Below are 144,179 nucleotides of genomic sequence, written 5' to 3'. Positions count from 1 at the left end.
AATATAATCTAACAACGGAATGAAAATATGATAAAAATAACAAATGATCAAATACCGTCAAAATACAAGTGAAATGAATTAAGAAAAAACAATAACTGTGCAATTTAACAAGCCGTTTGTAACGACCCGACTGGTCGTTTTGATTAGCATTCCATTTGGTGGGTTGAGACTTTGAGTAGCTTCATATTATGTATTATGACTTGTGTGTATTGTTGGTTTCGGCTTTTGAGCGGTTCGAGATTGATTTGGAAGAATGATTGTCGTTCTTGAAGCTTTAAGTAAGAAGAGCTAACCAAGGTTTGACTTTAGGGTAAACGGACTCGGGTCGGGTTTTGATTATTATGATAGGTTTGTATGATGGTTTTGGAATTGCATGTATGCTCGGATCTGGTTTTGGAGGTTCGTGGAACAATTCGACACTATTTATCTGAAGTTGGCAATTTGAAGAACTAAAGAGTTCATAAGTATTTTCAAGAGTTGACTTTGATGTTATGGGACTCCAATTGGTGTTCCAAGACTTTGAATAGGTATATATAGTTGAATTAAACTTTTGTGCAAAGTTTGGAAGCAATCCAAAGTGTTTAAGTGTGATCCAAACACTATTTTAAAAGAATGAAGATTTAACAACTTAAGAGAAATTCTATTCATTTGAGCCTTGATTCTTTGTTGGGATGTTGTTGTGGATTTTTTGAGTCTTTGTATAAATTTGAATAATATATTTGTACTTGTTGGTATAATTGGATGGGGTCCATTGGTTGATGTACTTAATGAATAAGTTTGAATATGTTTTGGACCATTGGTTGATGTAACGACCCGGCCGGTCATTTTGTATATGGTTACCACGTTCCCCTATTTATTTCCCCTTCTATTTTCATTTGTCGTTATGTGACTTGACGAGGTGGTTAGTTTGGATTCGGGTGCGTTTCAGAGTGAATTGGGATGCTTAGTCCCAACTTTGGAAGCTTAGGTTGAAAGAATTGACCTGAGTTTGAATTTTATATAGACGACTTCGGAATAGAGTTTTGATCATTTTAATAGCTTCATATGGTAATTTTGGACTTAGGCGTATGTATGAATGTTGATTTGGAGGTCTATAGGTTGATTTGGTGCTTTTGGCGGAAGTTGGAAAGTTGAAGGTTTGGAAGTTAGATAGGTTTGACCGACGCTTGACTTTATTAATATTGGGTTCAAATTGTGGTTTCGGGAGTTGGTATAGGTCAGTTGTGTCATTTGTGACTTGCATGCAAAATTTGAGCACATTCGGAGTTGGTTTTTAATATGATTTAGCATTAGTTTTAGAAGTTGAATGTTCATTTGTTCAACATGCTTGAATTGGGATGTGATTCGTAGATTTGATGTTGTTTGATGTGATTTAAGGCCTTGAGTAGGTTCGTGTTGTGTTTTAGGACTTGATGGTATGTTTAGACAGGGTCCAGAGGGCGGGTGTGATTCTGATTGATGCGTGCTGAAGTCCGGTGCATTCGCACATGCGCAATTCGGGCCGCAGGTGCGGCACCGCAAAATCGGATAGATGGATGTAGGTGTGACGTTTGGCTTGTTGAACTAGGTCCACAGGTGCGGACATTAGCGCGCAGGTGCGCAATCGCATAAGTGAACAATGCTCCGCATATGTGAAGATTTGGACTTTGACGGGGAACCGCAGGTGCGGTATATTTTCGCGGAAACAGACGCGTAGATGCGCCTTTGGGCTGCAGAAGCGAAGCGCATGTGCGTCGTGAGGTCCGCAAAACCGGAATTTGCTGAGTCCTTAGTTCCCACATCTATGATGTTTTTCCCTGGATGCGACCATTTTTCTGCAAGTGCGAAAAGCCTGGGCAGAAAAAGGATTGAATCGAGAGTTTATTTCATTTTCCACCCTCCGAGTTAGAGATCTTGGATTTGGACGATTTTGGGGGGGATTTTCATCGATTAGATCAAGGTAAGTGTTTTTTACTTGGTTTTGTTCATTAATCATGATTCCATCATTGTTTTTATCATTTAATTATTGATTTGTGTTGGAGAAATTAGGAATTTTCGTAAAAACTTTCCTAAATCGTAAATTGAGAAGCGAGCAATGCTCCGCATATGAGAAAATTGGGACTTTGACAGGGGACCCCAGGTGCGGTATTTTTGTGCAGAAGCGGACGCGTAGATGCGCCTTTGGTCTGCAAAAGCGGAAGCGCAGGTGCGCCGTGTGTTCCGCAGAAGCAGAATTTGCTGAGCTCTGTTCCCCTATTTATTATTCCATGATGTCACTTCATGTTGTATTATTCTCATGCATTTAGATGTAGTTGTTATTCCACACTATCTTTTTTGTTGTTAAGCTTATGTTATATGATGGTAGGCAATAATTACATATTTTAGTCGCTTATTGCACTCTAATTTACTGCACTTTAGTTGCGTTTGAGCTTTAATCGCTAGTGTTTTGCACTAATGGTGTGTTTTATGCCTTGTAGGAGTGATTCCTAGCTATGTAGATGATATGGAACGAATTCGAGTGATTTGGAGCTTTGAAGTCTGAGTAAAAGCCCAAGGAATTAAGTTGGGATCGTGTTTGGGGGTCAAGAACCATATCTGGATATCAAAAATCAAGAACAAATTGCACACTCCTTGATAAACTCCACTAGCACACTGTGTGGTGCGTATCCCCATGCGGCGCGCCTATGCATTTTTTACAGAGCTACAATCTTATTTCAGCAAGGAGAAGGTGATTTTGTTTGGGCCCGACCCTACTTGGTATATATACATAGAAAAACGTTATTTTATGGACTTTTTGACATATCTTAGACCTAAGGAAGCTAAGGAGGAGGTGGAGAAGCAAAAGCGCGAGGATTTCATCATTCAATCCTCACGCAAGACAAGTGTTTGGATCGTTTTATATTTTCCCTTAACTAAAACATATTTGTGATGAATTGCTTCATATCTATGGAGTAGTTCTCTTTAGGGTTTGATGGATTTGGTGTATTGATATTTGTTTGTGGATATTAACTCTAGTTTTATGTATTGAATCGTTTTGGATGTTTTAATCATTGCATATATATTCACATGTTCATGTAATCGAGAGAGGCATAACTTGTGATATCTTTGCATTCTATTTCGTCGGTTGAATTCATTAATTCTTCTTAGTAATCGAAAGAGGCTAATTGAATAGTTGATTAAACCTAGTTAGGAGGATAATCGAGAGAGGTTCTCCTAAATACCAATCCACTGCGAATTCTTGCATATCTTCACCGAGCTTAACTTAGTTCATCTTGTGAGGTTGATACTTAATCGAGAGAGGAATTTCTACTAAACAATTGAACTAATAATTAAGTGAATTAAAGAGACTCACTTGAACATTAGAAGTGAAATATCTAGAGTTAAATCACAGACAGTTATCTTGCACCTATCCTATCAAAACCATATCTTCTCCCATTTATATCTTTCTTTACTTATTCCTTGCTTCAATTGTCATTAGTCAATAGCTTTAGATCTTAGTTAATTTTAGTTAGAAATCAATAGCTTTGATACATGCTGAAGTCTGGTGCATTCGCACATGCGCAATTTCGGCCCCAGTTGCGGCGCCGCAAAAGCAGATAGATTGATGTAGGTGTGACGTTTGGATTGTTGAACTAGGTCCATATGTGCGTACATGAGCGCGTAGGTGTGCAATCACATAAGTGATCAATGCTCCGCATATGTGAAGATTTGGACTTTGATGGGGAACCGCAGGTGCGGTATGTTTTCGCGGAAATGGACGCGTATATGCGCCTTTGGTCTGCAGAAGCGGAAGCGCATATGCGTCGTGTGGTCCGCAAAAGCGGAATTTGCTGAGTCCTTAGTGAAGCCACATCTACAATGCTTTTCCCCAGATGCGACCATTTGTCTGCAAGTGCGAAAAGCCTGGGCAGAAAAAGGATTGAATCGAGAGTTTATTTCATTTTCCACCTTTCGAGTTAGACATCTTGGATTTGGACGATTTTGGAGGGGATTTTCATCGATTGGATCGAGGTAAGTGTTTTTTACTTGGTTTTGTTCATTAATCATGATTCTATCATTGTTTTTATCATTTAATTATTGATTTGTGGTGGAGAAATTAGGATTTTTTGTAAAAACATTCCTAAACCGTAAATTGAGAAGCGAGCAATACTCCGCATATGAGAAAATTGGGACTTTGACGGGGGACCCCAGGTGCAGTATTTTTGAGCAGAAGCGGACGCGTAGATGCGCCTTTGGTCTTCAAAAGCGGAGCGCAGGTGCGCCTTGTGTTCCGCAGAAGCAGAGTTTGCTGAGCTCTGTTCCCCTATTTATTATTCCATGATGTCACTTCATGTTGTATTAGTCTCATGCATTTAGACGTAGTTTTTATTCCAAACTATCGTTTTTTTTGTTAAGCTTATGTTATATGATGGTAGGCTATAATTACATATTTTAGTCGCTTATTGCACTCTAATATACTGCACTTTAGTTGCGTTTGAGCTTTAATCGCTAGTGTTTTGCACTAATGGTGTGTTTTATGCCTTGTAGGAGTGATTCCTAGCTATGTAGATGTTATGGAATGAATTCGAGTGATTTGGAGCTTTGAAGTCTGAGTAAAACCACAAGGAATTAAGTTGGGATCGTGTTTGGGGGTCGAAAACCACATCTGGATATCAAAAATAAAGAACAAATTGCACACTCCCTGATAAACTCCACTAGCACACCGCGTGGCGCGTAGCCCCATGCGGCATGCCTGTGCATTTTTTACAGAGCTACAATCCTATTTCGGCAAGGAGAAGGTGATTTTGTTTGGGCCCGACCCTACTTGGTATATATACATAGAAAAATGTTATTTTATGGACTTTTTGACACATTTTAGACCTAAGGAAGCTAAGGAGGAGGTGGAGAAGCAATAGCGCGAGGATTTCATCATTCAATCCTCACCCAAGACAAGTGTTCGGATCGTTTTATGTTTTCCCTTAACTAAAATATATTTGTGATGAATTGCTCCATATCTATGGAGTAGTTCTCTTTAGGGTTTGATGGATTTGGTGTACTGATATTTGTTTGTGTATATCAACTCTAGTTTTATGTATTGCATCGTTTTGGATGTTTTAAATCATTGCATCTATATTCACATGATCATGTAATCGAGAGAGGAATAACTTGTTATATCTTTGCATTCTATTTCGTCGGTTGAATTCATTAATTCTTCTTAGTAATCGAAAGAGGCTAGTTGAATTGTTGATTAAATCTTGTTAGGAGGATAATCGAGAGAGGTCCTCCTAAAGACCAATCCACTGCAAATTAGTGCACATCTTCACCGAGCTTAACTTAGTTCATCTGGTGAGGATGAGACTTAATCGAGAGAGGAGTTTCTACTAAACAGTTGAACTAATAATTAAGTGAATTCAAGAGACTCACTTGAACATTAGAAGTGAATTATCTAGAGTTAAATCACAGACAGTTATCTTGCACCTATCCTATCAAAACCATATCTTCTCTCATTTATATCTTTCTTTGCTTATTCCTTGCTTCAATTGACATTAGTTAATAGCTTTAGATCTTAGTTAATTTTAGTTAGAAATCATATAAATCTCAATTGTTGATCATCTTGGATAGCACTTAAACTAAAACCTACGAAAATATTGTTTCACTCCAATCCCTAAAATCTACGAAAATATTGTTTCACTCCAATCCCTGTGGATACGATATTTTACTATACTATATTTGATTAGAGAATTTAATTTAAGTAGTGTTTTGCTCTCGTCAAATCTTGGCGACCGTGCCGGGATTGGCAATCAATAGTGTTTGAAATAGTTTGTAGTGCTAATTTAGGAATTTTTCTTTTTATTTTATTTCCCTTTTTATGGTTGTTGTTCTTTGACTGTGTGCAGGCTAGAGGTTTAGATTGGTGCATGACTCGATCTTCGGGGAAAGAATTGCTACCATACCAACCAGAGATAGAGAAACAACTGCGACAGCTGAGGAAGGAAAAAAATCTCCTCGAGAATTTAGAGAAGGTTGGGCAATCCTCAACCAAAATACCTATGGCGGGAGATGATGATAATGTTGATTTGGCTGCAATAGAGGCAACTCAACAAAGAGAAAAGGCTGCATGGGATGCTGAGGAGGCAACTATTAGAGATGCCCAGATTATCTATAAAGAGGAGAGGGCTCGGAGAATTGCTCATAACTCACTCAAGCTCGGACTATCAAGACACTCTAGTCAACGCATTTAAGAAAAGTTAAGATCATACAATTTAAGGTACTCATACAAGAGTCAAAAACTGAGCCTAATCATCACAACTAGTGTACTCACTATTCTCAAGGCATAACAAAATCAAGAGATATTGCTTCAATTCAAAACATAGCACAAGGTTTCCTACTTCTAACAAAAATAAAAACTAATTATACCAGGTTCAAACAAAATCCTTGGAAAAGAACCGCGACACAAAGAAAAATCAAAAGGGAATTGTTACACTACCTAACAAAGGAAAATCTTTTTTGTCTTTTTATTTCGACTTTAATCCCTCAAGAAACCCATCGAATGATATCCATCATCGGAAAAAGTCGAAAACGTTAAAAAATTTATGTTTTTTTTTCAATTTTGTTTTCTATCTCTACTACTAAAGAAACAAAAATAAAACATATATATACAACATATAACACATATCCCACACCCCACACTTTAAAGTTGTGGCATATCCCCATGGCACACAATTAACATGAGTAAGGTAAATGAAACTTCCATGAATCTCTTATCAGGGTCTGAATCGAAGTCAGGCTCCATTCCACGCGCCCGAACAAGTGCACACATCCATGCAGACATCTTCTTCTCAGCCTTCTTGGGGTACACCCCACACTTATCTTTTTCACTCAATGCAGCCTTCTCTTTTACGCCCTTCACTTTCCACTCAACACTTGTAGCTGACTTCTCCTATTTCACCCCCGTTTCTACGTCCATCATGAAAGTTACAGTCATCTTACCCATTTTCAACATGAGCTTCATCTCGTGTATATCTAATATTTCTCTACCCGTTACTAAGAATGGTCTTCCTAGGATGAGGGGGACCTCCTTATTTTCCTCCATATTTACTACTATGAAATCTATAGGAAATGCAAACTTATCTACCCGAACCAAAACGTCTTCCACTATCCCCTCGGGTGTTATAGTTGTTTGGTCTGCCAGCTGCAAAGATATTGGCATCGACCTTATCTCTCCAATCTCCTTCTCCAGTTTCCTGTAAATAGACAAAGGCATTAAATTAATGAGGCACCGAAATCACATAAATATTTTTCAAAGTTAAGAGTGCCTAAAGTGCATTGCATTTGATGTCTAGAACTTGCCCCGTGTGTTTGCAAAGCGAAATAGTAGTTTTATTTAGTCTTAGAAGTTATATAGGTATTTCTTTGTTGAGCCAGTTATATGATTTTACCCACCTAATTGTTATGTATCTTAGTTAACCCCTTTGAGCCTGTAATCATGTTTATTTGGCAACCACATTACAAGACTACCTATTTATTTGAATTGACCATCTATTTGAACCTTTTCACCTCTCATGAGCACTTGAAAGTGTATGAACTTTGTAAAAGTTGAAGTGTAGGGTGTTTGGTTTGGCTTTTGAGTAGAACTAATGAAATAAGGAGAAAGGTGTAGTGTTTTGAAAAAGTAAGAGCCACTTGAATTGAAAAAAAAATAGTTGTATTGTTGTGAAAAAGATTTTTTGATAAGTGGTAACTCTTGATGTAATTGTGCTTAAAGAAGTAGGGAGTTGATGTATATTGATGTGAAGGTGGAGCTATGGTTTGACATAAGTGTGGGGTTTTGAATGTTAAATTGTATGTATTAAAAGTGCTTAGGGAGGTGTAGTCACTCGTATATCTAAATGTAGCATACCTGTCCCGCAACCTACATTACAACCAATTAAAGTCCTACTTGATCCTTGATTGAATGAACTCAATTTGTAGAGTAGTACACTACGGGCAAGCCTATGGTGCATCTTTTGTGGCATATGAATATTATTTCTGAGAGTGAGCGAATTCTTTCTATGTGAAGTTCCTAATTGTTCTTAAATTGTATTGTGTGTGGAACTAATCTCAATGTTTATGTGAGGGCACTTGATTCAGGAGGGAAAGGTAATATCGTTGACCTCTATGTTATAGTAAGTTAGCGGGTTGTGAAAAATGCGTAGTACTTGTGAGTCGAATCTTTAGGCGAAGATGTTACACTATTGTGCTTAGTCTATTTTAAATATTCTTGGTGTGATGAGTTATGAGAGTTGTTTAAAAAGGTCGTGTCTATATAAAGTGTAGTTTGATTGCTCGAGGATGAGTAATGGTTTAAGTGTGGGGTATTGGTGGTAGGCTATAATTACATGTTTTAGTCGCTTATTGACCTCTAATTTACTGTACTTTAGTTGAGTTTGAGCTTTAATCTCTAGTGTTTTGCACTAATGGTGTGTTTTATGCCTTGTAGGAGTGATTCCTAGCTATGTAGATGTTATGAAATGAATTCGAGTGATTTGGAGCTTTGAAGTCTGAGTAACAACCCAAGGAATTAAGTCAGTATCGTGTTCGTGAGTCGAGAACCACATCGGGATATCAAAAATCAAGAAGAAAGTCGGACTCTGCGAAACTACCACAGCTGCAGCGCGTGGGACGCCGCGGCTGTTCATTTTGCTGCTGCCTTGAAATTGCACACTCCCTGATAAACTCCACTAGCACACCGCGTGGTGTGCCGCATGAGGCGACGCGCCTGTGCATTATTTACAGAGCTACAATCCTATTTCGGCAAGGAGAAGGTGGTTTCGTTTGGGCCCGACCCTACTTGGTATATATAAATGGGAAAACGCTATTTTAGGGACTTTTTGACACATCTTATACCTAAGAAATCTAAGGAGGAGATGGAGAAGCAAAAGCACAAGGATTTCATCATTCAACCCTCACTCAAGATAAGAGTTTGGATCGTTTTATGTTTTCCTTTAACTTAAACATATTTGTGATGAATTGCTCCATATATATGGAGTAGTTCTCTTTAAGGTTTGATGGATTTGGTGTATTGATATTTGTTTGTGGATATTAACTCTAGTTTTATGTATTGAATCGTTTTGATTGTTTTATATTGTTTCATCTATATTCATTTGACCTAGAGAAAGCATATGACAAGGTTCCTAGAGAAGTTCTCTAGAGATGCTTGGAGGCAAAAAGAGTGTCGGTTCCTTACATTATGGCGATTAAGGACATGTATGATGGGGCAAAGACTCGGGTTAGGACAGTAGGAGGCGACTCTGATCATTTTCCGATTGTAATGGGGTTACACTAATGTTCTGCGCTCAGTCCATTCTTGTTCACCCTGGTGATGGACGCAAAACACACCATATTCAAAGGGATGTGCCATGGTGCATGCTATTCGCCGATGACATAGTTCTGATTGATGAGTCACGAGCTGGTGTTAACGAGAGGTTGGAGGTTTGGAGACAGGCTCTTGAGTCTAAGGGTTTCAAGCTGAGCAGGACGAAGACGGAATACCTGGAGTGCAAGTTCAGCGTTGAGGTGGGAGAAGTGGACGTGGATGTGAGGCTTGAATCACAGGTCATCCCAAGTAGAGGCAACTTTAAGTACCTTGGGTCGGTTATCTAGGGGGGGAGGGGAGATTGACGAGGATGTCACTCACCGTATTGGGGTAGGATGGATGAATTGGATGTTAGCATCTGGAGTCCTGTGTGATAAGAGAGTGCAACCGATACTCAAAGGTAAATTCTATAAAGCGGTGGTTAGACCGGCCATGATGTATGGGGCTGAGTGTTGGCCTATTAAGAACTCACATATCCAGAGGATGAAAGTAGAAGACATGATGATGTTGTGGTGAATGTTCGGGCACACTAGGATGGATAAGATTAGGAATGATGATATTCGGGAGAAGGTGCACGTGGCTCCCATTGATGACAACATGCGGGAAGCGAGGCTCAGATTGTTCGGGCATGTTCAGAGGAGAAGCTCGGATTCTCCGGTAAGGAGATGTGAGCGGCTGGTAGTAGAGGGAACGGGAAGAGGTAGAGGGCGGCCTAAGAAGTATTGGGGAGAGGTGATCAGGCAGGATATGGCGAGGCTTCAGATTTTTGAGGACATGACACTTGATAGGAAGATGTGGAGGTTGAGTATTAGGGTTGTAGGTTAGGAGGTAGTTGAATCTTTCCTTACTTCGTACCATTATGAGACCAGTCTGTTAGGGTTTGTGTTTAAGATAGCTAGTGGCAATGTGGTGTCTTACTATTTCACTTTTTAGTGCAGGACCTATTTACTAGCTATTGCTTTTGCTTGGCATCTTTCTTCTAGGTTTTATGTTGTTACTATTTTTTCTATGATTTCTGTGGTGATACTAATATTGTCTCCTTTTTTCCTTTTGTTTTCTTGAGCCGAGGGTATTTCGGAAACAGCCTCTCTACTCCTTCGGGGTAGGGGTAAGGTCTGTGTACACACTACCCTCCCCAGACCCCATTAGCGGGATTTTACTGGGTTGTTGTTGTTGTTGTCACTTGTTCATATAATCGAGAGAGGCATAACTTGTGATATCTTTACATTTTATTTCGTCAGTTGAATTTATTAATTCTTTTTAGTAATCGAAAGAGGCTAGTTGAATTGTTGATTAAACCTAGTTAGGAGGATAATCGAGAGAGGTCCTCCTAAAGACCAATCCACTGCGAATTCTTGCATATCTTTACCGAGCTTAACTTAGTTCATCTTGTGAGGTTGATACTTAATCGAGAGAGGAGTTTCTACTAAATAGTTGAAATAATAATTAAGTGAATTCGAGAGACTCACTTGAACATTAGAAGTGAATTATCTAGAGTTAAATCACAGACAATTATCTTGCACCTATCCTATCAAAACTCTATCTTCTCGCATTGATATCTTTCTTTGCTTATTCCTTGCTTCAATTGTCATTAGTCAATAGCTTTACATCTTAGTTAATTTTAGTTAGAAATCATATAAATCTCAATTATTTATCATCTTGGATAGCAATTAAACTACAAACTACGAAAATACTGTTTAACTCCAATCCCTGTGGATACGATATTTTACTGTACTATATTTGATTAGCGAGCATAATTTAAGTGGTGTTTTACGCTCGTCATTATACAATTGAATTGGAAGTTGTCTTTTCATGGGAACATCTTCATTTTAAGTTATTAAAGTTGATGTTATGAAAGCCATTATCACATTGAGGTTGAAGTTGTTGATTATTGATATGTATTTCCTTTTTGAGTAATTCTCGTTGATTTTGTTATTATTGAGGTTCTTGTTCATGTTGTGGTTGATCTGTGGGCTATATGTTGTGGCAACTGTGGATTTGTTGATTTTGGCAAGTTGTGGCATATGGGAACTTGTGGTGCGAGTTGTTATTGTGTTGTGATATTGATGTGCATGCGGTTGTATAAGGATAGGGGTTAATGTGCATGCGACGGCATAAAGTGGTATTTATGTGCATGTTACTAGTAAGGGATTACTTGAAGCCACGCGACGACATAAAGGGGCTAAAGTGCATGTAGCTATTACAGAAAAAAAATATTTTCAAAAATCTAAATGTAAGGCTCACGCAGCGATATAAGGAAAGATTGTGATTGTGATTAGTGAAATGAAGCTATTAGGTGTGGTACCTCTGTTGTGATTCTTGTTGTACATTATATGTTAAAAGGCTTGTTGATTGAACAGCTCTTGTTGTTTCCTCCTTTGCCTTACTTGTGGTTGTCCGTACTTGATTACTTGTTGTTCTCATCATGTATTCATTTCTTGTTGTCTTTATTGCCTTAAATCCCGCTATTAGCTTACATTATTGTACTGTCTTATTGTCATCTATTTACCTCACTTCCCATTATTAGACTATCTTATATTTTATTCAGGTATTCTTATCGTAGTAGGTGTCTTGACCTGGCCTCCTCACTACTCTACCGAGGTTATGCTTGATACTTACTGGGTACCATTGTGGAGTACTCATACTACGCTTCTGCATATGTTTGTGCAGATCCAGGTACATCTGCCCATGCCGGATGCCAGTGATCGTATAGTTATTTTCGGAGACTTCAAGGTATACCTGCCCGATGCTCGCAGGCCTCGCAGTCACCTTTAGTCATTACTTTTACTATTTTTTCATCTTCTACTCAAACTATGTTGTATTCGAGATTCTTAGTTCATTTATGTAGAGCTTATAACTCAGTTCCACCAGATTTGGGGATTATGTTATTAATGTTCCGTATTTGGAGTTATTATGAGCTTTATCGGTTTATTTTATTTTCTTAGGTCATTATTTCTGTTAAATTAATTATGACTATTAGGATTACCTAGTTTTAGAGACTAGGTATCATCACGACTACCTTAAGTGGGATTTTGGGGTCGTGACAATTGAGAAACTAGTTAAGTTAAGGATTTGAAGTTTGACCATGGTTAATATCGTCTCAAGATTACCTCTTTTCGGTATTTTGATGTGCGAGCAGGTTCGTAGCATATTTTATGATTAAAATGCATATATGGTTTGTGTACGGAAGGTTCCGAATGAGTTTTGGGGTGCTAAAACGAAGATTTTCTTATTGCTATTTTTTTTTGGTGTAAATAATTACGAAAATCCCATTTAGATCCCTGAAACTTTCAGATTTCTTTTAAAACTTCAAAACATCATATCTCCCTCATTTTAAGTCCATATTGGGTGATTCAAGAGGCTATCTTGGGTGTAATCTCGCAAGGATTATGTTAGCCTTATAAAATGTGAGTTTCGGGATTATCTATGACCTGATTCGGGATGGTAAAGCTGATGTATGTTTTTTACTCGGTTCAGAATTTAATTACTATTTCTCACAAGATCTTGGAGCTCGGTTTTGGGTGACTTTGGAGGGGATTTTCACTACTTGAATTGGGGTAAGTATATTTTTTACTCGGATTTGTTATTATTTCATGATTCCAACCTCAATTTTAGTGTTTGATTAATGATTTGAATTAGAGAAATGAGCGATTTTAGTAAAAACTTTTCTAAAATGTAAATTGATGGTTTGAAGGTCGATTTGGGGTTGGAATTAAATGATTTTGGTATGGTTGGACCCGGATCGGAATGGTATTCGGAATTTTTGAGTTTTGTGAGGTTCCAAGGTGCAAACTCGAGGTTGACTTTTTAGGTTGACTTTATGGTTTTAGTTAAAGATCGAATCTTTATTATCCGGAATTATTTTCTATGGCTTTTATTTATGATATTAAGCTATTATGGCTAGATTCAAGCTGTCCTGAAGTGAATTTGCACGGGAAAGGTTTAATAGTAGATTGATTTAGCTTGTTTGAGGTATGTATCTTGCCTAACTTTGTGGGGGGGGAAACTACCCCGTAGGATTGGGTTTAATTACATTATGTGAATTATTTAGAAGACGTGTACATAAGGTGACGAGTGTCTACATGGGCTTATATGTAAACAATTCACCGGTTTGGACTTTTGGGTTACTTGTAAGCATTTAATTGAAGTTGTTATTATTTGTTCTATCTTTTGTTGTCAAGTTTACTCTTACATGCTTTAATTGAAGTTGTTAATATAAGTCCTGGTTTCTATTGTCGAGGTTTTCCTTATATGCATTTGTTTGTAGTTGTTGCTACATGCTATTTTTTTCATTGTTGAGATATTCTCATGCATTTAGTTGTAGTTGCTATTTCATGCTATCTCTTTCATTGTTAAGCTTATGCTATGTACCTTAATTAGAAGTTTCCATTTCATGGGAATACCTTCATTGTTGAGTTATTGAGGTTGTAGTTGTGAAAGCTATTAAAATATTGAGCTTGAAGTTGTTAATGGTTGAGATATCTTTTCTTGTTGAGTTGTTTTTCATTCCTTTTGTTTCTATTGAGATTTTGTACACATTCTAGTTGAGCCTTGGGATATATGTTGTGGCAACATCGGTATTGTTGATTTTGCCAATGTTGTAGCATATGGGAACGTGTGGTGCGAGTTGATTATTGTGTTGTGATATTGATGTGCATACGGCGGTGTAATAGGGGTTGATGTGCATGCGACGAGATAAGGTGGTATTTATACTGTTGCCAGTAAGGAAATTACTTGAAGTTGCGCGGTGAGATAAGGAGGCTAAAGCGCGTGTAGCTATTTCGGGAAAAATATTTTTAAAACAAATGCAAGGCTCACGCAGTGATATAAGGAAAATTGTGATTGTGACTTGTGAAATGTGATTATGAGGTGTGGCACCTCGGTTGTGATTCTTATTGTACATTCTATGTAGGAACGACTTGTTGATTGAACGGTTATTGTTTTCCCTTAAATCATTTCAATTGTATTTTGATTGCATTTGATTATTTGTTGTTATTCTTGTGTGGGAATAATTGGACTTCCTGTGTGAGTCATACATTCTATGTGATTTGTTGTGTTGCTTAAATGTGCCAAATCTGTGCCTCCATTGTTACTTGGTAAATTGATTGTCAAGATGAATTTACTTGTGTGGAGTTGATATCTCATATAACATGCTTTATGTGACTCTTAAGATAGAACCTTTTATCTTACTCTGAGCTTTACCATTTAAATGGTTATCACATTTTACTTTGGGTTCTCAAATTAGACTCATTGCCTATTTGATGTTTTACTTTACTAAAAATCATCATCACAATGTACTTTAATAAATTCTATATTTAATTTGTTAACTTATATGATGTTTTACTTGTTTTAAAATGTTATTTTACTTTACCATATTGATTTCTAAACTAAATTCATTTAAACTCTATTTTGTATAAATTGTACTTTATTTTAGTTTATTTATTTTCTAAAATAAACTCATTATCTCAATTGATGTTGTACATTACTCAAGATTGTTATTATGCCTTATTGTATTTAAATAAATCTCTCGAACATTTTAATTGATATTTGACACGGATACAATGTATATGGTAGCATGTGGACCTTGCCGTGTGAAGGTGATTGATAATATGGGCACGATGTGCCATGCGTATAAGATTCGAAATTGTGGCTTATGATTTGTGGTTACGAGGTGTGGTGACTCGGGGTAATTTGTGTTGTAAGTCATGTGTTAGGAACGATTTGATTACTTGGATTGTCATTTATTTTCCATAATTGGGATTCATTCATGTTTCCTCTGTGTTCTGATTATGTTGCTACTTTATTACCCGTTTACTGCTTGTTTCCATTTGTGTTTCTATTATTCCATTGTTGGTTTATATTAATAATCTTTCCCCTGTTAGCCCTACATTGATGCTCTTTCCATTGCCAACTTTATGTTAATTTCTTGCATATGTTTTATGTCTAGTGAGTGTCTCGACTTACCTCGCCACTACTCAACCGAGGTTAGTCTTGATACTTATTGGGTACCATTATGGTGTACTCATGCTACGCTTCTGCACATTTTTGTGCAGATCTAGGTACTTCAAATCGTCTTGGATTTAAGAGTTGTCCATGTGCTGTTGGATACTTCAAGTTATACCTGTCGTTTCGTTCGCAAGCCTCGAAGTCACCTCCTGATATTATCTTTGCAACTGTTTATATTCGTTCCAAAGCACTATTGTACTTAGAGATTATAGTGTATCTATAACGACTCGACCAATCCTTTTGAATATTGTGGACCTGTTCCCCCATTTATTGCTTGTTCTGTGTTCATACGATGTTATGTAACTTTCCGGGGTAGTTGGTTTGGTTCCAAGGATGTTTCAGAATGAGTTGGGACACTTAGTCTCAAGGTTGGAAGCCTAAGTTGGAAGAGTTGACCGGATGTTGACTTATGTATAAATGACCCCGGAATGGAGTTTTGATATTTCTAATAGCTTCGTATGGTGATTTTTGACTTAGGAGTGTGTCCGCATATTGATTTGGAGATCCATAGTAGATTTTGGCTTGAATTGGCGAAAGTTGGAAAAGTTGAAATTTGGAGAGTTGAGAAATTTGACCAAGAGTTGACTTTGTGGTTACCAGACTCGGATTTTTGTTTCGAAAGTTGGAATAGGTCCTTGTGTCATTTATGACTTATGTGCAAAATTTGAGGTCAATCGGAGTTGGTTTGATATGTTTCGACATCGATTTTAGAAGTTGGAAATCCATTAGTTTCATTAGGCTTGAATTGGGTGCGATTCATGTTTTTGATGTAATTTGAGGCCTCGACTAAGTTCGTATGATATTTTAGGACTTGTTGGTATGTTTGGATGGGGTCCCGGGGGCCTCGGGAGTGATTCGTATTGAAATCAGAACAAAAGTTGGACTTAGACAAATTCTGCTGGCAGTAGATCTGGTGTAACCGCACCTGCGAGGTTTGAGCCGCAGGTTCGGAACCGCAAAAGCAGCCAAGAAGGCGCAGATGCATGATTTGGTGAGGAAGACTGGGAGCACAAGTGCGGAAGTAAGTCTACAGAAGCAGACGCGCAGGTGCGGGAAGGACATCGTAGGAACAGATATGTGCGGGTTGGAAGAGGATTGCAGGCTCGGTCGAGGTGTAGCAGAAGCGGACTCATAGAAGTGAGCCTCTAGTCGCAGAAGCGTGAGCGCAGATGCGCTTTGTTGTCTGCAAAAGCGAATACTCAGTGGCTTAGTTAAAGTCGCACCTGCGATGGAAATTCCGTAGGTGCGGAGCCGCAGATGCGGCTGAGGGCTCGCACGTGTGAGATCGCTGGGAAGAAAAGGGTAAGTTCAAGGGTTTAATTTCATTCTTCATCTTTTGACCTAGAGAGCTAGGTTTGTGGCGATATTTAGAGGGATTTTTAATAAAATCACCGGGGTAAGTAATTTTAACTCAGATTTGGCTATTATACATGAATCCATCGTTGTTTTTGTCATTTAATTAGTGTTTTGAGGTGGAACATTTGGGGAAAATTTGTGAAACTTCATAGACCAAATTTTGGGAATTTAAAATGCGATTTGAGGTCAGATTTAAATAATTTTAGTATGGTTGGACTCGTTATTGCATGGGTGTTCGGATTTTATAAATTTAGCTTTATCAATTGGAATCAATTCCTATAGCTTATTGATAGTATTATGTTATTATTTGTGTCATTGTTGTAAACTATTTGAGCCATGTTTGAGGCTACATAGGGGTTTAACCCCTGAATGAACTGATAAATGTTATTCCTTGATGAGATTATCGGTTTCAGCTATGATAGTACACTTGCACATGCCTACACTTTAGCATGTCGTTTACACCAGTCCAGGAGCATGAGATTTGTTATTCACTTGTGTCATAGATGTATACTTATTTATTTGCTCCTGTATGATATGATTGGAATGGGTGACTGTGACCACACCGGGCGGATTGTATTGTTATGCTTGTGACCACGCCGGGCAGATTGTACTGTTATGCATGTAACCATGCCGGGCGGATTATGATATTGAGCCTCTGACCACGCTGGATGGATATCACGTTGAATTGGTCGTGCTTGCGTGTAGATATGGATCTATCCCCCTAGGGTCACCCTTTCATGTTTCTCTCTTGATGGTGTACACACGTTTATTGAGAATACTGATCAGTGGCTTGGAACGGATATGAAAAAGTTGAGGGAATCTGGCTAGTGTTTTGTGGGATTTGTGTATGTGTACAATTTCTCAAATACTCTGTTTCTGTATCTGATTTAACTGCACATCACCTCTAAATGCCAAGATATTGTCTGGGCAGAGTATTTGAGAAATTGTACACATACACAAACAGATGTCTACTTATTGAACTTTATGATTTGATTCCAATAGTGTTTGTACCGTTTTAAAGGATGAAACTACACAGGTGATAGCTATTATCATTAATAATTTGTATTTTTCTTGTTTTGTCATGTTTATTTATGATACTTATTGAGTACATTGAGCTGGTTGTGCTCATACTATACTCTGTACTTAATTGTGCAGATCTAGGTGTGGGGACCAGTTATCAGTAGTAGGCTTGCTTGTTGGACTATCTGCTAGAGGCGAGGTAGAGTTGTATCCTCGGTCACAGTTTGACTTGTCTTTTCCTTTCATATTGTTGTTACAATTCAGACAGTGTATTTATTATTCAGTTTCAGACTTTTATTTAGTTATAGAAGCTCATGACTATGTATTTTCTAGTTTTGGGGGGATTTATTTTGTATTAGCAGTTTTACTGTATTGAGACCCTGGACTTATGCCATTTCTATAAATTTTGTTATTTTGTTGCCTTCATTATCACGTTTCGGCTTGCCTAACTAGGGTATTGGGCGTCATCACGACGGGTAGGGATTTTGGGTCGTGACAAGTTGGTATCAGAGCTCTAGGTTCAAAGGTATTATGAGTCATGAGCAGGTTTAGTAGAGTCTTACGGATCGGTACGGAGACGTATGTACTTATCTTCGAGTGGCTAACGAATCATTAGGAAAACTTCACTTTCTTATATTCTTGTCGTGTGACAAATACATGACAAATTTTGGGCACGTAGATAAAAACATTGTGTTGTTGGCCGCATTGTGACATGTCATCCAACAGAAGAAGAATGATATTTTCTTAGATTACTACTAATGCATGTACGAGGACCGACATCATATAAGGATCTTTTGACAGTGAATGGAGAGCCTTGTAGTACTTTCACAGAGTCCGTAAAGAAAAGAGGATTGTTACACTATGATAATAGTTTGATAGAGTGTATGTTAAAGCCGCAAGTTACCAAATGCCATATAGTTCAAGGCTTTTATTTGCTACATTATTGGTATATTGCAGCCCTGCCAACCCTAGAAAATTATGGGAGCAATTTGAAGAATCAATGATCGAAGACTACAAAGTGTTACAAATTACTGAAAGAAGAAAAATTCGATATCAAGCTTTAAATCATATCAACGATATTTTACATTCTATGGGTCATGATATAAATGAATATGAATTCATTCCATAAACTATTAGGCCTTCTATGGCAGCAAGAAAAGCAAAAGAGATTCATTTTGAAAGATCTATTACTGTTAGTGAAGACGACATATTGTTACATAGGAAATTAAACAAAAATCAACTCGTTGCATATGATCTGATTACTGAAAGGATATTTTCGAATAAAGCTGGTGCCTTTTTTATAAATGGTCCAGGAGGAATAGGGAAAACTCTTTTATACCGTGCTTTATTAGAAATTGTAAGATTTATGGGATATATAGCTTTGGCAACAGCTACTTCTGATGTTGCTGCTTCTATTCTTCCAAGTGGACGTACTGCACATTCACGTTTCAAAATCCCTATTGACATCGATGAAAAACCAGCTGTAACATTAGCAAAGAAATCTCACTTGCAGGGTTAATCCGAGATGAAGAATTGATTGTGTGGGATGAGGTATCTATGGCCAAAAAAAGAATGTTAGAAGTTTTTGATCTACTGTAAAATGATCTGATGAATACAAATGCAGTATTTGGCGAAAAAGTTATAGTTTTAGGAGGTGATTTCAGACAGACTCTTCATGTTGTGCGATACGGAAAAAAGAAGATTTCATTGGGGAAAGTTTGTTATATTCTAGCATTTGGAATGAACTTGAAAAATTAAAGTTATCTGAGAATATGAGAGCTAAAACAGATCCTGCATTTTATGATTATTTGCTAAGAATTGGAAATAGACAAGAACGAGTCAATTCAGCAAACAAGATTGAAATTTCAGATTCTTTGATTATTCCTTATACAACCGAAATAGAAACTCTTGATAAATTATTCGCAGCGACATATTCAAATTTGGATTTGTTATATTATAATTCATCCTGTACAGTTTTTCGTATGATCTTGACAACAAAAAATAATTTCATTGATGAAAGTAATGACATTCTTATTGATCGATTCGCAGGAAAATCAAAAATATTTATTGCCACCGATGAGGCTATTGAATTTAACAACCAAACACAACTTGAAGATCTACTACACACTTTAAATCCTCCTAGTTTGCCTCCTTACAAATTATGTTTAAAAGAGAACTGTCCAATTATATTATTACGAAATCTAAATCTATGTGAAGGTTTATGTAATGGCAAGCGATTGACATGTTGTGATAAAGGTCATGTTATTAGTGCTAAGATCACAGTAGTTGATTTCAAGAATATGCATATGTTTATCCCAAGAATACTATTATTATCAACACAGAATGAGAAAACTCTTGTTCAGTTCAAAAGAACACAATTTCCTGTTAGATTATGCTTTGCTATGACTATAAATAAAGCACAAGGTCAAACTTTAGATTTTGTTGGAATTTATTTGCGGGAACCTGTATTTTCACACGGTTAGCTTTACGTTGCCTTGTCAAGAGCAAAGAGTTCAAATTGTTGATCCATCCATCTACACCAACTAGTCATGACGATCATTCTACCTCTAATATCGTTTACGAACAAATCATTAAGAAAGCAGGCGCCTGATGTCTTCGACATACGATTCTTCCGGAGGTCCTTTGCTCTTTCCCACTCTTATTATCCCGTGTACACATTTTTCTGATATTTTCTTACATTCTCTGCTTTGCGTGTTCAATCTGTTAATGCTTTAATCTTAATTTTCATCTATTTCAACTCTATCAAAGTGCAATAGACTTGATTCCAATAGGTTCTTATGAGGCAATTCTCATCCTCACCAGCGTCTGTACTATTTATGTACGAAAATTTTAATGAATTAAGCTTTTTGGAATTTAAGAACTGAAAGGTTTTCACCTTAGTTCAGGAAATGATTTTGTAAAACAAAGAGAACATAGAGTACTTATTTTCATGGAATTTTACTATGACCACCAGCATATAGCACTTTTGATGTCTTATTAAATCTTTTTTTTTTTCCCTCTGACTGAGTAAAACATATAGATTATATAAAGCAGCTAGGCGAGGACTGCATATCTTTGTGATGTTGCTGACCACAACTCAGGTGAATTAGTAGTCAGATAACAATTTCAATGCTGGACTTGGATCACGAACTCCTTATTTGGAACTGCACTTTTCTTTATGAATCCTGAGAACAAAAGCCTTATCAACGTTAGCAATTCTTCTTGAATTACTAATATGCAGAAGCCTTCGGTTGAATCGATTGTGAATAATTTAGTATACGGTGGACAGGTAGCTTCTCAGACCTTCTATAGTGTAAATTAGCTAATCATTTTTCTGTGTGCATCAATTTGACTTGCTATACTTGCTTGATGCTTGTCATTGTGCATTGCTCAGTTTGCCAACTTCTATTTGGCTTTTCCAGCACCTAGGCTTTGTGTATCATTAGTTGGTATCATAGTGTTTGAACTTTTAAGTAATCCAAAACTAAGTTGCATGGTTTAACTATTCCAACTGTAATAACATTTGATGATCTTCTTAAGGAAAAATAAATTTATGATCTGAGATATCTTAGAATGTAATGACAACTATTTTGCATCCTTTACTGGGCATAGGTAACATGTTTGCTGTGATAACACCAATCCAAGGTAGTGGAAGAGGGGTTAGGCCGGGGAGCAGGTGAGGTATTTTTATTTTTCTTTTTTTTTATCTTGCAACATCTTTACATGTCGCTTTTAAAAAAAAAAAGATCTTTCTCTGCATGTATGGATAGGTATTCTAACTAATTGTAGTTTCTGTTTTGTCTACTCTTCATTGTCTCTGTGTCTGTTTCTTTCTGATCTTACGTTTCTCGTGATCTTTTCTTCTGTCGAGACCATTTTTTTCTTCAATAAATTGAACCATACACTAAGCAGTCATTTGATGAGAGCTTAACTTTTGATTTTTTATAGCCACTGGCAAGCTATATCATTGCCATGACAGTTATTTCTGTTCGAGTTTGACCTCTATTCATTTTTGCGGTTGCTGAATTTTGTAGAAACGTCGAGTTGTGTAGGCTCACTAAGCAGGTTGTCTTCTCGTATCCCTACAAAATGTCACAATATAATCACTGCACATCTCCTTATGTAGATGCCGATGCAAAGGCATTTCGCAACGATAATGGTTTGAAGATTGAAGTTGTTGAGCTTAAATCCAAGTACGTTTGTGATTCTAGAAGATGTTGCCTTATAGTGCATCTAATTCATATGCTTGACTATTATCTGTATTGCTGATAATTTGATTGTTTTATTTGACTATACTAGTGATGGTCATGAGATGTGTTAGGAAAACATGAATGAAAACCAATGGAATTTAAGTAGATCCTAATTTATGATTTTACTCTCCTCTGTGCTAGGCCACAGACTATACATAAAAACTTTTTGACTCCCATAGGGAATCAAGACAAACATATTAGGTATATTGGGACATATAATCTTTTTTGCCTATTGAGTATGAGGCAAAAATCTGATTCAATTCTTTTGAACGTCGATATGTTAGTTAAAGCACATAGTAATTTAATGTTTTCAACATGTCTGATTAGGATTTACTGGATATTTTGGTTATTTCAAGTTTCGATTAAGACATGGCGCTTACAACGCATGATGCTATTATGAAAGGATGCATGTCTACCATTATGGGATGACTTTTAACACTCCTTCATAATGATATTGCTTCAGTAAGTCAGTTAGTAGCCATGTTGTTGAAAAAGTAAAACTTTGCTCATGTGTAACTTATTCCTGGAATTACCAATTTGTTTGAGGGTGTCATTTCAAGTTTATTTTTATCTTACTCTTAGAACACCTGTGAGATTTGTTGACACGTGTCCGTATAAGATGACGTAATCCACTTTTACAGTGACAGCCCAAAATTATCCGATGCATCTCTATGCAATCTTTGTTTTCCTTCTCTTTCACTGTGTTTCATTTTTCAATTCTCTTCTTTAGCAGGTGTTTCGAATTTGTTATCAATATCCATACATGCATGCTAAATTGTAAGTTTAACACTGATGTACTCCCTTCATGTTATAAATTTTATTTTGTTACATCTGGAGCAAGGGATTTATTGAACAAGGCAAAATAAAATTCACTTTTTTTAGTCTTTATTAATGAGATTGATGTAGTTGGGAGGCAGAGAGGAACTGGTATTGGTGAAGTAACTGGTGAAAGAGAGCAGACACTTAATGAATTTCTCACTGAAATGGATACTAGAGTCGTTGTCATTGCTGCTACTAAGAGGCCTGGAATTCTTCATCAAGCATTGCTTAGACCTGGAAGATTTGGTATGCCGTATGCAGGTAAAGAAATGAGCCTTTGATTTTAAAATTCCAAAACCTTTTTTTTTTAAGTAAAAATATCACAGTTTCCAGGATATATTTTACTGATATTGGTATTACATTTATTTCGTAATACACTAGGTAACAGTTGGACTGCCTGATATAAGAGGAAGGGAAGAAATTTTTCTGCCTTTAGAGGAAGAACTAGAGTTATTGCTATAACTACACTTCCGATAAAAAAAGTCACTTCTGCACTTTTATCACCGAAAGAGATTATGTTTTCTATTTTACACAATCAACACCTTTGAAAACAACTAATGGGTTTTATTTTACTCTATCAAGACCCTGTTATTTGTCCATTGGTCGAGCAAGATTCTCAAAGCTTGCTGCAATTACTTCCTGAAATTTTTGTTTGGATTTACTGTCCGAATAATGACTGTGTATGTATTCAGTTACATGTTTAACCTGCGTTTTTAGAGTTGCTTAGCTATGTATATACAATTATTTTCTCTGTGTGTTGCTGAAGTTGGACTGGCTCAATGAATTGCTTGAGGACGAGTCCTTATCTGGACAACGCACTTTTCATTTCTTAAAAGTATTTTGAATTTCCTTCTCATAGTATCTTAGGTAACTAGCTTGTGCCAAACTATTTTGTATAATCAAGCTATTTACAGGGCTGCAAAGAATATAATTGGGAAGCAAATTTTGAAGTATAAAATTAACTCTGTTGAATTTGAAACATCGAATTGGGTTCTTTACCTACTTTCCAAGCTCAGTGGTTTCGTAATGGCCATAAATAAACTTAGTGCTTTTATTTTCAGATAGTGTTTCGACTAGCTAGAAATTAAACTGTGGCAATTTTTGTTTCATTCATGTTTGATTTTGGTTTTTTGCTAGACTCCTTTATGCTTCATTTGCCCTGTACCTGCTCGACAAAATATTTCAAACAATCAAGCTTCCATCCAAAAGGTCTTTGAACTTTTCTTGCTTTAAATCACTGTGAATAAGAAAAACATTAGGTCATAACAACTTTAAACCCTCTTCTAAGCGTTCTCTACACAACCTCATTGTTTATTCTCAAAATTGGATAACAATTAAATTTATACGTGATTTTAAGGATACATGATCTAACTTGATACAAAATGAGAAGTCAGATAAAGATTGAAATTAATGATAAGAAAAGTAAATGCAAACCACACAAGTTGAACAATCTTGGCCTTGAAGGTTGATCACCCTTGAGTCGAAAATGCTACAATCGATACCGGAACAGATTAGTGAGATAATAATAACTAGAAATGATAGTTTACTGCTTTGAGATGCGAGTTACAATGTGTTTTACAAATAATCAGACCCCCTTTATATAGTAGGGGAGTCATACTTTAGGTACAACTCTATATAAGCCAAAATACCTCATGATTTGCTAATTAATCGATTTTATTGATACGTGCCGAGATTCCCGCCGTGATGTGCGACCGGTTACGGATATTTTGGCCTTCCGTTATTTTGGTTCGATGATGTTCTCTCGATCTAATTCGGAGTCATAGTCAGTTCCGGGGTCACGGACTCGATAATCTTTGAAGGCGCATGTTCTAACCTCGTACCTAGGTTCGATGGAATCCAGGGTCGATCTTCAATCCATTATGTTTCATCCCCGATACATCATGCAATAGGAGAGCTCGGTTTCTATCTTACACAGATTGTCCCCTCATTTTTCGGAGACTAAATGACGAGAAATGATATGAACCTCATATTCTCACTATACGAGCTTCCGATTCTCACTCTGATAAATGACGACAAATTCATGACGTAAGTGATAAGAATAGTTCAAACGTCTCGTCGGTCCAATCTTCGAGGCATTAAACACGTGTCAGTTAACGGTCTGGCGCTTCAGGATACGAACCGCCGTTTGAGAAAACTATAAATACCCTTTTCATCCATTCATTAGAACTTTTACATTCAAATATTTGCACTTGTGTTTTAAGAAAACTTCATCACTCTCATCTTTAAACTTCTTTCCTTCTGGTTTTCTGAAAGCTTTCATAAGTTATCTGCTAATTACACCTCCTCTTTTATCAGCACCCTCTATTCTCCTCTATTTAGAAGCAATGGCAAAGACTTCAGAATCTGTTTCACAAAAACAAACTCCCTCTTCCTCGAAACCGACTGAGAACGTTTTGCATGTTGTTACTGAGGAACCAACACCAGAACCCCTTCAAAAGATGTTTACCTCTACGGGATGTCCAACTGGAGCCGATTTCAAGGTTAAGTAAACCTCATCGGTACCGGGCCGGTGCGAACCGGTCTCGAGATATATATGTTCGGTCACCGACAGTGTTCTCGACAAGGCCAAGGAGGACTGCAACTGGGTCGGTAAGCATGTAGTGGTTCCTATGCCCGAGGAAGCAATCACCACCCACATGGAGGATGTTTTAAGTGTTTACACTTATCCCTTCACGTTGAGCCCTTTAGAACCGGTCATCATTGCCTTTTGTAAGAGGTACGAGGTGTCCCTAGGCCAAATTCATCCCTCTTTCTAGAGGATAGTCATCCTCCTCCGCTTTTTTGTAAACAAGATCGAGGAGTGCCCCTTCACCATCGATCACCTCATGCGTCTGTACAGTCCTCGACTCTATCGAGAGGGGCTAATAAAACTTGCCCGTCGGTCCAGTAAGGTCCCTTTCTCGAGCATCGATGAGGATCAGGATCGAGCATGGTTGGGCCGGTTTGTTTGAGTGAAGACCTCGTACTTAATCCCGGCCGAGGAAACATTTCTTGAGAAATGGAACATGAAGCATAAGTATAACCTTGCCTTTAAGATTTTGTTTATTATTTTTCTTTTGCCTTTTTTCTTATCGATTCTTTATGATGCAGTTGTTGCTCGGATGTCGGATGCAGTTCCTCGACTCTAGATAATCTGGCCAAGGAGCTTAAAACGGCCAAGTCGAAAGTCGTTGTGGTCAAGGCCAAAGCTGATAAAATGGTGGCCCAGTACAAGGCTGATGCCGAAGATGCTCAAGACCAATCAAAAAATATAGCTGAGCATATGAAGTGGCAATCCCGTAGGCAGGCCCTCAAGGAAGTTCACGCTCGAGGTTTTGACTTATCTACGGAGATTGAGTATGCCAAGGTGTTTGAAGCCGAGGCCAGGAAGTTGGCCTATCACAAGGAAGATGATTCTGAGGGCTATGTTGGGTCCGAGGATGGAGAAGACCCCGGAAATCCTGATGACGAGGCAGGCTCCGGCCAAGATTAGGTCTCTTCTGTTCGATTTTATTCCTTTTTTTACTTAATACTGTATGTCAAGGCTACTCGGCCTTTGTAAAGACAATACTTCGTAAATACAACTTTTCTATTTCTTTTTTGGTGATTCTCGAGTTCTTTCCTTTGATTTTCTTTTTATCTTTTGCAAAGATTGAAATGTCGTGCATTAAGTAGTCATGTCCGTAATTCTGAATAGGCTTGGCTTTTTATTTCGTTATCTCTAAAGCATCGTGGGACCCGGTATGTCCAAGAACCTATTCCCTGAAATACTTATTCTTTTTAGAATATGACTTGCCGAGAGTGTATTTTTTGCAAGCTTTTGTTTTCTCGGGTTTTGTTAACCCAGAACGGCCTTAGCCTTTTGTTTTTTGTGCCATATTTTTGTTGAGGTCGTTTTTGGCCATTGTAAAAAGTTTCATTGGGTAGTTCAGCCCTTGTAAAGGAAATTTTTGATTATGAATATAAGGCTTTTCCCTTCAACAGCTTTCAAATTTTCTCTTTGCCTTGTTTATTTTTACTTGCAAAGATCTACATGCCTTGGCATAAAAAAGTTGGTTTTCGTTTAGAGACTCGAAGAAACCTTGCCTTCAACTTTTAAGGCTTCGTGGGGGTTCGGTGTGACCGAAAGTTTTCTTTCCCCAAAGTACTTAGACTTTTAGTCACAATCTATCGAGGATAGCCTTTGGAGACGATTAAGAAAATGTTAAGGCCTTGTTGTTTTTATGACGAGCTTCGGACATCTCCGGGCCAAGTTTATATAGCCGTAGCCTTAATAGTTCAGGTGTTGTCCCGTGTTAATATCATTATCCCGAGTTATCTGGGTTTGCCTAAGATGGCAGTCCCCGAGTGGGGGTGGCCTTAGCCTATAAAATTTGGGGGTTGCCTAATAGGTCTTATACCCCCGAGGTCTAATAGTTTGTACTGTCCGAGTTTGTTTCCGGACGGTAGTACCAGAGTGAGAAAGTGATTATTCGAACTCAGGTTAAGGTGGCCCTTGGGCTTGTTTCCTTTAGGGGATCGGAAGTAGGGAATTCCTTAAGAAATGTAAAGGAAAGAATTTTTAAAGACAAGATGTTTGCAAGGAAGAGGCTTCTCTTTATTCCTGTGCATAATAATAATGTATGTGTACATGCTTTGTGTCAGGGTTCGAGCAGTCTATGATGGCACGATTCATTTGACCATTTATCCCTTACATTTAATCCTATCGTTCAGACCCTTCAATCCTGAAGTCTCTTTCCATGCTAAAGTCGGTATCGGAGGGTAGCGCCCCCCAGTGTTCAAGGTTGATCGAAGAGAGATCTCGAATACTGTTTTGATCACCATCACCGGTTCGCTACCGGCCTTTAATTCTAAGTTAGCACGATTTACTTGTTCTCTCATTAAAAACCTTTCCGAAAAACCCATTTGGGACAAAACCGGTTCAAGCGAAAAAGAGTGCAACGCGTGCTTTCAGACCTAAAATCTCGTACTTTTCCTTGTCGATCACCTGCAAGAGTTGGTCCAAAATATAAGTAAAAGGAAATGGATGGGGTCGTACCTTAGCAGTAATATCGTTTCAGGTGAGCTACATTCCAGTTGTTCGGTAGTTGCTCGTCGTTCATTGTTCCGAGCTTGTAGGATCCTTTTCTGGTGATCTAGATAATTTGGTATGGTCCTTCCCAATTCGGCCCCAATTTCCCTTTGTTTGGGTTTCATGTGCTTAGCGTGACCTTTCTTAGTACCAAATCCCCGGTATTGAAGTGTCGAAGGTTGGCCCTTCGATTATATTATCTTTCGATCCGCTATTTTTGGGCGGCCAACCGGACAAAAGGGCCTCGCACCTTTCATCTAATAGCTCTAGGTTCGTACTCATAGCTTCGTCATTCGATTACTTTGTCGCATATCGGAATTTGATACTCGGTTCTCCGACCTCGACCGGTATCAAAGCTTCGGCGCCATAAACCAAAGAAAATAGGGTAGCCCCGGTACTGGACTTCGAGGTTGTACGGTATGCCCACAGGACTTTGGGTAATATTTCTTTCCATCTTTCTTTGGAATCGGTTAACCTCTTTTTATGGTTTTGAGTATGGTTTTGTTGGTAGATTCAGCTTGTCTATTCCCAATAGGATGATAGGGTGTTGATAGGATACTTTTTATCTTCTAATCTTCGAGGAATTTAGTTACTTTGCTTATGATGAATTGTTTCCCATTATCGCATACGATCTCGACTGGCATTCCGAATCGGCATATGATGTGATCCCAAATGAAATCGATGACCTCCTTTTCCCTGACCTTCTCATATGCTTGGGTTTCCACCTACTTAGAAAAATAATCTGTCATAAACAATATAAATTGAGCCTTACCTGGTGCCCACGGAAGGGGGCCAACGATGTCCATTCCCCACTTCATGAACAGCCATGGCGATAAAACCAAGTGGAGTAGCTCCCCGAGTTGATAGATCAATCGGAGCGTGTTTTGGGCATTCATCGAATTTTCGAACGAATTCCTTTGCGTCTTTTTCAATGTCGATCCAGTAATAACCGGCTCTGATTATTTTTCGAACCAGCGATTCGGCGCCCAAATGATTTCCACAGATACCTTCGGGTTTCCCTCAAAACATACTCAGTATCTCTCAGCCCTAGACATATTGCATGTGGGCCATCAAATGTTCTTCTGAACAAGGTTCCGTCTTCGGACATGCTAAATCGGGTCGCCTTTGTACGTAGGGCCTTTGACTCTTTTGAATCTGAGGGTAGTTTACACGATCTGAGATATTCCACGTACTTATTCCTCTAGTCCCTAGTTAGGCTCGTCGAGTTGATCTCGGCATGGCCTTTTTCCACCATCGATCTCATAATTTGTACGAGTTGAACTCGTCGTCTTCGACCGATGACCCCAAGTTAGCCAGGGCATCCACCTCACTGTTTTGATCTCGAGGTACGTGTTGCAAAGTCCATTCTTTGAACCAATGTAATGTCACCTGTAATTTGTCCAAGTATCTTTGCATTCGTTCCTCTCTAACCTCGAATGTTCCATTGACTTGGTTTACCACGAGGAGGGAGTCGCACTTCGCTTCGATCACCTCTGCCCCCAAGCTCTTGGCTAGTTCAAGGCCTGCAATCATGGCCTCATATTCGGCCTCGTTGTTAGTCAATTTCACAGTCTTAATAGATTGTCTAATTATATTACTTGTTGATGGCTTTAGTACGATGCCAAATCCGCACCCTTTTGCGTTTGAGGAACCATCCGTGAAGAGGGTCCAGATTGCCGAGGAAGTTCTTGAGTCAATCAATAACTCTCTTTCGATCTCTGGTATTAGGGCCGGTGTAAAATCGGCCACAAAGTCTGCCAAAATTTGAGACTTAATGGTGGTCCGAGGTTGATACTCGATATCGTACCCACTTATTTCTATGGACCATTTGGCCAATCGGACCGAGAGTTCGGCTTATGCATAACGTTCCCCAATAGGTAAGTAGTTACGACTCATATGGGGTGACATTGGAAGTACGATTTTAGTTTTCTAGAGGCGCTTAGCATAGAGAGCGACAGTTTTTCCAGGTGAGGGTACCTAGTTTCGGCCTCACCTAAGGTTCTACTAACATAGTAAATTGGAAATTGCGTACCTTGCTGTTCCCGAACTAGGACTCCACTTACCGCTATCGCCGAGACCGCCAAGTACAAGTACAGTTGTTCATCCATCTTCGGTGTATGAAGTAGGGGCGGGCTCGATAAATACCTCTTGAGTTCTTCCAAAGCTTGTTGGCATTCCGGGATCCACAAGAAGTTGTTCTTCTTCTTCAATAGTTCGAAGAATCGGTGACTCTTGTCGGACGACCTAAAAATAAATCGCCCCAGGGCAGCTATTCCACCGGTTAACCTTTGCACGGCCTTTATCGAGATTGATCTCGATTCCCCGATTGGATACCATGAATCCGAAGAACTTACCCGACCCCACTCCAAACACACATTTTTCTGGGCTCAGATTTATGTTGTACTACGTCAGTATGCTGAATGTTTCGTGCAAATGTCTCAAATGGTCCTTTGCTCGCAGGGACTTACATGTCATCAAAGTAAACCTCCATTGATTTTCCTATTTGTTTCTCAAACATCTGATTTACTAAGCGTTGGTATGTGGCACCAGCATTTTTTATTCCAAACAGAATTATGTTATAACAGTATGTGCCATATTTAGTGATGAAGGAAGTTTTTTCCTGATCACCCGGGTCTATCCGTATTTGGTTGTACCCGGAATAGGCATCAAAAAAATTGAGGGTCTCATGGCCAGCCGTGGCATCGATCATACGGTCGATGTTGGGCAAAGGAAAAGAGTCTTTGGGGCATGCTTTATTCAAATCTTTATATTCTACACACATTCTTAGTTTATTCCCTTTTTAGGGACTACCACTACGTTTTCTAACCAATCTGGGTATTTGACCTCCAGAATATATCCTATTTTAAGAAGTTTAGATACCCCATCCTTGATGAAAGCATGCTTGATATTGGACTAGGGTCTCCTCTTTTGTTTAACTAGATTAAACTTAGGGTCCATGCTCAGCTTGTAAGTGGTTATCTCCGGTGGGATACCTGTCATATCGAAGTGGGACCAAGAGAAACAATCTTTGTTAGTTATAAGAAATTGAATGAACTTTTCCCTAAGCTCGGACCTTAGCCCCGTGCCCAGGTATACCTTTCGATCGGGTAAGTTTTCTCGGAATATGACTTGTTCCAATTCCTTGACCGTCAATTTAGTGGCGTCGAAATCATCGGGGGCTATAAAAGATCTGGGAATCCCATAATCATCATCCTCGACTTCCTCTTGTTTGTCCGAATCTGCCGAAGATGATATCAGTGATTGCTATTTTGCCCCATTTTTGACCATTTGGTTTGGGCCCTTCGATTTTGAAACTGTATATGTCGGTGTCACCTCTTCAACCACGAACATTTCTTTTATAGCCGGTTGTTCACCGTAGACTGTTTTAACTTCGTCAGGTGTTGGTAATTTCAATGCTTGGTGCAGCGTCGAAGGCACCTCCCTCATGTTGTGGATCCATGGCCTTCTGAATAGAGCGTTGTACCTCATGTCCCCTTAGATCACATAAACTTTGGTCTCCTGGATGGTCCTAGTGGTGTTTACTGGTAACATTGTTTCGCCTTTAGTGGTCTCACAAGCCATGTTAAATCCATTTAGAACTCGAACTGCAGGCACGATTTGGTCTTGTAGACCGAGCTGTTCTACGACCCTTGATCGAATGATGTTGGACGAGCTACCTGGATCAATTAACACACGTTTAACCCGAATTTTATTTATGAGTACAGATATTATCAGTGCATGATTGTGGGGATGCACGATCCCTTCCGCATATTGGTCGTTGAAAGATAAAGTTCCTTCCGGTATGTAGTCTTGAATTCGTTTCTCCCTAGTGATGTATACTTTGGTGCGTTTCAACATCGTCCCCTATGGGATATCAACTCCTCCAATGATTATGTTAATGACGTGTTGAGGTTCTTTTTGTTCTGCCTGTTTGTTAGAATCCTTGTTCTTAAAATGATTCTTAGCTCGGTCGATAAAGAACTCCCGAAGGTGCCCATTGTTGAATAGACGAGCTACTTTCTCTCTCAGCTGTCGACAATCCTCCGTTCTGTGACCATGAGTGCCATGATATTTGCACATATGGTTAGGATCCCTTTGGGTTGGATCGTACTGTAGGGGTCGAGGCCATTTGGTATCTTTAATGTGCCCGATAGCTGATACAATGGTGGCAACATCGACATTGAAGTTATATTCCGATAGCCTCGGTGCATCTTTGGACCTGTCGAAGCTAGTTTTGGTCATAAGTCCCATGCTGCTTTGACCTCGGTCATTTCTCCTTTCGTTTCTCATGGAGTTTCGCTCGGACCCGCTGCTTCTCTAATCTCCGCTATACGGTTGATATCGATCCCTGTTTAGCCTCGGTTCGCGATCGATATCTCTCTTGACTCTGTCGAGGGTTCTGACGGGATAGACAGACCCCGAAGGGGCCCCGAGTTGATCATCTTGGACTTTGATTTTTGATTGATACCGGTTATGCTCGTCGACCCATGTAACAATCGGGTATTCTATTAAGTTTTGCTTCAGCTGCTGTAAAGCCACCGAGCTCCGAATATTAAGTCCCTGAGTGAAATCTTGAACAACCCAATCATCAGCGACCAACGGCAGATCCATTCGTTGCATTTGAAACAGGAACACAAACTCTCTGAGGATCTCGTTATCCTTTTGTTTGACTTTGAAAAGGTCTGATTTCCTAGTCTCGACCTTGATGGCACCTGCGTGTGCCTTTACAAAATAATCTGCAAGCATAGCAAATGAGTCAATAGAATTAGGAGGTAAATTGTGATACCATATCATAGCTCCCTCGACAGGGTCTCCCCGAATATTTTCAACAGAACACACTCGATCTCATCGTCCTCCAAATCATTCCCTTTGATAGCACATGTATACGATGTTACATGCTCATTAGGGTCGGTCGTTCTGTTATACTTGGGTATTTCGGGCATACGGAATTTCTTGGGGATCGGCTTCGGAGCCGCGCTCGGTGGAAAAGGTTTTTGCATGAACTTCCTGGAATCCAGGCCCTTCAATATCGGAGGTGCTCCTGGCATTTGGTCTATCCTGGAATTGTAAGTTTCCATCTTTTTATCATTACCCTCGATCCTCTTCTCCCCTGATTCTATCCGTTTTGTTAGCTCCTCGAGCATCTTTATGGTCTCGAAGTTAGCCCCCCGATTCGTGCTCGTTCGACCTTTCCATGACCGGTTCATCCCTGCGGGTAACTTCCCGATGAGGATTGAGCTCAACCCTGCTCGGTGCGCGGCTTTGGTTCCATAACTGAGCTATTGACGCCTGTTGAGTCTGCAAAATTTTGAAGATCACTCTAGATTGATCCCGTCTCCTTCAACATTTTGCGTGTTTCGAGTTTCCGATTAGGCTCCACCACGAACGCTATTTTCGGGTCGGAAGGCAAGTTTGCAGCGATAGCCACATGCGAATTAGCGTCAATCGGATCTCCGATTGGAATTCCAGCAGGATCATAATGTGGTATCTCGTTACAGGGCGCTGTATTGTTATTTTCACCTTGGTGACTGGACTCGTTATCAACATGCAGAGGTGCTGATTGAGAGTTTGACATTTTTGTATTTTAGCCTGGAATCAAAGGCACTTCAAAGAGCAAGTGTAAAGCAGTGTGTGTTATGGAGATTTGTATAAATAAACCACTATTATCCTTAGCCCCACAGTGGGCGCCAAACTGTTTACCCTCAAAATCGGATAACAATTGACTTTATACGTGGTTTTAAGGATACGTGATCTAACTTGATACAAAATGAGAAGTCAGATTAAGATTGAAATTAATGATAAGAAAAGTAAATGCAAACCACACAAGTTGAACAATCTTGGCCTTGAAGGATGATCACCCTTGAGTCAAAAATGCTACAATCAATGCCGAAATAGAGTAATGAGATAATAATAACTAGAAATGATAGTTTATTGCTTTGAGATGCGAGTTACAATGTGTTTTACAAATAATTAGACCCCCTTTATATAGTAGGGGAGTCCTAATTTAGGTACAACTCTATATAAGGTAAAAAATCTCATGATTTGCTAATTAATCGATTTCATTGATACGTGCCGAGATTCCCACCGTGATGTGCGACCGGTTACAGATATTTCAGTCTTCCGTTATTTTGGTTCGATGATGTTCTCTCGAGCTAATTCGGAGTCAGAGACTGTCCGGGGTCACGGACTCGATAATCTTTGAAGGCGCATGTTCTAACCTCATACCTAGGTTCGATAGAACCAGGGTCGATCTTCAATCCATTATGTTTTATCCCCGGTACGTCATGCAATAGGCGAGCTCGATTTCTACCGTATACACACATTCCTTGGATTGTCACTATACCCTTATGTACAACAGTATAGGTCTGTTAACGTTGAGCCCGAGAAAAAGAAGAATACAGGAAAACGCTATGAAAGAGTATTTTGGTTTGTGATCAGCTAAAAGATGTTTGTTAGAAAATTATCATTAGCTGGTCATATAGAAAGTCACTACATTGTAATACTCCAATATTGCAAAAGAAGGAAACTTGGGACATCGGCAATTTAGTATGTTTACTTGAGACTTTAGCAAGTTACTGTGCTACTGTCTGAAACTCTTAAATGAAGAATGTGATTTTTTCTTCACCTCATCAGAAGGATTCAGATCAGTCAATGGTTCCAGTATGTGAAGTATGAAAAAAATCAATTTTGTAGTTCTAATCTAAACATTGATAAAACTCAAAAGCAGATATCACTCCTTTTTACTTAGGTACTGTTGTTTTATAAGTGCTTAATAGTAAAATCATTTGTACAATATCAGGTATCTATATCATTGATACTAAAATTATTTCCTGCAAATACCCTCTACACAAACACACGAGCAATACTATGCATGTCTACCAACGGTGTTCCTTTTTGCTTCTTCTAAATTATCAACATGATCCTTAAAATTATGTCTCTTAATTATTTACAGGTATGTATCAGCAGATGCTACTGGAAAGCTAGACGTTTTTGGGTAACATAGAATAAGATATAAAAGGATTACCTGGTTAAAGTGTTCAAATGGAACAGACTCAAGATTAAGTGTCATAGTGAAAAGAGAGGACAAGTTTAATGGCCTGACGATGTATTCGCCAAATTCATATGAACACTATGGTATCTCCACCATTGACACAGTGAAGATCACAGCAGAATTCACCCTGCTTCAGTCACAAATGCAATTAATCACCTTCATGTATGCTACTAATAGCGCTCCACTGGCTAAAAATTAAAAAACCATGAAAAGATTGCTTTACCATTTAACTATAAAACTAGCTATAGTAAGAAAATTAACTAATGCAGAAATGCAGCAAAGTGCACATTTCATTGTTCAATCATCCTTAAAGGTACATGACAAAGTATATGACATGCATACCTACAATATTCACAGAGACATGTAACTATCAAATGTGTATGGCTACAAAGTCAAAGGCACAAAGCTCTCATGACATCAATCCGGAAGCTTTATGTGCACCCTTAGAAGCATATGCCCAAAACTAAAACAAAAGCAGATGCCTGTATCTATTCTTTTGAGCACATAAATTTGGTCGATTTAAAGCTCATTGCCAGCTAACAATAGGCAATTCTTCTTCAGAAGCAAGGCTGCCTTGATCAAACAACTCAGGGGCAAGCTAGCTCAAATCAAAATTGTGCTCTTCCTCTGCTTTTCATGACGAGCTGATCCACCTTCCCTAGAAGATATGTTTCCCCTGAAAGAGTTGAAAACAATTTAATCAATATGAACAGAAAGTGACAATTGTGGACATACAAACCAATATTAATTATTATGCAAATCTCAAAAGACAGCAGAGCAAAGCCAAAAGAACCAACTGCATTATATATGCAAAAGAAAAGCTACTCCAAAAGCAGCTTTAGCAAGTCGGCTATGATAGGACAAAAATGCATGATATTAGTGACTTGTCATAAGCAGAGAGAAAATCTCTTTAACCTGCCGTGTGTCATTTAGATTCACAAAAAACGAAGGGAAAATTAAGCGACACATCAAACATTTACACTGTATTTACTATTCGTAGCTATACTTTCAGCAAATTTACCATTCATAGCTATATTTGAATCTTATAACAAATTTATGAAATAGGAGATTAATTGTTTTGAATTGAAACAAGAGACAACAAGCTCTCCTGGCTCAGTTGGTTAGAGCGCCTGTTTAGTAAGCGAAGGTCTAGAGATCGACTCTCTCTGTATTTCTGTATTTCGCCTTAGTTGTATTCGTTGCGCGAACAAATACAGTCTATACAAGTTGCATCCATTGTATACACCTTAGTATTTCGCATTGGTTACAGTTGATACATATTGTATTCGTTGCACGAAGAAATACAGTGGATACACGTTGTATTCGTTGCGTGAACGAATACAGTTGACACTAGTTGTATTCGTTGTACGTTTGAAAACAAGTGATACAAGTTAGTAACGATTGAATAGTAGCTACGAATGGTAATTAGGCAAATTATAGTTACTAGGCTCTAAATTATAGTGGTTTATGAAAATTTCTCAAATACGAATTCAGCCCAAGGAACTATTAAAGAAAATAAGTGAAGGCAAGAGGCCCAATTAAATTGAACCAAGCCATGTATTAAAAATTAGCCCCCACTCAACGAAACAAACATTGGGATTGACCAGGATTCATCAGTTAAAACTTTGTCAAACAAAGACCAATTGAATTCAGAAACCAAGATCCGAAAATATGTCCTCTCATTTACATGTTGGCACAGAAACAAAGATATCAGACCCAATCAGGAATATGATATTGCATAATTCGGTTAATGCAATCTCTTTTTAGGAGAATCCACATAAACGGGTATGTAACAGAATTCAACAACACAGTGCGCTATGACTGAATCAGGAGGGATCATGTGCAGACCCACGAATAAGACCCAAATATTTTCTTAGATACAACATTAATAATCAAACAGATGAAGAAATCCTCATCACAATAAATGAAGGACAAAAACCAACTAAAAACTCCTGTATAAATGGATGACATAGATAAAGTCGGGCAGATCCAGTGGTCAAAGTAAATATAAATTGTAATAGTAAGATTTTAACCCTATTAAGCTAAATCCAGAGTCAATTTATCCATACATTACAGACAGATCTACAAATTACTATACCCAACAACAACACCTCAATGACAAGCTAGTTTGGGTCAGCTATACAAAATCCTCACCATCTATTTCGCTGATTGTGGACTCATTTCATAACTAAGATTTTGTTTTCCTGTCAAATTCATAACAAGCACAGTATAAGAAATTACCTCAGAAATGCCTGAATCTATCCAACCACTTGAACTCTACGCTCAGAAAGAGTTCATCTCAAGACAATAAGTCCTCCTCTTCAACAACATCCTCGCAGCCGTCCCATAAGGCTCCTCAAATGCGGCAGCTACCCAATTCCCATCCTCTTTCTTAGGCGGCTGCTCACAGGGCCTAATCGCCACCAAAGTCGCCCCTTTGAGCACTGCTCCATTAGGCAACTCTAAATGCGGGGCATACCAAAGGCGCATATTCAGCGCAGGCACCAAAGTCCTCTTCGAAGCCAACGAAGCTGATAAAGGCTTCACCCTCAATTCCTCCAGCTGTTCCCTATTCATACACAACACTCCTTGTCCATCCCCATCTGTCAATACCAAACTGTCCAGTGTTTTGTGCTCTGCTATTATCGGCTGCAGCAGATAATGTCTCGCAGACGCTGCAATTAGCGAACTAATCGTCCACACTACGCGCAACTTCAAACCCCCGTTGGTGTAAAACGACTCCGGTATGCTCCCGTTATCCGTCTCTACATTGCCTTCACCAACATTGTTGTCATTGTTATTCTCATTCTCCCACCCATTTCTACACTGTTCATCCTCGGTTCTAACACTATTATTGCTGTGGATCACAGAGGAGGCTCCAAGGATAACACAATTATCAAGAGTGGATCCAAAATCAGCTCTCCATTTCAATAACACACCATCATCTATTCCCAGCTCACCACTAGGCAATTCAATTCTCAGAAACTTGATCTCATTGAAATTCTTCAAAACTTGTGTAGGGGAATGGTGGGTCACAAATGTATGATCAAAATCACCATCAACATCATCCGCGGAAGCAGAGGCTCCAGCATGTCGAGAAGAAACAGAGATGAATTGGGAAATGGATTGGAAGGGTTTAAGAAGGCCAGAGAAAACAAGGCGGAAAAGGGAGGAGATAGGATGGCGTGACTTATCGGAGGTAACGGCGGAAGTAACGGCGTTAGACGCCGACGGAGAGGAAGAATCATCGTCGGAGATAACACAATCGACACGAACGATAACGCTATCGACAAGAGGGACAAGGGAATTGAAGCGCTTCGAAACCAAACAGCATCTGCCTAAGGCTTTAACATCACCGATGTTGTTAAAGACTAAGAGCAGAACCGAGTCAGGTATCCGGTCGAAGTGATCAACCGGTTCAGGATATATCCTTCCCCGTAGATCTGACCTGAACGACTCCATTTTCTGCAAATTCTGAACCGGGAAAGGGGGGAGGAGGAAGAGGTTTTCTGACAAAAAACGGAAAAGGGTTTATAGATCTATTAAAGCAGACATGGTTTGGGAAGAAGAAGAAGAACGGAATTTAAGGTATACTGGAAGAGGAATATGTAGCTTTTTTCTTTTTCCTGAGCAACAGAGGTGAAGGAGAGATATAGAGAGGGAGAACGGTGAGGAGGAGGGGATATTATGCGCGTTTAACGTTTTGGGGATAAAGTGTGTTCTCTGGTGTTGGGTGTGCAGGCTGGAGTGGTTGTGTGTTTCGACTTCTTCTTTTTTTCCCTTTAATTTCTAATTTCTATTTCTTTTTACTTTCTTTTTTATGACATCCAAAGTGTTTGGATCAACTTTGTGCTATATTTATTTTCAATCATTTGAAGTTGGAATTTACCGTCTCGACTATTTTAGATGCGCTCTACGGAAAGTTCCGATTAGGAATTTTAGCACTCTACAACAATATCAACATACTTATGATCCAACAAGTAGAATTCGGGGAGGGCGGAATGCGTACCCCTGTCTTGTGTGAGATAAATAGTCTGTTTTCGATGGACTCTCAGTTCAAAGTGAATAAATTTTATTTTTTAATACAATTATAAGTAACTTTATTAACAATGTATAACCTAAAATTTGACAAATAAATTAAATCAATTAAATTTGTATAATTAAGCCTCAATCAATTGATTTAGTCCAATTGAGTTGATCTTTATAAATAGAAGATGAACAAACAAAGCTGATAGTAGCAGATTAAGAACAATGAGAATAAGAGCGATATGAAAATAATAAAGCAAAAGGAAAGAGCTTCCTATTGATAAATCTTTTAGTAGACCTAGTAGCTTATCATAGCTGAAAGCAAGTAGCAATTTTGGTATAATAACAGTAATATAATGTTCAAATCAGACCCAATATAAATGGGGAAAAGGGAATTTATACTCTAGTCTTCACATAACAATTTCCCTAATTCTCGCCTAGTCATTACTTGCAATATTTGCATTTAACGCGAATCTCGTCGGTTACATTTGTATAAGGCATAACTGACAGGCACAATTATGGGCGGATCCCACATATCATAAGAGTCTAAGGTAGCTTGTTTGGCCAAGTTTTTAAAATTAGCTGATTTTGAGAAGTGTTTTTCTCAAAATTACTTTTAAATTTTTTTTTTTTTTTGTGAGAAGCAGTTTGTGTTTGACTAATTAATTTGAAAAATACTTTTGTGCAGTAATTAGTGTATTGCCAAGCTTTTGAAAACTGTGTATTTTTCTCAAAAGTATTTCTCAGAAAAGTGCTTTTGAAGAGAGCTATTTTTTCTACTTCTCAAAAACTGTTTTTGCTTCTCCTCAAAAGCACTTTTTTTCCTTCCAAAAACTTGGCCAAACACCTCAATTTTTGGCCAAAAGTGCTTTTGGCAAAACAAAACAAAAAAAAAATACTTTTGGCCAAAAAAAAACTAGGCCAAATAGGCTATAACATTGCTAGGTGAATACTTATCTGGAGTCTTGCAGCTTCTCGGTACGTATCCCCATGGTTTTCATCAAAACGTATCAATGTCATTATGGAGGTGATGTCTGCAACTCAGGTCTTTGGTCCTAGACAACTATGGACCCGATTGGGGAATACTTGCCATGGGACATTCATCTAGCTTGGCACGTGTTATTGTCATTTTTTACCGATACAGATAGTCTTCAGAAAGATATCTGGGAAGTGGAAAGATTCGAGCGGGAAACCCTAGGAAACTGCCATCATTCTTTTTGAATCTGAAGACACGCGAGTCTTTATCATTTAATTCACCATGCACGTGGTTATCTCTGATTCGTGATGATGATAGCAGAGCAATGATGATATTCTCACGCCTATACATATTGGTTTTTCCCTCTTCCAAAATCCTTTTTATCAAATTCTCTTTTGCAATTGCCTTTTATCATCATATTCTTTCTCGTTCTTTCTTATCCTCAGAAAATTTCTTCCAACCTTCAAATATAAAATTATAAGCCATGGCTTCTCAAAATCCTAGTACTCAAACTAAGTCTCCATCTACTTTTGGCCCCAAAACGACTGAGAAGATTCCTTCAGCACGTTACCGGGGGCAAAACTAAGAGGACACTAAATGACCCACCGCCGTCTAAGAAGGAAAGCAAGTATGGTTGCCGTTAGAGGATCTTCCTCTAAAAGCAGAGGATCTGAGCTTCTTGTAGAGAGAACTATTTCTGACTATTTCCTAAAGAGTTATATGTATCGTCAAATAATAAAGTCTGGGATAAGACTAATAAATAATCTGGTGACCAGAACACACATGTGATTGAATTTGCATCTCGAATCACTCGAGACCTCTTTTTTATTGTATTGGATAATTGCGGGTGGACATATGACAACATCAAATTCCGTTGTACTTGGGAAGATGAGCGATTGATCAGCTATCGTCCCCGACATTCCTTCGTGTATACTTATTTCTTCACAATCTGATTTAAGCTTCCAGTAGACAAGGTTATTGAGTAGATGTGCTGGTAATAAAAGATCTGCCTAGCTCAAATCGTCCTGATAGTTTGGAGGTTGGTTTTCTATCTTTGCCATATGTCCTCTATGGTCGACTTGCCCTTCACTTTTGGTATCTCATCCATATTCCCCTCTCCCCAAAGATCTACCGGAGTGGCATGTTCACCATGAATCATCGGGGGAAGTTGTCCCTACTTACTGGTTATAATGACTACCACAATCAGAGATGGTTTCAAAGGTTCATGATGCCAAACGGGTACCTCGTTAACTCAGAGAAATTGTCTTTCCTAGAGAAGCAAAATCCCAACTTTAAGTACCCTTTCTTAGGGTTTTTAGCTTTTAGTCAATGGATTTCTCTAACTTTTATCTTTTGCAGGGTTGATGATATTGAAGAATGGGTGTCCTAGATTCTAAGGGTTTATTCCACAGAATTATGGACGTGGAAGAATATTGCTTTCGGTCTTAACCTGAGAACCAAAACCTACGGAGTTCCCACTCATGGTCCTCCCAAGGAGAAACGACATCCTCTACCTCGGGCCAGCTTACCTGGTGCCGGTAATACTTTTCAAATATTTGTGGGGGGTTTTCCCTTCAACAGTAAAATCAGGAGATTCTAGTACTACCTCCATGAAGTTCCCTCCTGTCGAGCCCTCTTCCAAAAGAAAGAGGGATGCACAGAAAAAGGATAGTCGATCCAAGGTCGACATGAAGAGTCCTTGAGCCAGTCCTTCAGCTTCTTCGCACTATCTTGGAGATGAAGCACCAACTGGTGAGGCCATGGTGGTAGTCAATTTGGAAGAAAAGGCTCAACTCGTCATCAAGAATCAACACTAATGCACACATCGAAGAGGCAAATATACCAGATGGTCCTCTTGATAAGGGGATGCTCATGACCCGAGTTTTGCAGTCAAGGAGAAAGAATCCCCGAGGTCAAGCAACACGACTTCCAAGGTCTCTTACGCCTCAAAGAAATAAGGCACATCCAATAATTACCGAAACTGCGAGGATATCAGATGCTTTTTTCGTGCCTTCTAATGATGTTGGTGAACATACTATCTCATTCACTATCCCAATAAATTTAATCTTATTGAGGAGCACCGACATACTGCCGAATATTTTCACGAGTTAGCCGGTCCCATCGAGAAGGAAGAAAAAATAGCGTGATATGACATAGAGAGGCTAATGGCTCAGCTAATTTAAGGAACGATTAGGGTGAGTTTACTTTTCCTCCTTATTCTAAATTTTTATCCTGGTCTAATAACTTTTATAGATGAACCTTATAGCATAACGTGATTACTTCCGAGGCTTTGAAGAGGATCCGGGGTCCTCAAGGTTAGCAGGCAGCTAAAAGCCTAAGTTAGAAGGCTGAAATCCAAAGTTGGGATCTTAGAGCTGAGAAAGAGGCCATGTGATAAGAAAGGAAGCTGCCAAATGAAGCTCGGAGAGGAGGCAGAAGGAGCTTTTGGAACAGGAGCTGATATACTCTCGGGATCTTAACAAGGCTAACAAGAAGATCCGAACTCTCCAAGAAGAACTATCCAAGAAGGAAGAAGTTGAGCTTCAGCTGGTAACGAAGCGTTCTTGGTTGGAGGCTAGGGAGAAGGAACTGGAAACTTTCCAAGATATTTTGGATGAACTTGCCTGGGCTATAAGTGATGATAGAACTGCCTTGCAAGAGGCATATGATAACTTGACTTGCCAACTCGGGGAGATGAGGTCGAAGCATAAACTTGACAGGAATTGGGTTGCTCTGGAGACCAATTTAAAATTCTCCACGAGTTTCATGTCGGGATGCCTGACATAGCGAAGGGGATTGTGGCCCTCGAATTTAAGACAAAAGACATATGAGCACTCCTTGGTAAACCTTATCTCGATGCCCAAGAGTACATACTCAATGTGGGTGAAGAATCCACAGGGGACCTAGGCGAGAATCCTAAAGAAGAAGAAATATCTTCTCCTCCGGTTCACTCGCCTCCTTTGGCCACTCATCTTATGGATGTCCCTTCATCCTCCGGACCCCCAGATTTTGTTCCTGATCTAGGCCTTGTTGATAGTAGGGCTGAACCTTAATTTAAACAAGTAATCTTTTATCTTTCTAAATAGAGTCTCTTTAAGTTTTTATTCGGGAATTTAAGTATTTCTGTTTCAATTTTGAATATTTTATACTTAGAAATATTTTTGTAGCTTTTCTCGATATTCTCAGTGTCATGATAATAGCCAAATGCTTATGTCTAGTCGTACAGACTTATATTTTTTCCGTGGTTCATTGTATTCAAAACAATTATTAGAGTAAGTATTTGGCTTAGATATAAAAGATGGTCATTTTTTATTTGACGCTATGAAGAGGTCGTCTCCTTTTCATTTAGGCGTAAGACGGGATAATTTGTTCTAAATGATATATAGTTTGAATGGATGTTGAATCTGATGAGTATACGATAATATGCTAAGTAAAATGAGAAATCCAATTGATAAAAATAATACTTTGATATTTTCACTAATTTGAGTGGGATAATCAATTCGGGTGCAATGTCAAGTAGTAGATCATTCTAGTAGACTTAAATTAATAAAGGATGTCAGATTCAAAATAAAATAAAATGAGCGTTAAGAAAGGCTTCGTATTCAACTATGATAGTCACCACTGAACTAGATACAATACATAAATGATTGGTTGGAATGAACTTATTTCGATTGCACTTATTCGTGAAAGATTACTTCTTGGAGTAATTTTTTGACTGATCCTTGGTCTTTGTGGCCACTCCTTCCACCAGTATACATCTATAATCCCCCTAGTATTCAATTTTTAAGTTTGAGATGTCTTGCCATGGAATTGTCTCGGTTTGGATATTGAACTCCACATCCTGAGGGCTGATCTTCCATTGATCCTTTTCCTGAATAGGAAGAAAGGGGTACAAAATATTTTTTAGACGAAGATGGCGCTTTAGCTCCGATTTTGGTCAGATATTTTGTTAACCTAGCAGGCAACATAATCATCGAAGGTCAGTGTAGCCATTATTTTGGCCGAGTTAGCTATGCTATCATCTAAATATTTTAGTACAAATATATGAACAGTCCAAAAGATAAACAAGAGGGATACCAAACTATGGTGTATCCTCTATTAGTAGTAGAACTTCAAGTGTGTGACATTCCAATTAGCATGAAGCTACTTCCCATCCATGTACTCGAGATCATAAGCTCCTTTGCCAGCAATCTCGCAAACTAGATACGAGCTTTCCTAATTGGGGCCGAGCTTCCTGTCCTTGAGTTCTTGTGTTGTGGGGACTACCTTTCGAAGGACGTAATTCCCTAACTTGAAGTGTCAAAAATTGGCTCTCTATTTGTAGTTTTTCTGAGTTCTTTATTTTTTACAGCTATCCGGATTAGAGCCACTCCCAGTTTCCTTCCACCGAGTCTATGTTTAATGTTAAGGCTTTCTCGTTAGATTCCTTGGTTGTGTAAGAAAATATTAAACTTCGTTTCCCTATCTCGACTGGTATTAAGGCTTCTGCACCATACACGAGTGAAAAGGAGATTTTTTCCATACTCATTTTTGAGTCGTCTGGTATGCCCACAAAACTCCAAGCAGCTCTTCTGGCCATCTCCCCATAGCTTTTTTCGATCATATCCTCAAATTACTCAGTAGAACTTGGTTTGATGATTCTTATTGGCCATTAACTCCAGGATAATATGGGGATAAAGTTATCCTCTTGATTTTCCATGCCTCGAAGAACTCAGTAAATTTTTCTTCGATGAGTTGTAGGTCGTTGTCGCAAACTATTTCATTAGGCACTCCAACCAACATATTATGTTCCTCCATATGAAGTCTATTACTGGTTTCTCTCGGACATGCACGACTGCTCCTGCTTAACTCACTTATAGAAGTAATCAGTCAAGAACAGTAAAAAATATTTACCTGACTCGAAGCTTGAGGGAGTGGCCCGACTATGTCCATCCCTCGCTTCATGAATGACCAAGAGAAAAGGATGGAATGCAGCAACTATGTTGGTTGGTATAGTTGGTGTGTGAAACAATGACATTTATCACATTTTTTTAACAGAGGCCTTTTTTGTCTTATTCCATTTGGGTCAGTAGTAGCTTGGTCAAATATCTGTCTTCGAAATAATTACAACAATTTCCTTCGTGGACTTCTCTCATTATATATTCTGTCTGTTTGAGCCCGAGGCACTTTGCTTAAGGACCATTGTACATTCTTTGATAAAGCTCCTCTTTGACTAGGCAATATTGGGTTGCATGCACTTTGAGTTGATGGACTGCTTTATTGCCATCGGACAATATCTCTATCTTGCTAGTAATTTAAAACTTGTTAGGCAAATTCCAAGTTAAGTTGGCCGTATTTACCTAATTTTTGCTTCGATTAGTGGCAGATTGGAATAAGTCGACCACTGAGTTGTTTCCTGACTCGATGATTTCTCCGCTGATTTGAGGTTGGCTAGCGCATCAACTTTAGCATTCTCATCCTGAGGTATCTGAGTGGATCTCCATTCCTAAAACTGGGCCAAGCGTATTGTAACTTTGTCAGATATTGTTGCATGCGAGTTTCTCGTGTCGTGTCCATCCCTTTATTTGATTGATTATGAGTTGGAAATCTCTTTTCAAACTCAAGGTGTTCTGCACCGAGTCCCCTATCTAATTCAAGTTCCACAACCACAGCCTCATATTTGACTTTATTGTTAGTTATAGGGTGACGTTTTCTAAACTGCCTAACTTTCTCTCTGGAGGGATGCAATGAGAGCTATTCCTAGGTCGGACCTTTAACATTGGATGATCCATCAGTAAAGATCCGGAGGCAACAATCACTTATTTCTCAGCCTCCAAAAGTATGTTCGCACTAAAGTCAGCCACGAAGTCTGCTAGGACTTTGTAACGACTCGATTTGTCGTTTTGAGTATTATAGCCATGTTCCCCTATTTATTGCTTATTCCATGCTCATTGGTTATTATGTGACTTGTAGGGGTATTGGTTTAGTTCCAGAGATATTCTGGAATGAATTGGGACACTTAATCCCAAGGTTGGAAGCCTAAATTGAAAGAGTTGACCGGATGTTGACTTATGTGTAAATAGCCCCGAAATGGAGTTTTGATGGTTCTTATAGCTCCGTATGGTGATTTTGGATTTAGGAGTGTGTCCGGATATCGATTTGATGGTCCGTAGATGATTTTGGCTTGAATCGACGAAAGTTGGAAAAATAGAAGTTTGATGAGTTGAGAAGTTTGACTGAGAGTTGACTTTGTGGTTACCGAGCTCGGATTTTGGTTTCGGAAGTTGGAATAGGTCCTTTGTGTCGTTTATGAATTGTGTGCAAAATTTGAGGTTAATCGAAGTTTCGGCATCGATTGTAGAAGTTGGAAATTCATTAGTTTCATTAGGCTTGAATTGGGGTGCGATTCGTGTTTTTGACGTTGTATGATGTGATTTGAGGCCTCGGCTAAGTTTGTATGATGTTTTAGGACTTACTGGTATATTTGGTTGAGGTCCCGGGGGCCTCTGGTGGATTTCGGAGGGTTAACAAATCGAATTTGAACTTAAGAAATGGTTGAGGTGTTCTGGACCGGTGCAATCGCACCTGCGAAGGATTTGGTCGCAGATGTGCGACCACAAAAGTGAAGGAGGCGTCGCAGGAGCGGTTTCAATTATGGCTGTGAGGCAGCGCATGTGTGAGGTGTTGGCCGCACCTGCGAGATCGCAAATACGGAGAGTGGAGGCGCAGGTGCAAGGTCTGGAGATGGGACCAGGGGGCGTAGGTGAGGAATATTGCCCGCAGATGCGGATGCGCATTTGCGCATGAGTGCCCGCAAATGCGGAAGTGGGCAGGAGGCTGTGGAGCCGCAGAAGCGATGAGGACTCCGCAAAAACGGAACCGCAGAAGCGGTTAAGTGGCTTCGCAGGTGTGAATTTCCTGGGCAGTGTATATATTCGAAGGGTTCCGAGATTTTATTCATTTTTGGACTTTGGCAGCTCGGATTAAGGTAATTTTTGAAGGGGGTTTCACTAGATTTCAATAGGTAAGTCACTTTTGATCATTTTTATTCATTAATATTGAATACCCATTGAATTTACCACCTAGTTTATATGTTTTTGAGGTGGAATCTTGGGAATTTTGGACTAGGGATTGGAGAGTAAGATTTGGGGATTTGAGTGGCGATTTGTTGTCGGATTTGAGTAATTTTGGTATGGTTGGACTAATGGTTGAATGGGTGTTCGGATTTTGTAACTTTTGTTGGATTCCGAGGCGTGGCTCCGGGGTTGACTTTTTGACTTTTTGTTTAAGAATTTAGCTTGATCGTATGGAATTGATTCCTATAGTTTGTGTTGATTGTATCGAGTTGTTTGTGGCTAGATTCAAGGCATTAGGAGGCTGATTCACAAGGCAAGGGCTTACTGGAGTAGAGATTTGCACGATTTTGAGGTAAGTAACACTTCTAAACTTGGTTCTGAGGGTATGAACCCCTAAATTACGTTTATTTGGTTGGTGTTGAGGTGACGCACATGCTAGGTGACAGTCGTATGGGCGTGCACCATGGTAAATGTGACCCGGTCGATTATGTGGTACTGTGTAGTCATCAAACCTTGTTGTTATTCATGTGATCCCTATGTATATGAGTCATTGAACTGCAATCCCTGTTAGAAATCATGTTAGGCTTTATGCTTATCTAGTTGAGACCCACTGGGGTCATTACTGTTGTTGAATTATTTGCTTAGATGGCAATTTTGTACTCAGTCACATCCATCATTTGCATATCATATCTCAGTCTCTATTACTGATTATTGTTGCATCATATATCATTGTTTGGGCAAATTGGCATGAGATTTGTGAGCCTGGGTGACTGGAGAGATTGATGACTGAGTTGGGGCCTGAAAGCCATGCTGTGAGTGAGATTTATGGATCGGGCTGCATGCCGCAGAAGGCCTTGTGGCTTTATATATATTATTATTATTATATGGATCGGATTGCACGCCGCAGCAGGCCAGATTGACTTTATATTATTGCTTGAGCAGGATCCGCCCCTCCGAAGTTTGACATACCAGTAGTGAGCGCATGTACTGTACATTGCTGAGTGACTGGGTGTGATGAGCGAGAATTGAGACAACCAGATTGGGTACTCTGAGAGTGTGAGTACATGAGGTTTTCATTGTGATGCATCACATGCGACATGCATATTGACATGTAGATATAGAGATGTAACGTTTCTCATATCAGTCATACTTGGCATATTTTATCCGTATTGAGCTTAACTGTTAAACCTAAAAGCATGTCTACATTCTTGTACAGTGTACCAATAGATTATGAGTTTCTCTGGGATATTATTGTCATGTTTCATGTCGTATATGTATTGTTTAAATTTTGTATTTGGACTGTATTGGTTGAGTTCGTCACTGCTTTCAGCCCAAAGTTAGTCTTCCTACTTATTAAGTACATTTGGTCGGTTGTACTCATACTACACTCTGCACTTCGTGTGCAGATCTAGGTGCTTCAGGCATGGAGGTTGCTAGCTTGGGAGCTTTATTAGTTTGGATACTATCGAGGTAGCTGGCTTGGCGTCCGCAAACCTTCACTCTCCTCCTTTTTCTTTTAGTTTTATTTATACTGTTCTACATTCCTAGACAGTGTTTCAGCAGTCATACCATGTCATTGTATAGATGCTCATGTACTTAGTGACACCCAGATTCGAGGAATTTTGTATTGAGATGCGGTGTTTTCTTCGAGTTATTATGAGATTTTTATTATTTAAGCTTAAATTCGATATATTTTAAATTAAAGAGGTGTGATTATTGTGAGTTGTCGGCTTGTCTAGTATTGCGATAAGCGTTATCACGACATATGAGATTTTGGATCGTGACAAGTTGGCATCAGACCTAGGTTACATAGGTCTCACGAGTCATGAGCAGGTTTAGTAGAGTCTTGCGGATCGGTACGAAGACGTCTGTACTTATCTCTGAGAGGCTGCCGAACCATTAGGAAAAACTTCACTTTCTTGTATTCTTGTCGTGCGAATTTGTTGATTCCGGAAACTAAACTTTTGTTATTCTATTTTCTCACAGATGGTGAGGACACGTGCTATTGGATCGGGCGGACAGCCACCAGTACCACCAGCTAGGGCCATGAGAGGCTTGGGCCATGGTAGAGGGCTCTCATTTACTAGTGGGCTCTCATTTGCTAATCATTTTCTTCATCTGCGTCATTCTTCATTGAAGCTTGCCCTAGGTCTTCTCTTTTTCTTTTTTCCTTGGGATTCTGCAATTTAGATATTTATCCAGTGATTTTCAGGTGAAAATCGAGTCTAAAATAGGAACAAAGTTATTGATTATGATGGGGAAAAAGGAAAGAATAAATTATTGATTGGATTCCACCAAACATAATCAATAGGAAGGGTAATAAAAGAGATAAAAGTCCTTTAAACGGAACATACTTTTTTTATAACATCTCTCAAAGCTAAAGAAAATACAAGATCCAAAAATCCTATATATCGATTGCACTAATCAGAGAGTTCTTAAGCTTAAGCTATGCAAGTTCCTGTCTCACAACTCCGGCCCTCTTAATCTTTGCCAACATAAGCTTAAACCTGTCAAGCCCTCTCTTCAACTTCCTTCCCCATGAACTGTTCTCCCACTTGGTCTTCACATCAGCAGCTTCCGTAGCCTCTACCAAGGTCTTCTTCTTTGAGATTCTTTTGATGTCAATTTTGATATCTGTGAGTGAAAGCCTCTTGAAGTTAATATGGCTCCTCAGCATGTCTGGAGCATCCGCAAGAGCCCTATTTTGGTCGATGACGTCGACATAACAACGAGCATTCCGGAGTCCTTTCCGTAGTTGATTAAGGCTACCCTTCCAATCTCCATTGTTTAGCCTAAAAATAAGTAATAATTAAATTTATATGCGGTTTAAATGACAAGTGATTTAATTTAACACGAATGATCTAAGAACAACAAATAATTAAATTAAAGAGAGATAAAACAATCAAACCAAATGCGATAAAACAATTGAGTCTGACTTTAACTACCTAGCTGGTGATACTGGAGACTAGTGGGCTCTCATTTACTACCTTTCAGCTGTCGGGGGAAGCCTTTAGATGGTGAGAGGCCTATGAGCGGAGTAGGCCAACCGTTGTTGCACTACTTTCATGGCACGAGTTCTCCGTTCTCTTCTTGCATAAGCTTGTGCCACCAACCCGCAGGGAGGAGTTGCATAGGCAATTTGAAATGCTATGCCATGAGGGCATGTCCGTGACCTAGTACGAGATGAGATTTTCAAAGTTGGATCGTCATGGGGTCTGGTTATTTCCCACATAGAGAGAGAGAGGATTAGGAGGTTCATCGATGGTATCAACTATGGATTGTGCTTTGTTATGACTCGAGAGAATGTAACAGGTACTAGGTTCGACTAGGCGGTTGATATTGCTCAGCGGCTAGAGCTGGTCCGTAGTCAGGAGCGTGAGGAGAGGGAGGCCAAAAGGCCTCATGGTTTGGGTGGTTTCAGTAGTGTTTCTTCTAGGGGTCTGTCCCACCTAAGCAAGGGTCGTCCTTACATGCCCGCTCAGATGGCTCGTCTGGTTCATCGTGGTGCATCAACTAGCCATGGTTCATACAGTGCTCCCATAGGTTAGTCATCTCTCAGTGCCCTCCCAACTCCGAGCTTCTCTCGTGCTCCATTAGTTTAAGGTTCATCTATGTCGGGTTCTTCTAGCAGTTATTCTGGTTCTCGGGGTCTGATTCAGTAACCACCACCATTGATGGATCGGATGTCACGACCCATATCACAGGGTTGTGACGAGCACCGGATGCCTTAATCAACCGAGTACCAATATAACGTATCTTTCTTATCATACCATCATGGGTAAGTGGGCCAGAAGGGCCGTCATGAGATAACTAGAATAAAACACAAGGGAATACTCGATATAGGACGACCCAACATGATATACAAACTTATACATGTGATATACGTGCCTATAGGATCGAAATGATCATTTGTACACTCAAAACATAGGCCGACAAAACCATATAATCATCCATATACATGACATATGTCTACAAGCCTCTAAGAGTACATAAAAATCATAAAGGTCGGGACAGGGCCCCGCCATACCAATCAATACATGTCCAAAGCATACTGACCAAAGATGCAACTCTGGAGCAAGTGGGGTTCCCCCAACACCTTCCGCTAAGTTGATAGCCTACTAGGAGGACTGTCAACTTGTCTATCGGGACCTGCAGGCATGAAACGCATCATCCCCAGGCAAAATAGACATCAGTACAATAAAGTACCGAGTATGTAAGGCATGAAAGCAATATATAAAAGACATGAAAGAAACATGGAGTAAAGAACTCAACCTGTAAGTCTGAATAGCTCTGTGAATCATGAAACATTTATAATACCATGCATATGCGTAGAAATATTATATCATGCATAAGTATATACGTACATAACATCATCAAGCCTCTGAGGGCATCCCATCATATCATCTCGGCCTCTGTGGATGAAATCATCAATGTATACCAGCTGATAAGGTGGTGGTGCGTATATACCGCTATAACCTTTCCCCATACACCATATACATATAATACACATGTATATAACGCCATCTTGTCATGAGTCAATGTACATGTATAAATGAATGCAATGCATAATAAGTAAGTCAATAAGATATCTCGGGATATCATAAGATCAATATGCCTTCGGTTAATAACGTGAAATAAACTTTATCAACTTACGTATTTTCTGAGACTCATGAACAAACGATATAATAATAGGACACATGGGGAATCAAGAACATAGGCACCCTTAGTACTTCTAAGAATAGAGTCATTTGTGAAAGTTTCGCGTTTGCTCGTTTCGTTTGCATCATATGAATCATGTCAAAAGGAAAGAAGGTATAGCCTTAACATAGCTTTGTAATCTTCTCCCCAATCGTCAACCAAGCTCAATATGATCTTCTTACGTCTACAAAGAGTAAACCGACTTCATCATCATCATATAAACGTTGTAACTCTCATATTTCAAAACCAATATTCTACAAGAAAATGGACAACACCTCCCATATTTTTACTACATCCCATAAGTTACTAAAAGTCACTAAATAGCCCAAGCAACAATAATATAATTCACAATAAGCTCTTCGATTACTTCAACAACCATTTTGAGCGGCAAGCTCGATTTATGATTAACAAAATATAGTTTGAATCTAGTTACATTTTCATGAATCTATCTACAACATCTATAACATCATAATTATTCTTACCATATTATTTACAGCCCAAAACATCATAAGAATAATCTTAAAAAATAGTCTACACGCCTAGCACCTTAACCTTTATCGTCAACCTCTTATTCTTCATGTTATCTTCTTCAATCATCTTAACTAGCACATAGATAATCTTAACAACAGAAGCCATAATATAATTGAATTATTTATAACAATTTCCAGCCACAACAAACTATATATATAGCCTCAACGCAGCCCATAAAAAGGGAGAATGATTCCTTATGCCATGTCAATTACTATCTTGTAGATTTCCTCTCAAACAACTCAACCAACACATGATTAACCTTAAAACAACCAAGGACATAATTTACTTATCTTAGGAAACAGATATAACTTGAAATACCCAACTGGTTTAGCTCACAACAACCCTCAATCACACCACAACACTGTAGGAGTTGTATTCTCTTCTTGAATAAACTTTTGTGTTCAAGTTGGTGTATAAACACTTGTATTTCTCCTTGAAACTCTAATATATACAAGGGAGGGACTTATTAGTACCTTAATCAACAGGAACAACATAAAATCTGAGGTTACTTCACTTGAAGAATCCTCCAAAACAGCCGCAAGATGAAGGACTACGATCTAGCAAGCACCACGGGATCTCTAGTATTGGAGTTATGTTTTTCTCTTTGGTTTTCACTCTAGAATAATGGAGACTGCTTTTAGAGTGTTTTGGGAGAGCATAGGGTTTGGTTGGGTCGAAACAATTACCCCAAATTAGCACTGACCAGATCTTTAAAGGTTGGAGAATCACCCACCGCCTAAGTGGGTCCCATTGGAGCTGCTTGCGTAGTCTCGCAGAAATGCGAATATATCTCTACTCCGATACCTTATCGACAAATAGTTTAATGCGTTGCAACCTAGACTTGTGAACTTTCAGTTTGGTATGTGTATCATACCTTAATTCCAAGTATATTGGAAGAAAATATCAGCTACATTTGATCAAATATTCAGCACATTATGAATGTAACTTGTGATGACCTTTGCCAACTTTTCTTCCACGACTTGCTTGACTTCAAAACGTAACACACGACTATCATGTGACTAAAATAACTCATAAAATAACTTCATTATCATGTTAAGCACCCTAGTCTACTCCAAAAGTATATGTTATAACTTTCCCCGCTTGTCCACTTTCAACAAAACTTATTTTCTTCAATTCGTTTAGCCTCTAAGCCTTCCAACACTCTTGGTACTTGTCATTCATGATGTTAAATATTTGTAACCTCCAAGGTAACATGATTAACTTACTTTATGTACTTTCAAAAATGATCTCATTTCTGATCTTACATCAATTGTCTTACGACGTACTCTTACGTACGAAAACATGGGGTGTAACATCATTTCCCCCTTTAGAACATTCGTCCACGAATGTTGACTGATGCACTTATCAGTCTCATAACCAATAGCTCTTGCGAATACTTTAATATTTTCCTTGCAATCTAGGTAATTGTTCTATGAATAAATTCACAATCAAGGGCATTCCGCCCTTTAGGCCTCTTTCTTACACCATGACTTGTGGTCGGAATCCTTAAAATCCCGTAACTGTTGCTACCTTCTATCATTCAGCCTGTACGAATCTGACCTTGTAAGTGCACCTATGCGACTCTTCTCTTCTTTTTCCTCCAGCTGTTAGCCAATATCTAGGCCTCACTTTTTGAACATATATAGAACTATGACAAGCTATCCCTTAGGGCATCTAGAGGTGTGCTGAAGTTCTTCTCTCGGTAATTTGTCGAACTTACGACCATTGCTATAGCTTGTTTCATAGCCTCGATTATATATGCTTATGGCTTTACTACTTCTAGGTAGGTTATATTATACTATAACACTTACTTCGGTTAATTATTACCGAGGTCTGCTACCCAACTCTAGGTTACTCTCTCGCTGCTTATCCTATATGTATAAATCTAAGTCCTTTAGTTCTTCTTCATTACTGTTCATCTTAAGAATTATGGCCTAATCTCATCTCATACTTTGTAACTTTTATCCATCCATTGTTGATTCCTCTTAATGTTGATCCATAATCTACCACTGATAACTTGAAACCTCTTATGTAATACATTGTCACCAGAGCTCACGTCTCATTTGGGAACATCTGAAGTTATTTGCCTGATCCACCTAGGGACAATGCTATACTTCAATAACTGTATTTCATAACATCCCAATGTGATTCATCTTATGGGGGTATTCTAATCCCGTGCAATTCATGAAATACCTTTTCTTTAAATCATTATTCAATCAAAGGCCTAAACGTCATCCTCTTATCATTTATCACAATTACACCCTTACATTATGACCAGGGAAGCATTCCATCTCTTCTAAATGCTCCTAGTTTCAAACTCCATTGAGCTCATTCAAGCTATACTGAGCTTTCTATAACTTACGAAAACCATCAACTCTCTTGTTTTGATGGGCTTAATTTCGAGGCCTTACATATTCTTGTCACCTTCTCACTCGCCTTTTCTTATATTTACTCCTATCTACCTAAAACCTTGTCTCTCTATCATACCTTAGATTGCAACCTACACATATCTATTTATACTACTCGCAATCTTCCTTTTAATGGCTAGCACCATAGATTTCCTTTCGTGCCTTCTCAGTTGTCTTTAAATGTAAACAATTACTTTTCCTGGTCGTTCTGCCACTTTTTGCATGAATACTTGGCTTATCTTAGTGCCCACACATATTGGAATTCCATGAAACTCATATGATCTCGAATATTACTTTTGATTTTACTTCCCGTTCAATAGTCACAATAGGTGCCACTCTCTTATAGAGTGCATACGATGTTCTAGTGAGACTGTTATAACAAAACCATTATTTCTTTAGGTTACTATGCTTAGGTTGAAGCCTTTTTCCTTATTTCCTCAACTAGCCTTTCGTTGTAGTACTTAGGGGAGACCCTTTGACTCTTGTAAAGGATTGAGCTTATTATATCGTATACTCGACGGAATTTTCGATGTTCTTACTTGTCTATAAATATCCTTAGTTACATACCTCCGTGCCCTTGTGCTCATAGGGTTACTTCTGAACTCAAATTTTGATTGTCTCTTTAGTGGCACTCTCATATTTTTGTAAAACTTAAACGGTACCTTTAACTTTCCCAATTCCTATCTAAAAAAAATTCAAGGATTGCGATCTCGTATCTGTGAGACTGAATTCCCTATGCTGGGGTTCACTACGTTTATCTTGCATGATTTGTTGATTTATCTGTAACCTCTTGTCTAGCCATAACTAGGCTCTTCCTGAATCAACTACAGACTACTCGTTGGTCCATTCTCATATCTATATTTTGCGTAACCCCTCTTGGGTTATGTTTTTTTTCTCTTAACTTATCTCTCGCACTGGTTCCTTATGTATCAAGAGTACATTCGCACTTATTTACCAATTAACATCCTTGTCGGGAACCCTTATGCGTCTTACTGCATCATGCTTGCATATTGTTCAGGAGTCGTGACATATCTATAGGATCTAATTAAATGCAATCTCATTTCTTTTGACTTTATACCACATTCTTCCTTTACCATTCTATATTTACCTGAACCACTTAAGTTCGACTTAATACCAGATCACACCATCTTCCTTCCTTTAGGGGAGTACTAACATTTAATGCTATGAAGATTTACCTATAAATATTTTACCTCTTACACTTTGGCGTCTTTTCAAATCTTCACAAACTCTTACTTGCCTAGCGGTAACCCTTATGTACCAAGGATAACTGAATTTCATACGCACGAGGGTGACACCTAGTGTAACTGGCACACTTAGTCCCTTAAGCTTAACTCTGCTCACAGTGTTTGTTTTAGGGAAGCGCCTTCCTGAATGACCTTTAAAGGTTATTCTTCTGTTGTCCATTCTATTATTGTCGGAACACGATCTCTAAAATTCTCACAATTCCGACTATTATCAAATCCTTTGATCCCTAATTCATGTTCGGTTTTATCTTGTTTACTAGACCATACTAATATTTGTTACTACATGGGGTCTAACTTAGCCTTATGGTAATCACATTGGAGTCACCAACTCATTTCTCGAAATGAGGATATGACCTTTGGCCGATACTCTTTTATTGTCTCAAGGCAGGCCACCTCTTATCTTTTCCTTCACTTGACTATAGACTCTGTCTGTGTCATATTTTGATTTACCATTATCACCCATTTATCACATCTTACTCATAATGCTTCATTTACTCTCTTCTTATTCTCCTGCTAATATTTCTGTCTATCACCTTATTCTGAAAGCTTCAACAAATATTCTTTCACTTTTAGATCCCCTTGATCTATCCACTGGCTCTTTGGGTCATGTAGAATTCTCTCTTTACTAGGGGCGGGAGCCATACAAAGGTAAATACTTATCCCTTCAAGGATTCCAGTGCCAATCTTCTAAATTTTTCCTGGACATTCTAGTATTTCATATCTAAATGTACTATTCTAGAGTGCACCATCGAGGTGTCTCACAAGTAGAACTATTACCACGTTTGCAATATCCTTCAGAAATGCCAGCTAATGGTAACAATCCATCTACCATTTTGGGTTACTAATATCTCATCCTTCTCTTACACAATATCTGTTAGCTCCCATAGGGCATAACTAAGATGGGTGTGGCCAATTGTACATACCTCTATTACTATTAAAGGTAACTCACAATACTTATATTTCTCTGTTTGAATTGTAAAAACTGACAATCTTCACTAACTGGGTACCTCGTACCTTTCTTCACCTTGCTTTTGTTACTTGTTGAAACTTGTATCTATCTTCTGATTCTCTTGTTGCTTTTTAAACCATATGGGTGGATAGATATTCATGCCTTAGGGCTCCTTATCAAGAATCTTACATGTCTTAGTACACACATGATCTGCTGAAGACCTCACATTTACTCATCATAAGCATGATGCAAAATCGAGTTCCTCCGACTCAACTCTTCCACATCCATATTCAATCTCTTACCAGCTGTCTTTCTGGATATATGTATCATTGTATTACGAATAAAATAGAATTTAATAGTTTGAATTCTTACAACTGAGCTCTACCACACGATCTAGAGTAAGAAGAAAGAGTGACAATCCTAAATAAGCAGTAGCCTCCTGATTATAAGTGTGGTGCATAACACACCCATAGACAAGACTCTACTAGACATGGCTTAAAGACTCCCTATGACAGAACTGCTCTGATACCAAGTTTGTCACGACCCAAACCGCAGTGTCGCGACGACCATCCGATGCATTACTCAACCGAGTACCAATGTAACATATCTTTCTTATCATACCATTATGGGTAAATGGGCCAAAAAGGTCGTTATAAGATAACCAAAATAAAACATAAGGGAATACTTGACATAGGATGACCCAACATGATATAAAAATTTATACATGTGACATACGGGCCTATAGGATCGAAATATTCATTTGTACACTCAAAACATAGGACGACAAGGCCATACAATCATCCATATACGTGACATATATCTACAAGCCTCTAATAGTACATAAACATCATAAGGGCCAGGATAGGGCCCCGCCATACCAATCAATACATGTCTAAAGCATACTGACCAAATAGGCAACTCCGGAGCAAGTGGAGTGCACCAACACCTTCCGCTAAGCGGATAGCCTACTAGGAGGACTGTCAACCTGTCTATCGGGACCTGCGGGCATGAAACACAGCGTCTCCAGGCAAAAGGGATATCAATACAAATAAATGTACCGAGTATGTAAGGTATAAAAACTAGTATATAAAAGACATGAAAGAAACATGGAGTAAAGAACTCAACCTGTAAGTCTGAATAGATCTGTGAATCATGAAAAATTTATAATGCCATGCATATGAGTATAAATATTATATCATGCATAGGTATATGCGTACATAACATCATCAAGCCTCTAAGGGCATCCCATCGTATCATCTCGGCCTCTGTGGGCGAAATCATCAACGTATACCAGCTGATTAGGTGGTGGTCCTTATATAACGCCATAACCTTTTCCCATACCCCATATACATATAATATACGCGTATATAACACCATCTGGTCATGGTTCAATGTACATGTATAAATGAATGCAATGCATAAGAAGTAAGTCAATAAGATATCTCCGGATGTCATAAGATCAATATGCCTTCGGTTAATAACATGAAATAAACTTTATCAACTTACGTATTTTCGAAGACTCATGAACAGACGATATAATAATAGGACACATAGGGAATCAAGAACATAGGCACCCCTAGTACTTCTAAGAATAGAGTCATTGTGAAAGTTTCGCGTTTGCTCTTTTCGTTTGCATCATATGGATCATGCCATAAGGAAAGAAGGGATAGTCTTAACATAGCTTTGTAATCTTCTCCCCAATCGTCAACCAAGCTCAATATGATCTTCTTATGTATAAAATGAGTAAACTGACTTCGTCGTCATCATATACGCATTGTAACTCTAATATTTCAAAACCTATTTTCTATGTCACGCCCCAACCTCAGGAAGCGTGACCGGCGCTCAACCGAGTTAACCCGGTCGAGCAAGCCTGTTAAATACTTTCTACCCAACTCACCTATGATCAAGAAAACAAAAGACATGATTTCATTAATTAGACATTAGGAAGTACATACATACAATATTAAACCATTTCATTAGCTATTTCGCCTTTAAGTCTCAAAATACACATATTCTTATAGTTTGAGTGGAACAAATGATCAAACACAACATAAGTTGTTTAACATTCCCAACACCCATATACAACCCACATAGTGTCTACGGAGTCTCTAAAAGATACAAAAGAGTCTATGATAGTGCAGGCGACAAGGCCCCGGCTATACCTTGAGACATGATAATAATATGATCAAAATATACAATACGTGACCCCGGGATGAAGTGGGGCTCACCAAGTCTGCTGGGAAGAGGATGTGCCACTAACGCTGATCAACACTGCCTGCTATGTTACCACTTGCATCCATTTAAAGATGCAGCGCCCCCGGCAAAAGGAACGTTAGTACCGTCGAATAACACTAGTATGTATAGCTAAACACCATCTGAATAGAATGAATAATAATACAAGGGAAACAATCAATGATTCAATACGGGCTTCAAATAACATTAAAACATCAAGTTAAGGATCACATAAGTTTTCAAGTCAATTTCCATGTTATTAGGTTGGGTGATCTTTAGTGCCGATATTCCACAATTCACAATACCTCTGTATTCTTACACGGAGTTCGATCTCGACCCGATCGGCTCGGTCGTCTCATTTTAGACGTCAACCATAACCATAATTTCATTATAATTTGCAGCACAGTTACCTCCATGTGTGCAGCATGGCATCCAATCACGGCCCGATCGGCTAGGCCGTCTCACCCGAGACATTACCTTTTTCAGTTTATAATTTCTAACACATTTACCACCATGTGTGCGGCATATAGTCCAATCATGGCCGATCATCTAGGCCGTCTCACCCGAGACATTACCTTTTTCAGTCAATCATCTCACATCATACTTCTTTCATATACTTTCGATTCATTGGCACTAGTGATCACGATTACAAAGTCATTCTTGGAACTTGGCCGTATTTCATAGTTCTAGTCCCCTTTTTCACCTTCAAATATCATTATGATTATAAAAAATAATAAGGCTTCCCATTCAAGACATTAAATTCACATATGGTCAATTTGGGAATCTTAGGTGTCGCGCCCCTCTTTCTCGCAAAATCGGGTTTCAACATTGACAACTCTTTTAAAAAAGGGAGGAAGGGTTATTAAAAGAGAGTCGCCACCTAACGGATTAAGGTGCGTTAGGGCACCTATTGCAAATGACTCGGGTTTACTAGTTTGCGTCACCAAAGATCGGGTAAGGGCTCAAATTATCTTGAGGAGAAGGTGTTAGGCACTCCTAGAGGTCTACAACGGTGGGTCCCGACCGAACTTAAATCATGTGAATTAGTCTAAGAGAGAAGAGAAACATAAAGAAAGAATTATCTTAATAGGAGTGGGGGTACTAAGTTTTTTAGCTTAAAAGGTCACCCCATGCAACATAAATAATACTTCGCAATTCCCCCAAGATGGGGGTATTACTCATATTATTTAGCGGGCACAGACTATCATCTCCTGCTACCCGATTACTATCTTTAAGTTATTTACCTAAAGTGCTCTAATCAATTCTAAATCGTACCCTATGCGTGCACTACCCTTCCCTTGCCTATAGATCAGGAGGCATTTGGACCTCTATTTTTGGATGGTTCTAGACTTAACTTAGGTTGCTCAAAATGATAAAAACTAGGCGACATACAAAACAAATTGGACTTTCATGTAAAAGCAAATAAGGGCTCAGGTTAGCCTCCACACTTAGACATCAAATGCACGCCAAATTGATTAGCATTGAAAATTGCAGATTTTAATAAGTTAAGGTTGCAGAACCCTATAGGCAGGATCTCTATGTGACACTGAATTTAATGAGCAGACATTTTATACGTAAAAGCCTTTTCTCTTAACACAATTTCTAAAACCGACATAATTGCCTACTGATTGTAGTATAAGGGATTAAAACCTATAGGCATGATGTCTAGGTGATTCACGCAGTAACTAATAATGGTAATCAGATGAATATGTTCAGAATTTCTTAATCGAGTCCTATAGGCATGGTTTCTAGAATGGTAATTAGCACAGTGTTGAAAACTCTTAAAGAAACGAGCAGGGCGATAATTATAATGGATTCAGACTCTATAGGCATGATTTCTAGAATTAAAACTGATTTTATCTCTTATATGCATGATTTCTATAATTAAAAATTGATTTTAGATCCTATAGGCATGGCATCTAATTTGTAGAATAAACCGTAGGTAAACAGAATCCTATGCACACATTGAGATATTAATCATTCAATATCCTATAAGCATGGTTTCTAACAAATTAAAGCAGAACACATTTGAACCAAATAAATAACCTATAGGCAAGATTTCTAACGCACATTTGAGCAAAGTAATGAACCTATAGGCAGGATTTCTACCCATTTCAATACAAGTGTAAGAAAAAACCCTTTCCCAATTTCACTAATACCCCAAAATGTTATTACAAGAATTATTACAGACCAAAATGAATGGAATAAATTACAAAGTAGAATAACTATAGGGAGCCTACAACAGACCCAAAGATATACCCAGCCAAGCCAAGCCTTCATTCTCATGGCTCATAACAACCCAAAATTACATCTTCATGGACATAAGACAACCAGAAATTAAGTGATTCACCCAGTAGGCATAAAGCAGAGTTGAGCATATAGAACCAAGACCCTAGTGTGTCAGAGTTCCCAAGGGCTTCAAGAACCCAGGGCAGTGCTCACACTAGGGAGGTTAACAAAGATAATTCAGGGGAGAGACTAGGGACCAAGTCCTAGTGTGTCAGAGTTCACAAGGGTCTAAAATGAACCCTGAGCAGTGCTCACACTAGGGAGGTCAAAGGACAGAACCTACATAGCCTTGGCTTTCAGCCGGCTAAGAATGGGATTCAAAGAGCTTAGGTGACAAGTGAAAGAAGGGACCAAAGTTGAGAAATAGGAATTGAGGGATTTAAACAGACACGACCAAATTGAGCAAACAAAGCAAACAGTTGAATAAATCACAGAACTTTAAAAAAAAACAAGCTGAATGTAAACTGAGAAAAAGGTCCCACACTTAGCGCAGAAGCAGTCATATGCTGAAAAGAAGTTGAGAAAAGAACATGTTTGTAGGATTGACAAAGATTGTTGTACACAGGTGCAAAACAGGTTGAAACATGGTTGAATTATGCTAAGTACACAACCTTGTTTTATTACCAAGAAAACAGGACAACATTGTGATGAGTCAAATAATCATAGAAAGAGCAGGGCATCATGTTAGCACAGGGGTGAGATTACAATCACAAATTAAGACACATATGCAAAACTATTACTACAGAGTGGAAGGTAAAATCATGTCAAGTAGTATATATAGGCATTCAAGCTTTGTCATAGTGGTCTAATTAGCTAAATATGATCCAATTATAACAAAGGTATAGCCTAACATTGCAAAGTAACAATTCAAACATGACGAGACAACGGTTCCAAATTACAAGCAAACACCAGAGGGGTATGGGGTCGAGTGATCATGTTGAGTGACACAATAGCAGAGAGGAAGATTATGACTAACAATGAAGGTCTTAACACAGGCTAACACAAATGTGAGGCATCCACTACAGGGATTCAGGACAAAGTAAGTAAACATGTTCATGAGCATTCAAGAGTCAATTCACTAATTGAATAAACCTTAAGAAGGTTCAAATTAATTAGGCTAGGAGTAGATAACTTCAGAACTGGTAGCATTAGGAGAAGTTAAATGCTAAAGAGACTAAAAACATATAAAGTTGACAGAACGATGCCTAAACATAACTCAGAAGTATATTGAACCATGGATTCAGAAGTAAGAACACATAAAGTCAGAGACACGTAAGGATGAAATTGCAAAAGTCAAGTGACTTACCAGTTAAGCGAAAATGTATAAAATAACAGAAGTCCACAATATTCTGAATAGCAAGATCTCATAACTAAATGGCCTTGGCTTTCAGCTGGCCAAAATCAGAGTATAGAATGCAATATCAGAGTAAAGCTTTAGATCTAGTGAGGCTATAGTGAAAAATAAGTGTCCTCCAAAGAGAATGGGGGAAGGGTTTATATAGTGTAGAAATCGAACACATAGACATGGAGAACAAATTATTCAGATGCAAACAAGATAGAAAGAAAATATTCCGGAATCAATTAGAAGCGATTTTAGAGCATAGATTAGAGATTCAGTAATTCAACAGGGAAACACACAAATAATACCAAAAATACCAAAATCGTTCAGAGTTATATTTAAGGCAAAGAATACAGTAAAAATAGGGAAAGATAAGGAAAAAGAGTAGTTAAACACAGAAAAGGAAAAATATCAAGTAAGAATCGGTAAGAAACAAAGGGGAATTCAAACCCTAGTTGGCAGGAGTCGAAGATTGGCCGAAATCTCGGCTAATCGGACCCATGTAGCCATGGTTGTGAAGCATATGGACGAGATACATGTCCAGATTCAAGTAGTCAAGATGAAATGGTCAAAATCTGAGGTGTAGTACTTTCCATGTTTAGGCAAGTACTAAGAGGTAACATAGAATCGTAGGAGATGGTGGTATAATACACAAAAGGTAAGAAAATCATGGAAAAATCCATGATTGAGGCAGATTCGGAGAGGTTATTTTGAGATGCAGCGGTTAAGGATTTTCAGAGAGGAGAGAATAGAGAGGCGGCGGGTTTGGAGGGAATGGGTTTAGGGTTGAGTGATATAAGGAAATGAGGGAGTCGTTTGTGAGCCGTTGATCATTTTTTATCAACGGCTGGGATTTGAGAAGGGGTTGGGTCGGGTTTGGACTGGGTTGGGTCATTTAGGATTGGGCTGGGGTTATTGGGCCAAGGTCTGGGTAGTCATGTCCGAAATTAGGAGGAATTTAGGGCTGGATTTTAAATACCCAATTTTAATCAAATAAATAATTTATAAAAGTAATAAATAAATAAAACAAATATAATTTGTACATGAAAATGATTAAAAACAATTATTTAACATTATAAAAATATAAAAAGTTATTTTTTGTATAAATAATGTAATTATATGTACATATGGGCTATTGTTGCAAAATGTGCAATTTAGCCCTAAAAATGCAAATGTAATTATACGAAATGCACTGAAAATATTTAAAACCTCATATTGGTATAAATGATAAGTTTGGATGATTAAATAATCATAAAAATAATTAGGTGGGTAATTACTGGATATTTATATAATAAAATGCAGAAATAAAATGATTTAAAGTCTTTAAAAATCATGAAAGATTATGAAAAATACTTGTGTATGCTTGTAAATTGAATGATGATGCATATGAACTATTTTGAAAGTATGTATATATATATATATATATATGGAAAAATATGAGAGAAAATTTGGGTATCAACATTAGGCACATAGAGGCTTTTCATACAATTTGGCATAACAACCTTTATTTCGATCTTGACATGAAGTATTAACATTTCTAACACATATTACACATTTTGAACACATCCTCAAATGGCGAGATGACATGATGAAGCATTTAGAATAAATATTGAACATACATCCTTCGACACAAACACATTAGGAATAGCCAATTCAATAATGATCAAGGACTTACTCCAATTACATGAACACCATGGGATTCGATTCTAAGAAGAAGGGGGTTCAACCAACATACCTCAATTGAGCTTCTCAAACTCTAAAATCATCCGAAATTCTTAGCAACTTCAATCTATTTTAGAAATATAATAAGTTGAACCAAAATTAGGAAGATAATCATGGTTTAGCTCATTTGAGCATTTTATCAACACACTATGTGTGTATTAAGGTTCCATGGCCCTTTTATGAAAGACTTCACCATCCCACACCTCATTCTTTCCTATCTTTAACTCATAACCTTCCCACGTATCTTAAGAATACATGCATGCAAGGTAAGCACTCCCATTCCCATGAACTACCTTACTAATTGCCCATTCTAGTTATATTTCGAATTTAAGAGCTTAGTGATAGAATCTTACCTCTTAGGATAAAGACCTAGGGTGCTTCTCTTGATAATATTCAAAGGTTTAAGCAAGAATTGAAGAGAAAGTTTTGATGAGGATCACTTTCTCCCTCTAGGACTCTCTCTCTCACTCAAAAGATATCAGAAATAAGCTCAAAATGGTGTACGGGGTGTGTTTTAACGGAATAGGGTCGAGTTTAAAACCCCCAAAAAATGAAGCTCCGAAATAGGTTCTGCGGTCGCATATGCGACCGTATAATGATTATGCGGTCATCGAAATGACCGCGAAAGGTGGCTCTGGGAATTGGGCTTGCCTGCTTCACTCTACGGCCGTTATGCGGCCCACAGACCTATTCTGCAGTCGCATAATGCACCGCAGAACCTCCCTCCGCAAAACTATAAGGATGACTATACGACTAAAGTGCGGCCCGCGAAACGTTTATGCGGTCGCATAATTGGCCGCGAAATTGACACCAAAAATGCCCCACAAAACTGCCTCACTCTACGACCATTCTGCGGTCCGCAGAGTGGTTCTGCGGCCGTAGAACGGGCCGTAGAAATGCTTACTTCTGCCCAACATTTTCCTTCAACTCCCCAAGTACTATTCAACCCAAAAAGTTTGAACCTCTACGCCGCGAAGAATTTCTACTACTATTAACCTCTACGCCTACTTCGGCTTCACGGAATCCGGGTTTTTAGAAAAACATTTACGGGGCCTTACATTCTACAAGAAAATGAACAGCATCTCCCCTATTTTTACTACATCCCATAAGTTACTAAAAGTCATCAAACAGCCCAAACAACAGCAATATAATTCATAATAAGCTCTTCGATTACTTCTACAACCATTTTGAGCGGCAAGCTCGATGTATGATTAACAAAATATAGTTTGAATTCAATTCCTTTCCATGAATTTACCTACAACATCTATAGCATCATACTTATGCTTACCATATCGTTTACAGCCCAAAACATCATAAGAATAATCTTCAAAGATAGTCTACATGCCTAGCACCTTAACCTTTATCGTCAACCTCTTATTCCCCATGTTATCTTCTTCAATCAGCTTAATTAGCACATAGATAATCTTATCAACAGAAGACATTATAATTGAACTGTTTATAACAATTTCTAGCCACAAAAAACTATATATATATAGCCTCAACACAACCCATAAAAAGAGAGAATGATTCCTTATGCCATACTATCTTGTAGAGTTTCTCTCAAACAACACAACCAACACATGATTAACCTTAAGCACAACCAAGAACATGATTTACTTATCTTAGGCAGTAGATATAACTTGAAATCCCCAGCTGGTTTTGTAGTACCCCAGAAAATTTTGAAGTACTTAAGCGCTATTAAGAAAGTTGATGTGTACTAATTATAATATTTTGTGTGCAGACAAAGACTATTAATACGATGGATATCAATTGGATATGACAATAAATTTACGAGACATATTATAAGTGATGTGGGGTCTAAGGAGAGCCCTAAGTCTAAGTCAAGTTAGAAATTACATGATAGACTAAAGTTTCAAATGAGTACGTACAAGACCAAATTTTGGACGAGCATATCTACATATATATATAAGGAGTTATGTGATGGAAAACCTATCAAAGGAAAGATCGCCGAGTCTAGTTTCTAACTATTTAAACTGTTTGTCATTTGGACACTCCTACAAGAAGTTATGACCAAATTCCCAAAGGCTGGATCTGCAGTCAATTTTACGACCGCAAAACGGTTCCGCGGACCGCATAAGCATCGCGAAGTGGAGCAGAGACGGGCAAAGTTTTAAAAAATCATTCTTCTACCACATAATTGATTATGCTATCACATAATTGATTATGGTGCCCACATAATCGATTCTGCTACAGACATTATAATTGAACTGTTTATAACAATTTCTAGCCACAAAAAACTATATATATATAGCCTCAACACAACCCATAAAAAGAGAGAATGATTCCTTATGCCATGTCAATTACTATCTTGTAGATTTTCTCTCAAACAACTCAACCAACACATGATTAACCTTAAGCACAACCAAGAACATGATTTACTTATCTTAGGCAGTAGATATAGCTTGAAATCCCCAACTGGTTTTGTAGCACCCCGAAAAATTTTGAAGTACTTAAGCGCTATTAAGAAAGTTGATGTGTACTAATTACAATATTTTATGTGCAGACAAAGACTATTAATACGATGGATATCAATTGGATATGATATATCAATTGAATATGATAATAAGTGTACGAGGCATATTATAAGTGAGAGCCGTAAGTCTAAGTCAAGTTGGAAATTACATGATAGACTAAAGTTCCAAATGAGTACGCACAAGACCAAACTTTGGACGAGCATATCTACATATATATATATGGAGTTATGTGATGGACAACCTATCAAATGAAAGATCGTCGAGTCTAGTTTCTAACTCTTTAAACCGTTTGTCATTTGGACACTCCTACAAGAAGTTATGACCAAATTCCCAAAGGCTGGATCTGCAGTCAATTTTGCGATCGCAAAACGGTTTCGCGGACCGCATAAGCATCGCGAAGTGGAGCAGAGACGTGCTAATTTTTAAAAAACCATTCTTCTATCACATAATCGATTATGCTGCCCACATAATCGATTCTTCTGCCCACACAATCGATTATGCTACCACATAATCGATTATGCTGCCACATAATTGTACCACTTAATTTACTTCGGGGGTAATTTTTGGAAACTTTCCTATCCGACCCTATTTTGATATAAGGAATTTGGGGGTCATTTTACAAGGTAAAATATGATATTTTTAGAGAGAGGTGAGAGTATCTTAGAGAGAGAAAGAGAACACCTAGTCATTTTGTTCATCAATTCTTGCTAAAGGCTTGAAGATTTCACAAGGATCTTGATAGGGCTTCAAAGAGGTAAAAATTCCTTTCCCCAATTCTTTAATTTCGAGTTTGAGGTAAAAGATAGGTGATTGGGAGTATGATTCTTGGGTGTGAGAGTATTATGTATACATGCATGCACCAATAAGGTTTGTGGAAAGATTGTTGAGCTCAAATAAGTAAAAATTGGGTTGTGGAATCAAGAAAATCTTGTAGAAGAACCTTGTAGTTAAATTTGCACACCAAGTGTTTGATGAAATTCTTAAATAAGGTGAACCCATTAATATCTTTTTAATTATTGTTCACTTTTGTTATGTTTCTAAATAGATTGAAGTTGCTAGGATTTCCGGAATATTATAGTAATCTAAGGAAAGCTCAAGCAAGGTATGTTGGCTAAACTTCTCTCCTAGAATTGAATCCCATGATGTTCTTGTAAGTCCCGAGTTATCCATTATAAATTATTTATTTCGAATATGCTTTGTGTTGAAAGGTATATGTTCAAAATGTGTTCCGGATGCTCTTATCATATGATGTTATCCTTTGAGAATGTGTTCAAAGCATGAGTTGGGTATAAAAATATTATAACTCCAAGTAGTGTTTCAAGTGAAGGCTATTATACCAAATTGTGTAAGAAGTCTCAATGTGCTTAAGACTCTTAATTGCTCATAGGTGTACTAAAAGTGGCGATTAGATATTCTTTATTGTTGATAATCTATAAAGATACTTGAAAGTGAAATAAGGGAATTGGGGATATAGAGTGTGACCAATGTGCCAAGAATGAAAGTTATACTTGTGGCTAGTGGTGTCAATGAAATGAAATGATGTGTGAAATATTATGAAATGAGCCTTGATTTGACTATTCCTAATTGACTCCAAAAATAGAATTATCCAAAGGTTTATGTACTCAAGTCATGTCCAAATGTGATTGTTCGAACTAATGCTATGCTTGGTAGGTATTTCTAATATGTTTTGAGCTCTTACATAATCATGAGTTGAAATGGTGTATTGCCCTTTTGGGGAAAATTATTTTAAGAATAAATAGTGTGTTACTCGTTTATGATTTTAACTTGTACTTCGATTGCCAATCATTTTATTCCATTTATTTGAAAGAAATCCATTGTGTTTAAAGTCTTCATTACCAATGAACCTAAAGTTGTGATTTCCGAAATATTCTATTTGTTGATATTTATGATGATAATACTTGAAAGTAAAGAAATGAAAGTGTGGAATAAGATATACGGTTATCGTGCCATGAATGAAAAATAATATGTATGGCCAAGAGAGCCAATGAAATAATAATGTTGTAAGTAGTTGAAAGTACTAATGAAGTGATATATGGTGTGAAAGGTTATAAGATGAACGTATTCATACTTATGTTTCCAATGTGCTATAAGCTTCTACGTCCTTATGAAGAGAGGTTACGACGTTCATAAATGTTTTAAATGTTCTTAATTTCCTGTGACCACCCATGGCGAGTACAAGTAAGTGGTAGTATGAACATGAAATGTGGCCGTTGCCTAAATGAGAATTATGAGGTGTTGTATGTCCCAATGGTTTCAACCAAAGTTGTATGCTTCTGAAATAATGTATGTAAATGACTTCGATTATTAAGTCCCCAAGAGTCATGAACCTAGCTAATGACCTCAAGATGTCAAGTGAGTGAATAACGAGATGAAAGGGAGATATCCTATGCTAAATGATGATGAACCTTAAGAAAATAAATTGGGCTCATGTGCCATTGAAATCGATTTATTGATTCACCATGCATGTATTAATGTAATGAGCTATGTTTCTCCATGATGAGCATGAACATGAAGTATTACAATGATATGGGAAATTACGACCTTAAATGTAATGTTAATCATGTCACTTTGAGTTTATATATGGTATTGTGATACACCTCCACCCACGTATATTGGGGTAAGGCGACAAGGTCGCTTTGTGTAGAGATTGTGGTATCACGATACACCTCTACCTGCATATATTGGGGTGAGGCAAAAAGGCCTCTTTGTGTAGAGATTGTGGTATTGTGATACACCTCCACCCGCATATATTAGGGTGAGGCAGAAAAGCCGCTTTGTGTAGAGATTGTGGTATTGCGATACACCTATACCTGCATATATTGGGGTGAGGCGAAAAGGCCGCTTTGTGTAGAGATTGTGGTATTGCGATACACCTCCACCCGCATATATTAGGGTGAGGCAGCAAGGCCACTTTGTGTAGAGATTGTGGTATTGTGATACACCTCCACATATATATATATATATATATATATATATATATATATATATATATGTGTGTGTGTGTGTGTGTGTGTGTGTGTATGTGTGTGTGTGTTAGGTGCCACTTTCAATGGCCTTGTTTGTACATGTTGTTACAATTACATTATATTATGTATTTCACGTATAGTTCATATGGCTCAGTTGATCCTAAAAGAAGTTTAGAATGATGCAAGTATAATAAGACTTGAAATGTGATTCTATAGAATGTTTCGTAGTTTCTTGATGTATTTTATTTGCCTCTTATTTGAGTTACCATATTTTTATATGTTGTTTTGACTGCCTTACATACGAGTACTATTCCACATGTACTCATGTCCCTTTTGCTGGGGACGCTGCATCTTTTAATGGATGCAGGTATACTTCTACAGGATGATATGGATCTTTGATAGGGATCTTCTTCACTACTCAGCTTATGATGAGCCCGCTATAGTTCTAGTGGGTGTTTGGGTCTAGTTCATTTTATGTATTTAGGTATCTATTGTCAAAGAAGCTCCATGTACGTTGTGGGTCATGTAATTAAAGATTTGAATTTTGTCATGTATTTATGTTCAGACTATTTACAGTTATTTATAAAGCTGTGTAACCATCATGAGAAAGAATTTATGGGCCATTGAGCCAAATGTATTCAATATGAACGTCAAGATCTAATTATGTTTAGATATATCATGTAAGAGTTATGATGAGAGGTCGATGTAACATAGGCTTGCTCGACCTGGTTTACTCGGTTGAGCTCCGGTCGCGCTCCCTGAGTTCGGGGTGTGACAGGTTTAGCTCACAACAACCCTCAATTACTCCACAATACTATAGGAGTTGTATTCTCTTCTTGAATCAACTTTTGTGTTCAAGTTGGTGTGTAAACACTTGTATTTCTCCTTGAAACTCTAATATATATGAGGGAGGGAATGATTCTTACCTTAATTACCAAGAACAATACGAAATCTGAGGTTACTTCACTTGAAGAATCCTCCAAAACAGCCGCAAGATGAAGGACTACGATCTAGCAAGCACAGTGGGATCTCTAGCGTTGGAGTCATATTTTTCTCTTTGGTTTTCACTCTAGAATAATGGATACTGCTTTGAGAGTGTTTTGGGAGAGTATAGGGTATTGTTGGGTCGAAACAATTACCCCAAATGAGCCTTGACCCGATCTTTAAAGGTTGGAGAATCACCCACCGCCTAAGTGGGTCCCATTGGAGCTGCTTACATAGTCTCGCAAAAATACAAATATATCTCTACTCTGATGTTGTATCGATGAACGATTTAATATGTTAGAACCTAGACTCGTAGACCTTCAATTTGGTATGTGGATCATCTCTTAATTCCAAGTATATTGGGAGAAAATCTCAGCTACATTTGACATAATGTTCCGCACATTATGAATGTAACTTGTGATGACCTTTGCCAACTTTTCTTCCACGACTTACTTGACTTCAAAACGTAATACACGACTATCATACTACTAAAATAACTCATAACATAACCTCCTTATCATGTTAAGCACCCTTGTCTATTCCAAAAGTATATGTTATAACTTTCTCTGCTTGTCGACTTTCGACGAAACTTATTTTCTTCAATTCGTTTAGCTTCAAAGCCTTTCAACACTCTTGGTACTTGTTATTCATGATATTAAATATTTTTAACCTCCAAGGTAACATGATTAACCTACTTTATGTACTTTCAAAAAATGATCTCATTTGTGAGCTTACATCAATTGTTTTACGATATACTCTTACGTACAAAAACATGAGGTATAACATTAGATTGGCTATGAGTGTGGGGAGTTTGGTCATGTGAGGAGGTATTTTCCCCATCTCTTGGGAGGTCCAGTTCATCAGAGGGGTCAGGCTATGAGTTATGCACCAGTTACCTCACCACCCACTCAGCCAGCTCGGGGTGGGGTTCAGGAAGCTAGAGGTCACCCTAGAGGGGGAGGCCGGTCAGGTGGCGGTCATGCTAGATTCTATGATATCCCTTCCAGACTAGAGGTCGTTGCTTCAGACATAGTTATCACATGTATTGTATCGGTATGCCACATGGATGCTTCAATATTATTTGACCCTGGTTCCACTTATTCGTATGTATCATCATATTTTGCTCGTTATTTGGATATGCCCCGTGAGTCCTTAGTTTCACATGTTCATGTATCTACACCGGTGGGCGATGCTATTATTGTAGACCGTGTGTATCATTCATGTGTGGTGAGAATTGGGGGATTGGAGACTAGAGTGGATCTTTTATTGCTTAGTATAGTTGATTTCGATGTGATTTTGGGTATAGATTGGTTGTCCCCATGTCATGTTATTCTGGACTTTCACGCTAAGACCGTGACATTAGCGATGCCGGGATTACCGAGAATCGAGTGAAGAGGTTCTCTAGATTATGTTCCCAGCAGGGTAATTTCATATCTGAAGGCCCAATGGATGGTTGGGAAGGAGTGTTTGTCATATTTGGCATTTATATGGCATGTTGGTGGTGACACTCCTACTATTGATTCTATTTCGGTAGTACGAGACTTTTTGGATGTGTTTCCTGCAGACCTGCCGAGCATGTCACCCGACAGGGATATTGATTTTTGTATTTATTTGGTGCCGGGTACTCAGCCCATTTCTATTCCCCCGTATCGTATGGCACCTGAAGAGTTGAAGGAATTGAAAGAGAAGCTTCAGGAGCTTCTTGATAAGGGGTTCATTAGGCTTAGTATGTCGCCTTGGGGTGCACCAGTTCTATTTGTGAAGAAGAAGGATGGTACTATACAAATGTGCATCGACTATAGGTAGTTAAATAAAGTTACAATCAAGAACATGTATTCTTTGCTGCGCATTGATGATTTATTTGACCAACTTAAGGGAGTGAGGGTGTTCTCTAAGATCGGTTTGAGGTCTGGGTATCGCCAGTTGAAGATTCGGGACTCAAATATTCTAAAGACGACATTCAAGACCCATTATGGTCACTATGAGTTCCTTGTGATGTCTTTTGGGCTGACCAATGCCCCAGCAACATTCATACATCTGATAAAAAAATGTATTCCAGCCATATCTTAATTCCTTTGTCATAGTATTTATTGATGATATCCTGGTGTACTCGCGTAGCCAGGAGGAGCATGCACATCATTTGAGGATTGTTCTACAGAGGTTGATGGAGAAGAAGCTTTATGCCAAGTTCTCCAAGTGTGAGTTCTGGCTCAGTTTGGTGGCATTCTTGGGGCACGTGGTGTCCAGTGAGGGGATTAAGGTAGATCCAAAGAAGATAGAGGCGGTTTAGAGTTAGCCCAGACAGTTTTCAGCTACGGAGATTCATAGTTTTCTCAGTTTGGCCGGATATTATCGCAGCTTCGTGGAGGGTTTCCTGTCTATTACAGCGCCTTTGACTAGGTTGACCCAAACAGGTGCTCCATTCAGGTGGTCGGATGAGTGTGAGGAGAGCTTTTAGAAGCTCAAAACTGCCTTGACTACAGTTCCAATTCTAGTTTTGCCTTCAGCATCGGGTTCTTATACAGTGTATTATGATGCTTCTCGGATTGGTATTGGGTGTGTCTTGATGTAGGAGGGTAGAGTGATTGCTTATGCTTCATGCCAGTTGAATCCTCATGAGAATAACTACTCTATTCATGATTTGGAGTTGGCATCCATCATTCATGCATTGAAGATTTGGAGGCATTATCTCTACGGTGTGTCTTGTAAGATATTTACGGATTATCGAAGTCTTCAGCACTTGTTCAAACAAAAGGATCTGAATTTGAGGTAGCAGAGATGGTTGGAGCTTCTAAAGGACTATGATATCACCATTCTGTATCATCTTAGGCCAATATGGTGGTCGATGCCTTGAGTAGAAAGGCGGTGAGTATGGGTAGCCTTGAATTTGTTCCTATTGGTGAGAGACCGCTTGTATAAGATGTTCAGGCCTTGGCCAATCAGCTTGTGAAGTTAGATGTTTCGGAGCCCAGTCGGGTTCTAGCTTGTGTGGTTTCTCGGTCTTCCTTATATGATCGCATCAGAGAGCGTTAGTATGATGAACCCCATTTGCTCGTCCTCAAGGACACGGTTCAGCACGGTGGTGCCGAGGAGGTTACTATTGGGGTTGATGGGGTGTTGCGGATGCAGGGTCGGATTTGTGTGCCCAATGTGGATGGGTTACGGGAGTTGATTCTTGAGTAGGCCCACAATTTGCGGTATTCCATTCATCCGGGTGCCGCAAAGATGTATCAAGACTTGAGGAAGCACTGTTGGTAGAGGAGGATGAAGAAGGATATAGTGGAATTTGTAGCTCGGTGCCTAAGTTGTCAGCAGGTGAAGTACAAGCATCAGAGACCAGGCGGATTGCTTCAAAGGATTGAGATTCTGGAGAGAAAATAGGAGCGTATCACCATGAACTTTGTAGTTGGGCTCCCACGGACTTCGAGGAAGTTTGATTCTATTTGGGTGATTATGGATCGGTTGACCAAGTCCGCGCATTTCATTCATGTTGAAACTACTTATTCTTCAGAGCGGTTGGCTGAGATCTACATCCGAGAGATTGTTCGCCTTCAGGGTGTGCCGGTGTGCATCATTTTAGATCGGGGCACAGAGTTTACATCGCTATTTTGGAGAACAGTGCAGCGAGAGTTAGGCACACGGGTTGAGTTGAGTATAGCATTCCACCCTCAGACGGATGGACAATCCGAGTGCACTATTCAGATATTGGAGGATATGCTACGTGATTATGTCATGGATTTTGGGGGTTCTTAGGATTAGTTTCTGCCGCTCAGAGTTTGCCTACAAAAACATCTACAAATCGGGCGTACAGATGGCTCAGTATGAGGATTTGTATGGGAGACGGTGTCGGTCTCCAATGGGTTGGTTCGAGCCGGGTGAGGCTAGGCTATTTGGTACTGACTTGGTTCAGGATGCTTTGGAAAAGGTTAAGTTAATTCAGGATCGGCTTCGCACTGCACAGTCTAGACAGAAGAGCTACGCTGATGAAGGATGTTATGAGGTTCGGGAAGAAGGGCAAGTTGAGCCATTGGTATATTGGGCCTTTTGAGGTGCTTGAGAGGATTGGAGAGGTGTCTTAAAAAGTTGCATTGCCGCCTAGTCTATCGAGTGTTCACTAGTGTTTCATGTTACTATGATCCGGAAGTATGTCGAAGATCCGTTTCATGTTTTGGACTTCAGCACGGTTCAGTTAGATGGGGATTTGACTTATGATATGGAGCCGGTGGCCATTTTGGATCGGCAGGTTCGAAAGTTGAGATCAAAGAACATAGCTTCAGTGAAGGTGCAGTGGAGAGGTCAGCCAGTCAGGGAGGCTACTTGGGAGACTGAGCGGGAGATGCGGAGCAGATATCCACACTTAATTGAGACTCCAGGTATGATTCTAGACCCGTTCGGGGATGAATATTTGTTTAAGAGGGCGAGGATGTAACGATCCAGCCGGTCGTTTTGAATATTTTAGCTCATTTCCCCAATTTATTTCTTATTCCATTCTTATTGGTTGTTATGTGACTTTTCGGGGTAGTTGGTTTGGTTCTGGGGATGTTCCGGAATGAATTGATATACTTAGTCCTAAGGTTGGAAGCCTAAGTTGAAAGAGTTAACCGGATGTTGACTTATGTGTATTTGGCTCCAGAATAGAGTTTTGATGGATTTGATTGCTCCATATGGTGATTTGGGACTTAGGAGTGTGTCCGGATATTGATTTGGAGTTCGGTAGATGATTTTGGCTTGAATCGGCGAAAGTTGAAAAAATAAAAGTTTGGAGAGTTGAGAAGTTTAACCGAGAGTTCACTTTGTGTTTACTGGGTTCGGACTTTAATTTCGGAAGTTGGAATAGGTCTGTTGTATCATTTATGACTTGTGTACAAAATTTGAGGTTAATCAGAGTTGATTTGATAGGTTTCGGCATCGATTGTAGAAGTTAGAAATTCATTAGTTTCATTAGGCTAGAATTGGTGTGCGATCCGTGTATTTGAAATTCATTAGTTTCATTAGGCTAGGTTCGTATCATATTTTAGGACTTGTTGGTATATTTGGTTGAGGTCTCGGGGGCCTCGGGTGGATTTCAGAGGGTTAACAGATTGAATTTGAACTTAGAAAATGGCTGAGGAGTTCTGGACTGGTGCGATCACACCTGCGAAGGATTTGGTCACAGGTGCGCGACCATAGAAGCGATGGAGGCATCGTAGGAGAGGTTTTAGCTTGTCATGTGAGACAGCGCATGTGCGCGGTATTCGCAGCACCTGCGAGATTGCAGATGCAGAGAGTGGAGGTGTAAGTGCGAGGTCTGGAGAGAGGACGTGGGGGCGCAGGTGCGGAAGGATGCCCGCAGATGTGGAGTGCCCGTAGAAGCGGAAGTGGGCAGGAGGGTGTGGAGTCGCATAAGTGATGAAGACTCCGCAAAAGCGGAACTACAGAAGCGGTTAAGTGGCTTTGCAACTGCGAATTTCCTGGGCAATATATATATTCGAAGGGTTCCGAGATTTTATTCATTTTTGGACTTTGGGAGCTCGGATTAAGGCGATTGTTGAAGGGGGTTTCACTAGATTTCAAGAGGTAAGTCACTTTTGATCATTTTTATTCATTAATATTGAATACCCAATGAATTTCCCACCTAGTTTATGTGTTTTTGAGGTGGAATCTTGGGAATTTTGGACTAGGGATTGGAGAGTAAGATTTGGGGATTTGAGTGGCGATTTAGTGTTGGATTTGAGTAATTTTGGTATGGTTGGACTCCTGGTTGAATGGGTGTTCAGATTTTATAACTTTTGTTGGACTCCGAGGCATGGGCCCAGTGTTGACTTTTTAGTTGACTTTTTGTTTAATAACTTAGCTTTATTATATGGAATTGATTCATATAGCTTGTGTTGATTGTATCGAGTTGTTTATGGCTAGATTCGAGGCGTTCGGAGGCTGATTCGCGATGTAAGGGCTTATTGGAGTAGATATTTGCACGCCTTTGAGGTAAGTAACACTTTTAAATTTGGTTTTGAGGGTATGAACCCTTGAATTAGGTGTTATATGGTCAGTGTTGAGCTGATGCACATGCTAGGTGATGGGCGTGTGGACACGCACCGTGGTAAATATGACCCCGTCAATTCTATGGTACTGTGTAGTCATCAAACCTTGTTGCTATTCATGTTATCCCTATGTGTATGAGTAATTGGACTGCAATTCCCGTTAGCAATCATGTTAGGATTTATGCTTATCCGGTTGAGACCCACTAGGTCATTTTTGCTGTTGAATTATTTGCTTCGATGTCAATTTCGTACTCAGTCACATCCATCATTTGCATATCATATCCCAGTCTCTATTACTAATTATTGTTGCATCATATATTATTGTTTGGGCTGATTGGCATGAGATTTGTGAGCCCGAGAGACTGGAGATATTGATGACTGAGTTGGGGTTTGAGTGCCGTGTTGTGAGTGAGATTTATGGATTGGGTTGCACGCCGCAGCAGGCCTTATGGCTTTATATATATTATTATTATATGGATCGGGCTGCATGCCGCAGCAGGAGTTTTAGGCTTTATTATTATGGGATCGGGTTGTACGCCGCAGCAAAGCATATTGGCTTTATATTAGCGCTTGGGCAGGATCCGCCCCTCCGAAGTCTGACATGCCAGTAATGAGCGTAGGTACCGTACAATGCTGAGTGACTGAGTGTGATGAGCGAGAATTGAGACAGCCAAATTGAGTAATCTAAGAGTGAGTATATGAGGTTTTCGTTGTGATGCCTCACATTCGACATGTATATTGACATGTAGATATAGAGATGTAACACTCCTCATATCAGTCATACTTGGAATATTTTATCTATATTAAGCTTAACTATTAAACCTGAAAACATGTCTACATTCCTGTACTGTGTACCAACAAATTATGAGTTTCTCTGGGATATTATTGTCATGTTTTCTGTCGTATATGTATTGTTTAAATTATGTATTTGGACTGTATTGGTTGAGCTCGTCCTGCTTTTAACCCAAGGTTAGTCTTCTTACCTATTGAGTACATTAGGTCAGTTTTACTCATACTATATTCTATACTTCGTGTGCAGATCCAGGTACTTTCGGACAGTGCGATTGCTAGTTTGGGAGCTTTATCTGTTCGGATACTATCGAGGTAGCTGCCTTGGCGTCTGCAGACCTTGACTCTCCTCCTTTTTCTTTTAGTTTTATTTATACTGTTCTACCTTCGTAGACAGTGTTTCAGCAGTCAGATCATGTTATTGTATAAATGCTTATGTACTCAGTGCCGGATTCAGAGAATTTTGTATTGAGATGCGGTGTTTCTTCTAGTTATTATGAGATTTTTATTATTTAAACTTAAATTCGGTATATTTTAAATTAAATATATGTGGTTATTGTGAGTTGTCAACTTGCCTAGTATTGCGATAGACGTCATCACGGCATGTGAGATTTTGGGTCATGACAGACTTGAAACTTGATGGCAGTACTATTTAACCTAAAATTTATTTTATAGGCCAAACTAATTTTTTACCCAGAAAATCGAGTAACAATTAAACTTATATTGTGGTTTAAAGTATATTTGATTTAAACCAGTACCAATTGATAAATAACGAATTAAATAGATAAATTGGACAAAAATAAATCTGACCAGTCTGCAAACAATGCCTCGACCTCAATTCGAGATAGTCTCGAAGTTAGTTAATAAGAACAGCAGAGGATGGAACAAGCAGTGATGAACAATAAGTAAAGCAAAGAAATCAGCATATATGTATATGTTTATCAGTGAATCATGATGCCTACAAATGACTGGAACTCCTCATTATATAGTAGAGGAAACCTAATTGTGGTATGTCTATAATTACAGAAGAAAATCGTATAGACAGCTAGTTAACTGCTTCTAATTTGGTTTGTTCCGAGATTCACGCCATGATCCTCGATCAGTCTCGGATATCCGTTCCGAGATTTACGTCGTGATCTTTGACTGGTTACTGATATCTCACCATTCTGTTATTATGCTGCCCTCGAAGTCGGTCATACTAGGTCTCGATTGTTGCTACCCTCGGTCTTAACGTACACTTCAATCTCTAGGCTTTCTGTCTCATCCTCGAGCTCGGGTCTGATTTATTATGAGGCTACCTCTGATGCAACTCCCTTGTCTCGATCAAACAGCAAAATCGGGTAGGCCGGATTTTGACCGTATACAGATAGTCCCCTCGTTTCTTAGAATGTAATGAGAAGAAATGAACTGAGCCTTCGATTTAGTACCTCGACCAATTATGACGTCAACATCGTGACGTAAGCGACAGAAGCGATTAAAGCATCGCGTCTGCACAATTCCCAAGGTCATTAATTAACGCCAGTTGATGGTCTGCCACTAGTGCTTTCAAACCGTCAAAGTGGCCATTATAAATAGACCACTTTCATAATCCTATTAAACTTTACACTTTCAAACTTCTTCTAATCCTCAAAAACCTCTTGTATTCTCTTCAAGTTCATCAACTTTTCCGGTTTCTGTTTGCCAATCTCTAAAGAACAAATTCCGCCTTCTTCTACCTTAAGCCTCATATAGCAATGGAAAAAACATCAAAATCTGTTCCTCAAGAAGAAAAAGCCTCCTCATCGCGGCCAGCCGATGGCAAAACACCGATGGAGACATGTATTGAAGAGTGCATCCTCGGGCCATGTGAACTTACTTCCGTCTATAAAGTCGAAAAACCATCTTCGGTTCCTGGCCGATGCGAGCCCATGTCTAGATATATCTATTTGATATCCGAAGTCAATCTTGAGCAGGTGAAAAAGGATTGTTGCTGGGAGAATAAAGAGGTGGTGATTCCTACCCCCGAAGAGGATATCACCACTCATGTGAAAAGGTTTTTTAGTGTGTATACTTACCCTTTCACACTGGGTTCCGTCGATCTCGTCATAATCGACTTCTACCGCCAATACTGGGTAACCCTAGGCCAGATCTACCCCTCTTTTTGGCGTATTGCCATTTTGCTCAGATTCTTCTCGAGCAATATCGAGGGGATGTCTTTAACCCTCGATCATCTCATTAGGCTATACAGCCCCCATCTTTAGCGGGGCAGATTGATAAGGCTTCAGCGTCGTGCCACGAAGGTGCTATTCTCGAGCATAGACGAGGACAAGGACCGAGTATGGATGTTCCGGTTTGTCCGAGTCAGGACCTCCGATTTAATTCCCGCCGAGAAGATGTCATTCCCCGAAGAATGGAACATGAAGCGTAAGTAAAACTTCACCAATAATGTTTGATTACCTGTTACGTTTCCTTTATCTCTGTTCATCTATATTCTTCTTTATGGTGTAGCTTCTCCCTGGTTTCCTGGTGCAGTCCCAGACCTTGTAGGTTGGGTTCGACAAATGGTTTCAACCTCCTCGTATGCTGAGGCTTGTGGCGCGATTTGGAAAAGGTCGATGGGAGGCCAAAAATCATGGTAAGTTTCCCTGTATGTGTTTGATGATTTCCTGTGAAATACTTCTTTTTAACTTAATTTCTTCTTATAAAGGTCTTGGAGATAACGTCGTCATGAGGTTGCCTCCCCTCGGGGAGGAGGAGTCCCTGAAGCCGACCAAAGACAAAAAAAGGAGAAGGGCCTCGACTCGAGATACCCCAAATCCCAAGAAAAAGAGGGCTCAAAATTTGAAGACTGATCCCTCCGTTTTGTCTGTCGATGTAGCCCAACGCTACGAGATAAGGACGAGGAGGGAGAAGATGCCGACTGCCTGTTGGTGGCTCGGAAGAGGGAAAGCATCAAAGCTTCGATAACTGCTAAGCAGGTGACGATCGAGGATGTTCGGACGCAGATCGAGGTGATCTCGGGAGAAGGTCCGAACAGAGTCCCCGAGTCATCGACTATTGATGACGCCTTCTGCCATGATGAGCAACCGGCGGGTGGGCCCGAAGGGTATAGTTCTGAGGCCCTTCAAAGAAAAGAGAATTCCCTGAGTGACTCGCTCGGGGCAATTAATATCGATGATTCGCCTCCCGGTCCCACGTCCTCGGAGGGTTAATTTTGGTATGCCCAGTCCGTGGGAACCCCCGAAGTGGGGACGGCCCCTGAAGGGAATGATAAATTTTGTGGTTGCTTCACAGGGGTCAATGATGTTTCCGACCTTGACGCATCACTCATTTTTGATGAGGCTCAATGACTTCTGAACTAAGTGAGTTTTAGCCCCTGCTACCATGCTTGCGTTTTTTCTTATATCTCTAAGTCTGATTTCCTTTCTTTCTATACAGGCTACAATGCTACATTGAGAAGCATCTTCCAAGTATCGAGTTGAGCTGGCCTGATGTGAGGCTGATCTCAAAAAGCTTACGGAGGAGAAAAACACCCTCAAACACCTCTATGTGCAAAAAGAAGAGGAGATCGTAAGCATTCGAGCCGAGCTGACAAGAGCTCATCGAGATTAGACCGAGCTCATTGAACAGGTAATGTAAATTTTTGGGAGCTCGTTATGTATTGACTTGATATTGGTAACTAACACTTTGATCCTGCAGGTTGAGCAGAAGGCCGAATTGATTGAGCAACTTCGTGAGGAGGCCAATATGAAAGGGGCAGATACGTTGGGGTGGAATAGATCATAGATTGTCTAGTCTTGGAGAAAGAAACGGTTTGGGCCCAAGTGTCTTCGGTTGAGCGTCAACTCTAAAGTGTGAAGGAGAAGAGCTTGGCCCGAGCCCAGAAGGTTGAAGAGCTCGAGACTTGATTGGTTGCTGAGCTTGCAAGGGCCACATCAGAGGCAGAGGTGCTCGTGGCCTCCTACTGAGCTGACGTCAAAGCCGCTAACACTCGAGCAAAGGAAATTTTTGATGCTCCTGAGGTTAGATTGTCCCGTGTTGCCGAGCATTCTAGGCGCCAGTCTCGAGGAGAGACTCTTGAGGAGGTGCATGCTCGTGGCTTCGACCTCACTGCTGATATCGAGAATGCGAAGGTTTTGGAGGATGAGGCCGGAGCTTTGCTTTTCGATGAAGAAGACCCTACAAGTGGGTCTGAGAGTGGAGATGAAGATCAAGCTCCCAAAGATGCGGCTCCCGAGGTAGACTAGGCACTTAGGATTTTTTCTCCTTTTGTTTTTTTGTGCAAGACCTTGAGTGGTCTTTTTAAATACATTGCATATAGGAAAGATTTATTTTCTTTCCGTTTCGTTGATTTCTGATTAATTTTGTTTTGCCTTTGCTTTGCGAAAACTTTGTTGCAATCGAGTTGTTATAGCCTCTATAGTCGAGTGAGAAATAGCTCGAACTCAGAGTAGAACAAACCCTTTGGTTGTTTAGTTAAGCGAGGGCGAGTCCCTGAGCTTAACAATATGTTGGGGATTTTAATTTTGGATGGCTTGATCGAAGCCGTAAATGTACTAGTTTTATAGCCGAGTAAGTCTCGAACTCACAGTAACAGACCCCTTAAGGTTTCATGATGAATCCTCAAGCTATATTTAATTTGAGCTCGGAACAGTGGAACCCTTAGGTCCGAATTGAGTGAGAACAAAATCTCAAAATCTAAGTGTATTGGCCCTTAGGCTCTTTAGCTTGGGCCGACATGGCCTCTAAAATATGGCTATTGTTTCCGTTTTTTGGCTTAGAAGACCCTAAAAAAATAAGTATTTAATGCCTTAACATGTATTCTTTACCCATTGGATTTTTTGAGGGTTCAATGTCGATTGAAGCCCCTTTGCTTTTTGTGTCTTAGCATGTTTGTGATAAGATAATTTGATACCTCTTAAGGTTTTTCGAGGGCAGAATTTATCGAGGCCCTTTTGATTATATGCCGAGGGTAGCCTTTTTAAACCATTTTTTCAAAGAATTTGAAGGCCTATTTTTATTTCAGAATTCGGACGCCTCCGAGCTGCTTTAATTTTGTCGAAGCCTTTTGGTATGCCTCTTGGGCTTATTTCGCAATAATACTTCGAACTTATTCAAAGTGTTAGTCCCCGAGAATGATGGCACATGCCTGTAGATCGAGGAGCGCCTCTTTTAGGTCTTATGGATTTGAGTTTAGATTACTCGAATATGTCGATCGTCGACGGCAATCCCCAAGTGTACGAGGTACATTTGCACTTAGCCCTTGAGCCATTTCTCACAATATCATAAGTATGGAGTATGTATAGTAGAAAATCTTCTTTGAGACACAAGATGTTTGATATAAAAAGAATGCTTCTTTGTATAATTTATACATCTGTACATGTTTTGACATCGGGGCTTCAACTAATCTATACGAACACGGTTCATTCGACCGTTTGGCCTATTACAATGTTTCTCTATTGAGTCCCTTCGACAAGAAGTATTTTCCTCAAAAGAATAACATCCGAGGGTGATGCCCCCCAGTATTCGAGGTTTATTATAAAGAAGCCTTGGATACTGTTAAACGGTTCTCAGGTAGAACGTAATTGTTGCCTCATTAAAAACCTCGCCGGAAAAACCCACTTGGGACAAAAATCGATCTAAGGGAAAAAGAGTGCAACGCGTGCTTTAAAACCTGAGGTCTCGATATCTTCGATCGATCATCTGCAATGAGTTAATGTCGAATATATAAATGAAAAAGAGGAATAAAGTCATACCTTAGCAATAATATCGTTTGAGAAGCGATATGTTCCAATTATTTGGTAGTTGTACGCCGTTCATCGTGCCGAGCTTATAAGATCCCTTTCCGACGATTTTGAGGATTTGGTAGGATCCTTCCCAATTTGGGTCAAACTTTCCTTCATTAAGATCTCGAGTGTTGATGGTGACTTTCCTCAGGACTAAGTCCCCGACCCTGAAGTGGCAAAGGTTGGTTCTCCTATTGTAGTATATTTCTATTCGTTGCTTTTGTGCAGCCATTCGAACGAGTGCGGCTTCTCGTTTCTCATCCAATAATTCGAGGCTAGTATTTATGGCCTCATAATTTGACTCTTTTGTTGTATGTCGAAACCTGGTGCTGGGTTCCCCGACTTCGACTGGAATCAAGGCTTCGGAGCCATATACTAAGGAGAACGAGGTTGCCCCCATTTTGAACATAGGAAGGTTAGTAAAGAATGTATGTGCAAAGGGCTAATTGTTGGTATCAACCAAAGTCATTGGTGCTTGAGATTAATTGAAAAGTTATGGCTTGATAGTGATAAGCTTAATTGTGTTCGGTCTATTATAGGTTGATTTCACTTTGCTCGAGGACGAACAAAGGTTTAAGTGTGGGGTGGTGATGTAGCGCATATTTTTATATGTTTTAATATTACTTTATCCATATTTTAACCGCTTTTTGGTGATATTTGGTGTTAAAAATGCCCAACATGTATTAATTATTGGTTTTCTGACTAATTGAGTTGTGTGTGATTATTTAGGATATTTAGAGTGCAAAATATGAAGAAAAGGTGCTCTAGCTATAGGAGGAGAGGGTGGATGCGTCGCATCCGACCTTGGGAAAAAGGCTATTTGGTGCACCCTTAGCAGTGAAGTCAGAAGAAGGCATCCACCTTAGCATCGCACCTGGGTGCAGGAAAGTTGAGAGAACAGATGGTGGACACGAAGCATCCACCCCAACATTCGATTCTGAGAAGTTCAACCTGAGGCGGACGCGAAGCACCCACCCCAACATCAATCCCTAAAGCTGAGTCGGAATAGGAAAAGGAAAACCTTTGCCCACGACCTTTGTACGCAATATATAAGCCAAAAACACCTCTTTTAGGTCATCTAACACACTTGGAAGCGGAGAAAAGCCATCACAGAGTTTGGAGACTGTGGAATTCGTCTTGAGTTCTTCTTTTTCCCTTCTTTTATTGATTTTTATTTATTCTTGGAAATTACTTGATATTGCTACCATGACTATGCGTGGCTAAACTCGTTTATTCTGGGGTTATGGTTTTATATGAATGTTGATTTTCGGAGATTGATTTGACTATTTAATTTATCATATTGGGTTGTTTATTCATATCATGAGTTTAATTATTTTACTTCCTAGATAATAGTGAAATACTATATATGAATCTTGAGTTGAACTTGAAAGAGGTAATTCTTGATTGCAATATGATTGAATAGAGTGTGATCTAGAACCTAGTCAATGGGGAATTGATTTGCAAATAAGGATAGAAATATACCTATTTTTCGTGCTTAGCCAATTGTTTAAGAGATTGTTAATGTGTTCTTTATATCTCTAATCTCATTGGAATATAGGGTTTAGTATAAATTGAATAGGCGAGTAGAAGTTGTCAAATTTCTATGAATATTATTGTCCTTGCAGGTTAATAACCCAGATAAATTAATAAGTCAAGTCGATTGAAGAATTCAACAGGATTGTTAGCCATCCATAACCCTGGAATATTATTTCTCATTGAATTCAACCCTTCGTGCTAAGATCTAGTTAGTAGACTTAATTAAACAAAAATCACCTTTATATTATTCTTGACTCGATAAATTAGAATTTGCTTGATTAATTTAATAATTGATCATAAGTTCTCGTGGGAATGATACTCTACTCACTCTTTATTACTTGATTGACCGCGTATACTTGCGTGTGATTTAAGGCAACACTAATCCAAGGGTTTCATCATGATCTTCAAATTATAAAAATAAGACACAATAAGATGATGAAGATTACCTTCATCATAGTCATACATACAATGATAGATTTGTTATAAAAATATCCCTATCACATGTCTATGTGATTGGCTTGAGGGTATATTTCCAACAATATCCCACATGCACTAAAGCCAATCACCCTTATATTGAATACCCATGCATTTTAGATGATAGTCAATGGGTCCACAATATTGTTCCTGGTGTCAACTCTCTCTAGAGTCACATCACCTAATCTAACGATCTCTCTCAAGAGATGGAAGTGTCTCAAAATACGCTTGGACTTCTTGTGAGACCTTGGTTCTTTTGCTTGAGTAACTGCTCTAGTATTGTCAAAATAAAGGGAAACTAGTAGTGCTATACTCTAAACTACTCCAAGCTCACATATGAACTCTTTCATCTAGACTGCTTCTTAGATGCTTCACTTATAGCGATGTATTCCTTAGTCGTTGAGTCAGCTACTATTGGCTTCTTAATACTCCTCCATCTCACTACACCTCCGTTCAGGATAAAAATAAATGCTGAAATGGATTGGCTATCATCTAGGTCAGATTGAAAATTTGAATCTGTATATCCTTCAAGTTTAGTTCTAAACCACCCCAATATATGAGGAATGCATATTTAGCTATTCTCAAGTAATTTAAGATGTTCGTTACGGCTTTTTAGTGCTCTTCACCATGGTTTCCCTAAAATCTACTTACTACTCCAAAGGCAAAGCGATATCACATCTAGTACATAGCATGGCATACATGATAGATCCTACGGCTGAAGCGTAAGGAACCTTACTCATCCTTGCTCTCTCTTCATATATCTTTGGTGACATTGTGTTGGAGAGACGATGTCGTGTGCGGAAAGCAAGCACCATTTCTTTCTTCCTGGCACACAGAACCAATTTTGCAGAATGTGTATGTACCTCGACTGGACAAGCCTAACACCCCTTTTAATCTATCCCTATAGATCCTCATTCCGAGAATAAGGATGCTTCTCCCAAGTGCTTCATGCAGAATATCATTGATAGCCAGATTTTGACCTTTTGAAGTCCCGGAATATCAATCCCTATTAATAGAACATCATCCATGTATAGTACCAAAAATACTATCATGCTATCACTAGCCTACTTATATATACAAGGGTCATATGGATTCCTTTCGAAATGATTTGACTATTTCATCAAATTGGAAATTCCAACTTTTGGATGCTTTCTTTAAACCACAAATGGATCTTTGTAGCTTGCATACTTGAGGTGTCTTGCCACAAATGTCAAAACCCTTAGGTTGGATCATATATACTTATTGCTCAAGGTTTCTATAAAGCAAAGCAGTATTAACATCCATTTTCCATACATCATCATCGTTATATGTAGCTATAGCAAGCACGATCCGAGTAGATTTTAGCATAGTTATAAGAGAAAATAGTTTTTCATAATCAATTCCTTGTAGTTGTCTATATCCATTGTCTACGAATCTAGCCTTGTAGTCCTCCACTTTTCCATCTGCTCCAATCTTCGTTTTGAACACACATTTTTCATCCTATTGGGGTCACACCCTCAGGAGTATCCATCAAGTTTCAAACATGATTTGCATACATGAAGTCTATAACAGATCTCATGGCCTCAAGTCATTTTTTAGAGTCGATACTCTTTATTTTCTCATCGTAGGTCGAGGGATCATCAGTCTCAATGATATCTATTTCATTGTCATTTTTAAGAACAGGACGGTAGGACCTTCCTAATTGCTGTAACGACCCGACCAATTATTTTGTGTAATTACCCCATGTTTTCCCTTTTGATGCTTCACACATTTGTGTTATGATTTTATGACTTACAAGGTTGATTAGTTTCGTTCTGGAAAGATTTCAGGTTGATTTACATCCTTTGATTCTTGACTTAGAAGTTTAAGTTAGAAATATTGATCAAACTTTGACTTTTGTGAAAACAAGCCCGGAACGGTATTTTCATGGGTCTGATAACTTTGTACCGTGATTTTGGAATTGGCCGTATGCCCTAGACTCGGTAGAAGGCGATTTGGGGTGAGGTTTTTCATCTACAAACATTGGGTAAATGATTCCAATCAATTTCCAACTATATATCATTAATATATCTTAGATGTAACATCAAAATCATGTGAATCAAAGAGCAAAATTTTGAAACATTTGTCAAGTTTTTGAAAAATAAGAATTTGGGTTTTGAGAGTTGATTTGGACTTGGATTTTGAAACTATTCATATATATGGACTCATGGGGTTATGGGAAGTCGAATCCACCCTTGGACCCGGGTCTTGACCGAACGAACCTTGTGTTGACTTTTGTTGACTTTTTGGAAAAAGTGTAAAGATCATAGTTTTATCTATTATAATTGTTTTCCATTGCATTGTTTGATGATATTAAGTCAATTTTTGCTAGATTTGAGCCGTGTGGGGGTGAAATTTAGGGGAAAAGCTATTTTCGAGGGTTGAGTTGGCCTAGTTGAGGTAAGTATCTTGCCTAACTTTGTGTGGGGGAACTACCCCTTAGGATTTGGGATTGATTATGTTATTTGTGCTATGTGAAAGCCGTGTACACAAGGTGACGAGTGGGTACACGGGTTATATGTGGTGTTTGACCTGTTTAGACTACTTAGACTCTTTCCATGCCTTAATTGAATTGTCATATAATATTTTAAAGTCTCATAGTCAATCTACTCTTACTGGTGTTAGTCTATCCTTACATGCCTTATTTGAATTTGTTAACACTTGTTCTATATCTTATTTAATACTTTGCTCTTATGTTTTAGTTGAAATTGTTGCCTCTTTCATTGTTACATGTTATCTCTTCCATTGTGGATTTATCCTTATTTGAAGTCACTGTGACATGTTATCTCTTCCATTGTTGATTTATCCTTATTTGAAGTCATTGCGACATGTTATATCTTCCATTGTTGATTTATCCTTACTTCAAGTCATCGTTACACATTATCTCTTCCATTGTTGATTTATCCTTATTTGAAGTCATCGTTACACGTTATCTCTTCCGTTGTTGATTTATCTTTATTTGAAGTCATTATTACATGTTACCTCTCCCATTGTGATTTAATCTTATTTGATATCGTGGTTACACATTATCTCTCTCATTATTGAGTTTTTGGTGTTAGAGTTGTGAAAGTCGTTATCACATTGGCGAAGTATTAATTGTTGAGATATCTTTCTTGTTGAGAATTTACATTCACTGTTATTGCCGATATTCTTGTACACATTGTGGTTGAGCCATGGACTATTGTCGTGGAAACATTGATATTGTTGATTATTGGCAAGTTGTGGCATATGGGCACTTGTGGTGTGAATTGCTATTATGATGTGATATTGATGCACATGCGGCGGTATAAGGATAGGGGTTAATGTGTATGCGGCAACATAAGGTAGGGCTTATGTGCGCGTTTCTAGTAAGGGAATTACCTGAAGCCACGCGATGTCATAACGTGGGCTAAAGTGCGTGTAGCTATTTCGGGAAACAATATCTTCAAAACTATTTAAATGTAAGGCTCACGCGGCGGTATAAGGAAATATTGTGATTGAAATTGAGAAATGTTAATACGAGGCAGTACCTTGGTTGTGATTCTTGTTGTATATGAGGCGGTATCTAAGTTATAATTCTTTTTATATATGAGGAGGTACCTCGGTTGTGATTCTTGTTTTATACGAGGGGGTACCTCGGTGGTGATTCTTGTTGTGTATCTCATGTGAAAAAACCATTTGGTGGAACACTTCTTGTTGCTTTTAGTCTTCCTTGTCTTATCATTTTTGTCCGCGTTTGACTGTTGTGGTTCTCCTTAATTTCTTCCATTATGTTATCTCTATGCTTACATTTCTGTCATTAGTCTATGTTATTAACTTGTTTTGCATCATTTATTTCTCTGCCTTCCATCATTTCTCGTTATTATGTATTCATTTTGTTTATTGTGTCCTAGTAGGTGTCCTGACCTGACCTCGTCACTACTCTATCGAGGTTAGGCTTTATATTTATTGGGTACGGTTGTGGTGTACTCATACTACGCTTCTGCACATCTTTTTGTGCAAATCTAGGTGTGTATGCCCGCGCTGGACGTTAGTGTTTGATTGTAGCTGTCGTCTGAAGACTTCAAGGTATACCTGCTTGGCGTCCGCAGGCCTCAGAGACTCCTTCCGTTATCCTTTTAGTATTGTTGTTTCCTTATTAGGCAGTGTTGTTGTAGATGTTTGGAACAAATCTGTAGAGCTTATGACTCGGTTTCACCGGGGTTTGTGAGTAATATAAGTATGATTCAGCCTTGAGATATTTATGAGATTTATTAGTTTATCATGTTTTTAGCCTTTATTTCTGTCATTTTCTCTCATTTAGTAGGCGTACCTAGTATTAAAGACTAGGTGCTATCACAACATCCTAATAAGAAAAATTGAGGGTTATGACAGTTGCCTATGGTCCCTTTATGACCTACGGGGAGTTGGAAGTGTTTTATCATGTAAGTGAGGGAAGACAAAGAATTTAAAGGTTTTGTTATGAAAACGTGCAAATAAAATCGGGCAACAATTAGACTATATAGATAATCAATACAAGTCTTTAGAGGTTGCAAAGTATAACTTACTTACTCTATGTTCGATGACTAAATCTGAACAATAAATATATAAAGAAGAGGGTGGAGGTCCTAAGTTTTTTAGCCTAAAGGATCACCCCGTGCAACATAAATAATATTTCGCAACTCCTTTAGGGTAGGGGCTGCTCATATTATTCAGCGAGCACAGACTATCATCTTTTGCTACCCAATTACTATGTTAAAGTTTTTTACTTAAAGGCACTCTAATTCAATTCTAAATCATACCGTATGCGTGCACTAACCGTCCCATGCCTATGGCCCAGGAGGCTTTGGACCTCTATTTGAGGGGGGTTCTAGACTTATTTAGGCTGCTCAAAATCATAAAACTAGGAGACATTTAAAACATATAGGACTTTACATAAAGAAAACAAATGGCTCAAGTTCGCCTCCGCACATAAGCAAGAAATGCACGCTGGCAAAATTAGGAAAATGGACAATATTAGAGTTAAGAAAAATTATAGTCGTTAAGTCTTATAGGCATAATTTCTAGGTGATTCTGATTTCCAGCATTTGTATAGTTACTACTCCATCCCCCCTTTTTATTAATTTCCCCAGCATTAAATTTTATAAATTATTACAAACCACATTGAATGATTATAGACCCAAATACAAATATAGAATAAACCAGTAATACATATGGGCCTTCAAATAGGCTTAAAACTTCATGTGGAATGCAGGCCCAAACACCAGGTGCAGAAAGTGTGCTTCAAACCCCAAATTCCAAAGGCATGCCCAATATACCAGGGCCAGACAAATAACTTACTTAATCATCAAGGTGACAAACTACACATATAATTAATTAGACAACTTTGAGGCTTAAACGCTTAGTTCTTAGAGATGTGACTAACAACATTTTCTCACTAAAGCATACTGACAAGTTCGTGGGGAATACATAAGGCATGTTCATGCTTGCATTTTAAAAGCTAAGGTGATAGGATTGACCATCATAGGATAATATACTACTTCAAATAATGTTTCATAGCAAAGCATAGTAAAGGACTTCAGACATGAGAGTTAAGTAGAATCATGGACAGTGAACTAGTAGAGTAGAGTCCTCATATAAAGATGTACAATATGAGAGCTTAATGAAATGGCATAACCAAACAGGTTGGTGGACATGGTATACAAACAAACATTAATTGAGCATGAAGAAGCCAGAACATGCCAAATACCAGTCACAACACAAAAGTTCAAAAATCACCAGAACTCATGGTAGGCAATGATACCTCAAGAACCGGATTATCAGACTATACCCAGGAGAAAAGGCCTGATATTGCATTGTTTACCTTGTAAGCCATAAGTGGGACTAAGTAGCATAGGATTAAACTAGGCATGGAATACTCATTAAATTTCGCAATTAGCAGGGTAACACATTTGGCTAACGTAGTTGAGAACTAACTTCAGTAGAGTATTAAGTTACACTGGAATGATCCAACAGGAACTAAAACATATGATTTTGTCTATCATAAGAAAGCATAATAAAGTAGGGAGATCATCTCAGGACGAGCAGCGGGTATAAACATTCAGACACATAAAAACACATTAGGATAGACATGCTCGAGGTAGTGAGAATCATTCATGCTAAACACATATAATATGCATACATTGGAGGCAGAAATTAGGCAAGTTCAGAGGTCGGAAAATTTCACATGAAATAGCAGGGTAATATAATAGCACATTGGTTCACAAAAGATTTAAGTGTCACAAATCATAGATATGAAGGAAAGAGAATGCAATCGCTAAGGCAAAGAGACTCACGAGTTGCAAATTAACCAAACAAGCAAAATAAGAAGAACATTTTAAGTAGTGCTCCAATCATCAATAGCAAAAAGGAAAGAAGAATCCCAAAATCTCAGTGCGTCAGAGTTCCCAAGGGTTTCAAATTTACCTCGAGCAGTGCTCGTACTGAGAAGAGAATAACAATCGAATTATGGTGGCCTTGGCTTTCAGCCGGCCAAGGTCTCAAGTTTAGAATAGTAGAATCAATCAGAGTGAGGGAGTAATAAAATTAGTTTTTAATAATCCTTCAGACATCAAAAGGGAATGAGGAAGGGGGTTTATATAGTAGTCTATTAAGTAGACAAACAAGGAAAGAAAATCAATCAAGTTCAAGCAAGGAAAAGGAAACTCACATGCATAGCCTATTCCGAATCAGAATAGGTAAAAATCGGACAAAACCTTTTTTGACAAGTAGTCAAAATTTAGCTAAGAATCTCGGTGAATCAGACCCATACGGCCTTATTTTGAGTGTATACAGACGGATTTCCGTCTGAATCTTGTAATTTGAGGACGATTGAACTCCATTCGGAGAGGTAATACTTGCCAAAATCGGGCAAGTACTAAGTAATACCACAAGCGTATGAATGATAACGGGATAGTGCAAATAAGGTAAGCAGATCGTGAAAGAATCTCATGATTTAACCAGGTTTTGAGGGCATTTGGGAAGAGGCGGCTAGGGTTTAGTGTGAGAGTGGAGAGATGAGAGGATGCAAAGGCGGTTGGGTAGGTAAAATTGTCTTTAGGGTTTGGGGTGAGGGATATAAGGAGAGTGATGGTTTTATTTTGGGTCGTTGATCATTTGAGATCAACGGCCAAGATTAGGAAGAAGGCGGGGCGGGTCGAGAAAATGGGTCCCGACCGGGTTGGAATAAAGGGGTCATTGATTTGGCCCAGGAGATATTGGGCTAAGGTTTGGGATGTTTGGGCCATTAATTTGGTCCAAAAATTGGCTTAGGATTGGTCTACATTTTAAATACAAGAAATTAAGGAAAAATAATTTAATAAGATAGTTAAATAAATATAAAAAATATTATTTAGGCAACTTAAAATTTTAAAATAATAGATGAAGGTCATAAAATATTATAAATTATTTTGACCTTCAATAAAATGAAAAATACAATTAATTGTAGAGTATAGGTTCTTATTGCAAAAATGTGAAATAGTTCAAAAATGCAGATATGTAAGAGTTGATCGGAGTTTGACTTTTTTTCTGGACGACTCCAGAATGGAGTTTTAATGGTTCCAATAGCTTCGTATGGTTATTTTGTACTTAGGCGTATGTCCAGATGTGGATTTGGAGGTCTATAGGTTAATTTGGTGCTTTTTGGCAAAAGTTGGAAAGTTGAAGGTTTGGAAGGCTCATAGGTGTTACGGGTCATGAGCAAGTTTGGTAAAGTCTTGCGGATCAGTACAGAGACGTATGTACTTATCTTTGGGAGGCTACCAAACTGTTAGGAAACTTCACTTTCTTGAATTCTTGTCGTGCGAATTGGTTATTTCCGAAGTTTAAACCTTTACTCTTTTATTCTATCACAGACTGTGAGGACGCATTTAGTCGAATTAGGCAGAGAGGCACCAGTACCACCAGGCAGGGCCGCGAGAGGCGGGGGCCGAGGTGGGGCTCTCACTATAGCTAGATCATACCTATGGAGGCATCGGTTGCCCCAGTGGAGGAGCATGTTCTGGATACTGTTGAGCCGGTGGTACTAGCTCAGACACCGGCGGTACTAATTGTGATACCTGGACTTCAGGAGGCTTTGGCTCAAATCTAGAGTGCCGAGGTTAGTTATAATACTTACTGAGTACATGGTTGTTTTGGTTAGGTTGAGCCGAACATAAGTGAATTTGAGAGGAAAAACATTTTTAGAGTATTAATGAAGGGCTATTGAGGTAAGTATCTTGCCTAACCTTGTGTGGAGGAACTTCCCCGTAGGATTTGATCTAATTGAATTATTTTTACTATGTGAATGACGTGTGCATAAAGTGACGAGTGTGTACACGGGTGTATATTTGTTGGTTTTGACCAAATATGACCCGAGATTGCTCTTATTGCCTTGTTTTTATGGTAAGAACCCTACACTACATGTTTCTTATTGTGGATGATTACATGACTTTATATTCCTTGTAAGAGATCATGTTTTAGGATTTTATTTCCTTAATTTGCCAAATTGGGCGTTTGTGAAATTATTTCTATTTACGATAGCTGAATTCATGTGATATGTTGAATACCCATCTGCTTTCCCTTATTGATTGTCCTTATGCATTGCGTTGGAAGATTTGTGAGTTGATGCCTTGATGACAATTGTTGGTATGCTGTGTTGTTGTATTTTTGGCACACTTGGACTTGTTAGACGGATTGTTGGGGTGCTTGCACGAGGTTCTGTCATGCTATTGTTATATATATCGAGTTTGCGCATATGGTGAGACAAGGTGGGGTAATTTTTTATGTGCATGTGGCGATACAAAGCGGATATTTACTTTATTGTTGCATACGCAACGAGACGGGGGGGCTATATGGGGATGATATTCGATGGTCTGGGTGCATGATTGTTGATGTTTGTGTGGTGGTATGACTTCCTTATGTGCGGAATGCATATTACAAGATTTGTTGTGGTGTTCCAATGTGCTACTCAGTGTCTCTAATATTACTTGATGATTTGAGTTGTGATAGTGTACTCTCACATGCATACATCGTAACATGTTATTTATACCAGTCCAGGAGGATGAAACTTGATGTTCATTGATCATGTACATGAATTCTTGTGTATCTGCTTTTTCTGAGATATGGTTTGAACTGGTAGCCTGTATCCACACCGAGCGGATTGATATTGAGCATGTGACCACTCCGAACGGATTGTGATATTGAGCATGTGACCACGTCGAGCGAATTGTGCTATTGTCATGTGAGTTATCCGTACAACGGGTGAGTTGTCCATGCGGTTGTGACTTATACTGTGACACGAGGTCTCCGTCGTACGGGAGTTATTGATAATATGGGTACGAGGTGCCATGTTTATAAGATTCTTGATTTGTGACTTGAGGTTTGTGCTTATGAGATGTGGTGCCTCGGGGTGACTCTTGCTGTAAATCCTGTGTTGGAGCGGTTTGATGATTAGATTTGTCATTGCTTTTCCTTAATTACTTTCACTTGTGTTTTATCTCTGCTTTGATTATTTTGTTGTTCTATCACATGATTACTCTTGTAATGACCCAGTCGGTCATTTTTAGAGTTATAGCCGTGATCCCCTATTAACTGTTTCTCCCATAACTCTTTCTGCTATTATGACTTGCCGGAAAGTTTCGTTTTGGTTTTTGGAGTGATTTGGGACACTTAGTCCCTAATCGAAAGCTTAAGTCTTAGGATATTGACTGTAGTCAAAACTGTGTGAAGATGACTCTAGAATGGAGTTTTGTCGGTTCCGTTAGCTCCGTTGAGTAATTTTGGACTTAGGAGCGTGTCCGGATTGTGTTTTAGAGGTCTGTAGCTTATTTAGGCTTGAAATGGCGAAAGTCGAATTTTTGGAGATTTGGACCGGTAGTGGAAATTTTGATATCGGGGTCGGAATCCGATTTCGGAAGTTGGAGTAGGTCCGTATTATTGAATATGACTTGTGTGCAAAATTTGAGGTCATTCAGATGAGATTTGATATGTTTCGACGTCGTTTGTAGAATTTAGAAATTTTAAAGTTCATTAAGCTTGAATCTATGGATAATTTGTGTTTTTGATGTTGTTCGACGTGATTTGAAGGCTCGACTAAGTTCGTATGGTGTTTTAGGATTGGTTGGTATGTTTGGTTGAGGTCCTGGGCGCATCTGGCGTGTTTCGGATGCTCAACGGGTCATTTTTGGACTTAGGGAGTTGACAGATTTTCTGGTGTTATTGCAGATATTTTTCTTCATCGCGTTCGCGAGGGAGATCTCGCGATCGCGTAGGTCATTTAAGAGGTCAGCTAAAAATACTACTTGCATTCGCGAAGATGAAGACGCGATCACATAAGGTTATCACGCAATGCACCGCAAACGCGTAGGGTAGGCCGCATTCGCGAAGAAGAAGTGAGGCAGCAGTGGAGTTTGAGTGTTACTCTTCGCGGTCGCGTGAGGACAATTGCGATCGCGTAGGTGTGAGCGGCTAGTGCATAGCATTTGTGTGAGGTGTTACGCGTTCGCGTGGAGTAAATTTCTGAGGGAGCGAAGTTGTTCTTCACGATCGCGAGGCCTTTTCTGCGATCGTGATTAAGGAACCACTTGGTAGAATTTAAAGTTTAAAAACGAGGATTTAAGTTCATATCACAAAATTTGATTGAGAGCTCGGTAGAAGGTGAAATTTGGAGAGATGTTTGGGAGAAATTATTAGGGAATGATTCCTAACTCCTTTATGATTAAATCTCATTAATCTATGCTTGATTTCATCATTTAACTTCGGATTTGGGGTGAAAATTTGGGAAAATTTGAGAAAAGTTCTTAGGCCGAATTTTGGGGTTGTGATCGAGATTTTTGTATCGGATTTGAGTAATTTTGGTACGAGTGAACTCGTGAGTGAATGTGTGATTGTATTTTGTGACTTTTACCCGATTCCGAGACGTGGGCCCGGGGAGGCTTTTTGGGTGTTTTTCTATTTTCTTGCCTTAGCTTTGATTTCATTAGCTAGATTAGTTACTTGTAGCTATATTTACGTTATGTAATTGATTTGATTTGATTTGGGCCACTCGGAGTTGGATACTCGTGGAAAGAGCGTGATTTCAGATTTGATTTTAGCTTAGTTCGAGGAAAGTGACTTGCCTAACCTTGTGTGGGGGAAACTCCCCTTAGGATTTGGTACTGTTGATATGTGAGCACCGTGTACGTGAGGTGACGAGTACGTACATGAGCTATTTGTTGTAAAACTCCATTTTTCACTAAGTCATAACTTGTTTTCTCCTTAATTGAAACACACTAGCATATGTAACTATCCTGTTTAGACTAGAATAACATGCCTACTCGTTTAACTGTCTATTTGAACTCTATGCAGCATGTTTAGTGAAATTACCTGCTTTCCTTGACTTGAACTTAGCCTAAACTATAGGATTTCTTGCTGTAATTATTATTTCGGTTGGTGCGCTGCATATTTATTTTGGGACTACGGAACGGTATTCCGGCAGATCCCCCTGTACTGCTTATTTTCTTTGGGACTACAAAACGGTATTTCGGGAGATCCCCCTGTTTTGCATATTTATTTTGGGACTACGAAACGGTATTCCGCGAGATCCCCCTACACATTTACGTTTGGGACTACGAGACGGTATCTCGAGAGATCCCCTGTTGTTATCACTATGTTCGGAGCTATTGTCTTTCATTCATTGTATTCCTGTTAGATTTCCGTATTTATCTTACTAAAATATTTCATTCTGTATTATCTCATTATATTTATACTAGTAGGGCCCTGATCTGATCTCGTCACTGCTCGATTTTGGTTAGGCTTGGCACTTACTGGATACCGTTGTGGTGTACTCACTCCCTTTACTGCACATGTTTTTTGTGTGTAGATCCAAGTTCATCTTACAAACCTCATCACTAGTTGCAGTCGCTGTTGCTTATTGGAGACTTCAAGGATCATTTGCTCGTGCCCGCAGATCCTCGGAGTCCCTCTTTATCCCCCTATGTTCATTTTTCCTTCTTTCTGTAGAAATGATGTATAAAACGGTTAAGACTTCTTAGTAGCTTGTGACTTACAGTATTCCGGGTTTTGGGAATTGTTTTGTACGTTTTCAGAGGTGATAATTGTATATGCCGAGTAGTATTCGGTTGCTTATTTGATATTTTTTACTATTAGTAGTTAATGTTCATGCTTTAGTTTCATTTCCGCAAAAGTGTTAGGCTTACCTAGTCGTAGAGACTAGGTGCCATCAGGACAGTTCACAGAGGGAGAAATTGGGTCATGACAAGTTGGTATCAGAGCTCTAGGTTCATAGGAGTCGTGAGTCACAAGCTGGTTTACTAAAGTCTCACGGATCGGTACAGAGACGTTTGTACTTATCTTCGGGAGGCTATGGAACTGTTAGGAACAAACATACTTCTTTGATTTCCTTGTCGTGCGAGTTATTGGCATCAAATTCTAAACAAATTCTCTATTCTATTCTTTCTCACAGATGGTGAGGACCCGTACCGGAGGATCTGATGACCAGGCACCTGCGCCCCTTGCTATAATCGCCAGAGGCCAGAGCCGGGGTAGAGTACGGCCACGCGGTGTAGCTAGAGCACCTGCGCGAGTTGCGACAGAGGAGCCCCCAACAGTTCTAGCTAGAGGGCAGGCATCGGAGGTTCCTATTGCTACACCAGCCCTCTAGGAGACTTCAGCCCAGTTCATGAGCATGTTCAGCACCTTAGCTCATACTGGATTGATTCTGTTAGCTACCGCCACATCTCAGGTCGGGGGAGGGGCACAGAGTCTCGCATCCCACACTCCTTAGTAGAGGGTCCAGGTTGATCAGGCCCTATAGTTCATTCTTATGATGCCGGTAGCCCAGGTTCAGCATGAGAGTAGGACAACCGCTTCTGAGGCGGAGCAGCTCATACTTGAGAGGTACCAGAAGTACCACCCACCTACCTTCAGCGGATTGACTACAGATGATGCTCAGGGTTTTCTGGAGTAGTGTCATCGTATTCTCCGTACTATGGGCGTAGTAGAGACGAGTGGGATTCCTTTTACCACTTTCCAGCTTAGAGGAGCAGCCTACCAGTGGTGGCGTGCTTATGAGTTGAGTAGTCCGGATGAGGCAGCTTCACTTACATGGACTCAGTTCTCGGACATGGTTTTGAGAGGGTATGTCCCTTAGAGCCTTAGGGACTCATGGCACATGGAGTTTGAGCAGCTGCGCTAGGGTGCTATGATGGTGTCAGAGTATCCAGTCCGCTTCAGTGATTTGGCCCGACATGCACCGGCCTTGGTTGCCACAGTTCGATAGAGGGTTTGACGATTTATTGAGGGACTCCACCCCAATATCAGGATTAGTATAGTCAGGGAGCTGGAGATGGATATTCCTTACCAGCAGGTTGTGAGTATTGCTAGGAGATTGGAGGGCATGCTTTCCCGGGACCGAGAGGAGAGAGAGGTCAAGAGGTCTCGAGAGACTGGTTCTTATTCTAGAGCTCGTGCCTCAGCAGCCCGCCATGGTAGAGGTTATGTGGGTCGCCCCGTTCATTCAGCTCTTCTAGCTGCCAGTGGTGTTCCAGCCCCTTCTAGGCCCAGGAGCCTTATTATGCACCGCCAGTATCTAGTGTGCCTCCTGCTTAGGGTACTTTTAGCAGCCAGTCCAGCAGACCTGGCCGGAGTCAGTCACAGCAGCCACACCCTCCGATAGGTTGTTTTGAGTGTGGAGACACCCGCCATATGATAAGGGATTGCCCCAGACTTAGGAGGGTTGTACCTCATAGACTTATCAGTCACCACGTGCTCCACCGGGTCCTCAGGCTATGATTCCAGCACTATCTACCGCCCCACCTACTCAGCCAGCTCGAGTTGGAGGTCGGGGAGGTCGAGGTCGCCTTGGAGGGGGAGGCCAGGCCAGGTATTATTCCCTTACGGCTCGTACAGAGGTAGTTACTTCCGACCCAGTTATTACAGGTATTGTTCTAGTCTGTCATAGAGATGCGTCGGTTTTATTTGACCCAGGATCTACGTATTCATATGTGTCCTCTTATTTTTCCCCACATTTGGGTGTATCTCGGGATTCCTTGAGTTCCTCTATTTATGCGTCTACTCCTGTGGGAGATTCTCTTATTTTGGACCGCGTGTATCGGTCGTGTTTGATTTCTCTTATTTGTTTTGATACTAGAGCCAACTTATTATTACTTAGCATGGTAGATTTTGATATCATCTTGGGCATGGACTGGTTGTCGCCCCATTATGCTATTCTTGATTCTCAAGCTAAGACCGTGACGCTGGCTATGCCAGGCTTACCACGATTAGAGTGGAGAGGTACCTTAGAGTATACTCCCCACAGAGTTATTTCATTTTTTAAGGCTTAAAGAATGGTTGAGAAGGGGTGCGATGCGTATTTAGCTTATGTGAGAGATGTCAGTATTGATACCCCTACAGTTGAGTCAGTTCCAGTAGTGAGGGATTTACCATATGTGTTTCCAGCTGATCTTCTGGGCATTCCAGCTGACCTATGACCAGGCTGACCAAGAAGGGTGCTCCGTTCAGGTGGACAGAGTAGTGTGAGGAGAGCTTTCAGAAGCTCAAGACAGCTTTGACCACAGCCCCAGTATTGGTATTGCCTTCAGGTTCGAGGTCTTATACAGTTTATTGTGATGCGTCGCAAGTTAGTCTTGGCACGGTGTTGATGCAGGACCGTAGGGTGATTGCCTATGCGTCCAGACAGCTGAAGGTGCATGAAAATAACTATCATGTCCACGACCTTGAGCTAGCAGCTATTTTTCATGCCTTGATGATTTGGAGGAACTATTTGTACGTCGTTCCTTATAAGATCTACACGGATCATCGGAGTTTGCAGCATCTGTTCAAGCAGAAGGATCTTAAATTGTGTTAGAGGAGGCGGTTAGAGGTGCTTAAGGATTATGACAGCACCATTTTGTACCACCCGGGGAAGGCCAATGTGGTGGTTGATGCTTTGAGTCATCGGGCAGAGATTTTGGGGAGTTTAGCATATCTACCACCAACAGAGAGGCCCATGGCATTGGATGTTCAGGACTTAGCCTGCCAGTTTGTGAGGTTGGATATTTCTTAGCCGAGTTGAGTATTGGCTTGTGTGGTCTCTCGGCCTTCTCTTTATGATCGTATCAGGGAACGTCAGTATGATGACCGACATCTGCTTTTCCTTAAGGACACGGTCCAGCACGGTGATTCTAAGGAGGTCACTATTGGGGAGGATGGTGCATTGAGGATGCAGGGCAGGTTATGTGTGCCCAATGTGGACGGTTTGTGTGAGTTGATTCTCCAAGAGGCTCACAGCTCGCGGTACTCCATTCATCTGGGTGCCGCGAAGATGTATCAGGATATGAGGCAGTATTATTGGTGGAGAAGGATGAAGAAGTACATAGTAGAGTATGTGGCTAGATGTCTAAATTGCCAGCAGGTGAAGTATGAGCATCAACGACTGGGTGGGTTGTTTCAGAAGATAGAGATTCCGGAGTGAAAATGGGAGCGGATCACTATGGACTTCGTTGTTGGACTCCCACGGACTCAGCGGAAGTTTGATGCAGTTTGGGTGATTGTGGACTAGCTGACCAAGTCATCTCATTTCATTCTTGTGATGACTACCTATTCTTCCGAGCAGCTGGCTCAAATTTACATTCGTGAGTTTGTCAGACTTCATGGAGTACCGGTATCTATCATCTCTAACCGGGGCACGCAGTTTACATAGCGGTTCTTGAGAATCATACAACAGGAGTTGGGTACTAGGGTGGAGTTGAGCACAACTTTTCACCCTCAGACGGACGGGTAGTCCGAGCGCACTATTCAGATTCTTGAGGATATGCTCTGTGCGTGTGTGATGGAGTTTGGAGGTTCTTGGGATCAGTTCTTGCCACTTGCAGAGTTTGCCTACAACAACAGTTATCAGTCCAGCATTCAAATGGCACCGTATGAGGCTCTGTATGGTAGGCGGTGTCGGTCCCCAGTGGGTTGGTTCGAGCCAGGCGAGGCCAGATTATTGGGTATTGTCGGGTCCAAACACACTCACGCAAGTATACGTGATCGTCAAGTAATAAAGTAGTGAATAAAGTATCGTTCCCACGAAGACTTATGATTAACTTTTAACTAATTCAAACTCGAATAGCTTATTGATTCAAGATATTTCTAACAAAATATATAATTTTCTAAATTACTACCTAAAGAATATCAAATAATGAATTGCTAAGAAATAACCACAACACTTAAATAGTTTTGAATAACAATCAATAGGATATAATATTCCAGGGTCACGGGTCATCTAACATTCATGTTGCATTCTTGGTTTAAAACAACTAAATGATTTATCTGAATTGTTGATTCACAGAGTTAATTTCACTTGTAAGAATCTGTCGAGTTCTTACAAACCTATTCAAGTTAACTTAATACCTATATGTCTATGGAATTAAGTTTAACAAGAACGTATTTACAATTCCTGTATTGCAACCGAGTAAGGCAATTAGGTATATGTCTATCCTAATCGCGAATCCGTTCCCTGATGCCCGGGTATGAGAACTTACTCTATTTACTTCTATATGCAATCTAGGGTTCCCACTTTCGAGTTCAACTCTAGATTCGTAGATAGTATTTCATTGTTGGCTACTCAGCAAAATAATTAAAAAAAGAATTAAATAAACAACCCAATATGATAAACCCAACGTCGTCAAATTAAACTTCAAACATCAACATTCATGTATACCCATGACCCTAGAACAATAGGGTTCTTAGCCACTCATATTCAGGCAATCATCCAAAATTTCATAAGATTGCATAAGAATCAATAAAAGAAAGAGAGAATAAGAACTCAAGACGAATTCCGTGGTTTTTGAACTTGGTTGTAGCTTCTTTCTTCTCCAATCTGTCCGCCCTAAAAAACGTTTTTAAGCTTATATATTGCGTCCAAAAGTCGTGGGCTAGAGTTCTCCTAACCCTAGTCCAAATCTGCTTCAGGGGTTGGTGCTAAGGTGGATGCGACGCATCCACCTCGTCCTCCATTTCTTAACTTTGCATGTGAGGGTGGACGCGACGCATCCACCTTCTCTTCTACTTCCCAATTTTGCATGCGAGGGTGGATGCGACGCATCCACCCTTCTCTTCTATTTCCTAGTCTCGGATGCTATGGCGGACGCTATGGGCCGATTTCACTGCTAAGGGTGCACGAAAGATGATGTTTTTCTAGGTTGGATGCGACGCATCCAACCCTTCTTCCTCTGGCTAGACCACCTTTTCTTCATATTTTGCACTCTAAACACCTTAAATCGTCACACATAACTTAATTAGTCATAAAACTAATAATTAAACCATGTTGTGAATTTTAAAGATCAATTAACATCAAGAAGTGGTTAAAACATGGGTAAAGTAACATCAACACATATCGAAATATGCCAAACATCACTACCCCACACTTAAACCTTTGTTCGTCCTCGAACAAACCATCCTATAGTAGACGAAACAAAATTAAGCTCTTATCATTCAAAGCACACTGCATCTATGACCGTGGTGATTTGCAACAATTAGGCTCTAGGCTATGCATCACATACCCTTCCCTTTACTTATGCCTTTCTTCAAAAATATTCAAACAAGTCAACATGCTCATAACAATCCTAGCCTCAAAAACTGACTCATTGTCACAATGTACTCGTGGCTTGAACACCCAACATCCTAGAGAAGTCTAATAATGTTACCTATCCCTCTTGAAACCATGTGCCCTCACAAAACCAAAGAAAGTCAAATCAATCCACCCATTCGAATCTCATGCTCATATATCAACGAAAATCGCTCACTCTCACAAAAGAAGTCACATGCATGTAATTGGTACCATAAGCTTGCCCTTAATGTAAATCTCTACTAATGTAAGGTCGCTCGATCTAAAATCAATTAGGACTTTTTTATGGTTGTAATGTGGGCTAAGGGACGGGTAGAATATATTTTAGGAATAGTGACTCAACCTCCTAAGCACTTTAACACATCACCAAATAACTTAAGCGCAAATTCTTCAACCCTACTTCAATTTCACAAATAATATCACCCTCAACAATATTTCCTCTTTCTTTTAGCATTACTTTAATTCATACCCACTAGCAAGAACAAAACAACAATTTATTCATCTATATTTTTCTTTTCTTTTCTTTTCTTTTTTTTTTTTCAATTTCCGCTAGTGGTGTATTATTTTCCAAAATAAGTGCACCCTTCTTTCTTTCATTGGTTCCACTCAAAAGTCACCCCACACTTAGTCCCTTCTTACTTCTTTTAGCGCTCATCTAACAATTAAAGTGCTTTAAGAGGTAAAAGGATCAAAACAATGTCAATTAGGAATAAAAAGGGTATAGGCTTGTAATGTGGGTATCAAATAACAGGTCTACATGCTCAAAAGGGTTAACTAGGGATAGATTTTATTTGTGATAAGCAATAAGCTCAAAAAGATCAAAGAAAGCCTAAAATCATTTTTCAAACCGAGCATCACCTAAAATTTCGCTTCAACTCACATACCGGGCAAGTTCTAGACACAAGTACAATACATGGACTACACAAAAAATCTCACCACACATGGCACATGACTCATTAAGGACAGTCACATTCCGACTCTCAAACAATGAAAGTATTCACGAAGCCACGAGATATTAAACATTAAGCGCAAAGTGAACATAAGTCATGTAAACGAGACATAGGTATCACAAACATGCTATCCAATACATGAAGGCTTCATGATCAATTTCAAAATATAGGAGAGGCCCTACATATGCCAAAGCATGACTATGCTACTATCAAACAAGTCAGTAACCCCCTCGGAATCTCATATTTCTTCCTCCATTTATTTTCTAACTCTAATCTATTCTAAAAGAAAAAGTTTCTACCCGGTTCAAAATACATCCCATGAAAAAAAACCGATGCACAAAAAAAAACCACAGGGGATTATTACTACCTACAAAGATACTATATATATATATATTTATTTATTTATTTATTTTTATTTTTTTATTTATTATTATTATTATTTTTTTTTATTTTTTAACTTCGAGAATAAACTGAGAGTTACTCCGTATAGATGAATTTACTGCTATTATATGCCATTAATCCAGTGAATATTTTAGTACATTCATCCATACAACAAAATATGAATATCCCCCACCCCACACTTAGGACTGTGTGTTGTCCCCAATGCACACAAACAATGTAAAGTAGGGTGAGAAGAACTCCCTCAAGTCAAGGTGGAGGGCTCATCCGCAGTCTGTGGAAGAGCATCTGCATCCATAGCATTCATCAGGACCCCCTCCGGCCTTTCAACATCATCCTCACGCATAGGGAGAGCTGTCATTGTCCTATCATCAACAACTGGAGCTGATTCTGTAGCAGGTGTTACAGCGACCTCAGTAGGCCTGTTGTGTGGAGCCTCAGTGACTATAGGAGGAACAGGAGTGGATGGTCCGGCAGTGGATGATGCAATCAGCTGTGAGATGTCTGTACCTGCACATTGAACCAGAGCTCTGAGGAGTAATGATATCTCCTTCATCATCGTGGCCTGCTCGGTCTGAACTCGGCTTAGATCCGTACGAGTCTGTCTCAACTCATCCCTGGTGGCACTCAACTCGACACGAGTCGCTATCAGCTCAGCCCTGTTCTTTTGCATATCTGCTTGCATCTACTCAAATAATTGTTGAATGGTGAGCTTAGAAGACCTTCCCTTGTTCGGCTCTAGAACATGAGTGACATCGTATGGTCCTGGAGCTTTAGCCTCAATGTCGTCATTCTCCTTGTCCCATAGTACTCCCATCTCTGTCAAGAAAGCTGATAGGGTATTAGTAAAGAACAGCCTCCACTTGTAATTCATCCTGGTGCGCTGCATTTGATCATGCATGATGGCTCCTAAGTTGAGCGGTATCCCCTCTAATAAAGCATATAATACTAGTGCGCGGTGACGAGGGACATCAGTTTTGTGTTGGCATGGCATCAGGCGGTTACATATGAAATTTAGAGCCACACGTGCTAACGCACTCATGAATTCCTTGGCTATAGAATGGTACTCCATACTCCCATGCTTCCATTCTGCATCCTTCCTGGTAGGGCATAGGACAGACTTAATGTGTGCATAATCTGGTGTTTTGCATATGGAGTCAAACCTATCTGTAAGTGTGTGTGGCACCCTTAAGAAGTTATTCAGAGCTTCAGCTGACACATTAATATCTACCCCTCTTACTCGCACAATGTTGCCCCTGGCGTGACGCCAATTGGCGTAAAGCTCTCTAACAATGGTGAGGTTGGCTTTGCCGTGACCTTTCAAGATGGGTCCCCATTGTTGCACCTCTCGAATTGATTTTAGAAACTCTGAGTACTTTTTCTTAAGTGTTCCGATGTTGATCGGCTTTTCCGGAATATACTTCTTTGAAACCAGTATCTTCTTATAGGCTCGGAATGCCTTCTCATTAACAAAGTTTTTCTCCCAAGCAACTCGGTCTATGGGTTCACCCTCATCTTCATCAATCATGTCGACATGTAGGAGGTCATTATCCGAATCGGATTCGGACTCAGATTCTGTAGTAATCTTCTCCTTCCCTTTATCAGTCGGATCACTCTTTTTGGAGGCTTTTCTTTGGTATGTCACAGGCTCTCTTATCTCTATTCCTTTGCTTGGTGTAATACCCTTCTTCACTGTTCTCCTGACTAATGTTTCCTCTTCCTCTTGCTCTGAATCATCACTTAACTGCCTAGGCAGCAGTTCCATTTCCTTCTCCGTCCGCTTCCTTTTTCTCTGTGGATTTGGGACGCTTGCTGCCCTTCCGGTAGGCTTTTTGGGCCGTTGCTTGTTACCATCTTTGTCTTGTTGCTTGGACGGTTTACTTGTTGCTGTCATTTTACGAATCTAAGTACCTGCAATGCAAAGAAATCAACAATTAGCATATGAAACAGTGAAGTTCAGCTTTAAAGCCGTTGCAACAGCTTGCACTTCCAATTATTCGTAACGTCATGCCATTCAATACTTCATGGAATTATAGCTCATGGCTTTCAGCAAGTATGTGATAACTCTCTTCAATTTTACACATAAGCATTGCGCTATATAGATATCGTTATGCTCAACATGAGGTCTATCCTAGCGACGCTCACTAACCACGGTCAATTTCACATAGCACCTCACTCGACCCCACACCTATTCTCAAGCATATACCAATGTTGCTCGGTTACTCAGACTTCACCGACGCCTAAATTCTCCTCATTGACAATTCGTCGAACATGTGATATGCAACAAGTGTGCCTAGTTCATTCTATCAGTTGGGTAATGCGACTACCCTCCCAAAATTTGACGAGATGAAGGGAATTATAGTTTATCATCTTGCAACCAGTACAACTACCAAGAACGACAGCCCTAAACCCCAGGATTTTACATGTGTGATATTTGAAATTGCAAAACCTACTTGTTGCTACCATTGAGAGAGGGAAGAGAGAAGAATTAGGAGAGAAACCAAAGAAAGAACGAAGAAGATGATGCGTACCTGTTGCGTTTGTATGCTTGCAAGTTGAATTAAAGATATGTGTATGCGTTTGTATGCGTCGCAAGTTCGATTAACGAATTTGTATGCGTTTGTATGCCTCAGTTTATTCTTAAGATGTGTTAAAATATATAGTACTTACCTGTGCGTGCGAGCTTAGACGCGACGCATCCCCTCTTTTTCCTTCAAAATTTATTAGACGCGACATGGACGCGATAGGCAGACTTCACTGCCTTGAGCAATTGGCCCGTCAATGTTTTTCATGCTGAGGGGATGCGACGCATCCGCCTCGTTTTCCCATATCTGGAATTTTCTTTTTTTTTTTTTTTTTTTATACATACAAGATCTAATTCCTACAAAACAATGAACTAACTAACTTGGGTGGCCTCCCAAGAAGCGCCTGATTTAACGTCGCGGCACGACGCAACATGTTCTTCATGCCTCCACTAAATCCATCGCGGTCTTGTGATGTGTAATGTCACCACCCCAATAGTGTTTTACTCTTTGGCCATTTACCAAGAATGTCGCATTGGACCCCTTATCACACAATTCTATCGCACCATGAGGTTTCATACTAACCACTTCAAACGGACCCGACCATCGAGATTTAAGCTTTCGTGGAAAAAGCTTTAGCCTTGAATTAAACAGTAGAACTTCTTGACCTGGTTCAAACTCACGATGTTGGATATGCTTATCATGCCATCTTTTGGTCTTTTCTTTATACAATTTGGCATTTTCATACGCATGCAATCGAAACTCATCAAGCTCGTTGAGTTGTAGCAATCTCTTCTCACCGGCCAAGTCCATCTCCATATTTAGCTTTTTAATCGCCCAATATGCTTTGTGTTCAAGCTCGACGGGTAGATGGCAGGCCTTCCCATAAACCAACCTGTATGGAGAAGTACCTATTGGGGTCTTGTATGCAGTGCGATATGCCCATAATGTGTCATCCAGCTTCCCGGCCCAGTCCTTTCTATTCATACTTACTGTCTTTTCCAAAATCTGCTTTACCTCTCTGTTGGAAACTTCTACTTGACCACTCGTTTGGGGATGATAGGCAGTGGAAACTTTGTGCTTAACTCCGTATTTTGCAAGAATATTATTCAGCAATTTGTTACAAAAGTGAGTTCCCCCGTCGCTTATCAACACTCTTGGAGTCCCAAAATGTGTGAAGATGTGCTTCTTTACAAAGCTTACCACTACCTTTGCGTCATTAGTAGGAAGAGCAATGGCCTCCACCCACTTAGAAACATAGTCGACCGCAACCAAGATGTATCTGTGCCCGTTAGAATATGGGAATGGTCCCATGAAATCAATCCCCCAAACATCAAAAAGTTCTACTACCAGAATATTTTGCAAGGGCATCTCGTGCTTTCTCGTGATAGTTCCGGTTCTTTGGCATCTATCACAATTTTTAACGAAGGCATGTGCATCCTTAAATAATTTTGGCCAATAGAAACCTGATTGTAGCACTTTTTGGGCGGTTCTATCCCCGCCGTGATGACCTCCATATGGCGAAGCATGGCAGTCATGCAGTATAGCCTTCATCTCTTCCTCAGGAACACACCTTCTCACCAACTGATCTGCACACTGCCTATATAAGAATGGCTCATCCCACATGTAGAACCTTACATCATGTAAGAATCTTCTTCTATTGTCAGGTGTCCATTCTAGTGGCGTCACCCCACTTGCAATAAAATTCACATAATCTGCATACCATGGGGCTTCACCCGAGGAGACTGCTAATATTTGCTCATCCGGAAATGTTTCTTTGATTGACCCTCCTTCAGCTACATGGTCCCGACTTTCAAATCTGGACAAATGATCGGCCACTTGATTTTCTGTCCATTTTCGATCTTGGATCTCTAAGTCAAATTCTTGCAAGAGGAGGACCCAACGAATCAGCCTCGGCTTGGCGTCTTTCTTTTCAGAAAAGTATCTGATAGCTGAATGATTTGTGTAGACTATGACTTTGGTTCCCACTAGATAGGATCTGAACTTGTCAAACGCCCACACCACTGCAAGCAACTCCTTTTCAGTAACTGTATAATTCATCTGAGCTGGATTCATAGTTTTGCTCGCATAATAAATGGAGTGAAAGATTTTACCCCTCCTTTGCCCCAACACCGCTCTGATTGCTATGTCACTTGCATCGCACATCAACTCAAATAGTTGTGCCCAATCGGGGCCAATGATAATTGGTGCAGTCACCAATCGTCCCTTCAGCTCCTCAAATGCTTTCAGACATGCATTATCAAACTTGAAGGTAACATCTTTCTCTAGAAGCCTGCACAAAGGAGAAGAAATTTTTGAAAAATCTTTAATGAAACGACGATAAAAACCTGCATGACCCAAGAAACTGCGAATGCCTTTAATGGATGTCGGTGGGGGAAATTTTTCAATCGTCTCCACCTTTGCTTTATCCACCTGTAGACCATCTTTTGAAACCTTGTGCCCCAAAACTATACCTTCACGTACCATGAAATGGCACTTTTCCCAGTTTAGCACCAAGTTCGTCTCTTCACACCTAGCAAGCACTTTATCAAGGTTCATCAAACAACTATCAAAAGAACATCCAAACACAGAAAAATCGTCCATGAATACTTCTACAAATCTTTCAACCATGTCAGTAAAAATAGCCATCATACACCTTTGAAAAGTTGCAGGTGCATTACAAAGACCGAAGGGCATTCTCTTGAACGCATACGTGCCATAAGGACATGTAAATGTAGTTTTCTCTTGGTCTTCTGGGGCTATAGCAATCTGATTATACCCCGAATAACCGTCCAGGAAACAATAGTATTCCTGGCCAGCTAATCTATCAAGCATTTGGTCAATAAAGGGAAGGGGAAAGTGGTCTTTCCGGGTGGCATTGTTCAGTTTTCTATAATCTATGCAAATTCTCCATCCAGTGACAGTTCTTGTAGGAATTAAGTCATTATTTTCATTAACTACTACGGTTATCCCCCCTTTCTTCGGCACACATTGAACGGGGCTTACCCATTTACTATCAGAGATTGGAAATACAATACCTGCATCAAGCCACTTAATCACTTCTTTTCTTACCACTTCTTTCATGATTGGATTTAGTCGGCGTTGGTGCTCTACACTTGGCTTGTGTCCGTCCTCCATGAGGATTTTGTGCATGCAGAAAGCTGGACTAATGCCTTTAATGTCAGACATTGTCCACATAATTGCTCGCTTGTGCTCACGTAGCACCCTTAATAGCTTTTCTTCCTGTAATTTAGACAAGTGAGAAGAAATAATAACAGGTAAAGTGTCAGAACTTCCCAAATAAGCATATTGAAGGCGAGGGGGTAGGGGTTTAAGTTCCAATTTTGGAGCTTCTTCAATTGACGGCTTTGATGGGGGGCCACTTGGCCTATTCAGGGGCTCAAACGGGATTATTCCTTGCATGTAAGCACATGATGCATCTAGGATATGCATCATCTCCTCAACCTCATCATCCATCTCCAAGCTATCAAACATCATGATTGCTTTTTCTAGAGAATCGTCTAGATATACACTCGTGTCAAGAAGTTTCTCATCCACCTCCACAACAGATATCATAGAGAGCTCCTCATAGTGGCGGGGAAGTTGGATTTCTTTGTAGACATTGAAGACTGCTTCCTCGTTGTCCACCCTCATAATCATTTTCCCTTCTCTCACTTTAATTATTGCATCACCAGTAGCCAAGAGAGGTCGTCCCAATATGATTGGAACTTGTTCATCAGCCTCGAAGTCTAGAATAATGAAGTCAGCTAGGAAGATGAATTTTCCAATTTGCAGCAGCACATCTTCAATCACTCCTTCGGGGTAGGCCATGGACCTATCAGCTAATTGCAACATCACAGTAGTTGGTCTCGGAGCTCCCAGACCCAATTGCTTAAACAAGGATAAAGGCATCAGATTTATGCTTACACCCAAATCACAAAGAGCACGTCCCACGTCGATATTACCGATTCGCACTGGAATGGTGAAGCTGCCAGGATCCTTAAGCTTTTGGGGAAGCTTGTTTTGGACCCTTGATGTGCACTCCTCAGTAAGTGAAACCGTCTCGAACTCAGTCAATTTCCTCTTGTGAGCCACTATGTCTTTTATGTACTTAGCATACTTTGGAATTTCACGAAGTACATCCACTAATGGAATATTTAATTGAACCTGACTCAACATAGAGAGAAATTTGTTGAACAAGCGATCGTCATTCTTTTTCTACAATCTTTGGGGGAAAGGTGGTGGTGGCCTTGTAACCTCTATTCGCTCTGAACTTGCATCATTTTCCTTTGACTCTTTTATTGCCTTAGGTGTCAGCTCCCCCTCGGGTATAGGTTTTTCCTTTATCTTCTTTGGCACTTCCTCTAGTTCCCTCCCGTTTCTAAGTGTAACTGCATTAACTTGAGGGTTCTTCTCTGTATCACTGGGAAGTGAGCCTGTAAGTCTAGTATTTTGGTTTGCTGCTAACTGCCCCATTTGCCTCTCAAGATTTCTGAAATCGGTCCTGAGCTGTTGATTGTCTAGCAACAACTTTTTCAGCAAGTCATTCATACTTTCTTCCATTTGTTGGGGTGGCTTCTGAGGTTGAGTGAAATTCCCTTGAGGTCTATACTGATTCTGATTCTGTTGATTTCCGCCCCATGAAAAGTTAGGATGATTCCTCCAGTTTGGGTTGTAAGTGTTCCCATATTGTGCATGTTGATTCATAGAACCTCTATTTTGTTGCCCCACATAGTATATAGATTCAGGATTCGTGGGGCACATGTCAATCATATGACTGTCTCCGCATAGTTTGCAACAAATAGACATCTGCTGTACATGTTGCATTTGTTGTGTTGTCATTCTATTCATCTGATTTGCCAATTTTGCTATATCGGCTCTCATGGCGGAAAAGTCATCAAGCTCAATCAACCCGGCTGCCTTCTGTTTAATTCCCCTTCTTGATTCCCCCTCTCCTTGCCAATTATGGTCATTAGCAGTGAAGTTATTTAGCAAGAGTTGTATTTCACTATACGGCCTTGCCATGCAACTACCCCCACAAGCTGAGTCAAGATTCATCTTTGATGCTTCATCTAACCCATCAACAAAAGTGTGACCCAATACCTCATCAGTTTGACAATGATGCGGGCAGTCTCTGAGTAGCTTCTTGTATCTTTCCCAAGCTTGACGAAGTGTCTCGCCATCCCGTTGTTGGAACCCAAGAATTTGGCTCCTCAGCGACTTTGTCTTCTTAGTTGGGGAAAACTTGATCAGGAATTTCCTTGCTAGATCATCCCAAGTGTGGATAGAGTTCGCGGGCTCCTTTTGCAACCATTCCTTAGCTTCCCCCAACAGTGAAAAAGGGAATAGTGTCAGCCTGACATAGTCCTTGGAAACGTTCGGATAATTGTAAGTGTCCGTAATTTCCAAGAAGTTCTGAATATGCATCTGCGGGTCCTCATGAGATAGACCCACATATTGTCCTGTGGATTGAATCAGCTGTACCATGTACTGTTTGAGTTCAAAATGCCCAGTGATATCAGGCTTCACAATAGCCTGAGTCATATTCGCAAGATTGGGCCTTGCGGCTTCAATCACCGGTCACTCTTCATTGCCTGCCATCTCTATTGGCTGTGGTTGAACTGCGATGTCCAACTCTCTTTCTATTGTCGTTCTAGCTTCGAGTTCCCTTCTCACTCTATGTAGTGTTCGTTCGATTTCTGGATCAAGAGGAATGAGGTTGTTTGCACTTCTACTCCTCCGCATTCGAGAGAAGATCCTGCGTTGACACAAACAAGGCAAACTGAAAATTAAAACTTGAACAAATATCTAATAAAATCTTTAACTTAGTCACGTAGCTAATTTCTAAGTCCCCGGCAACGGCGCCAAAAACTTGTCGGGTCCAAACACACTCACGCAAGTATACGTGATCGTCAAGTAATAAAGTAGGGAATAAAGTATCGTTCCCACGAAGACTTATGATTAACTTTTGACTAATTCAAACTCGAATAGCTTATTGATTCAAGATATTTCTAACAAAATATATAATTTTCTAAATTACTACCTAAAGAATATCAAATAATGAATTGCTAAGAAATAAACACAACACTTAAATAGTTTTGAATAACAATCAATAGGATATAATATTCCAGGGTCACGGGTCATCTAACATTCATGTTGCATTCTTGGTTTAAAATAACTAAATGATTTATCTGAATTGTTGATTCACAGAGTTAATTTCACTTGTAAGAATCTGTCGAGTTCTTACAAACCTATTCAAGTTAACTTAATACCTATATGTCTATGGAATTAAGTTTAACAAGAACGCATTTACAATTCCTGTATTGCAACCGAGTAAGGGAATTAGGTATATGTCTATCCGAATCGCGAATCCGTTCCCCGATGCCCGGGTATGAGAACTTACTCTATTTACTTCTATATGCAATCTAGGGTTTCCACTTTCGAGTTCAACTCTAGATTCGTAGATAGTATTTCACTGTTAGCTACTCAGCAAAATAATTAAAAACAGAATTAAATAAACAACCCAATATGATAAACCCAACGTCGTCAAATTAAACTTCAAACATCAACATTCATGTATACCCATGACCCTAGAACAATAGGGTTCTTAGCCACTCATATTCAGGCAATCATCCAAAATTTCATAAGATTGCATAAGAATCAATAAAAGAAAGAGAGAATAAGAACTCAAGACAAATTCCGTGGTTTTTGAACTTGGTTGTAGCTTCTTTCTTCTCCAATCTGTCCGCCCTAAAAAAACGTTTTTAAGCTTATATATTGCGTCCAAAAGTCGTGGGCTAGAGTTCTCCTAACCCTAGTCCAAATCTGCTTCAGGGGTTGGTGCTAAGGTGGATGCGACGCATCCACCTCGTCCTCCATTTCTTAATTTTGCATGTGAGGGTGGACGCGACGCATCCACCTTCTCTTCTACTTCCCTGTTTTGCATGCGAGGGTGGATGCGACGCATCCACCCTTCTCTTCTACTTCCCAGTCTCGGATGCTATGGCGGACGCTATGGGCCGACTTCACTGCTAAGGGTGCATGAAAGATGATGTTTTTCTAGGTTGGATACGACGCATCCAACCCTTCTTCCTCTGGCTAGACCACCTTTTCTTCATATTTTGCACTCTAAACACCTTAAATCGTCACACATAACTTAATTAGTCATAAAACCAATAATTAAACTATGTTGGGAATTTTAAAGATCAAATAACATCAAGAAGTGGTTAAAACATGGGTAAAGTAACATCAACACATATCGAAATATGCCAAACATTAGGTACGGACTTGGTTTAGGAAGCCTTGAAGAAGGTGAAGGTGATTCAGGACAGACTTCACATAGCCCAGTATAGACAGAAGAGCTATGCGGATCAGAAGGTTTCCGATGTTGCATTTATGGTTGGAGAGCGGGTCCTGCTTTGGGTTTCGCCTATGAAGGGCATTATGAGGTTCGGAAAGAGGGGCAAGATGATCCTAAGGTTTATTGGCCCCTTTGAGGTATTGCGGTGAGTTTAAGAGGTTGCTTATGAGCTTTCCTTACCTCCCAGACTAGCAGGAGTTCATCTGGTATTTCATGTTTCGATGCTCTAGAGGTATCATGACAATCCGTCTCATGTGTTGGATTTTAGCTCAGTCCAATTGGACAAGGATCTATCCTGTGTTGAGGAGCCAATGGCTATTTTGGACAGGCAGGTTCGGAAGCTGAGGTTAAAGAATATTACATTAGTAAAGGTTCAGTAGTTGGGTTAGCCGGTCGAGGAGGCGACTTGGGAGACCGATCAGGATATGTGCAGTTGGTATCCTCCTTTTTTCACCACTTCAGGTATGTCTTTATACTCGTTCAAGGACGAACGATTATTTTAAGATGGGGAGGATGTAACGACCCGACCGGTCATTTTTAGAGTTATAGCCCTGATCCTTTATTAACTACTTCTGCCATATCTTTTTCTGCTATTGTGACTTGCCGGGAGGTTTCATTTTGGTTTTTGGAGTGATTTGGGACACTTAGTCCCTAAACGAAAGCTTAAGTCTTAGGATTTTGACCATAGTCAGAACTGTGTGAAAATGACTTTGGAATGGAGTTTCGTCAGTTCTGTTAGCTCCGTTGGGTTATTTTGGACTTAGGAGCGTGTCCGCATTGTGTTTTGGAGGTTCGTAGCTTATTTAGGCTTGAAATGGCGAAAGTCGAATTTTTGGAGATTTGGATCGGTAGTGAAAATTTTGATATCGGGGTTGGATTCTGATTCCAAAAGTTGAATTAGGTCCGTAGTGTTGAATATGACTTCTGTCCAAAATTTGAGGTCATTCAGATGAGATTTGATATGTTTCAACGTCGTTTGTAGAATTTAGAAATTTCAAAGTTCATTAGGCTTCAATCCGTGGATAATCCGTGTTTTTGATGTTGTTCGACGTGATTTGAAGGCTTGACTAAGTTCGTATGGTATTTTAGGATTGGTTGGTATGTTTGGTTGAGGTCCCGGTGGCCTTGGGCGTGTTTTGGATGCTCAATGGGTCATTTTTGGACTTAGGGAGTTGGAAGATTTTCTAGTGTTATTGCAGACAGTTTTCTTCATGGCGACCGCGAGGGAGATCTTGCGATTGGGTAGGTCATCTATGAGGTCAGCTAAAATTGCTCTTCGCATTTGTGGAGATGAATACGCGATCACGTAAGGTTATCAAGCAGTGCACCGCGAACGCGTGGGCTAGGTCACGTTCGCGAAGAAGAATTGAGGCACCAGTGGAGTTTGAGTGTTACTCTTCGCGGTCGCGTGAAGACAATTGCGATCGCGTAGGTGTGAGCAGCTAGTGCATGGTGTTCGCGTGAGGTGTTACGTGTTCGGGTAGAGTAAATTTTTAAGGGAGCGAAGTTGTACTTCGCGATCGGGAGGCCTTTTCCGTGATTGGTATTAAGGAACCACTAGGCATAATTTTAAGTTCAAAAATGAGGGTATAAGTTCATATCACAAAATTTGATTGAGAGCTCGGTAGAAGGCGAAATTTGGAGAGATTTTCGGAGAAAGTTATTGGGTAATGATTCCTAACTCCTTTATGATTAAATCCCACTAATCTATGCTTGATTTCATCATTTAATTTCATATTTGGGGTGAAAATTTGGGAAAATTGAGAAAGGTTCTTAGGCCGAATCTTGGTGTTGTGATCGAGATTTTGGTATCGGATTTGAGTAATTTTGGTACGAGTGAACTCGTGAGTGAATGTATTTTGTGACTTTTACCCGATTCCGAGACATTAGCTAGATTAGTTACTTGTAGCTATATTTACGTTATGTAATTGATTTGATTACATTTGGGCCACTCGGAGTTGGATACTCGTGGCAAGAGCGTGATTTCGGATTTGATTTGAGCTTGGTTCGAGGTAAGTGGCTTGCCTAACCTTGTGTGGGGGAAACTCCCCTTAGGATTTGGTACTGTTGATATGTGAGCGCCGTGTATGTGAGGTGTCGAGTACGTACACGGGCTATTTGTTGTAAAACTCCATTGTTCACTAAGTCATAACTTGTTTTCTCCTTAATTGAAACACACTAGCATATGTAACTATCCTGTTTAGACTAGAATAGCATGCCTACTTGTTTAACTGCCTATTTGAACTCTATGCAGCATGTTTAGTGAAATTACCTACTTTCCTTGACTTGAACTTAGCCTAAACTGTAAGATTTCTTGCTGTAATTGTTATTTCAGTTGGTTGTGCTACATATTTACTTTGGGACTACGGAACGGTATTCCGGGAGATCCTCCTGTACTGCATATTTACTTTGGGACTACGGAACGATATTCCGGGAGATCCCCCTGTTTTGCATATTTATTTTGGGACTACGGAACGGTATTCCGCGAGATCCCCCTACACATTTATGTTTGGGACTGCGAGACGGTATCTCGGGAAATCCCCTGTTGTTATCACTATGTTGGAGCTATTGTCTTTCATTCATTCTATTCTTGTTAGATTTCCGTATTTATCTTACTATGATATTTCATTCTGTATTATCTCATTATATTTATACTAGTAGGGCCATGATCTAATCTCGTCACTACTCGACCGAGGTTAGGCTTGGCACTTACTGGGTACCGTTGTGGTGTACTCACGCCCTTTCTGTACATGTTTGTCATGTGAAGATCCAGGTTCATCTTACCAGCCTCATCACTAGTTGCAATTGTTGTTGCTTATGGGAGACTTCAAGGTACATCTACTCGCACCCGCAGATCCTCGGAGTCCCCCTCTATCTCCCTATGTTCATTTTTCCTTCTTTCTATAGAAATGATGTATAGAACGGTTAAGACTTCTTAGTAGCTTATGACTTACGGTATTTCGGGTTTTGGGAATTTTTTTGTACGTTTTCAGAGGTGATAATTGTATATGCTGAGTGGTATCCAGTTGCTTATTTGATATTTGTTACTGTTAGTAGTTAATGTTCATGTTTTAGTTTCATTTCTGCAAAAGTATTAGGCTTACCTAGTCGTAGAGACTATGTGCCGTCACGATGGTTCACGGAGGGAGAAATTGGGTCGTGACAACTCTTTGTTTCCATTTATTTATTTTGCTTTTTGTTGTTAGCTTTATATTAATATATTGCACAGATTACTTGGTTATTGAGTGTCTTGACTTGAACCTCGCCACTACTCCACCGAGGTTACTCTTGACACTTACTAGGTATCGACCATTGTGTACTTATACTACACTTTTTCATATCTTTGTGCAGATCCAGGTGTTGGAGCTAGTAGATTCAGGACGTGAGAGCTTCTTGATCTCGAGGATTCATGGTAGAGCTGTTTTATCATCGCAGTCCCTTGGAGTCGCTTCCTTACATTATTATTATTAATTCTCTATCCAAGTAGTATTGTATTTTGAGTTATATCTATGTAGTCAGTAGAGTTCGTGACTCTGTATTACCTAGTCTTGGGGATTTTTTGTGATTAACGTCACGTTGGCTTGTATCACCTTTATTTCCACCTTTATATTAAATTCTGCTTCATAATATCATGTTTAATTGTTTTAACTGTTGTAACTGCTTGACTTACCTGGTTTTAGAGACTAGGTGCAATCATGATCCTTATGGTTGGAATTTTGGTCATGACAAGTTGGTATCAGACCTCTAGGTTTATATATTTCATTTCACGAGCAAGTTTAGTAGAATCTTGTGGATCGATACGGAGACGTATGTACTAATCTTTGAGAGGCTACAAAACTATTAGGAAATTCCATTTCTTTCATTCCTTATCATGCTGAATTGATTTAGCTTGAAGCGTATATCTTGTATTCCCTTACATCTACTCGTATATGAGGTTGTGCACTCGGTATCAGCGATGCCTCGATGGCTTGTGATGATGCGAAGGTGCTGAGAGGGGGTATAGATGCCCGATTATTGTCTCGATGTGTGGTCCAGATAGATGATGCATATGTGTTGGTAGACCTTTCAATTGTTCACGAATGGGATGCAGTGGTTTATTGTATCTTGTTGGTGAGTACAAACTCTAGAGGATTTAATTGATTACCTAGTTGTTGTGATTGTGGTAGGGTCATGGGGGATGTTGATTTGAGGCTAGAAAGTGGGGTTTGAGGTTGTGTATTTTGTTTGGGGCTTCTATTTAGTGGAAGGTATATATTATCATTCAGGGCACTTTAGGGAGTTGGCTTGACTGCACTAGGGTGAGTATGCGCTGGCAAAGTTTTCGGAGTGTTTTATGACTAGAGTCACATTAGTTTATGAAGTATTTAGCTGGTTAACACTACGAGGCCAAGGCATCTATGAAGGAAGGGTTTTATAGGTTACAAACGGTGTGTTATAGGATATAATGCCAAGTGGGGGAGCCTTCCATCGATGATCAGATTGTATGATCATTTGTTATATTAGGTCTTGAACTAGGATGTGCTTACGGATTGTCTACGACTTGTGAAAGATTTTGTCGAGGGTGATTTAGAGCAAGGAGAACGACTTTTGAAGAGGTTCCAATGGGTTTCGGAGAGTTGTGATGGTTCGACCATAATTTGCGGTTGATGTACTCTACAGGCATGTGGAGTTTGTTATGTGCTATGATTTTTCTCCGGGATGGGGTCATGAGTTCTAGATAGCATGGACAATTTTAGATGTTTAGAAGAATGTTGGCACTATCTGGTAACACCTAAGAAGGGTTCGTATTTCAGAAGGCGCACTGTGTTTTAGGGTTGCGGATGCTTGACTGGTATTACGGTAATTGCCTGGTTGATAAAAAACGGATGTTCATATTTTTCTACGAGGCACGGAAAAATTATGGAAGTATTTCATTTGAGATAATTGTGTATGAGGGATGTGTCGGTCATTTGAGTGGTGGAGTTGGGATCGGACATGGATATTATTTAAATCTAGGGATTTGTAGACTAGGAGGTTTCTCAGAGGCATATTATTCCTTGGTTGCGGATGATGAAGGTATGTTAAGAGTTGTACGGCTGATGCAGTTCTGTTTGGGTCTTTTATCAAATTTGAGAGAGATGTCTCTTGGGGTGTTGAATGGTTTATTTCTCTTTGGTTATGGTCTTCCTATCTGGGGTATATTACGATGTTCGTTCCTTCATGGTTATGGTTATACTCTTGGCAAGTTTGCTATTGGTACACAAGAGTTTGTTGATTATGAGCTTTACGGCATAATGGGTATTCTATGTGTATCGGTATGTTGGATCGGGCTATGTGGTTTAGTGGAGTGATGTTAGGACATGATTCTTGTGCTTATTTAGTGTGTTTTGTTCCTCCTTTGTGTGATGGGTTCATAGCACTGCGCTTCATGGTGGTATTTGTTGAGCTTGACGGGCGAGAGAACTCTGCGACTTGTTCGTTGGGTGAGTGGAGTGAGTTTCCACATGTTTCATACATCAATTGCATTGTTGTGAAGGTTTGGAACAAGGTTTTAGTTGATATGAGGTATGTCGTCGGTACCGAATTTGTTTATGAGCAGCTATTGTGGTCGGAAGTTATTGCTATGAGTATCATAGTTATGCAGTATATCATGTGATTATGTCTTGGAATATGGTTATGGATTGATATAGCTTGTTTAGACTTATACAGTGTATAGATGCAAGAATCGAGTCTTATAATGAGTTTCAGATGTTGGGTATTTGGGGTTCTAAGGTTTATGGACTAAGGTTAAAGTAAGGATCTTCAGTTAGGTTTTGTTGTCAGGCTTATATGGATTGGGGTAACATGGGATCACCCATGGTTATGTGTATGGTGTGGTTATGAGTTCAATTTATGGCTTTGGAATGACTATTGGCACGTTCGAGGATGAACGTATGTTTAAGTGGGGGAGAATATTATGACCCGACCAGTTGTTTTGAGAATTTGCACGTTGCTCGGTGGTTTAAGGTCTTGATTAGTATTATGAATTATGACTTGTGTGTATGGTCGGTTACGGTTTTCGAGTGGTTCGAGATTGATTTAGAGGAATGATTTTCATTTTAAAAGCTTTAAATTGGAAGAGTTAACCAAAGTTGACTTTTTTGCGTATTTGATCTCATATCGAAGTTTTGATGGTTCCTTTAGGTCCGGAGGATGATTTTAGACCTAGGCGTATCCTCGGAATTGGATTCGGAGGTTCCTAGGTTGAATTGGAACTTTTTGGTGAAAGTTGGAAATTTGAAGGTTTAAAATTTTTTTAAGTTTGACCATGATTTAACTTTAGGGCTATCGAGTTCGGATTTTTTGTTTTGGGACTTGGAATAGGTCCGTTTTGTTATTTGGAACCTGTATGCAAAGTTTGGCGTCTTTCCAAGTTGATTTGATAGGAATCAGATGCATGGTTGTGCTTCTATATATTCTTGAAGTTCATTGCGATTTTCATGTGTTTTGATACCCGATTCGTTGCTCCATGTGTTATCTTGGTATTTTTATCGCACGAGCGAGTTAAGTATGATGTTTATGCACCTGTATGGATGTTTAGTGTGAAGCCCCGACGGCTCAGGTGAGTTGCGGAAGCGTTCTGGAGAGTTTTGAGCAAGGTTCAATTTTGCTGGTGTGTTTTCCTTACAATTGCGAGTAGGTGGTCGCATTTGCAAGATATTTATCGCTTTTGCGAAGTGGGATGGAGGCTGGAGAGTTTGCATTTGCGAACTCAATGTTTTGATAAGTGAAAATATTGAGAATTGAGAGTCGAATTGGACTCAGATTTGAAAACAAAAAACATATTTAGACTCGTGGGGCTATGGGTAGTCAAGATCTACCCTTTCACTCAGATTTTGACCGGGCAAGCCCGGGGTTGCATTTTGTTGATTTTTGGAGAATTGTGTAAAGATCTTAACTGTATTAATCGAAATTTGTTCTCTTGCATTGTTTGATGATATTAAATTGTTTATAGTAAGATTTGAGCCGAGCAGAGGTGAATTTTGAGGTAAGTGTCTTGCCTAACCTTGTGGGGGGGAATTTTCTCGTAGGATTTGATCTAATTGCATTATTTGTACTATGTGAACGACATGTACACAGGGTGATAAGTGTGTATACGGGTGTATATGTGATGGTTTTGATCGGATATGACCCGAGATTGCTCTTATTGCCTTGTTTTAATGGTGAGAACTCTACACTACATGTTTCCTATCGTGGATGATTACTCGACTTTATATTCCTTGTTAGAGATCATGTTTTAGGATTTTATTTCCTTAATTGGCTAAGTTGGGCGTTTGTGAAATTGTTTCAATTTGGGATAGCTGAATTCATGTTATATGTTGAACACCCATCCACTTTCCCTTATTGATTTTCCTTGTGCACTACGTTGGCAGATTTGTGAGATGATGTCTTGATGAAAATTATTGGTATGTTGTGTTGTTGTGATTTTTGGCACACGAGAACTTGTTGAGCAGATTGTTAGGGTGTTTGCACGAGGTTCTGTTGTGCTATGGTTATTATTGATATCAGATGCCTATGGTCAGTATGATCAGTAAAAAGAATGATAATATATTAATGGGAAAAGGTCCAAAATTGTCCATCTACTATGGTATATAGTTTAAGTTTGTCCCCCGTTATACTTTTCGTTCAGATCCACCCCTACCTTTAACAAACTTTCTAGAATTGCCCTTAACCCTAACGGATCTACACCGTGGCACCCAACCTCTCTATTCATTTGTCCACATCAGCTGCCATATCAGCAAGTCATACGTTAAAAATAACCTCATCATCACACACCACACTCCATGACTTTCATCTTCCTCTATCAATCCAAAACACATTCACACCAAAACCACCGACAAACATGGCAGTTCACCAAAAAATTCATCTGGTAGTACTAACCTCCACTGTACTGGCCCCCCTCTTCATTTCCCTTCTTCTACTATTCTTTTTCTTCGTGTTCCATCATCCAAACAACAACCTCGTTCCACCAAATAAGCAAACAGAACTGGTGAAACTCGCCGGAAAATTCAAAAGGCCAACACCATTGACTTACCCCCCTTCCTTCATTTTCTTCTACTTATTTTCTTTTTCTTCTTTCCAATTTATTGGAACTAAAAAATTAGAGGTTTCGCCATTTTTTGAACTTCGTCGGAAAATAGAACCTTGCCAGATCCCACTAAAATTCTCGAATTTGCTTGTTGGTTTTTATTTTTCCTGTGACCTTTAAATAGCTACTCATGTTAATAAAACTCGGTGAAACTTAATTAGAAATCAGCTCGTGTTATCACTGTGAAAAAAATTGCTTCACTTTAGCTAATAAGGAAGCAATATCACGTGATGAACATGACGTTTCTATTAATTTGTCCTCTCAAGTTACTCTCATCTTCGTTGATTTGTTCCAACATCGAATTACAAAGATTATGTCAGATAATAGTTGACCAAAATTACACTAAAAATTGTTTTAAACGCCGTAAACCTGCTCGAATCTGGTGGGGTTATTTTAGAGGAGGGGGTTTAGGGTCGGATAAAAGAGTTATCGGGTATTTTAAATTGGGGATGAGTCAATTGAATCTGATAGTGACACTTGGCCTGACTCCATCACCAGAATATTCTAGTAGCGACATCCCCAAACAAATCATCATAGCCAATAGCCCCATTTTCGACCAACAAAAAAATCCAAACATCCAGTGACCACCGGTGAACGCCGCTGATTACCAAAAAGAAAATCCCAACCCACTTCCCCTATTTCATCTATAAGATTTCACTTAAATACCAAATTGGTACCTTTCTGTTGTGATAGAACTTTGTTGGATTTCCTTAGAAGTGTGCTTTGTTATGAGTTTACTGTCGATTTATGTAGATTAAGAAGAAAGGGGTTGACGATGGAAAGGGAGAGAAAGTGAGGGATTCGGATAAGTGGGGGTGGTAAAGGAGGAGAGATAAATAGGTACATGAGATTAGAGCTGAGTAGCGTGAAGTAGCAGGAGGGGAGGGGGTCGAGTGACTTAGCAGCTGACATGAAAAAGGTTAAGGGGTCAGCTGCCATGGCGTAGATCCGTTAGGGTTAAGGGCAATTCTAGAAAATTTGTTAACGGTAGGGGTGAATCTGAACGAAAAAGTATAACGGGGGACAAACTTAAACTATATATCGAGTATGCACATGTGGAGAGACAAGGTGGGATGATTGCTAATGAGCGTGTGGAGAGACAAAGTGGTTATTTACTTATTATTGCGCACACGACGAGGCAATGGGAGTTATGTGGGGGTGATATGTGATGGCCTGGGGGCATATGATTGATGATGTTTGTATGATGGTATGAGTTCCTTGTGTGCGTCATGCATATTACGTGATTTGTTGTGTTGTTCCCAATGTGCTACTCGGTATCTTTGATATTACTTGATGATCTGAGCTGTGAGAGTACACTTGAACATGCATACACCATAACATGTCATTTATACTAGTCCAGGATGATGAAACTTTATGTTTATTGATCATGTACATTAATTCTTGTGTATCTGCTTTCTCTGCGATATGGTTTGGATTAATAGTTTGTGTCCACGTCGGGCGGATTATGATATTGAGCATGTGACCACGCTGGCCGAATTGTGATATTGAGCATGTGACCACACCAGGAGAATTGTGATATTGAGCCAGTGACCATACCGGGCGGATTGTGATATTGACACGTGAGTTGTCCATGCAGCACGTGAGTTGTTCATGCAGCATGTGAGTTGTTCGTGTGATTGTGACTTATATTGTGACACGAGGTCTCTGCCATGAAAGAGTGATTGATAATGTGGACACGAGGTTCCATGTGCATAAGATTTGCGATTTGTGACTTGAGATTTATGGTTATGAGGTGTGGTGCCTCGGGGTGACTCTTGTTGTAAAGCCTATGTCGGAGCGATTTGATGATTAGAATTGTCGTTATTTTCCTTTAATTTCTTTCACTTGTGTCTTATGTGTGCTTTGATTATTTCGTTTTTTTATCACATGATTACTCTTTGTTGCCATTTATTTATTTTACTTTCTGTCGTTATTTTGTATATCATATTGCACAGTTTATTAGACTAGTTAGTGTCTTGACGTACCTCGTCTCTTCTCCACTGAGGTTAGTCTTGATACATACTGGGTACCGACCATGGTGTACTCATACTACACTTCTTCACATTTTTGTGCAGAGCCAGGTATTGGAGATATTAGATTCAGGCAGTGCGAGCTTCTTAATCGCAAGGATTCAAGGTAGACATGTTTGATCATCACAGTCCCTTGGAGTCCTTTCCTTATATTATTACTTTCAATTCTCTATCCGAACGGTATTGTATTTTGAGTTATATTTATGTATTCAGTAGAGTTCGTGACTCTGTATTACCTAGTCTTGGGGATTTATTGTGATTAACGTCGTGTTGGCTTGTATCACATTTATTTACGCCTTTAAATTAAACTCTGCTTCATAATATCTTGTTTAATTGGTTTAACTATTGTAACTGATCGGCCTATCTAGTTTAGACTAGGTTCCATCACGACCCTTAACGTGGGAATTTGGGTCGTAACACATATCAAATCAACTCGGAATGACCTCAAATTTTGTATGCAAGTCCCAAATGACACACATGCCAATTCTAACTCCCGGAACTGCCATCCAAACCCGATATCAACAAAGTCAACTCTTGGTTAGACCTATCAACCTGCCAAACCTTCAACTTTCCAACTTTTGCCAAATAGAATTAAATCAACCTAGAACCTCCAAATCCAAATTCGGACATACCCCTAACTCCAAATTTACCATAAGAAGCTATTGGAACCATCAAAACTCCATTACAGAGTCATCTACATAAAAGTCAAACTCTGACCAACTCTTATAACTTAAGCTTCCAACCTTGGGATTAAGTACCCCAATTCACTCCAAACCCTCCCTGAAACTAAACCAACCACCCCAGCAAGTCACGTAACCATAAATATACATTTGTAAAATATCGAATAGGAAAAATAGGGCTAAAATACTCAAAATGACCGGTCGGTCATTACAACATCCTTAAAGTTCCAACATTCATGCAATAGCGCTCAAATGCTACCGAGTTCCTTGGGTCCTACTCTAAACATATGTAGAAGTCCAAGTAGATCATATAAACTTTCTTGAAGCTTCAAATATGAACTAAAGTGTTGTTACCGAAATCAAGGGGTGAGATTGTAAATTTAGCCTTTCAACCTTCTAAATAGCAATATAAGGATCAAAACCTTTCCTGAACCCTTCGAGGCCCAAGTCCCTCATAGCCGCAAGTCATAAAACATCATACGAACCTACTTAAGGCCTTAAATAATAGAACTATCTGCTAGAACCTAAAACGACATGTTGGATCGTTATAGATAGCTTATTTTTGTTGTGAGCAAGATAATGAGAAAGATCACATATTGGAAAGGAATATTTTGTCCATTCGAGGTAGAGTTGTACTTATGGAACTTATTTTACAATCTCAAACTTTACACCTCTCGCCTTCAATGGAACCTCCAAAGATAGTATATAAGCAAATTGGGAAGTACTTGGCTAGTTTCTTTTGTGGTTGAGCAAAGAGTAAAACAAAGACATCATTGAATGCACTTACCTATGTCATATTATTAGATCATTAAAACTCATCTTTGCATATGTGCTAATTGGGATGTGTTGCGTTCTCAACATAGGGTAATATTTTCTGAAATGCTAGGCAAATATAGGAGATCTTGTTGGTTGTTCCAGAAAGGCAAATACGTGATGCTCAAGGAAGGTCTGAGAGCTGCGAGAAAAGAATTAATTTTCTCAAAGTTTTGATATGTTTACTATGATAATATTACACTTTGTATGGCTAGGACTGGCAAAACATAATCTTGATTTATGGGGGTAAATCTATTTTGTGTAAATAAAATTTAAAAAAAGGAAAAGGGGAAGAGAAAGGAACAAATACATCAAATTTTGTAGAGTAGTTTGGATTAATTGGATTTATATACTTTCATACCCTGATATAAGATTTCTAATGGTGCATAAATATAGATCTTTCATGTTATTTGGTTCCATAATATATAACTATCAGGACTTATAGGCAAAAACTACCTACACTCTTTTGAACTTCTTCCATTTAAGCAGGCTCATAAGCATCTATTATCTTCCTCTATGATGATACCACTCTCCTTAAAACTCATAGATGAATGTCCAAAGTATTCTGGACATAAGTCATAAAGAGGACACAGATTTTACGTCAGTGTTGTTTGACAGTCTCATGATGTTGAGTATTGAGGTTTTGATAATTAACAAAGTTTGTTGAGAGGACATGCTCTAAGAACCAGATCCTCAACGTAGTTGCTTAACCGTTCTAAGAACCAGGTCTTCAAGGTTGATGATTTCAAGTTCCTACAAGGAAGTAACTTTATCAATAAGTTACTCAAGTCCGAGTTCATTGGAAAAGGATTGCTAAACATGATAAGGGTTGTTGTCCAAGAAGATATGCTTGCACAAGTGAGAGACAAGAGTCCCAAGAATTGCGGAGTCCCTAGAGCAGTATGAGTCCTATCATATGAGAAGCTGACTACGCATAGGAATCCTAAAAGATCTTGGAGTCCAGGGAGATTAAATACTATCTTTTTGGACTGCTGAGATTATCCTTTTGCACACCAACTGAAGAACTAGATTTTCTATACTCAATTGTATTCTTCTTGAGTCAGTCTAGCAAATGTGTTTTAGGAAATTGAGTTAAAATCAAAGTGTCATATACAATTTGTGAGTTGGAGTGAGTGTTTGATTTTGCAAGTTAGAGTAACATGTAAGTCAAATAGTTGAAGTAGCAGAACTGGAGAGTATTGAGTGAAGGATATGTAATCGATATATTTGGCTCATTGTTCTAGTGATGTTGAAGTTAAAATCCTACGTGGTAGGTCGTGGTTTTTGCACTTTTTGAGCCGGGTGATTTTTCATGTAAAAATTGTTCTATTTACTTTACTGTTTATTTTTGCTTACGCTTAAGGAGTAAGGCAACAAACCAAGTTCTTCAGTAATTCATAAAGGCACTCAAACTAACTATTGGTATCAGAGTAGGTTCTATCACACACGATTAACACCAAGAGAGATCTTATAAGCAAAATGAGTGTTCCACCTGGAATTAACAAAAGACAGTTAACTACTAGACCACCCCTATTTAATGGAAAATATGAACAGTACGTGGAAAGCAAGAATGGAAGATTTCCTGACTGGTGAAGAATTTGAATTATGGACAATAGTGAATCAAGGTCCACTAACTCCTACTAAGCAAATGGGCAAAATGAAATTGTTCCCAAAGACCCTCTAAATTTATAGCAGCACATTTCAGAAGGATGTAGAAGAATGCAAAGGCCAAGAAAATCCTTATCTGTGGACTTGGTCCTAATGAATACAATGGGATATCAGCTTGCTCTAATGCAAAAGAGATCTGAGATGCACTTCAAACTGCTCATGAAGGAATAAACTAAGTAAAGAGATCAAGGATCGAATTGCTTATAAATAACTATGAGATCTTCTCCATAAAGGAGTCTGAGCCCATCCAGGAGATGATGACTAGGTTTACTATAATAACAAAAGAACTAAAATCACTTGGAATGGTGTTTACTTTAGAAGAGTTGGTTAGCAAAGTTCTAAGGATTCTTCCAACTTTATGGGAATTAAAAGTCACAGCTATTTAGAAAGCAAAGGAGCAAGATAAGATCTCACTTGATGAGTTGGTTGGAAACTTAAAGACTCATGAGATGAGAAAGATAGAATTGCACAAGGAAGAACCAAGGAGGGAAAGGCCTTGGTTATTAAGACATCTGAAGAAGATGAATCTGACAGTGATAAGCCTAAGCAGGTCGACAAAGCTTCATATGATGGGTGCTACAAGTGTAACAAGCTAGACCACATGGTCAAAGACTGTCCAATATGGGAAATTGAATGGAAGAAATAAAGAGTTGAAAGGGAGAAATGGGAAAACTTGAAAGAGAAGGGTCCAAAGAAAGGGAAAATCTGAGGTAAAGGATTACTTGAAGCAATGAAGCATGCTTTTCTAGCAACATATGAGGAAAGTGGAAGTGATAAAGAGGAAGAGAAAGAGGATGAGGCCATAAGTCTCTATGTTGTAATTGATGCACATCAGGCAGTGGAGACTGACCCTCCAGTACAGTTTGGAATGCACATTAGAAGATCTCCTCTATTTGATGGACATCACTATGGTGAATGGAATATGCGTATGGAAACGTTCCTTCAAGCCACTGACTTTGATCTATGGCTAACTGTCAGTCATGGACCAATCATCTCCACCAAAGTGGATAGTGAAGGAAACAAATGTAACAAGAGAGAAGAAAAGGACCTGCTCTACATAAGTTTGCCTAGAAATGTTCTCTACAAGGTGTCCTATTGCATCTCTGCTCATGATATATGGAGGACCTTGGAGGCTGATTTTGGAGATAAAACCCCTCAAGTTGCATTAATGGCAATTGAAGAAAGCCAAACAGAAAAAGAAGTGATATGGATAATGGCCATGAGTGATTCAAAGAGTGAAGATGAAACAAATCAGGTAAGTATCACTAACTTGAAAGAAAATATTCATGATATGTCTAAAAACAGTTAGTGGCCATAATTGTGACCATGATGAGTGAGATGGACAAGATGAGTGCTGGAAATGATCAATTAATAAGCAACCTTTCATGTGTTAAACTTGACCTCAAAGAACTTGAATCTGGCAAAGTTGATCTTGAAGGACATGTCAAAGACCTTAAGAACCAGGTTCTTGAGCTCACTTCTAAAAATGAGAAGTTACCTGATACGCATGGTAAAGGAAAAATGAGTGATCTTCAAGATAAGTTTGAAAAGGAACTAAAAGAGGTTAAAGATAATCTTTGTGATGTTGAATATAGGAATAAAGTATTGCAAGAAAATCTTGAAAAGGAAAAATATGAACTATCTAAGTAAGTGGCAAAGATCCTCAGATGCACTAAACTGGCTAAATAAAAATTGCAGCACTAACAAATCTGGAATTTGCTATAGAAAACCTGTTCCCAAATTTGATCCAAAGTATGTAGTATTTCTCATAACAAGATGTGCACTCATTGTGGGAAGGTAGGTGTCACGACCCGAATTTTCCACCTTCGGTGCCATGATGGCGCCTAACATTTCACTTATTAGGCAAGCCAGCATTAGAATATAAGTAGCCATTTTGACATAATTTTTAAATTAATTAATAACAAAGAAATAAATCTGAAAATAAAGTCTGAGATAAAGTGAACAATACATAATAATCATGATATCTAAATACCATGCCAGAACTGGAGTCACAAGTGTACGAGCTTCTAGAATGGTACAAATAAGGGTCTGAATAAAATAAAGATATCTAAAAGAAAACACACAGCTAAAATAAAGTAAACGAGGACTTTAGAACTGCGGACACTGTGAAGTTATACCTCAAGTCTCCTCTGGGTAGGTGAAATCCGAGCAAGTCTATAGTACGCCGCTTGGACCAACTCTGAAATCTGCACAAGAAGTGTAGAGTGTAGTATCAGTACAACTAACCTCATGTACTAGTAAGTGCCGAGCCTAACCTCGAAGAAGTAGTGACGAGGCTAAGGCATGTCACTTACATTAACCTGTACCCAATAATAGTAATAACAACAATAATAGAAATAAATAAGGTAACTCAGTTTAACAGTTGAAGCCAACTTAGCAGTCATATCCAATTATTATTTCAATCAATTTCCGTTGCGGAGTGCAACCCGATCCCACAATATATTCATATTCAATTCTGTTGCGGTGTGCAACCCGATCCCAATATATCTTTTTAATCAATTTTGTTGCGGTGTGCAACCCGCTCCTCCAATATATTTATTTCAATCAATTATGTTGCGGCGTGCAACCCGCTCCTCTATTATATTCATTTTAATCAATTCTGTTGCGGCGTGCAACCCGTTCCTCCAATATATTCACTTCAATCAATTCTATTGCGGCGTGCAACCCGTTTCTCCAATATATTCACTTTCATTTACCAATTCTTATAAAAGAAATTACTCTAATAAATATAACAATTAATATGAAATTATAAGACAACAAGCATACAATAATTATGATTTATTAGAAATAAGTGATGACAAGTAGCAATTAATTATGGAAATTAAGGATGTAATATGCATTTTAATAATTGGTATGCTAAACGTCAAGTGGCAATTAAGTCACATAAATCAAATAAGCATGTAGCAATTATAGCATGGATTCAAGGCATGATATTGAGCAAAGAACACGAGAGAAACAATTAATATAATAATTAATTCATGATTTAAAACGATTTATGATTTTTTAAGTAATTATGCAAAAAATTAATTTGACGACGTATATAGACACGAATCACCTCACCTATACGTCATTCACATGCATTTCACATAATGAATAATTTAAGGGTTCTGTTCCCTCAAGTCAAGGTTAACCACGACACTTACCTCGCTTTGCAACCAAATTCAAGAATCCAATAAACCTCTGCCTCACGAATTCGTGTTCGAAATCCTCAAATCTAGTCATAAACAATTCAATATACTCAACATAAATCGTAGGAATTAATTCCATATGAATTTACTAATTTTCCGGATTAAAATCCAAAATTTATCTCAAAAATCATCAGTGGGACCCACGTCTTGAATCTCCGAAAAACTGACGAAATCTAAACACCCGTTCCGATACAAGTTCAACCATACAAAAATTATCAAATCCGACATTGGATTGGCTTTCAAATCTTCATTTTATATTTTTGGAAGATTTTATAAAAATCTGATTTTTCTTCCATAAATTTACGGATTCATGATGTAAATGAGTATGGAATCATGAAATATAATCAATAAAGGATAAGGAACACTTACCCCAATGTTTTTCCGTAAAAATCGCTCAAAAATTGTCTTACCCGAGCTCAAAATCGAAAATGGTAGAAAATGGGTCGAAATCCCATTTACAGAACTTAAGTTCTGTTTGCCCAGGTTTTTATCCTATGCGATCGCGGAAAATGCTTCACGATTGCGAAGCACATTTTTATTTTAGGTTGTCCAACTTCGCTCTACGCGAACGCGGAAGGGCTTATGCGATCGCTGAGAATATTTTCTCAGCCTTACGCGATCGCGTACTGCCTTATGCGATCGCATAACACAAATGTCGTGCCCAGCTTCTACCTTTATTTCTCCTACGCGAACGCGGCTTGGCCCTCACGTTCGCGGTGCTTTGCATGCTGCCACTGTGCAATTGCAGACATTACTATGCGATAGCATAGGTTCAATTTTTCATCAGTGCCATCAAGCCTTCGCGAACACGGATGTAGCCACGCGATCGCATAGAAGAAACTAGATGACAACTGAAGCTAAGTAATAACCAGATTTTATAAGTTCCAAACCACCCGTAGCCTATCCGAAATTCACCCGAGCCCTCGGGGCTCCAACCCAAACATGCACACAAGTCCAATAACCTCATGCGAACTCGCTCGCGCGATCAAAACACTAATTTAACACCTGGAACTATGAATAGGACGCCAAAATCAAATGAAATATTTAAGAAAACCTTAGAATTTCTATTTTAACAATCGAACGTCCGAATCACGTCAAACCAGCTCCGTTTCTCACCAAATTTGGCAGAAAATATAGTAATGGAGCTACACCGGGTTTCGGAACCAAAATACGGACCCGGTATCAACAAAGTCAAACATTAGTCAAATCTCTTAAGTCATTAAACCTTTAAACTTAAAAATTTCAACAACATGCGATGACTCGAGCTAGGGACCTCCGAATTAAATTTCGAGCATACACCCAAGTCCCAAATCACAATACAGACCTACCGGAACTGTCAAAATACTAATCCAGGTTTGTTTGCTTAAAATGTTGACCAAAGTCAACTTAGTTGAGTTTTAAGGCTCTATTTCTCATTTTAATCAATTTTTCATATAAAAACTTTTCGAAAAATTATACGGACTGTGCACGTAAGTGGAGGAATGATGAATAGTGCTTTTCGTGGTCTTAGGACACAAAAATAATTATTAAATTTAAAGATGACCTTTTGGGTCATCACAGTAGGACACTTTAGAGTTACTTTCCCTGCCTTAATTCATGATTAGGTTAAGAACACTTTTGGTCTTGCTAACAATGTGAAGAAGGAAGAAGAACCAAAAGTCAAGTCCCTTGTCCAAACTAAGTGGATTAAGGTCAACAAGAAAACAACTGTTAATCCTCTTCCCTTTTAGGCAAGAAGAGATCTAATTCATCATTTTTCAAATAAAAATAGGCCCAAGCTTGTCTGGGTTCCCAAGACTAACTTGTGATTTCTTGTGTAGGCTAAAGTGAGAGGAAATAATCAAGACTGATATCTACATAGTGGATGCTAAAGATATATGATTGGAGAAATAAAAACTTCCTCTCACTGACAGCCTTTTAAGGAGGGAGTGTGTCATTTGGAAATGGGAAAAGGGCCAGATAACAGGTATTCGTAAGGTTGGTAAGTCACTCTCTCATGCTATAGAAGATGTGTATCATGTAGTAGGTCTTAAACATACTCTGCACTCTCACTAAGCTTGATACTGATAAAAAAAATTAAAAGGTAAGAGACACAACAATGTTTACAAGATATCCATTATATCTCTTCCTCAAGTAAACGCACATGCTTAAGTGTAGTGGAAGATGACTCGGTGTTATGGCATAGAAGACTGGGACATGCTAGTCTATCTCAACTCAGCAAGTTAGCAGCAAAGACCTGGTCCTCGGAATACCAAAAGTTGAGTTTACCTCAGACAAAGTATGTGATGCTTGTGTCAAACGGAAACATGTAAGGTCATCTTTTAAATCTAAAAAGGTTGTCAACACCTCTAAACCCCTGGAACTCCTTCACATGGACCTATGTGGACCAATGAGAGTGAGGAGCATAGGAGGCAAGAGGTATGTATTTGTCATTGTAGATGGCTTTTCTAGGTACACATGAACACTATTTTTTGGCATCCAAGGAGGAAACTTTTGATGTTTTGTGTGTTTTTCAGAATAATCCAACAAAAACTGAGATGTGATGTATTAAGTATAAGAACCGACCATGGAACTGAGTTTGAAAATTCTAAATTCCTTAAGTTCTGTAGAACACATGTCATTGATCATAACTTCCCTTTACCTAGAACTCCACGACAAAATGGTGGTGTGGAAAGAAAGAATAGATCTCTAGAAGACATGGGCAGGACCATGCTGATTGCTATTGGACTGCCTAAGAGCTTTTAGGATGAGGCAGTCAATACTGCTTATTACTTGCTAAACAGATGCATGGTCAGACCCATTCTTGAGAAAACTCCATATGAGTTACTTCGAGGGAGAAAGCTTAACATCACTCACCTAAGAGATTTTGGGTGCAAGTATTTTGTGAACAATAACGGCAAAGAAGCCCTAGGAAAATGGATCAGGAGATCCTAAGGAAGTTGAAAGTGATCAGGAAGAACAAGAAGAAGAGAGAACTACTCTGACTGCTACCCAGACAGATGAAGTTGTACCTACTAACACTGGTCCTTTGGGTCACTCCATCTCTGGGGATGCAGATTAGACCATGGAAACATCTAATCTCACACCCCCTTGAGAACATCATCTCTGATCCTAATGCTGGTGTGCAAACCCACCCAGATCATCTCTGAGAAACCTATGTGCACTTACAGCATTCCTCTCACATGTTGAACCTAAGAATATAAAGAAAGCTCTAAAGGATCCAAATTGGATTATACCCATGCAAGATGAGCTGAATCAGTTTTAAAGAAGCAAGGTCTGGCACTTGGTGCAAAGACCTAAGTACAGAACTGTCATAGGTACTAGATGGGCGTTCAAAAACAAACTGGATGAGCAAGGAAATATCATAAGGAACAAAGCCAGACTGGTAGTTCAGGGATACAATTAAGAAGAAGGAATTGACTATGATGAGACATTTACACCTGCATCCAGAATGAAAGCTATAAGAATGGCAATAGCTTTTACTGCACACATAGAGTGCACCGTGTATTAGATGGATGTAAAGAGTACATTTTTGAATGGTTACCTGAAGGAGGAAGTGTTTGTTAAACAATCTTATGGGTTTGAGAGTGAAGAATTTCCTAACTATGTGTTTAAGTTAGACAAAGCCATGTATGGACTGAAACATGCTCCAAGAGCTTCTGATTATAAGAGGAAAGGTGGACAACATATTGTTTCTAAGGAGTAAAGGCAAAAATCTTCTAATTGTTCAAGTATATGTGGATGATACTATATTTGGGGCTACTAATGAAGAAATGTGCAAGGAATTTGCTGAGATGATGGGGAATGAATTTGAAATTAGCATGATGGGTGAATTGAACTTCTTCTTGGGGTTGTAAATCAAGAAAACATCTACTGGAACCATGATACATCAGCAAAAATATATCAAGGAACTACTGAAGAAATTCAACATGGGCTCTTCTAAGTCCATAGACACCCCTATTTCCATTGCAACAAAGTTGGACCTTAATGAAAAAGGGAAAAGTGTGGAGCAGAAGCTATATAGGAGAATGATTGGGTCAATGTTGTATCTCACAGCAAGCAGACCTGATATTATATTTAGTGTGGGATTGTGTTCAAGATTTCAGGCAAATCCCAAAGAGTCTCATTTGAAGGCTGTCAAAAGGATACTCAAATATCTTAAAAGGACTCATGATCTGTGTTTGTGGTATCCTAGAGGGTAAAACTTTGATCTAGTTAGTTATGCGGATGCTAACTATGCAGGTTTTCATGTTGATAGGAAAAGTACTTCAGAAACAACACACTTTCTTGGTTCTTGCCTGGTGTCTTGGGGAACAAAGAAGCAGAACTCAGTGGCTTTGTCTACAACTGAAGTATAATATATGGTAGAAGCATCTTGTTGTGCTCAGTTGTTGTGGGTAAGACAAAAGCTAAGGGACTATATTATTTTTGTTGATTGTGTTCCTATTTTCTGTGACAACACTAGTGCGATAAACATTGCTAAAAACCCTTTCCAATACAAGAGAATCAAGCACATTGACATTAGACATCACTTTCTCAGAGACAATGTTGAAAAGGGAAATATCTCAATTAACTTCTGTAAAACTGAAGACCAAATTGCTGATATTTTTACTAAAGCTCTTAGTAGGGATCACTTTGAAAGGAACATAGTGGAAATGGGTCTAATTAATACTTCCAACTAGGTTGAACCCTAATGATTGGCTATAAGAATTTATAATTAGATGTAGACAGTCGAGTATAATGTGCTTGATTCAGTGTCGTTCTTGTCTTGAGCACACACACTCGCCCAGAAAAGTCTAGCTGATAACTATGTCTTATGATGCTAATCTATAGTGCTGAAGTTTTATTGCAAAAATGAGTAAGGAGTTGCTAAGGAGTTGGTTCTTTGACTCAGGTACATGTCATTTTGTCTTAATTTATTGGGGCTTAATATCTAAAATTACTGCTATACTCAGACTATCTAATCTTGTTAGCATCGCTCCTATTTGTTATATAGTCAAGTATTAAGGGGGAATCATAGAGCAATTAGAGTCTAATTACTCCTAACAGTTAATAGTCCAAAGTAATCGTTATTAGAGTATCGTTAAAACTCAAATTCAGTTACTCTCTTTCTTCCGGTCAAATCAGGACTACCCTCTTTAAAATCTATCTTGTGATCCTTCTCTTAGACCTCACTGTTCCTCTCAAACCCTAAGCAAGAATCAAGAAAACTTTCTCTCGTTCATTCATCAATTTCATTCTCTCATCACCATTCCTAAATCAAGCCAAACTCCCTCTAAAGAAAAATCCTTATCCAAGACTAAAGTCAAACCCAAGAACATTAAGCCCAAACCAAAGAAAAGTGCAAAAACAACCAGTGAACCTGCACCTACACATGTTCCCTCTCCACTTATACCCTCTATTGTACCTGCACCATCATCCCCTGCTCATGCTGCACCCGATATTCCCACCTCTACTGGACCTTCATCCCCAAAACCATCTTCACATGCACCTGTGTCTGCTTCGACCTCTAAACCCACTAAGATCAAGGCTACATCAATAAAATATGTTAAGAGTGACAAAGTGGTGATTCGTGTTGCTACTAAGGAGGACATGGTGGTTAAGGAAGTTGTAGCTCAGGGGAAATCTGTGTCAATTACTACTGATTAGGTAAAATTACCTCCATCAAAGTTAGATGTTCTGGTTTCTGCTATTGAAGTTGCACCCTTAGAAATTATTCCACCCATAAGTGACAAACCACGAGTGGAAGAACCTACTTTAGAAACAGACACTGTAACTCAAGAGAAAAAGGTGGATACTACAAATGTCATACCTATGGTTGAGGGGGAAGGTGAGAAAGAACCAGTGAATAAAGAGGCTTCTGATGGTCTCTCTTTCAGCTGAATTGAGGATATGGGTGATGATGAAGGCGAGGAAGAAGGGGGAGAGGTAGCTAGTCGTGAGGAGTACCAGGCTCAGTATATGGCTCATGATACTGATAAGAAAAAGAGTGAGAATAATGGGGAATCTAGAGAGGAAAAGGAAAGTGAGGCAGAAGATAAGTTAGGTAAACAAGTGGGAGATTCTTGAGAGGAAGAAAAATATAGTGAGGAAGAAGGAGACTCTGAGAGTGAAGGTGAGGAAGAAGAAAAGGGAAGTGAAAGTGAGAGTATTGAACGTGAGAGTGAGGAAGAGAATGCAAGTGGGGAATCTGAAGGCTCTATGGCTATTGGGACTAGTGTCATAGCCCCTTCAGAAGAAGCAAGTGGACAAAAAAGGGTTGAATAAACTAGGCCTTTGATAACTCATGAGGAGGTCTGCAGTGATGAGGATGATTTACCCCTTCCTGAAGTAGCAAGAAGAGCAAGAAGGCCCCTGTGAAAAACACCAAAATTAGTTATCCGTGCAAGAAAAGAAGTGGCCCCTCCTTCTCGAACTACTCTCACAAGGATTAAAATAAAGGATGTTGATGAGTCGATCATTAAGGAGTCGAGAGGTACCAAGAAGCCAAGAAAGCAAGCTCCTATGGTTGAACCTATAGTTGAGTTAAGTGATGAGGATGAGTTTGACTCGACTCTACAAGAAAAGACACCATCACAAAGAGGAAGGTTATTAAACCCACCAGGGCAGCTACCACATCCAAGAAAGCCAGTAAAGGAAAGAAAAAGAGGGTTATTCCTGTTGCGGTTGACAAGCGTACTGAATTCAGGAATAGAAAAGTGTTGAACGGGAAGATTCTTGCAAACACTGATGAGAAAGGTATGGCTCAGTTAGTTGAAAAACTTGAACTACAGAGATAGAGACAAATGTTTGTTAAGGCATTCCCTCCTGTGTGTGCCTGTTGTGGTGGAGTTCTAAGCAAAGTTCCAATTTTATGGCAAAGTGGTTAAGAGTTCTGTAAGGGGGGTTGAGATGGAGTTTGATGCTGAAGAGCTTGGGATGCTACTGAATATTCCCTCTTTAGTTTTTGACAATTACTTGAAGAAAAAGTATCCAGCCACAGACAATGACGTGGACACAAAAACTGTGGTCACCAGGAAGTTTTCTCAGAAGTTTGAGTTAGATGCTCCCCAGAAGGTGTACAAGACTGATATGACTCCTTTTGACAAGCTATTGTTTCACTTTGTGAACTCCTTCATATTATAGAGATTTGAGAGAAGGCATGAGGCTACCCTGTTTGACATGGCTGTGATGGAACTACTTGATACAGGTAGAGCTATCAATCTCCCTAGCCTGATGATTTAGCACATGGCAAGGGCTGCAGACACTTCCAAGCCTAAGTATGCTATGCCTTATGGCTTCAAGTTAACTGAGGTGTTTGACAAACTCAATATTTCCTTGCCTGAGCTTAAGTTTGGAAATCACAATGATGTTATGGATGTTTCTACCCTCAAGTAGTGTAGGTATGAGGAGATCAAGGCTTGGGGACCAACAGGTTCTGCTATTCTACCTGGTAGCAGTAGGGAAGCAGAGCTCTCTAAAAGGTTGGAGCTAGATCTTGAGGAGAATGCCAAGCTTAGAGAAGACAATGATGAGTTGAGAAAAGAAACCCGACAACTTAGGGAGGAGCTCAGAAGGGATAAAGAGGCTCATTCCAAATAGATTGCCATCCTTTTGAAAGCCTTGACCCCCTATTCCTCTCACCCTTGACCCTGGTCCTTCACTCCATGTCTTCATCTTGTTTTGTTAACCCAGTGGTGCTTTAGTTATTTTTATTTTGTTCTAGTTCTGAGTAGGTTGCAAAATGTTTTAGTTTATTTTGCTCTAATGTTTTGAGTCTAGGCCCTGGCTTAATTTGGAACTGCTAAATGAATTCTCTTATGCTGTTTTACTACTTCGCACATGGTTATATCATCAGCTTAGTTTATTTTCTTTTTATAATTCTTGAGCTTGTGTTGTAGCCTAAATGGCCATGAATCTTGCATTAACTGTGGTTAGTCTGTCTAACTTCTTTTTATTTTTTTTCGATGATGCCAAAAGGGGGAAAATAGATTTAGGTGTTGGTGTTGATGTGCTTGTTTGTGTGCTTGTTGTATATGTGTGGTACCTGCTCTGGGTAGTTGAGATATAATGTGATTACCTAATTTTATGTAATTGTTGGAAATTGGAGAGTTTTGGTTTTGATGATTAACAAACATGGCAGATATATTGGGTTGGCCGAAGGACCTGGTCCTACTGGGTTGGTCTTGCAGAGTGTTGACACTTAATCCTAGGGGGAGTAGAATTTACTTTTGAGAGAGATGGGACGTTCTTTCTTCATTCTAAGAAAGTACTTGTAATGACCCGACCGGTCATTTTGAGTGTATTAGCCTTGATCCCCTATTTACTATTTTTCTCGTATCTATTTCTGCTTATGTGACTTGTCAGGAGGTCTTGTTTTTGGTTTCTGAGTGTTTTGGTTCACTTAGTCCCTAAAACGAAAGCTAAGTCTAGGTATTTTGACTGTAGTCAGAATTGTGTGAAGACGACACCGGAATGGAGTTTCGTCAGTTCCGTCGGTTCCGTTGGGTAATTTTTGACTTAGGAACATGTCCGTACGGTGAATTTGAGGTCTGTAGCTAATTTAGGCTTGAAATGGCAAAAGTCAAATTTTGGGAAGTTTAATCGGGGGGTTGACTTTTTGATATCGGGGTCGAATTCTGATTCCGGAAGTTGGAATAGGTCTGTAATGTTGAATATGACTTGTGTACAAAATTTGAGGTCACTCGGATGTGATTTGGTAGGTTTCGGCGTCATTTGTGGAATTTGAAAGTTTAGAAGTTCTTTAGGCTTGAATCCGGGTGTAATTGGCGTTTTGATGTTTTTTTGAGTGCTTCAAAGGTTTGGATAAGTTTACATAGGGTTATATGACTTGTTGGTATGTTTGGTTGAGGTCCCGGGGGCCTCGGGGGTGTTTCGGATGCCCATTGGAAGGAAATTTGGACTTAGGCATTGCTGGTTTTTTTCTGGCATTCTGGTGTTTCGCACCTGTAGTGGGAGCCCACAGGTGCGGCCCTGCAGAAGCGAAGAGGAGGATGCAGATGCGGGTAATACTGGGTTGGAATTGAAGCGCAGGTGCGAGGTTAGGAGCGCATTTGCGAAACCACAGATGCGGAAGGGGAGGCGCAGATGCGAAAAAAGGCCAGGGTGGGAAAAATCGTAGAAGCGAGCAGGGCCCGCAGGTGAGAATGAGTCACCGCAAATGCGAAGTCTGGGAGCTTAAATGGGATCCGCACCTGCGATGGAATTTCCACAGGTGCGGCATCGCAGATTTGACAGAATGTCCGTAGGTGCGGAAGAACTGGGCAGAAAATGGAACTTCAAGGGTTTGATTCCCATTTCGATTTTGGGACTTTGAGAGCTCAGTGTGAGGCGATATTTTGAGGTATCTTCAAGAAGATTGTTAGGTTGCATGCCGCAACGAGCCGTATGGCTACTTATATGATTAGGTCGGGTTGCACGCCGCAACGAGCCTTATGGATATTTATGGATTGTGGATCGGGTTGCACGCCGCAAGGAGCCGTATGGCTACTTATATGATTGGGTCAGGCTGCACGCCGCAGCGATATAGTGCTTAGGCTGAAAGGAGCCCCTCCGGAGTCTGCACACCCCCAATGAGCACAGGTACCTATTGAGAGTGTGTATTGAGGGCTGAGAGTATGAGCTGTTGAGATGAGTTGAGTGACTGCTGCCTTGAGAGGTTTTACTTGCTTTTATTTATTGTTGCACTTAGTTGTTATTTGTTGTTGTTGTTGTGAAATTTCTGGAAGATTCATATCTGTCTTACTTGAGCTCGAACTGATTTGACTTATACCACCGGATTTGAAAGCATGTTCACCCTTTACTGAAAACTTTTGAAATCATCTGTATTTTTTTATAGATCATCACTGCTTCTCAGTTCCTTATTTAATTTTGTTACTTGCTGAGTTGGTTGTACTCATGCTACACCCTGCACTTCATGTGTAGATCCAGGTGTGTACGGTTCTGACGGTCGCTGAGTTCGTGCGCGAGCTGATTATCGGAGACTTACGAGGTAGCTTCCGGCGTCTGTAGTCCTTGTTTCTCCTTTCTTATTATCTTTTCTCTCTTGTATTAGCATTTGGCACAGACTGTAGTAGACTCTGTTTCTAGATTTGTTGATAGATGCTCATGACTTAGTGACACCCCGATGTTGGGCTATCATTCTGCACTTGTGTTTTGGATTTTTACCCCGTTATTTTGTAAAACTTCAGTTAGTTTAATTACTTTAGCTCACTTCTGTTATATATTGAAAGCATATTGAGAATGCCGGCTTGCCTAGTTCAACGATAGGCGCCATCACGACTGATTAGGTATTTGGGTCGTGACACTAACCACCTAGATAATAGAGAATCTTGGTAAATCTTTATTATTAACTTGGAGACCAAGTCTGTAAGGAAGTAGAGTTAAAAGTGGATTTATTTTAGGAAAAAAGATCATATTTTTCCTATACTTACTTTATTCTCTAGTGTTAGGAAGGAGATCTTTAAGGGATATATTTTGTACGAAATTGATGAAAATTAAAACAGGTTTCTTACTGGAAAAGAGTTAGAATTGGAGTAGGAAACAAATAAGGAAAACAATATTGTCATATATGGTAAGTTCTTTATGAAGTAGGTCTCTTATTATTTGTTTCCTTTTATGATTTGGAATCTGTATACTACTTACGTGTTACCTATATGTAATCCAAGTTTACTTCATTGTAGGTATACACTTCTATTATTTCTTTAGAGAAAATTGAGAGAAAAGTGAGAAAAAACGAATTTAAAATTCTAAAGTGGATATTGAAGGTTGGAACGCACAGAAGAACTAGACTAGAGAACCTGTTCCTTGATACATTGTCAAATTCATTGTGTCTAGTCTAGTTAATTGTATTAGGCTTGTGAGTTGTAATCTTATTTTCTTATATAAGAAGCATTTCGCGGGGGTTTTCTCTGTGAGAGAACTCAAATCTTAGGCTAGAGTTAGCTTGCGTTTTTTGCTACAATCAGAGTAGTTGTAGGTAGTCAAGTGGCTAGGAATGAGTCTTTAGGTTATAAGAGTTTTGTAACCGGAAACTACTCGTTGTTTTAGTGAAGTTTTTATGATAAATCCCAGAGGTGGCTCGTGGTGTTTACTCCCTTGAGAAATGAGGTTTTACACGTAAAACTCTTTTGTGTATTTGATTTTGCACTTTACTATTTCAGTTGTTTAACGAAGGAGTATATATAAGAACCAAGTTCTTATACATGTATCTAAGTGGTGCACCACACTAACAATTGGTATTAGAGAAGGTTTTTAGTAATAAAGTCTAACACCTTGAGACATATTAAAGATAAGTGCACCACCTGGAATGAATGAGGGATAATCTACCACTCGTCCACCATTATTTAATGGCCAACATTATAGTTGGTGGAAAAATTACATGATAATTTTCTTGCAAGCTGGAGACTATGAATTGTGGGAAATAGTTACTGATGGACCCCTAATCCCTACCAAGAAAAGTAGGGACGGACAAACGATGCCTAAAATTAAGGGGGAATTCAATGCTAAAGATTACAAGATGTTGGAGAAGAATGCTAAGGACATCAAGATACTGGCTTGTGGACTTGGTCCGGGTGAATATAACAGGATTTCTGCTTGTTCCTCAACAAAAAAATTTGGGATGCCATTTAAATTGCTCATGAAGGCACTAACCAATTAAAAAGGGCCAGAATTGAACTCCTTATGAGACAATATGAATTATTTTCTATGGATGATAGGGAGACAATAAAGGACATGCATGCTCGATTTATTCTTTTTACTAATGAACTCCACTCTTTTGGTAAAGTATTTTCTTCTAAAGAACTTGTCAGGAAAATCTTGAGGATAATGCCATCTTCATGGGAGAATAAGGTTACATGTATCCAAGAAGCATAGGAGCTAGAAAAATTGACAATAGATGAACTTATTGGAAACCTGTTGATCTATGAGCTTCGTACGAATGATCAAATCAAGAATGAGCCAAATAAAAAACAAAGTTTAGCCTTGACAACAGAAGTAAGTGATGATTCAGACCTTCATGAGGAAGAACTTGATGTATTAACTTGCAAGCTAAAAGAGTTTTTCTGAAAGGAAAGAGCAAAAACGAAGAAAAAAACAGTCAAAGGACATGGTCCTTGAGTGTTTCAGGTCCCCAAATAGGCCATTTGACAACAACTTGAGAAGAGCCATGCTAGTAGCCTTTTAAGATATTTCCGATGAAGAAGCAGAGGGCGAAGGTGAAGAAGATGGAGTTTTTGCTATGATGTCCATGAGTGACTCAAACTATGAGAATAAATCTAATGAGGTAAACCTTTCTGATCTCAAATAAAACATTCATGCAATGTCTAAGAAAGAATTGATGCATGTAGTGCTCTCTTTGATGAACAAAATTGATAGGCTGAGTTCTAATAATGATCAGTTAATGAATATATTTTCAAGTGTTAAACTAGATCCTTAAGTCTTGAACATAATAATGATGAACTTGAAAACCAAATAAAAGATCTTAAGGAACAAATTCACGTTCTTAAAACTGAAAATGCAGCACTCAAACTTGAAAGTATGAAATCAAATGAAGTACTAAATAAAGATAAGAAATTAGTTAGTGAGATTCAGATTTCCCTTAAAAGGAATAAAAAAAAGACAAAAGAAAAATTGTACATTAAAACTGAAAAGAATAGATTACTTGAAGAGAATATGAACAAAGCTAATTATGACTTACCAGAATCACTAAGTGGAACAAGTCCTCAGATGCGCAAAATTGGCTGAAAGAAAATCATAACAGGAATAAGACTAGAATTGGATATGAGAAATCTTTGTATAAGTTGGATCCTAAGTATGTGAAAGTTCATAAAAATAAGTTGTATACACATGGTGATAAAACTGATCACTTCAAGGATATATCAATTGTTAGATTGAGTGCCTTTATGGATTACTAAAGAACTTGGTTCGTTACCTTACTCCTTAAGCGTAAGCAAAAATAAACAATAAAGTAAACACAATAATTTTTATGTGGAAAATCACCCGGCTCAAAAGGTGCAAAAACCACGATCTACCACGTAGGATTTTAGCTTCAACTTCATTAGAATAATGAGCCAAATGTATCGATTACAAATATGTAACTCAATATTGTCTAATTCTTCTACTTCAACTATTTGACTTATAGGTTACTCTAACTTTTAAAATCAAACACTCACTCCAACTCACTAATTGTATATGACACTTTGATTACAACTCGATTTTCTAAAATACATTTGCTAGATTGACTCAAGAAGAACACAAACACTGGTACTCGACTTGAGTATAGAAAATGTAGTTCTTAAGTTGATGCGCAAAAGGATAATCTCAGTAGTCCAAAAAGATAGTATTTAAACTCCTTGGGCTCCGAGATCTTTTAGGAGTCCTATGCGTAGTCAACTTCTCGTTTGATGGGAC

The 144,179-nt window shown here is 39.3% G+C and overlaps 2 protein-coding genes across 2 annotated transcripts; both read right to left on the bottom strand.

Moving 5' to 3' along the window:
• Window positions 1-35,151: 35,151 nt before the first annotated feature.
• On the bottom strand, window positions 35,152-38,712 carry LOC107821320 (F-box protein At4g18380-like). Its single transcript, XM_075234152.1, has 2 exons — window positions 37,128-38,712; window positions 35,152-35,562 (listed from the first exon to the last, which is right to left on the bottom strand). The coding sequence occupies exon 1, from the start codon at window positions 38,346-38,348 to the stop codon at window positions 37,170-37,172; it is 1,179 nt and encodes a 392-aa protein (XP_075090253.1). The 5' UTR covers window positions 38,349-38,712; the 3' UTR covers window positions 35,152-35,562; window positions 37,128-37,169.
• A 10,677-nt stretch (window positions 38,713-49,389) lies between these two features.
• On the bottom strand, window positions 49,390-79,737 carry LOC142171754 (large ribosomal subunit protein eL14y-like). Its single transcript, XM_075235453.1, has 2 exons — window positions 79,706-79,737; window positions 49,390-49,735 (listed from the first exon to the last, which is right to left on the bottom strand). Exons 1-2 carry the CDS (start codon window positions 79,735-79,737, stop codon window positions 49,390-49,392), a joined length of 378 nt encoding a protein of 125 aa, XP_075091554.1.
• Window positions 79,738-144,179: the final 64,442 nt, after the last annotated feature.

This window comes from Nicotiana tabacum, chromosome 17, assembly GCF_000715075.1.
Source record: "Nicotiana tabacum cultivar K326 chromosome 17, ASM71507v2, whole genome shotgun sequence".
NCBI lineage: Eukaryota > Viridiplantae > Streptophyta > Magnoliopsida > Solanales > Solanaceae > Nicotiana > Nicotiana tabacum.
The sequence above is the reverse complement of the archived record's forward strand: the minus strand, read 5'-3'. Positions and strand labels throughout refer to the sequence as shown.

Excerpts from the sequence above, each read along its gene's own strand:
- LOC107821320 (XM_075234152.1), bottom strand. The coding sequence starts at position 38,348 with ATGGAGTCGTTCAGGTCAGATCTACGGGGAAGGATATATCCTGAACCG.
- LOC142171754 (XM_075235453.1), bottom strand. The coding sequence starts at position 79,737 with ATGACGAGATCGACGGAACCCAGTGTGAAAGG. Across the intron at positions 49,736-79,705 it reads ACGGAACCCAGTGTGAAAGG|GCTAAACAATGGAGATTGGA; the intron begins GTAAGTATACAC and ends ACTTATTTTTAG.